The sequence below is a fragment of the Rhinoderma darwinii genome, chromosome 10 (assembly GCF_050947455.1).
Source record: "Rhinoderma darwinii isolate aRhiDar2 chromosome 10, aRhiDar2.hap1, whole genome shotgun sequence".
In the NCBI taxonomy this organism is placed as follows: Eukaryota; Metazoa; Chordata; class Amphibia; order Anura; family Rhinodermatidae; genus Rhinoderma; species Rhinoderma darwinii.
The window spans coordinates 39,749,704-39,868,997 of record NC_134696.1 but is presented as its reverse complement, the minus strand read 5'-3'; the positions used below and the strand labels follow the sequence as shown (position 1 = coordinate 39,868,997).

The 119,294-nt window shown below is 41.0% G+C and overlaps 2 protein-coding genes and 1 long non-coding RNA gene across 6 annotated transcripts; 2 read left to right on the top strand and 1 right to left on the bottom strand.

Annotated features, from left to right (window-relative positions):
• Positions 1–16,439: 16,439 nt before the first annotated feature.
• On the bottom strand, positions 16,440–77,124 carry LOC142661391 (uncharacterized). Its single transcript, XM_075838773.1, has 8 exons — positions 77,051–77,124; positions 38,174–38,212; positions 37,054–37,182; positions 25,790–25,926; positions 24,915–25,113; positions 24,045–24,182; positions 17,922–18,058; positions 16,440–17,312 (listed from the first exon to the last, which is right to left on the bottom strand). Exons 2-8 carry the CDS (start codon positions 38,196–38,198, stop codon positions 17,076–17,078), a joined length of 1,002 nt encoding a protein of 333 aa, XP_075694888.1. The 5' UTR covers positions 38,199–38,212; positions 77,051–77,124; the 3' UTR covers positions 16,440–17,075.
• On the top strand, positions 39,665–51,791 carry LOC142661415 (uncharacterized). The gene is made up of 3 exons (XR_012850731.1): positions 39,665–39,768; positions 41,803–41,911; positions 51,610–51,791. It is a non-coding gene; the product is annotated as an uncharacterized LOC142661415 (long non-coding RNA).
• Positions 76,936–108,792, top strand: TEX12 (testis expressed 12). Of its 4 annotated transcripts, none has more exons than XM_075838777.1 (5): positions 76,936–76,954; positions 89,608–89,681; positions 94,734–94,833; positions 94,910–94,961; positions 108,315–108,792. In XM_075838777.1, exons 2-5 carry the CDS (start codon positions 89,613–89,615, stop codon positions 108,457–108,459), a joined length of 366 nt encoding a protein of 121 aa, XP_075694892.1. In that variant the 5' UTR covers positions 76,936–76,954; positions 89,608–89,612; the 3' UTR covers positions 108,460–108,792. The 4 variants fall into 4 exon arrangements, with proteins under 4 accessions (XP_075694892.1, XP_075694891.1, XP_075694890.1 ...); XM_075838776.1 differs by lacking the exon at positions 76,936–76,954 and adding an exon at positions 85,588–85,774; XM_075838775.1 differs by lacking the exon at positions 76,936–76,954 and adding an exon at positions 85,589–85,726.
• The last annotated feature ends 10,502 nt before the right edge of the window (positions 108,793–119,294 follow it).

Here is a 119,294-nt window from a genome sequence, read left to right as displayed (position 1 = left end):
ACACACATATAGACACATATACATGCACAGAGACACATACACACACTCATATTAGAGCATATACACTGTGATGGCAGGAAGGAGGTGAAGGGAAAGTGAGCCCTAATCTACCCACCGCCCTGTCCCTGCCTACTTGCAACGACCCGCCCTAGGCGACGAGGTACAACTGGGCGGCGGTCCCTACGCTGTCTAAGTGCACAGGAAAACAAACAGGGAACACGCAAGGGAAGGGGCAGTAGCCACGGAACGCCACGAGGAAACGGAGCGGCGAACGAACAGTCAGGACCAGGACGAAGGGAGTAACCCGAGCGGGCACGGAGACAGAAGCAAGCCAGGGGCAAAGCAAAGCAAGAAGGGGAACTGCAGCAAGGCAGAAGCACGGCAGAAGCAGGCTGGAGCAAGCAGCAGTGGGGCCAGGAATCCAAAAGAATAACAAGCAATGAGGAAGAGAAAACTGCAGGTATAAATGGACAGGGGGCGGAGCTAACTCTGACTGACCAGGCCGCGATAGGCTCTCCCACTCCTGAGCCTGCCACCCTGATTGGTGGGAGCCGGTGTCAGTCTAAGAGGTCTGGCCTCAGGTGTCGACTGATTAACCCTGGGAGTCTCCACAGACGTAGTGCCTGGCAGATCCATTACATACACATTCAGAGAAGAGAAACATATACAGAGACACATTTACATAGAGAGACACAGACAAATACAGAGACTCATATAAAGGCACAAACAGCAGAAATATTCTCCACTAGGCACTTACCACCTCCCTTGCTGACAGGCTCATATGCTTTGCGCAGGGCGGGCTGTGTGCAGAGATTCCTACTCTCTCTTCCTGTATACTCCATGTTTGTAACAAGAAGATGATAGAGAGCTGATTAAATGGCCAACCCAATGGCACCCCGTACTTGCAGGGAGGGTGCAGTGCCCTGTGCACTCGCACAGGTTGCACACTCCTAAGGCCGGTCTTGGCACAGAGTACCAGTTAGGCTTTTGTGGACTTTGGGATAAAACTTTTCAGCTGTTTGTCTCAACAAAATACAATTTTCCACACTTCATTTGGGAAGGAATTCCAGTTTTGTGTTGATAGCCGTTGGATCACTCCGGTACGTACTCAAATCTTCAAGTTACATTTCGGCCTCCTTTGACAATAGCACAATATTACTTATTTTTTCACTGAGATTTACTATTATATTTTCCTGTGTTTTAAGCCAATACAAGGCTTTCTTTTTACCTTCCGAGATTTTAGGGAAAGCTGCTTCAGATAAATTAGAGCCCTGAAATCCTTTAACATCTGTTGTGTAAGCAGATCAAGTGAACTCCTGGCTGACCAGGGAGGGGAAAACTGTGACCTAGCCCCACTAGAAAAAAAATCCACAAAATCAATTTCCACATCACTCTCTACTATTTTATCCTCAAATAATTAAAAAACTACATCACACATTTATTTTCTTAATCATTAACCACAGAACTTAAAATTAAACCTAGTGGACTTAAATGTGTCAGTATATCACCCTCTAACGGTTTTACATTAAACTGTTTTCCTTGATCATTTATCTTGAATCAATTACTTTTTCTATTTGATTTATAAAGATCAATTTCAAACTTTGTACGACTAAAATCTTTCACTAACCAATAATTCAACCCCCTAGAGAGTAAACAAACACAGGTATCTGAAAGAGAGGTATCAGTCAAATGAATTATATTATTTTCCACATGTCCAGTCAAAATATTTTCCTGGGGCTGTATGTCCCCAGTTACCTCCTAGACACTTGTTTTTTTCTTGTTCCCTATTTTTTGATTGTGTCCTCCTCTTCCTCTCCCTCTGTATATGACTCTTAAAGAAGGAGTCTCAGTGGAAGTTATTCCAGCACTTCTATTAGTCCCTAGAACCAATTCTTGTTGAGAACCCAGTTCTACTGATTGGTTGATTTCATTTTAATTTCTATTTTTTCTTTGTCTCTGATCTTTTTTGAAGTTACGTTTGCCCCAGCTGAACTTACGGTAATCTTCAAAATCATATTCATCATGCAGAAATTTATCCCGCTAGTGTTTCTTAATAGATGCTTGTACGGGGATTAACCTTTTTTTCCAGCTTCTTTAAGGGGTTATACGGGGGACCAAAAATACTTAGCAGGGTACTCACTGCAGTATGCAAGTAGACTCGCTAATAGACATTCCGGGGCCTTGGCGGGCTGATTCTGAGATTTTCATAGATTTTTATAGCGCTGCTGGGGGACAGGAAGTCTAGTTGCACAGCCTACTTTGATGACGATACGACTCTTCATCTCGTGACCGACCCTGCTGTACTAGATGTACTCGCTATACTACTGCTCCTGCTTGTTCATGGAGAACAGCGGGGTTGGTCACATGACGAACAGTCGTATCGTCATCAAGGAAGGCTGCGCAACTAGACTTCCGGTCCCCCAACAGTGTTATAAAAATCTATGAAAATCTCAGAATCAGTGTGACGGGGGACTGGAATATATATTAGCAAGTGTATATATTAGCGAGTGACTACACTGCTAATAATTTTTGGTGACCGCATAACCCCTTCCCACATCTTGACGTAACTGCACGTCAATGTGTGCAGTAAGTTTGCGCACCTTGACGTGCAGTTACGTCTGTGGTTTGACAGTTAACCCCCGCGCAGCGCTACACCGCAGCAGCGGTTAACTGTGCAGGGTGTCTGCCCTGCATTCCCCGTTGCTGATCAGCGGCCCATCACCGCTGATTTCGGCAGTTAACCCCTTAATTGCGGCGTTCGATTTTGACCGCCACAATTAAGGTGTTTAGCGCCGATCTGCAGCCCACACGTGAAATCACGGGGGCTGGCGATGGTACCCATGGCAACCGGACGCCAGACAATGGCTTCCGGGCTGCCATGTACAGAAGCCTTTGAGGACCACCCGGAGGGTGATCCTCGTAGGCTTCCTGTCAGTGTGACTGTTACGTCACAATGACAGTTGGAATGCATTACACTACGTGTGTAGTGTAATGTATTCCAGCGGCGATCAGAGCTGCAAGTCTAAGTGTCCCCTAGTGGGACAAGTAAAAAAAAGTAGAAAAAAAGAATAAAAATGTTTTAAAAAAAGTGTAAAAATAAAAGTTATAAGTGACATAAACAAGAACTGCTTTTTTGCCTATAATAAGTCTTTTATTGAATACCTATATAGATACAGACCGAACCATAATCGTTTACAATAAGCATCCACACATATCAAAAAAAGATAAAGAATGAATACCCATAACTGTATGTGAGGACATATCACACATCCAAAAAGGAAAAAATACAACACCAAGTACACAATTGTACAATGTAATAATATCGATACTTTATTATAATGCTCATAAAAACATATTGGCCATCAGGACCTAAAATACAACAAACAATTAAAATGCATGGCTGTGCAGAACAATGAGGCTATTACAAATAAATTATACTCAGCAAACTGGAGAATAATATGCGATGTAATTACACTGGAGGTAACTCAAGAGGTCATGCTATATATGAGAATGCAAGAAAATATACACAAACCACACATGTGATGTATAAAAACACGCCTGAACAAGAGCACAAATCATGAACCCAAAAAAGGGTATACAGAGGGATAGTCACCCCATGCTGGTATGCATGTAAGTATAAATATATATAGTGACCAGGGAATCACCGCAGATCATAACCGGTCCCAGAAACTATAGCAACCAGTATGTTGCATAATATGCCTACAAATGAAACTCCACAACACGAGCCCCGACGCGCTTTTCGCGGTAGCTTTTTCAAGGGGTACTGACGGGAAAGGTAGCTGGCGCTATATTTGTACTGGGTGATGGGAGGAGTTAATTCAAAAAAGACCGATAGTAGCCAAGTATTCCAAATGAATACTACTGAAGCATCGAAGATGTATCAGGTGTTATGCATTAGTGAGATGAAAAAGAGATATCATTACCTGAATATTGCTGCATGGAAGACAAAGGCCGCCGATATTACCTCACATATGCGTACTGAAGACGCGTGTGCGCATGCGTATAAGCGTAGGCGCAAAAGTGCCATAAGAGGGGAATGTAGTCCCACACGAATGACGTAACATGCATAAGTGGCCATTTTGGAAACTGGAAAGAGCAGTGGATGATGCCCACAACAACCGTGGGACAAAATGTGAAATACGGGGCAAAAAGAAAAACGAAGTAGAACGATCAAAGCCAGAATAATGATGTATGGGTGACATACAATGCTAATATTCCACTCATATAAATGGAATGTAAAGACATAAGTGCACATATGCATTAGCGTTAACATAAGAACGAAATGTAAAGGCAGTGTGTTTGTGTACATATGACGTTCCTTAGTATAGTAACCATTTTAGAAACTAGCAAAAAAATAATAATGCCCACATAAAGCGTGGAACAACAGAAGAAGCTGAATGTAGCAATATAAACATATATAAGAAAAATAAATCCATAGTATAAAAATATATATATGCAGCACAAATATATACATAAAATCATATATGTAATTAAGACAAGATATATATAATACCATGATATGATATTACAAGTATATGAATATGAATAAAACAATTTCATTACATGTACATATACATACAATACAATAAGAATAAGAAACTATACATATAACTAAATAAATAATATATATATAAATAGTGAAAAAAAATATATATAAAAATAATATACGTGTGAATAAAGGTGAGTGAACACACGTGCAAAGTGAATGGTGAATAAATAATTTATTATAATAAACTAATAAAAGAAAATAAAGCGAAACACACGTGACTGAGACGCACCTGGAAAATAAATATATTTTATTATTAATGACATTCCAAAACACATCAAAAGAAGTGTAATGTTATAACAAACATATGTACTGATGAAATGTGTAAGTGAACATATAGAGATATGAAAAACATATCAATAGTGTGCAATGATAATATATGTGTACAACAATGAAGCAATGAAGAAAAAATGTGTAAAAGGTGATATGTATAAAGAACTATGTACTGTCCAACACGACATGTTGTGTAATAAGCATACTGTAAGACAGACATATATAAAAAAAAGATCAACTGGATACCCCTTGAAAAAACTACAAGTAGTATGGCACAACAGTTATACTACACATGCCAATTGATGACTACAAGAAGAGAATATTCAAACATATGATGTATGCCACTCTGAATCCTGGTATTCTAATAAGTCAATTAATAGTGTAATAGTGGTAAATACAGCTCCTATGGAAATAGAAAAAAACAACGTCAAAAAATACCCCAAATAAAAATATGACAACCAGTACAAAAAATTACAAATACCAAAAGGCCAGCAAACTAGGACATATACCTAGAGATCAACCAAACAGTCATAACACTCAATGCAAATATGTATAAAAATTAAAAACTAGTGATGCCATGGGACCATAGGACAAATTAAAGAGGCGAGCTAGTCTTCAGTTTTGTAATCCATTTGCATTCGATACGTTCTAATTTACGAAAAGTATCGCCTCCACGCGATCCGAGGATGATTTTGTCAATACCATGAACCTTCAGATCTTGCCATCTGTTATTATGAAAATCCCGGAAATGTCTATAGATGGATTTGAGTTTATCAATTTCATCCCAGTTGTTACTCTCAATTGTTCCAGCCTTTTTAATATCCCTGACATGTTCCTGGATTCTCATTTTCAACTCTCTTGTAGTCATGCCTACATAGGAGAGGCCACACGGACAAGTAGCCATGTAGACCACCCCTGTTGTACTGCATTTGATAAAATGTACGATTTTAAAACATTTGTTATTTTCGGAGTCAGAGAACGTATCCGTCCTTACAATTAATTTGCAGATGGAGCAATGGCCACAGGAGAAAGATCCCCACGTCGGTCCTTTAGAGCCAAAGAGATAAGTCTTAGGATTGGGAGCACTGTAGTGGCTCCGAACCAGATGATCACCCAGAGTTTTACTTCTTTTTGCTGTAAGTTGAGGCTTAGAAGGTAAGTATTTCTTTAGATCAGGGTCAGTGTGCAATATTGGCCAAAACCGGGTCACAACTTTTTTCATCTCCCCCCATTGTGTGTTATAGGGAGTAATAAGTCTCACCATGTCATCCTGACTCTTACGTTTATGTTGGGTAAGTAAACTATTCCGGTTAGTGTGGCATGCTCTCTGATATCCCTTCTCAATATCATAGTTGGGATACCCGCGTTGTAAAAAGCGTGTTCTCAGACAATGAGATTCCTTTTCAAAATTAGAATCAGAGTCACATACACGTCTTGTCCTTAAAAATTGGCCCGTTGGGATAGCACGTATAACATGTGCAGGGTGAAACGACGATGCATGTAAGAGAGAATTTACAGATGTTTGCTTCCGAAAAATAGTAGTACTCAGCTTACCTGTATCTTGTACTATCATTTAGATATCCAGAAACGCCATGGTTGTTTGGCTAATCACACTTGTTAGTTTGATGTTCTGTGTGTTGGTATTCAAAATGGATAAGAACTGATCCAGTTCTATACGCGTGCCCTGCCAGATAAAAAGGATGTCATCGATGAAACGCATCCAGCCCACAACACATTTAGACACCATGTCCATGGCTTCCCGTACAGTTTCCTGTTCCCAGAAGCCTAGAAATAAGTTTGCATATGAGGGTGCACAGATCGCACCCATCGCTGTCCCTCGAAGTTGTAAATAATGTTTGTCCCTGAACACCAAGTAATTGTGCTCAAGGACAAAATGCATCAGAAGGATCAAAAATTGAACCAACTCATGGTCATGGTTACATGAGCGTAGGAAGTATTGGATAGCATGCAGCCCCAATTCGTGATCGATACAAGTGTAGAGGGATTCCACAACGCAGGATACCAAATACATATCCTGCTCAATAGTCACCCCATCAAGACGCTTCAATACGTCCGTGGAATCCTTGACATAAGATTGAAGACTCTGAACACAAGGGCGAAGATAGTAATCGAGGAACCGACAAGTCGATTCGCACAATTGACTGTCCAGGTGGTTTATTTTGATCTTTATGTACATTTGGTAAAAGATACTGTGTGGGAGTGATGGGAAAAAATGAACACGTAAAAAGAAGTACACATATTTGGTATCACCGCGTTTGTAACGACCCCAACTATAAAACTATAATATTATTTTTCCCGCACGGTGAACACCGCAAAAAAATAAACGAAAAAAAAATTCCAGAATCACTATTTTTTGGTCACCACCCCTCCCAAAATATACAATAAACAGTTATCAAAAAGTCGCATGTACCCCAAAATAGTACCGATACAAACTACAACCCGTCCCGCAAAAAACAAGTCCTTACACAGCTTTTTTGACTGAAAAATAAAAAAGTTATGGCTCTCAGAATATGGTGACACAAAAAATAATTTATTTTCTAAATAAGTTATTTTATTGCGCAAACGCTGCAAAACATAAAAAAACCTATATACATATGGTATCGCCGTAATCATACCGACCCGCAGAATAAAATATAATGGTCATTTATAGCCCAGGGTAAATGCCGTAAAAAATAAATAAAAATCATTGTCAGAATTGGCTTGCCGAAAAATTTAATAAAAAGTGATCAACAAAATCGCATGTACCCCAAAATGGTACCAATGAAAATCCCAGATTGTCCCGCAACAAATAAGCCCTCACGCAGCTCCGGTCGTGAAAAAATAAAAAAATTCCGGCTCCCAGATTATGGCGATACAAAATGTGCAGAGCGTTCCAAAAGCGGATAGGATCGGGTGCCATTTATAAGTGCAACACTGGCCACATATCTGCGGATTATTATTTATTTACCCCATTATTATACCCTCTTATTATGCCCCTGATGTACTCTGCCCAGCCTACATATGCCCCCACATTATAAACTGAAATACCAGCAAAACGCCAGAGCTACTACCAAGCAAAATCTGCGCTCCAAAAGCCAAATGGCGTCCCTCCCTTCTGAGCCCTACAGCGTGCCCAAACAGCTGTTTACGTCCACCGATATGGCATCGCCATACCCGGGAGAACTCGGTTAATATTTTATGAGGTATTTGTGGCACAAACTAGGCACAACATATAGTGCACTAAAATGGCACATCAGTGGAAAATTTTAATTTTCACTCTGCACCATCCGCTGCGCATTAAACCCTTCGCGCACCATGACTTAATAGCATGGTGATATATGGGGCATCTCACGCGCTGAGCCCGCGCCATACGCTGTGGGTGTCAGCTGTGTATTACAGCTGATACCCGGGACTAACGGACAGAAACAGCAATCACGCTGTTACAGGAGCCTGTAAAAATCACAATATACTGCAATACATTAGTACTGCAGTGTATTCTACCAGTGATCTAATGATTGCTGGTTCAAGTCTCCTAGGGGGACTAATAAAATATGTAAAAACAAAAGTAAATAGTTATTATTAGTGGAAAAAATTAAGTAAATATTTAAAGTCCAAAAAGAAACCCTTTTCACATTTTTTCTCTAAAGTAATGTAAAATTGTTTTAAAAATGCACAAAACTGGTATCGCTGCGTCCATAAAAGTCCAAGCTATTACAATATACCATTATTGAACTCGCACGGTGAACGCCGTGAAAAATAAAGAATTTGAAACTGCAAAATCGCAGTTTTTTGGTCACCTTGGCTCTACCAAAAAATTTAATAAAAAGTGCTCAAAAAGTCTTATGTACCAAAAAATGGTACCAATAAAAACTACAGCTTGTCCCGCAAAAAATAAGCCCCCACACCGCTCTATTGACAGAAAAAGAAAAAAGTTGTGGCTCTCGGAAAGCGGGGAGGAAAAACGAAAAAGAAACAAGCAAAACATGGATCAGTTCGGAAAGGGTTAATTACTTTCTAATGAAAAAACATTTATAACAACATGTGGGGTATAGCCGTACTCGGGAGAAATTGCTTTACAAATTTTGGGGTACATTTTCTCCTTTATCCTTTGTGAAATTGAAAAAATTCAACATTTTAGTTGAAATAATGTTGATATTAATTTTCACGGCCTAATTCTAATAAATTCTGCAAAAGAAGTGTGGGGCCTAAATGCCCACTATACCCCTAGATAGATTCCTTAAGTGGTGTAGTTTCCCAAATGGGGTTACTTTTGGGGGGCTTCCACTGTTTCGGTCTCTCAGTGGCTTTGCAAATTCGATATGACACCCAAAAACTATTCCAGCTAAATTTGAGCTCCAAAAGCCAAATAGCACTCCTTCCCTGCTAAGCCCCGGTGTGGGTCCAAACAGCAGTTTATTACCACATATGGGGTATTTACGTAATCAGGAGAAATTGTTTTACAAATGTTGGGGTGCTTTTTCTCCTTTATTCCTTGTAAAAATAAAAAATGTCTAAGTTCTTACAGGAAAAAAGAAGATTTTTACCTTTACAGACTAATTCCAATGAATTCAACAAAACAACTGTGGGGTCAAAATGCTTACTTTACCCCTAGAAAAATTCCTTGAGGGGTGTAGTTTCCAAAATGGGGTCACTATTGGGGGGTTTCCACAGTTTTCATCCCTCCAGTGCATTGCAAACGCGACACGGCACTGAAAACTATTCCAGCAAAATTAGAAATCCAAAATCCAAATGGTGCTCTTTCTCTTCTGAGGCCTGCTGTGGGTCCAAACAGCAGTTTATTACCACATATGGGGTATTGCTATAATCGGAAGAAATTGCTTTACATATGTTGGGGTGTTTTTTCTACTTTATTCCTTGTAAAAATTTACAATTTCTAAGTTTTTTCACAAAAAAAGTAGATTTTAATCTTCACATACCAATTCAAATAAATTTAGCAAAAACACTGTGGGTTCAAAATGCTAACTATACCCATAGATCAATTCCTTGAGGGGTATAGTTTCCAAAATGGGGTCACTGTTTTTTAAAAATAAATATTGAATTTATCGACCAAATTTTTTCGCTAACATAAAGTACAATTTGTCACGAGAAAACAATCTCAGAATCACTTGGATAGGTAAAAGCATTCCGGAGTTATTACCACATAAAGTGACACATGTCAGATTTGAAAAATCGGCTTCGCCCTGAAGGCCAAAAAAGGCTCTGTCCTGAAGGGGTTAATGTATAATGCAAACTACTTCAAAGAGTCAAGTTTTTAACTCTGACTTTGTTCTGTTGTAACATCACAGTATTCTTTTTCTGTTCTCTTCAAAACAGATCTCATTAGATTTATAGAATGTTGCACATGTTACTATTTCAATTCGGATACAAATGCTGAGTCAGTCTGATAGTGGGATAAGTCCTTATAAACACATAAGCCACTTGGTATTCTCTCGGATTCAATGTCCAAAATAATGTCACTTCCTTTTCAGACAACTGTTGTATTTTGTATTCCAATGTTTCAGTACTATATACTTGTAGTTCCTCTTTCAAATTGCATTGTGCAAAAAAGTTACTCACATCCTCTCGTCCTGCATGAATTGTCATCAAATCAGGTGTTTCTTGCGAGACACTCAGCTCACTCTCCATATTCATACGGTTGCGGTTTCTTAGTGTGTTCTGATCCTAAAAGGCATTAGACTTACTTCATAACAATGTTATACAAGACAGAACGGGATCGGCACTACTATACCTGTATGTATTTGTACATCATAATACGTGAAGGCTTAGCGGTGCTGATCCTGTGCTGTCTTGTATAACATTGTCAAGAACCAGAGTTTATACTCTCGTCCTCAAGTGATAGTGAGGAATCTCCGCTTAGCCGCAGGAGGGTTAGTGTCCACGTTCTGCCTGAAACAACATCTGATCCCCAGTAGTTACCCCCAACCAGCTACACCCCCCCAATCCCAAAGTTTACTGCAGTGGGAAGAATTTGTGTGCAGACAGGAAGGCGGTCTGAATTAGGCTATTTTAAATTATTTTTCTCAGAAGACTTGCTCATGCTTAGGGTATGTTCACACGCTTAGCAAAAAATATCTGAAAAAACTGAGCTGTTTTCAAGGAAAAACAGCTCCTGATTATCAGACATTTTTTAATTAACTAGCGTTTTTCGCAGGATTTTTCATGACCGTTTTTGGAGCTGTTTTTCTATAGAGTCAATGAAAAATAGCTCCAAAAATTGTTCAAGAAGTGACATGCACTTCTTTCTCACTGGCGTCTTTTTACGCGGGCATCTTTTTACGCTGTCATTTTTCAAAACGGCCGCGTAAAAAAAAATGCCATGTCCTAGCATAATGCCGTTTTTCCCATTGAAATCAATGGGCAGATGTTTGGAGGCGTTCTGCTTCCGACTTTCCGGACACTTTTTGGCCGTTTACGGCCCGAAAAACTGCAGAAAATAAGCCGTTTGAACATACCCTAATAGTGGACAAAACCAACCTCCAATGTCCAACAATTTATTTTGGCAAATCCAAACTTTTTTTATGCCAAGCCTTACAGCTGGCATCGTGCCAATAGTGCAGAAATTCTTAAATATTAGGGGTCAACAGACTTTTTATACCACTGTCCCTTGTACAATGACCAAGGCAAGCTTTGAGGTCATACAAAAATGTATTTGTTTTAATAATAATTCCCAATGCCTTCCCCTCCAAGATGACTCTTTTTTAAAACCGACTCCTGTTTAATATTTTGCTCCAACATTTTTTCCAAATTTACACCTTTGAAAAACAGATAGCCATTGATGAATCCCTGCTGTACTTTAAGGGGAGGTAAAGTTTTGGTACTACTGACCAAATAAGTGAATCAGTGAATCAGGTATGGCACCAAAAGTTGTGTGAATCTCAGATCTATGAGAAGAAAGATATTGTGATTTAGCCCCCAAACTGTCCCCCCTTCATAACCACAAGCATGAAGATTTTCTAGGACTTTCTGCACCAACTGTCTGATCAGGGGTACCATGAGTATTTGAATACAGAAAAATTGGTGCTCCTTCACTTCCAGGCCCTGCCATGTGTCCAAGCAGCAGATTAGGGCCACTTTGGGGGTATTTCTGAACACAGGAGACATAGTCCAATAAATGTTGGGATGTGTTTTTCCCTCTCTTATGTCTGAAAAATATGTCCTAAGAAGACTTCTGCGGGGTAAAATTACATTTTAATATTTCAGATGTGCATCCCATTAATTCATTAAAAATAACTGACCGACGCCATTACCATACTTTCTAGTCCCCTGGAAAAATACCTTCAGGGGCATAGTTCTCAAAATGAAGTCATTTTAATGTGTTTAATTAGTTTGGCAATTCAAGACCTGCGTAAACCTTAATGGGGCCTTTAAAACATATAAGCAAAAAAAGCCTCATAAGCCTTTACATTTCTTGTGGTGCTTCTTCATTTCCAAGCCCTACTATGTTTCCAGGCAGCAGATATCGGCCACTTTGGGGGTATTTCTGAACACAGGGGACATAGGTAATTAAATGTTGAGGTGCTTTTCTCCACTTTCCTGCTGTTTGTCTATAAAATACATCCTATAAATTACACATTTGTGAAAGGAATGAAATCTTTAATTTTACACTCCTGCTTTCTGCTAAATACTGATCATACCCCTAGATAAATTCTTTGAGGGGTGTTGTTTTCAAAACAGGGTCACTTTGGAGGGTTTTCCATTGTTCTGGCAGCTCAGAGCCTCCTCCAGCATCAAAATTTGTGCCCTGAAAGCCTTAGGCTGTGTTGCCGCAGGTCGGATACGCTGCTTAAAAACTGCGCGGTGTATCCGACCTGGAACCCGCAGCACGTTCCGTCCAAAATACCACACAAAAAAAACCAACGTTCATACTTACCCCCTCCCACTTTTTAGCGTGTAGTCTGGCCTCCCAAGATGATGTTGCAGGTCATGTGACCGCTGCAGCCTGTGATAGGCTACAGCAATCATATGGGATGAAACGTCATCCCAGGAGGCTGGACTGCATTAAGAAGGAGGGAGTTCTGGGTAAGTAAGATTTTTTTTTTGTTTTCCGGATCTGCGATTTTTTGAGGCAAAATCGCTGGGATCATGCCACAAAAGTCGCAACACTTGGCTTTCTGTTGCGGCTTTTGCATCCCCACTGAATTCAATGGGGGAAACCCACAACAGAAAATTGACAAAAACGCAGCATAAATTGACATGCTGCAGAATTTAATTCTGCAGCATGTCAATTTATGCTGCGTTTTTGTAAATTAGTAAAACAGCATGTTAATTTACTAACGTTTACGCTGCAGGTTTTTTTCCGCAGCATGGGCATGAGATTTTCTAAATCTCATCCACTTTGCTGCTAATGTAAATGCTGCAGAATTTCCGCACACAATTCCGTTGCGTAAATTCTGCAGCTTTTACGCTATGTGGGAACCCGGCCTTATAGTCATTCATGTAATTTTCAGTCCTGTATAATTTTGTAAAAAAAAACCCTTATTTTTATTCTTATGTTTACATACGTAAATAGTAGTTATGCTATTGTACCATAAATACAATACCATTGCTGGTAAAAATAGAAATTTACATTATTGTCTCCTGTTTGCAGTAATTCCTGAAAAAAAACAAACATTGGGCCAAATACTGACCAGAACTGTAGATACATTTCTTGCAGTTTTCAAAATGGGGTTAATCCTGGGGGTATTTCATCGTTCTGGCACCTCAAATCTGGCTAGGTGCATGAAAATAATTTTTTACTACATTTTTACGTTTTATAATTTTTTTAAGAGCTGCGATATGTTCAAATGCGGAAATAGGTTTCCAAATGAATGTCAAAAGAAAGTAGACAATTGATAAAACAGATTTAATAACATAATAAAATGCAAATTGGCTCACCACAATTCCCTTATTGGTAATGTAGTCCTTATGAACTTATGAAGTTATGAACTTAGATGTGAACGATTACAGGTAGACTCTGCGTGTCAGAGACACATAGGACCCACTGTCACTGAACCCGTCAGTTCCGCAGAGCTGACGGAAACAGGATTTAGCGCTACAGAGAATACAGAGCTGCTGTATCTAAAAAAGTAAAACACATTTAATAAAGACTAATTGAAAAGTTACACCAAACACACTGACTGACCTGTTTATTTAAAAAAATGCCTATCAAAGGTTTACAAAGCCTTTAAAAAAAGGCTTTTTGATAAAGGCAAGTCTTATTTGTAGTAGCATTGCTAAACAGACTTTTCTTCTCTCAGCAATACAGTGGCAGCCGTTGCCTATTATTTGTGGCAGAATTGGGTACGGTTGTAACATGGGCTTATTTTTTTGTGTGTTTTTTGTCTAACATAATTGGACCCCTTTTGTAATGTCCTTGGCTGCAGGCTGTCAGCTCCAACCTCCCCCTGAAAGCCGCAGCCACGAGTCGGCAAGCGCTGGCCCCAGCCTCCTCCTCAGGAGACGCCAGCGCTCGCGTCCACTCACCTCAGCCGGATCCCATAGGGTGCGCGTGCACGCTCCTGCCCGCTCTTAAAGGGGCAGCACGTGCACCGGATCTCATGGACAAACTTTGACCCGTGAGTACCCTGGACTATAAGAGTGGTCCAGTCCCCCAGTTCTATGCCTGAGCATTGTTGTGTTCCCTATAGTTTGTCTATGTGATGGCCTCCTAGGGTGTTTCCTGTTCCAGTCCCTGTCCCTATACTTGTTTCCAGTTCCTGTTCCTAGCAATCCATACCTTCCTGGTCTAGCACTGTGCTGTGCCAAAGTCGTACCGTGCTGCATCCACGTCTGACCTGCTTCACCTCGCCTGACGTCCGCCTGCTATCTAAGTCCCAGCCGAGCCTGCCCTGCCGCTGTCTGAGCTGTCACAGGTACCTATAGAACTATAGACATTCACCTGCTCCCTGTTGGCCAGCTGCCTTACCACCAAGGCGGTACGGTCCAGTGGGTCCACAGACCCATCGTGACACCTATTCTAGCATCCATTGTTTGTATCCCCTTTGGCATAACCTACTCTCAATATCTCTGCATTGATCCTGAAAAATGTCATCACTAGAGCAAGCTCTTCCAGCTCTTATGAATTCTTCCGTTGGTTTCACCTTGACAATATGAGCTCGATAACATCTGAAGCGTCAAGGATAGTATTGCCCAATGTAGGCTTCCGATAAAGTTTCTACCTTGTTTTTATTGCAGTTTCCATAATATCAAAGAAGACGATATAATGCCTGGACACTGCACCAATGAATCTGAAACTGAAATTATTTGTGTTAATGAATTCTATAAACCGTGGAATGGATGCCACATCGCCACCGTATATACACTATATGGACAAAAGTATTGGGACACACCTCTTAATCATTGAATTCAGGTGTGTCATTCAGTCCCATTGTCACAGGTGTATAAAATCCAGCCCCTATATACATTTGTGAAAGAATGGGTCGTTGTAAAGTACTTACTGAATTCCAGCGTGGCACTGTAATAAGAAGCCACCGATGTAACAAGTTAGTTAATTAAATTTCTTCCCTCCTGGATATTCCACAATCAACTGTGAGCGATATTATTACAAAGTGGAAACATTTAGGAACCCCTGCAACTCAGCTATAAAGTGGCAGACCAGGTAAAGTTATAGAGCAGGGTTGCCAAGTGCTGCAGCGCATAGTGCATAAAAGTCGCCAACGCTCTGCTGACTCAACAACTGCAGAGTTAAAACCCTCCTCTAGCATTAACATCCGCACAAAAACTTTGCCCCGGTTGCTTCATGGCTTGGGTTTCCATGATCGAGTAGCTGCATGCCAGCCTCACATCACCGAGCACAATGCCAAGCGTCAGATGGAGTGGTGTAAAGCCGCCGCCACTGGACTCTGGAGCAGTGGAAACGTGTTCTGTGGAGTGATGAATCACCCTTCTCTATCTGGCCGTCTGATGGATGAGTCTGGGTTTGGCACATGCCAGGAGAAAGTTACCTGCCTGACTGCATTGTGCCAACTGTAAAGTTTGGTAGGGGAGGGATAATGCTACGCGGTTGATTTTCAGGGGTTGGCCTAGGCCCCTTAGTTCCAGTGAAGGGAAATCTTAATGCTTCAAGAGACTAAAACATTTTGGACAATTGTAGCTTCCAACTTTGTGGGAACAGTTTGGGGAAGGCCCTTTTCTGTTCCAGCATGACTGTGCCCCAGTGTACAAAGCAAGGTCCATAAAGACATGGTTGGGTGAGTTTGGTGTGGAAGAACGTGACTGGCCGCACAGAGCCCTGACGTCAACCCTCACTGAACACCTTTGCAATGAACTAGAACTGAGATTGTGAGCCAGGTCCTCTCATCCAACTTCAGTGTCTGACCTCACAAATGCCCTTCTGGATGAATGGGCAAAAATTACCACAGACACACTCCAAAATCTTTTAGAAATCCTTCCCAGAAGAGTGGAAACTGTTTTTAGCCACAAAGGGGGACCAACACCATATTAATGCCTATGAGATGTCATAAAATATCCTGTAGGTGTAAGGTGTAGGTATCCCAATACTTTTGTTAATATAGTGTATATGTTCCATATTAAGTTTAAAATTAGAAAAGAAACATTTGTTTTTATAAATTATTCATCATATTTTTTGTTTTTTAATAAATAAATGTAAACAATATTTACTTAAACTTGTCATCAAAAGAAATTACAATATGTAAAGAATACTGTCAGAATTACTTGGATATGCAAAACCATTCCCAAAGAAATAACACATGCCAGATTTCTAAAACTTTTCTTCGTCCTGAAGCTTTAAGTTGGCTTTGTCTTAAAGGTGTTAAGAAATATGTGATGGGCATTGCTGGACAGTGCATTTCAAAATGTTCACTTCTCCTGTACGTGATGTCTGATCCACAATGATATAAAGAAGGTGCTCTGGATTCCGTTGTTTTGTTTTCTTGCTGCACACTTAAATACCACATATTGCACTGTATTATTACACTTGAGAAAGACCCAGCCACACAAGGGGTCGAAACGTTGCTTCTTTTGCCTGCATGAATATTATGGAACAATAAAAGTTTTTTTTAATCTGGACAGATGACCGTTCAAGGGTCATATCATCCTGATTATTATGAACTCTCTATGGACTTGTTCCGGGGGGGGGGGGGGGGCTGATGATTGTGGTGGGGGAATGTTTTCTAATGTTGAATGTATTGTATCTTTGATTGTACTCTTTGTTTTTATTGTGGTTTTTTTAAATGGAATCCTGCAGCTTCTGGACTTATGGTGTGTGGTTAGATTTCTCATTTAGGATAAAGCTTAGGGTTTCATCTTTGCCATCTTGAGGATAAGGCTTTAGCATCAATTTTTTCTCAGGGTCTTCGGTACTCCATGAAAGGCAAAATCCCGGCTTTAATGATGACTCCAAATAGTAAGAAGAATCTCCAACAGAAAATTCTTTGATATAGAAGATGAATTCACTGGTTTTCTCAGGTATTTCTACAGGCACTGGAGTCTTCTGTATATAAAAAGTTGATTAGTAAATTAATGTCGCTGTCTATGCTGCTAAAGATAAATACTGTAGACTCACTTATCTGGGTAGCTTGTAGATTTTTTAAAATTAAAGTCTATAAAAAATTTTGCAACCATTTTACAAATCGTCTTGCTTAAAAATATCCTACCGTTTTATGTATACAGCTCCTATGCAAACTATGATTCTCAATGTTTACAAACTACAATGAAATGCTGTGTGTAGTTTCATTCTGTAGTCATGTGTTACTCAAATTCCTTTGCTTCCGCAGGATCAGACTACACGGTTTGTTTGTAGTCTATAACCATAGAGTCACATCTGTCTGCATATTTGCTGTAGACATAGATTTTCTTTTTGTAATCAAGACTATTTGGAAACGTAATTATTTTACTGCTACCAAGAAAATAAAATGCCATCTATCTTCTATTGGCTTTCTTGCAACATAGGTAGAAAAAATATATAGATGACATCAGAGGCATACTCAGACTACTAGACACACACCCTCCATTACACTTTAATGTGGGGGTACTCAGTTGGCGGACCGCAGACGCCAGTTGTCCAGACCCCTTTTATTTATTATATGGGTTTGGATCTTACCTTAAAAATAACTGAATCATTTTCTACACACAGGACGTAATTTGATTCGTCTAGTTCGTGGCTGATGGTCACTGGCAGTCCACTATTATGATCAGCACCCTCATTGTATATGTTCAGAAAAAACATTGTTTCTTTCGCTATATAAATAAAAAAAAGTTAGATGAGGATAATGTAAAAAAAAATTGTACATTTTTATTAGATGCTATAAAGAAATGTTTTTACTTTTTAACTAAATCCAACTAAAAAGAATAATTGTAAAAACAGACTACAATACAAAGAACAACCCTCTAACAGTCCCAAAGTGTAACTTTTATTGTAGACATTTCATTTATGCTTCATGTAAATATAGTTGCCGCATAATTCGGGCTCCTATAGCGCATATTAATCCCTTAGTGGTGTCGCTGATTTAGGCCTTAAAAAATAGTAAAATCTTTGCCCCTCTACATTTGGTTGGACATAACTTTTTTTTTTCATCAATGAATCTGTATGATGTCTTGATTCTTGCAGGACAAACTGTAGATTTTTTTGTAATTATTTTCAGGGAAAACGTATAAAGTGTTTTTTAGGAGGAAAATGCATACAATCGCAAAAAAAGAGTTTCCACCGGTTTATTTTTCCATCTTTCACTTATCATTCCGAATGCGTTTTTTATTCAACAGATTACAATAAATATGACGATGTATGTATATATATATATATATATATATATATATACACCACTGTTCAAAAGTTTGGGGTCACCCAGACAATTTTGTGTTTTCCATGAAAACTCACACTTATATTTATCAAATTAGTTGCAAAATGACTAGAAAATATAGTCAAGACATTGACAAGGTTAGAAATAATGGTTTTTATTTGAAATAATAAATTTTCTCCTTCAAACTTTGCTTTCGTCAAAGAATGCTCCATTTGCAGCAATTACAGCATTGCAGACCTTTGGCATTCTAGCTGTTAATTTGTTGAGGTAATCAGGAGAAATTTCACCCCATGCTTCCAGAAGCCCCCCTCCCCACACAAGTTGTATTGGCTTGATGGGCACTTCTTGCGTACCATACGGTCAAGCTGCTCCCACAACAGCTCTATGGGGTTGAGATCTGGTGACTGCACTGGCCACTCCATTACAGATAGAATACCAGCTGCCTGCTTCTTCCCTAAATAGTTCTTGCATAATTTGGAGGTGTGCTTTGGGTCATTGTCCTGTTGTAGGATGAAATTGGCTCCAATCAAGCGCTGTCCACAGGGTATGGCATGGCGTTGCAAAATGGAGTGATAGCCTTCCTTATTCAAAATCCCTTTTATCTTGTACAAATCTCCCACTTTACCAGCACCAAAGCAACCCCAGACCATCACATTACCTCCACCATGCTTGACAGATGGCGTCAGGCACTCTTCCAGCATCTTTTCAGTTGTTCTGCGTCTCACAAATGTTCTTCTGTGTGATACAAACACCTCAAACTTCGATTCGTCTGTCCATTACACTTTTTTCCAATCTTCCTCTGTCCAATGTCTGTGTGCTTTTGCCCATATTAATCTTTTCCTTTTATTAGCCAGTCTCAGATATGGCTTTTTCTTTGCCACTCTGCCCTGAAGGCCAGCATCCCGGAGTCGCCTCTTCACTGTAGACGTTGACACTGACGTTTTGCAGGGTACTATTTAATGAAGCTGCCAGTTGAGGTTCTGTGAGGCGTCTATTTCTGAAACTAGAGACTCTAATGTACTTGTCTTGTTGCTCAGTTGTGCAGCGGGGCCTCCCACTTCTCTTTCTACTCTGGTTAGAGCCTGTTTGTGCTGTCCTCTGAAGGGAGTAGTACACACCGTTGTAGGAAATCTTCGGTTTCTTGGCAATTTCTCGCATGGAATAGCCTTCATTTCTAAGAACAAGAATAGACTGTCGAGTTTCACATGAAAGCTCTCTTTTTCTAGCCATTTGGAGAGTTTAATTGAACCCACAAATGTAATGCTCCAGATTCTCAACTAGCTCAAAGGAAGGTCAGTTTTATAGCTCCTCTAAACAGCAAAACTGTTTACAGCGGTGCTAACATAATTGCACAAAGGTTTTCAAGTGTTTTCTAATCATCCATTAGCCTTCTAACACAGTTAGCAAACACAATATATCATTAGAACATTAGAACACTGGAGTGATGGTTGCTGGAAATGGGCCTCTATACACCTATGTAGATATTGCATTAAAAACCAGACGTTTGCAGCTAGAATAGTCATTTAGCACATTAACAATGTATAAAGTGTATTTCTGATTAATTTAATTTTATCTTCATTGAAAAAAACTGTGCTTTTCTTTCAAAAATAAGGAAATTTCTAAGTGACCCTAAACTTTTGAACGGTAGTGTATAACATCATCACACAGTGACTGCATAATAGCACTATACTGTGACCTGCAAGAGGGTGCCCTTATGTAGTGCACATTTCGGCACGCTCTGGTAGGTCACAGTGTGGTCGTATTATGCAGTCACTGCGTGATGTTACATGTCACTCTATGTTGGCATTGTTGCCTGTGCCCAGTCGGGTTACACAACGCCTATGAGAGAGTTTTCCCAATAACAGTAACTGTCAGGAAGTTCCCGCATTTACAATGCCAGCCAGAGAGTGAATAAAAAAAGTCCTGGCAAAGAGTACCCTACACACAATGCCTGCCAAAGAGTGACCAGTTATACAGTGCCAGCCAGGGAGTGTGAAGGTCCAAATTACCTGCAAGAGACCACTTCCATTAGCAGTGCCTTACAGAGTTCCCCCCATATACAGTGTCACAAGAGTGCCCCATATACATTGGAAGCCAGCGAGTGTTGACAGTGTCCATATATGGACAGTGACGTCAGTGGCACTTCTGAAATGGTATCCCCATTGCCATGGCAGGGGATTCCAATGGGGATTCCGCTCCAGGAGTAGCCCTGACGTTACTGTCCATAAATAATGTCACTGGCTACTCCTGGAGCGGAATCCCCTGCCATAGCGTCAGAGGAGCCACTGAACGTCACTGCCCATATATGGACAGTGACGTCAAGCGCTTCCCCGGGCACAGCGCTCTAATTATCGCTGTGCTCGGGGGGTCATCAGCGAGCGGAGGCGCTCCCTGTGCTTCTCCGCTCTGAACTAATGCTGAAGCAGGGAGGTTACTGTTCCTTGCTTCAGCATTAAGTTCAGCTGTACATGCGCCTGGCCCGGCGACCCCCCTACTGTTTCTCCCAGTTGCTCTTGGGGCACATACTCTGCCTGCCCATTGGTAGAGCCATCTGATTTCCTAGCAGGGGCAGATTTAGGGGGGGAACAATAGGGGCAATACCCCCTACACCACCGCGGCAATTGTTTTTATAGACCCTCTATTGAATTTAGCGAATAGATAACGTCTGATTTTGATAATAATTACCTTCCACACTGCCAGGCTCCTCTTTACTTCCGGGAGCCTTTAGTCTGGGTCCTGTTGCAGTCCAGTGTCAGGATGTATTATGTGGTGACACACACAACATCCTGACACTGGACGACTCTAAGCATAGCTCTCCATGTCACCTGCTGGAGGGTTCCCTGCTGCGCCATGTTCTGCACTTGACTGTCCTGGCAATGGAATCAGCGGACGTTGCTTACTGTACGAAGCCCATGTCATAGCTCTGAGCCGGGCAAGTACTTCCCATTTGCACCCCTAAAATTTCTATGTCCACCGGATAGGTCATCAGTACATGGTCTGTGGAAGTCCGACACCCAGACCCCGCACCATTAAGCCGCTACAGCTGGCTCCGGGCACTGGACGTCCATGCCGGAAGCAGATAGCTCTGGTAATGGAATAGCGGCTGAGCAGCAGTACCGCAGCTCTGCTCCTATTCAAGTGAAGAGAAGCAGAGCTGCAGTTCGGCAGCACGTCTGCTGTGCAATGTACGGAGCAAACTGCTTCCGGCTCCGTACATTGCATAATGTGCCATAACATCCGGTGCCCGCAGGCCACCGGAGCAGCTGATCGGTGCAGGGTCCAGGTGTCGGACCCGCACCGATGATATATAGATATATGTATGATATACTAATGACCTATCCGGTGGATAGGTCATCAGTTGTCAGGTAGTGGACAACCCTTTAATGTACAGTATAATACAAGTATTCTGCCTGTGACTGTGTCTGTTCATTACTCTATTCTATTGCATGATCTAAAACGTGGTAATGACCATGGTATCAGGTATTTCTATGTTCCACTTATATCTTTCTACTTCTGCTGATGGTGTAGTTTACAAGCTAAAGGAATGAAAAGGAGCATAACCAAATGAAGCAAAATTCACCCCCTTGATTTCTCTTCGGATCTGCCCGTTTTTTGGCTGCAATCTGTACAAAGTTCCTGTGTGGTGTCAAGGAAGCCATACTTATTGCCAATAACTTTTTGCAGTGGCACACTTTAGAGGTCAGTAGTTGCCATAAAGCATGAAACGCTAATAAGACATATGGAGCCCTATGAGACAACACTGTGGTTTTTGACAAGGAGGTGCCCAAAAATCTGAAAGGATATCCATGGGTAGGCATCAGTTTAAGAAGCTACTAGAGAGCTTCCAAGTCACAATCATCAAGACTGCAACATTGCACGATTGCCAGACTGTACTATCAGCTATTTATGGGTAAGAGACTCTTTTTGTAATAGAGTACTAAAACTTTTTTGGCTTTTTCTGATCATTTTTGTGACTTATTCACTCTGTAACATACTAGCTCTTTCCCTGCACACTGTTTTGCTTTACTGGCATTTAGCCATGATTGGAAAACTAGAGCTGTTTATATGATTATCGGCCATACTCTATAGTCACATTTTTGAAGTCTCTGATGTTATTCACTTGTACTACTACACAGTCTGCCAATACGTGCCTTTTCAACTGTAATTGTAATAGTGTCCTCCAGTCCTTTTTGTACCTGTTTTAAATACATTGCGTGTAAGTGTTAATAAAGTTATATTTTATTGTATAGGCTCGTATTCTCCTTTTCTTTCTTCTGTGTTTAATTGGTTGATAGACCCTAGCAGGTGATAGGTAATGCCTTGCAGACCAGATCCTAACAATCCAGGACGTTATACAGATTTCAATTGGGATGTATTAACATCTGATTTCAGTACAATAGATTTGTATTAAAATACTAAATGTATTACAAATGTCTACCTCCAGCATCTTCATTGGACTCAAAAGCAGCAGTTAACTCTTCTGTGTCGGCAACAAGTAAGTTCATATGGAAATTTCAAATATTATATTCAAATATTTCATCATGTTTTAGCACACTCCAAATATGTGCCCCAGAAAATTCTATAAAATTGCCCAAAAATCTTGATTAGAAATAGTATAGAAACTAGGCATTGTGAGTTCTGTATCAGAATAATGTTGCCCAACTCCTACAAAGACATATTGTTCAATTCACCGGTACAATATGGTCTTGATGCAATTTTAGAATTTATTTTTAACCTTATTGCACAACTATGGTTCCTGTTATACCATGTTGCACCCCCAAGCTTCCTGGATTACATTGCTGAACCCCCAATATTCCTGTATTACGTTATTGAACCCCATATCGCCTTTTTGCACCCCTTGAATTTCAATAATCCCTTGTTGCCCTGCCTGAATTATATCCATGGGTAGGTATCAGTTTAAGAAGCTACTATAAGGGCTTATTCACACAAACTGGATAATCAGGTTTTTTTTTAATGGCCATCAAACGGCTGCATTAAAATGAATGTACTTCTATGAGGCTATTCACATGGTTGTTTTTTTAATAGATCCCTCAATAGACTCAAGTGTATGAGGGATCTGTGAAATCAGGTCCCGCACAGGTGTAAACCGGCAGGGAAAAAAAGGCAGTTTTTCACGGCCGATTTGACACCCATTCGTGTGAATAAGCCCTAAAGCTTCCGGGTCACAATAATCAAGACTGCAACATTGGTTTATAGATCCTAGCAGGTGATAGATAATGGCTGGAAGACCAGATCCCAACAAACCATGACATTATACGGATTTTCATTGCGCTCTATTAATAGCTGGTTTCAGTATAATAAATTTGTCTGAAAGTAGTAAATCTATTTCATATATTTCAAAAAAAAAAGTGGACATTATTCATAACATATCAAGGTTCAAACAAAAAAAAAATATATTGGTCTACCTCCAGCATCTTCATTGGACCCAAAAATAGCAGTGAACTTTTCTGGCTGGGCAATGAGTAAGTTCTCATGGACATTCAGAATATTATATAATATTTTTTCCTTATGTTTTAGCACAAAATATAAATCTGCGATAGAATCTGAAATTGTAAAAAAAAAAAACTTGATTAGAAATAGTATAGAAACAAAGCATTTTGAGTTCTGTATCATGATAATGTTGTTCTAACCCCTATAAAGATATATTGTACAATTTGCCGGAGAGAACTTTGGACCTATTTAGATTAAGCAAAAACAAAGAACAATAAAATTAAGGTTACGTTTTTTTCCCACAAAATACAGAAAAGGGGATGCATGTGTGATCGATGGGCTTGGTCCGCTGGGACACACTGCGAACAGGAGAACAGGGGACCGAAAGTCCCCCAAAGTGCTCCATAAGACTGGACCACTGGTGCGCATGCTCGGCCAGCGCTTCATTCATTTCTATGGGACTTCCAGGATCGCTGTCAGCTCCATAGAAATGAATGGAGTGCTGGTTGAGCATGCGCACCAGCGCTCCATTCTCATGAAGAACTTTGGGGGGGGGGGGTTTCCGATCTCACGTTCTCCTGATCCCAGCAGTCATACATGTATCTCCTATTCTGTGGATACATGTGTTTATGAGAAAACCCATTTAAGGTTAAATCCGAAAATAATTAAAATTACAATGGAAATCACCTGCTAAGATTTAAGCCACGGAGGCTCAGATGAGTATTATTTGGAAGAGTGAAGTCTGATCATTTCTAACCAAGAGCTTCAAATGAATAACAATTAGGATATGTCAAGGTGACTTTTATAACATGCTATTTCATAAGAAACACAAAGTAATTTTTTACCCAAGAAAAATAAGGTCGTTTCATCAAATTCATCTGTAGGACAGGGCTTTAGCATCAGATTCTGGTCTTCTAAACTCCATGCAAGGCAAAATCCTCTGTTCAATGATGACTCAAAAGATGTGAATTGATTAAAAGAATCTCTTTGGTAGAAGATAAATTCACTTTTCTCTGATGGGATTGTGAATGGCACCTCACTTTCCTGTTAATAAAATTAAGTTACATTAGTCATGATCTGTGGTCAAATGATGCGAACAAAAATGTCAGTTATTGATATCCTCTGGACTGAGTCTATACTTTAACTTAAAATCTCTGTCAAAAGGAACTGTCATTGTTTACTCTCAAGGGATAAAAATGTGTTCTGGTCATGTGATGGACACACAGGTGCTCCGCTCATTTTAAAACCATGAAGAACTGATACAGAAAGTAAATTGGAATATTTGACACCTTCTCAATATACAAGGAATAACATTTACTTGAATAAATCAGTATTCCCCTTTAAGATAAATGTAATGAATTTTAGGAATATAGAGAGATGTTCTCATGCCAAATGGGCAGCAGTCTCTTCATTCTAGGGATCGGTAATGACCTCCACCGATCTGTAACTAAGGTGGGAAAACCCCTTTGTTAAATTCTTTGGAAGTTAAAGTGTTTGTCTGATGAAGACTCTTTCACACCCTATTGACAAAGGGGAAGGGTAACACACAGTTGCCAATCTATTCATACATTTCCAAGAGGTATAACAGAGGAATGGCACATTGCAGATTTATGAGAAAATATGTTCCAGAATTGATATTTCATGGGGAAGTCTTTACAAAAACAGACATCTCAGGAGTGATAGTTTGTGTAATAGATATTTATTTGAGTTTGGATCTTACCTTAAGAATAACTGAATCATTTTCTACACACAGAAGGTAATTGTCTTGACCTATTGTGCAGCTGATGACCACTGGTATTTCATCACTATTGCCAGCAAGCTCTTTGTATATGTCCAGGCAGAATGTTGCTTGTTTTGCTACAACAGAAATATAGATAATAAGTTTAAACGAACAATCTAACATTTCATCCAGCAAGATTAAAAGTTATCCAAATTTGTAATCGTTTTAGTTAGCTGAGTATATATATTTCAAATTTCGGAAGAAAGGAGAATCAAGAAAAGAGAAGACTACAGCAAATGAACAGGTCATCCAGAGCGGAGTACCGGGCAGTATAAGAAATCAGGAAATCAGAATCAGTAGGCAAATAATCCCAGAAGTCAGGATGAAAGAAGCAGAGAAAAGAGATCCAACCGAAATGTGAATGTCTAGCATAGTTCACTATTTTGTCTTTTTTATTTTTAGTCCAAAACTCTGTGCTCGCTAGTTTTTAATATATCTTTATAGCGGTCAGAGCTCAGTTTTTTCTGACACAGAGCTCCAAATCCCCTGCATTGAACTCAATAATAAAACAGTATGCAATGAGTTCCCATGCTACCCCTAGTGGTGGCTGCAGGTTATGGACATGATTTAAAGCTGTATCAGAAACAAGAAGTTCTGACTGCTATAAAGATATATTATAAAATTAATCAGGACAGAATTTGGAAACGACATGGTATTAGTATCATTAACAGTTTTCCATATTCTATCAGGAAAGTACTAAGCAGTATAATGTCAGTATTGGACAGACAGTAGCACTTCTCATTGAGCTACTGGTGATGCTAGACAGCTCAACAGCTGAATCTAATGTCTAGGTCCTCTTGATTCTTGCCTCTTGAGATACCTTGTCTTGACTACATGATTGTTCTCCCTATTTTGGCTTCCTATATAAGCCTGGCCCTTGCACTTCTTCCTTGCCAGACTATTGAGCCTTCTATATATATGTAGAGGAATGATCGAGGCACTCACCGAAACTGGAAAAAAATTTGTTCTTTATTACAAAAGAGGATCTAGGTCAAGATGTGGAAATGCCTACGGCCGTTTCACGTGCTGGTACACGCTTTCTCAAGGCCCTAGCGTCACTTCCTTCACCTGCCTTTTTATACACAAATTAGTACACATTGTTACATAACAAAAAATTAAAAAAGACAGGGAAATGCACAGTATACTTTGATGGTTCATACAGCTGGTACATTCTAGTCTTAGAATATCAAAATTACAATACCAAATACTCTAAAAACAAATAGGTTCATGTTAAAAACGAACTCAGATCATTCCGATCATTGAGACCGAGCGGTCCTAGTGCACCTGTCAGAGAAATAATCTCTGCCTCTCTCTGCAGCAAAGATTTGTGTCTGTCTCCTCCTAACACCAATGGCTGAATGTGAACAATACCCACAAATCGCATACATCGAGCGTTATTTTCATGTTTCTCCTGCATATGTTGTATCAACCTAGGGCATCCCTCACATGTATTTAGTGATCTTATATGTTCACGAAATCTTACATACATAGGTCGTATAGTTTTTCCTATATAAAATCTACCACAATCGCAAATTACTGCATAAACAACATATTGAGTCCTACAGGTTATTAATCCATTAATTTCAAACGTAATGCCCCCTAAATTCAGGTTCCTTGTACGTATTATGGAATTGCAATAATTGCATTGACCACATCTGTGGTTACCCTTTGGACTATTAGCTGTCAACCAATTCTCTTTGCACTTCTCTTTTTGGGAAAAACGTCCCCTGACTAAAATATCTTTTAAATTTTTACATCTACGAAAGGATACAATTGGTTTCCTAATTGCTACTTCCATAAGTAATGGATCATTCTCAATTAGGTGCCAATTGTTTCGAATACTTGTTCGGATAACATCACTCATTGGGCTATAACCGAAGGATAGAACAAATCTCTGATCTTTTTTCATAGGAGTTTTTCGACTATGTTTTTTATGATGGAATAACGATGTTTGTTTAATTTCACTAGCTCTATTTAAAGCATCTTTTACCAATTGTACCGGATAACCTCTTGCTTCCAACTTTTGACTCATCTCATCTGCCTGTTTATAAAATGTCAAGTCACTACTATTAATTCGTCTTAGACGTAAAAATTGAGCATAAGGTAAAGATTTAGTTATATGTCTAGGGTGATAACTATCATACCGCAACAATGTATTAGTGGCTGTTGGTTTTCGATAACCTTTAGTCTGAATTACTCCCTCCTCTATTGTTACATATACATCCAAAAACTCAATTTCTTGATTACCAAATTTATGTGTAAAACTCATATTTGACGAATTTGCATTCAGGTATTTTACAAAGTCTAGAAACTCCTGCTGGGTACCAGACCACACTACAAAAATGTCGTCTATATAACGTAGGTATAACTGTAGGTATTTGGCATAGGGATTAGAAAGATTGTATATCATTTGTTCTTCAAAGTCCGCTAAAAATAAATTCGCAAAAGTCGGAGCTACGGGAGTACCCATCGCCGTTCCTGACTTTTGTCGATACCAGATGTCATCAAATTGAAAGGAATTGTGACTCAACACATACTGTAATGCCTCACATATGAAGTCAATAAACGCATGATCACTTTTAGTATACTGCAATTGACGTCTAACGGCCTGTACACCGGCATCCTGAGGGATACGGGTGTATAGGCTTTCGACGTCAATACTAGCCAATTTGAATCCTTTTTGCCAACCAAAGTCCATAATTATTGACAAGAAATCTTGTGTATCCTGTAAATAGGAAGGAATATTTTTTAATAATGGGCGCATAACCCAATCCAAATAGCGTGAAAGTGGCTCAGTAACTGATCCAATTCCCGCTATAATGGGGCGGCCCGGGGGAAATTCCATTGATTTATGTACCTTTGGGATGAAATACCAGTATGGTCTATTGGGAAATGGTATAATTAATTTCTCTCCGAATTTTTCAGAAAAGAAACCACCCTCAACCCCCTTTCTCAATAGTGATCTCAATAACCTTAGGTATAATGAAGTTGGTTCCTGTTTGAGGATTTCATAGACCGAATTGTCATCTAACTGACGATGGGCCTCCTGAATATAATATTCTTTGGACAGTAACACTATATTCCCTCCTTTATCTGCCGGTTTTAAAATAATATTATTATTAGAACTTAACCATTTCAATGCCTTTCTTTCCTCTACTGATAGATTAGGAATGGCTGAAGGATAGATGAGGCATTTTACATCACGTAAAACCTCTTTTTGAAATAAATCTAATTGTGAACCGGCAGGTAAAGGAGGGTTGAAGGTGGATGGTCTCCCACCCTGAAACTTCTCAATATTGTACGATTGTGATTCACAATCCACTTCTTCAATAGGGACATCCATTAAAATATGTAACATTTTTCTATCTTCAGCAGAAAAATTATCATTTAAACTAAAGCCAAGATTACCTACAGTAACTTTCCTTTCTCCAATAGGAGGCACCTTTTCAGAAACATGACCAGAAAAAACCCGATGCAAATTCATCTTACGTATTGATTTATAAAGATCTATTTCAAATTTAGTATAATCAAATTCAGAATTGATACAGTAGTTAAAGCCCTTTGAAAGCAGAGACAAACAATCTGGAGTCAAAATAAGATCGGACAGATTAATCACAGTTGTTACATTGGTAGAAACAGGTACATCCAAATCAGATATAGAAACTGCATTATTAGAAGAACAGTCTCTTACTGTCTCCAAGAGACCTGCTTTCGCTTGACTCCTGCATAATTGCCTCTTCTGCCTTTGACGACCCCTTCTGATGCTCCTCCTAAAGGGTTATTATTCCCCTCAATTACAGAACTGGTGGAAATGTCCATCAACGGACCATGCCTGGTCACCTCTTCTCCATAACTAGAATCCGATCCCGAATCAGTAGTCCAGTAATCAGTTGATTTATGCTGGATCCTTTGACGTCTAAATTTTCGTATCCTCCGATTACCCCAACTGAAGATATGACCGGTATCAAAATCACCTTTATCTCGGATGAATTTATCTTTTTTCCTTTCTTTTATTTCCGACTGGATAGGAATAACCTTCTTATCAACTTTCTTAATAAACATTTGGAATTGTGTTTCGGTTAATCTCGTTTTTAATTCCATTTTGGCTTTACCAAGTTGTTCCTTTATAGATGTATATTCTTTTTCAGTGCGGGTCAGTATTAACTCAGTTAAATTGAGTGAATGTTGTACATGCAGCTGTTTCCACTGTGCAGCAAATTCCATATCATCATGATATTGCGAAATTTCTTTATATATACGCAAGCCTCTAGGTGATCTATTACAGTCCTTGTAAGATTGTAAGGAGTTAACAGTCCAAAACAACTTGACTTCTTTTTCGGACAGAAACATAACCTTATTTTCAAGAGCTTTTGTGCCCATCACCTGCAACTCATCTTGGAGATTGCATTGTGCAAAAAACGCATCCACATCCATACGACCTGCGATCAGCGCTGCTGAATCCAAAGTAGCCAGAGGCTCCACATGATCCACTGGATTATTTTCCATGGCTGGTTCTATCGGCGTGCTCTAGCCCAAATACACTGGATACAATCAATGGGAAGAAGGAAAGAGGCTGGCACTACCAAAACCGCACAGTCGGAATAGGAGTTGAAATATGGCTTGCTTACTGTTGGATGATTGCAGGTAAATTGCCACGGAGTTGCTCTTCGAAAGAATAGCACAAAAAGCTGGATATATATGTAGAGGAATGATCGAGGCACTCACCGAAACTGGCAAAAAATTCGTTCTTTATTTTTGATATTCTAAGACTAGAATGTACCAGCTGTATGAACCATCAAAGTATACTGTGCATTTCCCTGTCTTTTTTAATTTTTTGTTATGTAACAATGTGTACTAATTTGTGTATAAAAAGGCAGGTGAAGGAAGTGACGCTAGGGCCTTGAGAAAGCGTGTACCAGCACGTGAAACGGCCGTAGGCATTTCCACATCCTGACCTAGATCCTCTTTTGTAATAAAGAACGAATTTTTTGCCAGTTTCGGTGAGTGCCTCGATCATTCCTCTACATATATATCCAGCTTTTTGTGCTATTCTTTCGAAGAGCAACTCCGTGGCAATTTACCTGCAATCATCCAACAGTAAGCAAGCCATATTTCAACTCCTATTCCGACTGTGCGGTTTTGGTAGTGCCAGCCTCTTTCCTTCTTCCCATTGATTGTATCCAGTGTATTTGGGCTAGAGCACGCCGATAGAACCAGCCATGGAAAATAATCCAGTGGATCATGTGGAGCCTCTGGCTACTTTGGATTCAGCAGCGCTGATCGCAGGTCGTATGGATGTGGATGCGTTTTTTGCACAATGCAATCTCCAAGATGAGTTGCAGGTGATGGGCACAAAAGCTCTTGAAAATAAGGTTATGTTTCTGTCCGAAAAAGAAGTCAAGTTGTTTTGGACTGTTAACTCCTTACAATCTTACAAGGACTGTAATAGATCACCTAGAGGCTTGCGTATATATAAAGAAATTTCGCAATATCATGATGATATGGAATTTGCTGCACAGTGGAAACAGCTGCATGTACAACATTCACTCAATTTAACTGAGTTAATACTGACCCGCACTGAAAAAGAATATACATCTATAAAGGAACAACTTGGTAAAGCCAAAATGGAATTAAAAACGAGATTAACCGAAACACAATTCCAAATGTTTATTAAGAAAGTTGATAAGAAGGTTATTCCTATCCAGTCAGAAATAAAAGAAAGGAAAAAAGATAAATTCATCCGAGATAAAGGTGATTTTGATACCGGTCATATCTTCAGTTGGGGTAATCGGAGGATACGAAAATTTAGACGTCAAAGGATCCAGCATAAATCAACTGATTACTGGACTACTGATTCGGGATCGGATTCTAGTTATGGAGAAGAGGTGACCAGGCATGGTCCGTTGATGGACATTTCCACCAGTTCTGTAATTGAGGGGAATAATAACCCTTTAGGAGGAGCATCAGAAGGGGTCGTCAAAGGCAGAAGAGGCAATTATGCAGGAGTCAAGCGAAAGCAGGTCTCTTGGAGACAGTAAGAGACTGTTCTTCTAATAATGCAGTTTCTATATCTGATTTGGATGTACCTGTTTCTACCAATATAACAACTGTGATTAATCTGTCCGATCTTATTTTGACTCCAGATTGTTTGTCTCTGCTTTCAAAGGGCTTTAACTACTGTATCAATTCTGAATTTGATTATACTAAATTTGAAATAGATCTTTATAAATCAATACGTAAGATGAATTTGCATCGGGTTTTTTCTGGTCATGTTTCTGAAAAGGTGCCTCCTATTGGAGAAAGGAAAGTTACTGTAGGTAATCTTGGCTTTAGTTTAAATGATAATTTTTCTGCTGAAGATAGAAAAATGTTACATATTTTAATGGATGTCCCTATTGAAGAAGTGGATTGTGAATCACAATCGTACAATATTGAGAAGTTTCAGGGTGGGAGACCATCCACCTTCAACCCTCCTTTACCTGCCGGTTCACAATTAGATTTATTTCAAAAAGAGGTTTTACGTGATGTAAAATGCCTCATCTATCCTTCAGCCATTCCTAATCTATCAGTAGAGGAAAGAAAGGCATTGAAATGGTTAAGTTCTAATAATAATATTATTTTAAAACCGGCAGATAAAGGAGGGAATATAGTGTTACTGTCCAAAGAATATTATATTCAGGAGGCCCATCGTCAGTTAGATGACAATTCGGTCTATGAAATCCTCAAACAGGAACCAACTTCATTATACCTAAGGTTATTGAGATCACTATTGAGAAAGGGGGTTGAGGGTGGTTTCTTTTCTGAAAAATTCGGAGAGAAATTAATTATACCATTTCCCAATAGACCATACTGGTATTTCATCCCAAAGGTACATAAATCAATGGAATTTCCCCCGGGCCGCCCCATTATAGCGGGAATTGGATCAGTTACTGAGCCACTTTCACGCTATTTGGATTGGGTTATGCGCCCATTATTAAAAAATATTCCTTCCTATTTACAGGATACACAAGATTTCTTGTCAATAATTATGGACTTTGGTTGGCAAAAAGGATTCAAATTGGCTAGTATTGACGTCGAAAGCCTATACACCCGTATCCCTCAGGATGCCGGTGTACAGGCCGTTAGACGTCAATTGCAGTATACTAAAAGTGATCATGCGTTTATTGACTTCATATGTGAGGCATTACAGTATGTGTTGAGTCACAATTCCTTTCAATTTGATGACATCTGGTATCGACAAAAGTCAGGAACGGCGATGGGTACTCCCGTAGCTCCGACTTTTGCGAATTTATTTTTAGCGGACTTTGAAGAACAAATGATATACAATCTTTCTAATCCCTATGCCAAATACCTACAGTTATACCTACGTTATATAGACGACATTTTTGTAGTGTGGTCTGGTACCCAGCAGGAGTTTCTAGACTTTGTAAAATACCTGAATGCAAATTCGTCAAATATGAGTTTTACACATAAATTTGGTAATCAAGAAATTGAGTTTTTGGATGTATATGTAACAATAGAGGAGGGAGTAATTCAGACTAAAGGTTATCGAAAACCAACAGCCACTAATACATTGTTGCGGTATGATAGTTATCACCCTAGACATATAACTAAATCTTTACCTTATGCTCAATTTTTACGTCTAAGACGAATTAATAGTAGTGACTTGACATTTTATAAACAGGCAGATGAGATGAGTCAAAAGTTGGAAGCAAGAGGTTATCCGGTACAATTGGTAAAAGATGCTTTAAATAGAGCTAGTGAAATTAAACAAACATCGTTATTCCATCATAAAAAACATAGTCGAAAAACTCCTATGAAAAAAGATCAGAGATTTGTTCTATCCTTCGGTTATAGCCCAATGAGTGATGTTATCCGAACAAGTATTCGAAACAATTGGCACCTAATTGAGAATGATCCATTACTTATGGAAGTAGCAATTAGGAAACCAATTGTATCCTTTCGTAGATGTAAAAATTTAAAAGATATTTTAGTCAGGGGACGTTTTTCCCAAAAAGAGAAGTGCAAAGAGAATTGGTTGACAGCTAATAGTCCAAAGGGTAACCACAGATGTGGTCAATGCAATTATTGCAATTCCATAATACGTACAAGGAACCTGAATTTAGGGGGCATTACGTTTGAAATTAATGGATTAATAACCTGTAGGACTCAATATGTTGTTTATGCAGTAATTTGCGATTGTGGTAGATTTTATATAGGAAAAACTATACGACCTATGTATGTAAGATTTCGTGAACATATAAGATCACTAAATACATGTGAGGGATGCCCTAGGTTGATACAACATATGCAGGAGAAACATGAAAATAACGCTCGATGTATGCGATTTGTGGGTATTGTTCACATTCAGCCATTGGTGTTAGGAGGAGACAGACACAAATCTTTGCTGCAGAGAGAGGCAGAGATTATTTCTCTGACAGGTGCACTAGGACCGCTCGGTCTCAATGATCGGAATGATCTGAGTTCGTTTTTAACATGAACCTATTTGTTTTTAGAGTATTTGGTATTGTAATTTTGATATTCTAAGACTAGAATGTACCAGCTGTATGAACCATCAAAGTATACTGTGCATTTCCCTGTCTTTTTTAATTTTTTGTTATGTAACAATGTGTACTAATTTGTGTATAAAAAGGCAGGTGAAGGAAGTGACGCTAGGGCCTTGAGAAAGCGTGTACCAGCACGTGAAACGGCCGTAGGCATTTCCACATCCTGACCTAGATCCTCTTTTGTAATAAAGAACGAATTTTTTGCCAGTTTCGGTGAGTGCCTCGATCATTCCTCTACATATATATCCAGCTTTTTGTGCTATTCTTTCGAAGAGCAACTCCGTGGCAATTTACCTGCAATCATCCAACAGTAAGCAAGCCATATTTCAACTCCTATTCCGACTGTGCGGTTTTGGTAGTGCCAGCCTCTTTCCTTCTTCCCATCTATTGAGCCTTCTGCCTCTGGTCTAGTTAATTGTTGCCTTACTTAAAAACTTACTTACTAAAAACTGTTGCCGCTTATCTGTGTACTGAACTTGGTTTGATTCCTGACCATGTCTTTGCTTTTTACTACAAACTGTTGCCACTTATCTGTGCACTGAATTTGGACTGTTACTTGACTATTCTTGCTATTAGCTCCCTTTAAATTACAAGTATCAATGGTACATAAAGTTCCCATATACTGCCATACATAGTCCAGATACATAGTGCACAATACATTGCCCAGCATGCCATACTTTGTCTAGTGCCATACAGTGATCATATGACAACAAACAGTACTCACATTGTTTTGGCCCCATAGTTTAAATCAATACCCAGAGAGTGACATTATTTTCCTAAATAGAGCCATACTGTGCTTACATAGAGCAAATAGTGCTCATAAAGTGTCAAACTGACCCAAGAATGTGACATATTTTGCTTACACAGTGCGATACTAAAATGCATAGATCCAATTAGTGCCGAGGATACAGTTATTAAAAAAAAAAAAGTTTTTCAAATATGGTCACTCCCTTGCAATATCTATATAGTCAGCATTGGGTGAGAGGGATATTCAAGCAAATTTGTCAATTGTCTCTAGTTATTCAGTGTGGGGGGGGGGGATGAACATACACTTGTATTTCCTAATGGGTTGTCATAATACAAGCCAATGAAGAACCCAATAGATGAGGGCTAAACAGTTAATTTATAAGAATGAACCTTTAATCAATCATTTTAAAAGGTATATATATTTCTTTATTTCTTTATGTCAATTTATTATAGATAACATGCTCATCATTGACCGCTTAATGACCAGGCCTGAAATGACCAGCTAAATTTTTTTCATTTTTGCCTCTTTGCCTATCAACAGCCATAACTTTTAAATTTTTCATTGATGTGGCTATTTGAAGCCTTGTTTTATGCGGGAGAATCTGTATTTTTTTTCTGCGTGGTTAGGGGGGGTCGAAAAAAATGTACCGTGTAAGCTATATAATTTATTATTTAGTCGTGAATATAGAAAAAAAACGATTTTCAGCATTGTTTTTTTGTTTATTTTTTTTAACACATTCACATTTCACGCAAAATAACCTGTTAACTTAATTATTCAGGTTATTACGGTCGTGTAGATGCCTAATACGTGTAGGGATTTTTATGTAATGCATAGGAAAAATAATGAAATTTTTTTTTTGTTACATGTTTTTTTTTTTATTGCATGAAGGGATAACTTTATTTACAAACCCCTGCATGCTAATACATTACACTGTGTCACTTTGACACTGGCTGCTGTTAGGACAGCACATACTGATCAGACAGCCCTGGGATCCTTTCTAGACTGCAGAGGGTTCCTCCAGTCTATGATTGCTTCACCGGGTTTCCCCATGCCACGATCATAGGGTTTAACAGCTGAGGTTGAAGTTTTTTCCAATCCCAACTGTACTCAGAAGGCTTCTCTAAGTTCAGGAGCTCTTAGTTACAGTTCCCAGGAGCGCTCATATGCCTTTTCTACAGCGACCCCAAAAGACGTCGCTGTAGACTGGGGAACTGGACCGCTCATCGTCAAAAGACAGCGGGCAGTTGTTAAGGGGTTAAAAGACAATCATAGACTATCTACTTGTATCTATTCTTAGTATCTACCATGTATAGCATCCCTCCTGAGTGGATACATTGTTGCAGAACGCTGCAGGAGAAAAGCTGAGCCCATAGCCGCTGCTCCCGCAATGCTAGTACACTGTATGTAGACTCTTATTTCACAAGTAGCAGTCTGGCATGATTTTGTGATTTAAAATGTTAATTCACATTCCACCCTCCTTACGTTTCACTGTATATAGCAGTGTCTTCAGGGGACAGATGGTTAGTAAGAATGGATAAAAAGGACACACACATTTTCTATGAGATTTCCCCTATAATCAATTGCAATGAGTTAAATTGACAAATAGTGGCATAAAAGCTTGATTTTTGGCTGCACAAGCTGGGGCGCCAATCAAGCCCATGCCATAATATGTTTGTAATACCTTCATAATAACTGCTATAATACCTTCACTGTAACCAATAGGACAGAAATAAAAGACATGAAAATATATTTATTTTGCATGTGGCAAAGCACTGGCAAAATCAAGTTTTTAAATTTAGCCCATCTCTACTTTGTATGAATTTCAATTTTAAGATTTTCCCCTACTTTTTTAAGGTCAATATTAAAAGCACATGATAACGAAAACTTACATTCCGCATCGGATTCAAAAATGGCAGTGGACTCTTCTGGGTGAGCAATCAGAAGATCTTTTTGGAAATTCAGAATTTTCAATTCTTTTTTCAAAATCTGTATAAATCCTTTTGTCCCTATGAAAGGTTCTGTAATCAGATAAAATTAGAATTACAATTGTGCTACTCACCAGTTTTCCAGCTTTTGCTCTACATGGGAAGTGGCCAAATACCAGACTAGTCATAAATATAATAACATGCTCAGGTTATCTAGCAAGTACTAGATCAGTGTGTTCAATTCCGACTGGCATTATCTGTATTAAAGGCCTATTCCCAACTTAGACATTTATGGCATATCCATAGGATATGCCATAAATGTCTGATTGATACGAGTCCCAGCTCTGGGACCCGCACCTATATCGAGTACAGGGATCACCAAAACCCATTTTCGCCGGGTGAGGAGGCCGCAGGCACTCCTGTTTCCTCCTACAGCCCAAAACCATACTGTCAGTTGGCTTTATATGCAATAAAATATAATGCTATAAGATCTAAAAATCTGCCACTTTGTAATATACAGCCTCCTTAGTCCTGTTTCACTCCTGGGTGTATTTCCTAGTTGTGTACAGAATAATGTTCTTAGTGGATTCTGACTACAAACAGTATTCTCTGTAGTCAGGTTCTTCCAGTAGAAGCTCCCAGCACACAGACTGCTGTTTCTAGTGATTGATCTTGCAGTTACATCCTCTCTCAAATGTTGCACAGTGCGGTGACTGAAAATAAATCATATCAGCAGCAGCGCGGAGAAGAGGAGGACTGAGGAAACATTACAGCCTAGAGTGATAAAGCTAAAAGGGGGAATTGGTACCCTATAACCTAGCCACACATGACATTTTTGAGTGTATAATTAAACCTTCACTTTTATTGAATGTTTGCACAGTTAGATTGGCCCTTAGGATCAATAAGGATTTTCCCATTTTAGGCCAATTTGTACCTTGCTTTCTAATAATTTTTGACCTTCTTCTCGATCAACAAGATATAACTATGGTCCCTATTTTCTGTATGTTTTACCGCCTGGCTCCCTACTTTCTTGATGAACTTGTCAGCCGTGTCATTTAATAAACCAAACTGAGTTAACACTTACCTGTTGTTAGCATAAATCCAGACATCTTCTTGTAATAATCTAAACAATACAATAACATTGAGTTAATTTTCTGTTACCTGCATTATATGTCACTTCCCTTTAGAATAGCTGCTATACCCACAAACAATACAGGTGACAATAGATATAGATGGTTTTATGAAAATGCATGTTAATGGGCAGGCAGATAACACAGCCAGATATCCCTTACTACAGTATATGGGTTATATTCCGAACAGAGCTGCAGAATACGTGATTCACATATCAATAAACACTGCCTGTGCATTTGGGAGGCCACGTTCCTTTTTCACACACTAAAATTGTCTATGTGTCGGAATTGTTGGCACGCCACATAAATATGGCATTCTTAATTAACTTATTTTTTCAATGCAATTCCTCCATTGATTCCATTGAACTTTCTCAATGTGCTAAATATTCATTAAAAAATATAGCCTAACGTCAACTGAAGAGACAGTTCTGCGGTTGAATCAACAACAATGATGGCATATCGCTAGTTCCCTGCAGAGTGGGTGGCTGGGAAGGAGCCACATAATACTTAACTTGCGATGTAGCCCCAGCTGAACCCCCTAATCAGTAAGTGATGGCATATCTTAGCAATATTGTATCCTACTATAATGGGAAAACCCCTTTAGCCTTCTCACATCATCCATCTCACTACTTACGTCTATATACCTTATGCTGCAGCGGCATACATAGACGTGATCCTCTTTAATGGCTGATCACGCTGCATAGTGCTCTGCCATTAAGGTGATCAGGCTGACACTGTGTCGGTCCGATCCTCCTGAAGTGACAGGGATCTGAAATGATTAGCCTTCCTTCACAAAATAAACACAGTGAGTGCTGTGTACTGCAATGGGACCTGAAAGCAGAGGCTTCCTTCCTTCATTTGGGTCAATGACATGGAAACCTGTGGCGGCTTGATGACGTCACCGGCTTAAAACAGTTTGATGGGGAGAGAAACATGCCCAGAAATCCCTAGTAAGCCGATAACTGCTAATAGTAATCTAATGGCCAGCGGGCATTAGATAACTATTATATGCGATCTGCATACAGAGGAATGTTGGGATACATCAAGTTATCCCAGCTTCCAAGAATTTTTTTTAAATTAAAAATAAGAAATAAATAAATAAAAACAAATAAAGAAGTCTGTGAAATATTTTTTTTTCTAACACCTCCACCTTTTTTGTGACAGGGACACATTTGACATGGACACATATAATATTACATCTACAATCTAGAATCTGTTACATCAAATCCACAAAATTATCAAATGCCTATAATAGAGTTTTTGTTTCCCTAACCCTACCTCTATGTTGAATGACTGGGAAAAAAAGTGCTCCTTGCATCGGGCGCTTCTGTGTAACTGATGCGGTGATTACCACGGCTACACAGAAGCGCCCGATGCAAGGAGTACTTTTTTTTCCCAGTCATTCATGTTTGTTGACCACGTCGAGAAAACTCCAGCATAGAAGGAATCCACCGTGGGTCTGCTCCAGAGGCTAGCACAGTGTACCGGAAACTATATCAGACGAGCAACAAAGTTAAGTTGTGCTGACGACCCTGCACAACTCCACCAGGTGAGTCGATTACAACTCAATTACAAATAAAAGATACTACCAGCATATACAGTATCACTCTAGAGGATCTTTTTGTTTTTTATCTCTAAGCCCTACCTCTATGTTATTATACTTGCAATAACAATTTCTGCACATGGGTGCTTTGCACCCATTTACAGATCCCACATACTGTAGCACATAAAGGCAGGAGGCACAGTGGAAAAAATTGTGACCTTTGTTCTTCATTGTTAAAGTGATGATGTACGTGGTGCACATATTTAGTATTACACACGGGAGAGTGTAGGGATTATTTTGTCCGGTTAAGCAAGTTATATAAAATTCCAAAAAGAAAAAAATAAAGCAAATTTACTGTTACACAAAACTTTGAAAAATGAAAATATACTATTTCTGCCTTCATACCACATGACAAAAACAACAACAACACAATTCGTGCCCCAAATTTGGCCAAAGTATGAAAAAAAATAAAATATTCACCCTTAGGCCCCATGTACATGAACGTAAAAATGACCGTAATTATGGGCCCATAGACTTCTATTGGCCACGGGTACCTTCCCGTGTGCTTACGGGAAGGTGCCCGGGCCGTTGAAAAATATAGAACATGTCCTATTTCAGGCCGTAATTACGGCACGGGCAGGCCCATAGAAGTCTATGGGGCTCCCGTAATTACGGGTGGCAACGTGTGTGCAGCCGTAATTACGGGAGCATTGCTACGCATGGTACTCACTGTCCAGCGGTAGTCACTATCCAGGGTGCTGAAAGAGTTAAACGATCAGTGCTGGATAGAGCATAGGGGCTGCACTGATCGGCACTCTTTCAGCACCCTGGACAGTGACTACCGCTGGACAGTGAGTGCCATGAGCGGCGCTCACAATATAGATTTGTAACGTTTCCTTCAACAAAAAAAAGTTCATACTTACTCAGAACTCCCTGCTTCTTCCTCCAGTCCGACCGCCTGGGATGACGTTTCATCCCATGTGACCGCTGCAGCCAATCACAGGCTGCAGTGGCCACATGGACTGCCGCGTCATCCATGGAGGTCGGACTGGATGTCAAAAGAGGAATGCATCACCAAGACAATGGCCAGGTTACGTATGAACTTCTTTTTCTTTCTATCGGTGCGTTCTGCTGCAGAAACTCTACCCGAAAGGGCTGCCCCTTCTCTCTATCCAGCACTGATAGAGAGAAGAGGCTGCTGATCAGAGCTGGATAGAGAAAAGGGGCTGGTGATCAGTACAGTGCTGAGAAAACGAGTACGTAAATACAGGACCCGTATTTACGCAGGTATTTACGGGTGGGGAAAATACGATTGTGTGCATGGGGCCTTAAAATGTGGTATTCCGAAAGCTGTAAATTTTCTGTGGACATTCAGGCATCAGAAAGCCTTGGTCTTGAAAGGCTTAAAGGGGTTTTCTATTGATGACCTATCCTTAGGTCGCAACAATTCTTGCTGCGGCCCCTGCAGTTTGCTGATTGGTAGGGGTGCTGGGAGTCGGATTCCCACCGATCTGATATTGATTACCTATCCTATGAATAGGCCACCAATATAAAAGTCCTGGAAAACCCTTTTAAGTGTTAATTTCCTCATTCATTTATTTATACCAGTGTACATATTTGTATAAGGCAGCTTGTAATGCTACATCTTTGTGGTTGTTAGGTGAGTGTGGTATGGGTCGGGGCTAAGGTACAGGTTTTATACAGGGTACCAGGGGCTCCGCTCTACACATAGATCCTCTAGTACAAATATCAATCATAAACATATTGAGCCTCTATTAATACAAAGACATAGATATTAGCTTGATAGATAGATAGATAGATAGATAGATAGATAGATAGATAGATAGATAGATAGATAGATAGATAGATAGATAGATAGATAGATAGATAGATAGATAGATAGATAGATAGATATTAGATTGACAGATAGATATTAGATTGATAGATATATATTAGATTGACAGATAGATATTAGATTGTTAGATATAAGTTAATTCATATTTATAGATAGAGATATATCAATATTTTCTTACCTTACAGCTCTCTATGAAAGGAGAAACCGGAAGTTGATACACTGCTCGCTGTGAATTATTTTGAAAAGCTGCTTTCCCTGGACAATGTTTAGCAGTCTGTGCCAAGTGTTTAGTCGGTGAGATACCTTCTCTTTTATATGTTAGTGGTTACGAGAAATGGGAGTTCCCAAGTTATAAAGTACGGTATGTCATTGTACATTTGCAATATGCCCAAGCAGGAATCGAGAAAACTGGTATTTCACATCCCGAACTATTTGACTTCTGCCGGTAAAAGGTAATTGTTATGCTTAGGTCTCAGCAGCCTCAGGCAATACTGTCAATGTGGAAACTGCTGAATAATTCTGATTTACACAAAATCAAAATGGGATAGCCACTGAGAATGTTTTTTGTATGGAAGATATTATGTTACTGTGGCTACTGCTCAGTTGACTCATCTTGGGGGTTTAACTCGATGCTAACGCTAAAATGTTGTGGTCGCTGCAGCAGAAGCCAACCCCATTTGGAGATGACTTTCTAGTCAATCACTTGCCACTTAAGTCTATTTCTTCTGTAATTATTATCAAATAACCTATTAGACCTTATTGAATATCCTGTGTGCACAATGATAACAATTATTAGAAATAAAGCAGGTTTGCCATCAGATAATGCTGCCCTATGCAAAAAAACAAAAAACATTTTGCAGTTTAGCTAATAGGAGTGGTCAAAAATTACACTGGACTCATAATTACGAGTATGTTCCTGAGGGTGTGCCCCCCGCTTCTCTCCACCTCCCCCCGCCCTCCTTACAGGAATTGATGGGATGCTGTGTATACAGATACACGGCAGCCAGCTGTTAATCACCCCCAAAACGGGCAGAGGGATCGCCCCTCTCATGAATACATCCGTCTTGGCTAATAGGAGAGCGGACCTGTCCCCATACTATGATGCCTTTACATAGACCCGCATACTCTGTTGAAAGAATCCTCTTTAACCTCTTCCCACTTAGCTCACTACTATTACTTCGTGCTGAGCGCATCATTCGCGCTCAGCTCAGTAATATTACTCACCTGATTTCATACAGCGCCATCTTTCCCCGGCGTGTGTTTGAGCTGTGATACCTGGTATTTCCGACAGCAGGCTATCACAGCTCGGTGTACAGGGACCGATAGCGATCGCAGCTTCTTAGGGGTTAAAACACCATTGACGTCCCGCTACATTATTGCGGGCGCAGATGGTTGCTATCGCAACCAGAGGCCTAACAATGCCCTTCCGGCTATGCCATCTACGGAAGCCTAGTGGGTCCTGATAAAGTCAGGACCCACTGTGCTTGCTGTCAGTGAGTGGCTGGCAGCTCTAATACACTGCACTATGCATGTAGTGCCGTGTATTTGAATTGCGATCAGGGCCTCCTGCCTTCAAGTAAAAAAAAAAGTACAAAAAAAGTTGTATAAAAAAAATACAATATAAGTTTAAGAGTAATAAAAGTAAAAATCCCCCTTTTTCCCTTATCAGTATTTCATTATTAAAAAACAAACCAAACAAAAAACTATACATAATTGGTATAAAAACAATAGTAGAATTGCTGTTTTTCAGTCACCACGCCTCATAAAAATAGAATCAAAACTGATCAAAAGGTTGCATGCACCCCATGGAAACTACAATGAATTCCTCAAGGGGTCTAGTTTCCAAAATGGGGTCACTTTTAAGGGGTTTCCCCTGTACTGGTACTTCAGAAGCTCCGAAAATGCGACATGGAGCACAGAATCCAATCCAGCAAAATCTACATGCCAAATAGTGCTCCTCCCTTTCTGAGCCCTGCCGTTTTTCCAACCAGCAGTTTATGACCACATATGGGGTATTATCATAATCGGGAGAAATTGTTTTTAAAATGTTGGGGTGCTTTTCTCCTTCATTCCTTGTAAAAATTAAAAATGTGTACCTTTTATTGAAAAAATATGTGATTTTCAATTGCACAGCCTAATTCCACAAAACGCAGCAAAAAAACTGTGGGGCCTAAATGCTCATTATACACCTCGATAAATTCCGTGAGGGTTGTAGTTTCCCAAATTGGGGGTTTTACCATTATTTTGGCACCACAAGACCTCTCCAATCCTGACAGGGTGCCTAAAATATATTCTAATGAAAAGGAGGCAACAAAATCCTCTAGGTGCTCCTTTGATTCTGAGGTCGGTGCTTCAGTCCATTAGCGGACTAGGGCCACTTGTGGGGTATTTCTAAAAACTGCAGAATCCAGGGAAAAATATTGAGTTGCGTTTCTCAGGTAAAACATTCTATTTACAATTTTTTTTAAAAACGATTTTCTTACAAAAAAAATAAATTTGTAAATGTCACTTCTACCTTGCTTTAAATCCTGTGAAACGCCTAAAGGGTTAAGAAACTTATTGAATGCTGTTTATAATACTTTGAGGGGTCCAGTTTTTAAAATGTTTAGGCTGGGACTAAATGTTTTATGGGGGTTTGTAATATATAAGATGCTCAAAACCACTTCAGAACTGAACTGGTACCTAAAAAAATAAATCATAAACATTATATATAGAACTTAACGTTCAAATTTTGATGTATGTAAGGTCCTTGATCACTAGTTAGCACTGGAACAATAAAGGCAGAAAGATAACTGAGAAGATATTAACCACTTACCGACCGCCCACAGTAAATTCACTTTGGCGCTTGTTGGGCTCTGTGCAGTGCCAACGTGAATTTACGGTGGGTGTTAAAAGCGGGATCGGGTGTCTCAGAGTAGCGCTGACACCCGGATCGTGCTGTTAACCCCTGCCTCTGGTCCTGGACACATGATCGGGACCTGATTGGTTCAAGTCCCGATCATGTGATCGCAGGGAAAGTTTGTTGCTACAACAAATTTTCCCGGGGACTGATTTCGGGTGCTGCCGTCAGTTGTCATGGCAAAACCAGAGGCCACACAACGGCCTCTGTGTCTGCCATGCACGGAAGCCTATGAGGACCAGCCAGAAACTGGTCCTAATAGGCTTTCTGTCAGGGCGGATTTACACGAGCGTGTGCGTGCGCAAAAGGCACTTAACAGCTCCGTGTGTCATCACATAGGATGTGCGGCTGCGTGATTTTCGCACAGCCGCCATCATTATGACACTCCATTTGGATGTTTGTAAACAGAAAAGCATGTGGTGCTTTTCTGTTTCCAAACATACTTTTGACTGCTGTTGCGCGAATAACGCGCGTCCCATGGAAGTGCCTGCGTGTGGTGCGCGAAAAACGCAGAAATATAGGACCTGTCGTGAGTTTTACGCAGCGGACTCACGCTGAGCAAAAATCACTGACAGTCTGCACTGCCCCATAGAGTAATAAAGGTCCATGCGCGTTGCACGGACGTATATCACGTTCGTGTAAATCCGCCCTCAGCGTGACTCTAAGGGCGGATTTACACGAACGTGAATCAGTCCTGAAAGGGTTAATTAATTTCTAATGAAAAAACATTTATGACCACGTGGGGTATTGCCGTACTTAGGAGAAATGCTTTACAAAGGTTGGGGTGTTTATTCTCCTTTATCCTTTGTGAAAATGAAAAAATAAAAAAATTTTGTGGAAAAATTTTGATATTCATTTTCACGGCCTAATTCTAATAAATTCTGCAAAAGAACTGTGGGGTCTAAATGCTTTCTATACCTCTAGATAGATTACTTAAGGGGTGTAGCTTCGCAAATAGGATCAGTTTGTGGGTCCAAACAGCAGTTTATTACCACATATGGTGTATTGCTGTAATCAGAAGAAAATGCTTTACACATTTTGGGGTTCTTTTTCTCCTTTATTCACAGTAAAAATTAAACATTTCTATGTTTTTTCAGAAAAAAAGTAGATTTTCATTTTCACAGTCTAATTCCACTAAATTCAGCAAAAAAAAAAAACTGTGGGGTCAAAATGCTAACTATACCCCTAGAAAAATTCCTTGAGGGGTGTAGTTTCCAAAATGGGGTCCCTTTTGGGGGGTTTCCAATGTTTGGTCTATCAGGGGCTTTGCAAACGCGACATGGCAATGAAAACCAATCCAGCAAAATCTGCGCTCCAAAATCCAAATGGCGCTCCTTTCGCTCTGAGCCCTGCCGTGGGTCCAAACAGCAGTTTATTACCGAATATGGGGGATTTTTATTTTCACAGACAAACTCCAATAAATATAGCAAAATACCTGTTGGGTCAAAATGTGTAGTGTACTATACCCCTAGATAAATTCCTTGAGGTATATAGTTTCCACAACCGTGTCACTTTTGGGGAGTTTCCACTGTTTTGGCACCACAAGACCTTTTCAAACCTGACATGGTGCCTAAAATATATTCTAAAAAAAGGAGGCCCCAAAATCCTCTAGGTGCTCCTTTGCTTCTAGGCTTGCACCGTGTGGGTATCGTATTCACACATGATCGTACTTGCCCCTATTCAAGTTTATGAGAGTTATGGAAACAGCCAAGCATCCAACTCACCTGGTAGAACACAGGTCAGACTCATGATAGGTGAGAGTATGAGAGATCTCTCTCAGAGGTGGTACCCTACGTATTGGACAGGCCCTTTAAGTTGCTGTCATACTAATTCCCATTTATTTGCTGTCATACTAATTCCCATTTATTTGGGAAAGACCATATAAATTATAAGCGTATAAAGGTATAATTTCAACCCGGGTTTTCAAGGAAACTAATATTACTGGAACTACTGGATGACATGCACACTTAACCTCTTTAGCTTGGTTCAGTTTTTAAGTAGTGTGTTTTCTAGGAATATGCACTTCTATGAGTAGTAATAACGTTCAGCCAGGGTGGATATTTATTAACTCAGTAATCCGTGGTTTGCTTGTTACTGCAGAATGGAAGCAAACTGATTTGAGAACTTTTTCAAGTACTGTCATACTGACAAGCTATAACCTTTATCTCAGAATGAAAGTTTGAGGAACTCCCGATATAGCTGAGGGTACTGTGTAAGGGTTCTATGTGTTTAGTTACATCCCACAAGAGATATTACAAAAGAAGAAAAACTAATATTATAAAAACACAAGTGTTTGCTTAACCCCTTTGGGAAGCATTTTTTGGACTTCATAACGCAGCCCATTTTTTCAAATCTGACACGTGTCTCTTAATGTGGTGATAACTTTGGAACACTTTTTGTCATCCAGTTGCCCCTGAGATTGTTTCTTGTGACACATTGTACTTAATGTTAATTTTTATTTATATGATTTGTGTTAATTTATAATGAATACATTTTAAAATTTGATATTTTGTTCTTGTAAGACAGATAGTCACACCACACAAAATAGTTAATAATTAACATGTACCATATGTCTACTTTATGTTAGCATTGTTTTTTAAAAGTCATTCTAATTTTTTAGGACCTTAGAATGCTTGTAAGTTTAGCAGCAATTTTTTTAAATTCTATTTCTTTATGGAATTAAAATGTTGAGACTCTGAATAGGAACGAGAGACACCCGATTTCTTTCTATGTATGTACAGACCAGGCCAAAAGTTTTTGGACTGGCACAACATTTGGTTTTCACAAAGATTGCTGCTTCAGTGTTTTAGATCTTTTAGTTAGATGTTTCTATGGTATACTGAAGTAAAATTATAAGCATTTCACAATTTTTACTTTGTTTTTAAAAAAACTTCTGTAATTCATCCTGGCATGCTGGATATCAGCTTCTGGGCTAAATCCTAACTGATGTCAACCCATTCTAGCCTAATCAGCGCTTGGAGTTTATGCTTGTCCATCTGCTTTTTGAGGACTGACCACAGGTTCTGAATATGATTGAGATCTGGGGCATTTCCTGACCAAAATGACAATGTTTTGTTTACTGAGCCACATAGTTATCACTTTTGCTTTGTAACATGGTGGAAAAAAGCATTGTTCATCACCAAATTGGGATCACCTGGATCGTTGGGAGACGTTGCTCTTGTAGGATGTTTAGATACCATTCTTTATTCATGATAGTGTTCTTAGGCAAAATTGTGAGTGAGCCCACTCCCTTGGATGAAAAGCAACCCCACACATGAATGGTGTCAGGATGCTTTACTGTTGGCATGACACAGGACAGGTAGCGCTCACCTTTTCTTCTCCGGACAATCATTCTTCCAGATGTCCCAAATAGTCTGAAGTGGCTTCTTTAGAGAAAACAACTTTACCCCAGTCTTCTGCAGTCCAATCCCTGAACTTCCTGCAGATTGTCAGTCTGTCCGTGATGTTTTTCTAGGGGAGAATTGACTTATTTGCTGTCCTTCTTGACACCAGGCCAGCCTCCAAAAGCCCTCGTCTCACTGTGTGTGCAGATGCACTGGCGCCTGCTTGCTGCCATTCCTGAGCAAGCCCTGTACTGGTGTTGAACCGATTCCGTAGCTGAATCCTCTTTAGCAGATGGTCCTGGAACTTGTTGGACTTTCTTGGGTGCGCTGAAGCCTTCTTCAGAGCAATTGAACTTCTCTCATTGAAGTTCTTGATGATCCGATAAATAATTGATATAGGGGCAATCTTACAGGCAACAATGTCCATGCCTATAAAGCCCTTCTGATGCAAAGCAAATATAACTGCATGTGTTTCCTTGGAGGTAACCATGGTTAACAGAAGAAGACTTTGATTTCAAACACCATCCCTCTTTTAAAGCAACAAGTCTGCTCTTATAATTCAAGCAGCATGACAGAGTGATATCAGCTGCCTTGTCCTCATTAACACTTTCTCCTGGGCTAACGAGGAGATCACTGAAATGATGTTAGGTCATTTTGCTGCAGGGCTAAAATGCAGTGGAAATGGGGTTTTTGTGATTGCGTTAATTTTCTTGGCAAGAAATGACTATGCAATTATTTGCAATTCATCTTATCACTCTTCATTACAATTTAGTGTTAATGCAAATTGCCACTATAAAAACTGAAGCAGCAAATTTTGTGAAAACCAAAATTTGTGTCAGTCTTTGGCCTGAACTGTATATTTTACGGTAGGTATAAAACAAGCGATAATGGGGTGATACAATAGATACATTCTTGCACATGAAACTTTGACTATATGCCGATAACTTGGACACAATAGTGGGATGCTAGAAATTTCCTAGCTATTGATAAATTATATCTGCCTTCACATTAAAATGTATATCTCCTACAGTTTACAAAAGGAGGTCTGTGATGGTATGATTATATGTTGGGATAATTAGTATCTGCAGTTGTAGTGATCTGTTACATTCTTGTTCAGTAGCATGTCCTCCTTTTTCGCCAAGAGACCGGGGGGGGGTAAGCTATACTATCGAGACTGGTTGTAGTAATGAGATCAGGAGAGATCGAGGCTACGTTGACTCATGATATGCTTACCACAGTGCTGGCACAATAAGGGATGAGGAGGAGTGAGAATTTCTCTAAGTGGAAAGATATAATGCTACTCTAATGGTATGGGAATATGGGAATTGACATGCTGAAAAAGTGTTAGTACAACTCCTAGAGTAGTTGATACTGGAACTTAAAAGCAAGACAATTAACGCTATATAAAGTGGAGTTTAAGATAATATGGGATCTGGATAACCCTGTGAATGCAGTGCTTACTCAGTTAAAACTTAGTACAACTACTAGAATAGTTATGAAAAATATCCCTTGAGAAAGCTGACGGCGAAACGTGCGTCGGGGGCGGTCAGTGTGGAGTGTTCCTGCGTGCTTCCTATCATGCAGTCCATGGGTTTGTGCAATATCCTTTATTTATAAAGCATGGTCTTTGTTTTGGGTGCAACTTGGAGCTCTAGCTGTATACTCTTATATGCATGCACAATTGTGTGCTCTTCTGTTAGGTGCTAAATATATTTATGTGCCTCTGTTGTCCAAATACTTGATCTATATGATTATCTTTTCTATAGATATCTGCATTTGTTACCACATCACAGGATGTTTATAGTATGGTAGCATATATATTGGATTATTCACGCAGCTCCTCCATACTCTCCTTTTTAACTGTGTGCTATATTGTTTTTATATTTTGATGGCCAATGTGTTATGTATATTTCAATAAAGTTTATTTTATATTGTCATGGTACAGGACTTGTGCTATGTGCGTTTCATTTTCTGGATATACTAGTAGTCTTCACAGTCTGGTATAGGTATTGATATTTGCTTTATGATTTGTGTGGACGCATTATTGTTTGGCGAATGACAATGGTCTATACTCGTATAGGTATTCATCACCCCTTAAAAAATGCCTTAAGGGGTTATCAAGGCAGTAGGTTTTACTATTTGACCCCAGAGACCTGCAATTGTGGACGTATGCTGCAAAAATCACCAAAATATACCTCACCTGGGCATTTGCTCTTTCACTCCTAAGCCCTGTCATATGTCCAAGCAAATGATAAATGCCTTGTGGGGTGTAGTTTACAAAATGAGGTCACTTCTCAGGGTTTTACAATTCTACTCTGTTACCTAAAGGAGCTCTGCAAATGCGACATGGTGCTTGTACACCAGTCCAGCAAAATCTGCGCTCAAAAAACCTTCCATTTTGAGCTCTGTCATGTGCCCAGACAGCAGTTTAGGGCCACACATGGGGCATTGCCGTACTCGGGAGAAATTGGGTAACAAATTGTGTGTTGTTTTTCTCCTATTACCCCTTGCCTAATTTTAATACAAACTATGAGATCAAAATGCTCACTACACCCCTATATGAATGCCCTGAGGGGTATAGTTTCCAAAATGGAGTCACTTCTCAGGGATTTCTACTGTACAAACACTGTCTCACTTTACATATTTTCCTATCTTTCTCTGTTATTTACATATCGGTGCCGTTATATTTGCCGCCCGATATGCAAATAAACCCATGAACTGTCAATCGGGCGTTTCTATCTAACTAAATGGCAAAGGGGCGTGATCTCTTCGCTCTGACACTGTCCAATCAGCTAAGGTCAGTGTGAGGGCGGCTTGAGCTGTATTTCCTTCCGCGAGAACACACACAGACTGGTGGTTCTGCAGAGATCACTCTCTCACTCTGTGTGTGTTCTCGGAGAAGCAAACACAGCGCAAGCCGCCCTTACACTGTCCGTAGCTGATTGGACAGAGCGAAGAGATCACACCCCCTTGCCATTTAGTTAAATAGAAATGCCCCATTGACAGTTCAGGGCTTTATTTACATATGGGGCTCCAGATATAACGGCACCGATATGTAAATAACAGAGGAAGATAGGATTTTTTTTAAAATGAGACAGTGTTTGTGAAGCCCGGCCTATTACATGCTGCACTCAGATGCACATGTATGGGCAGGTGAAAGGTTCACTTTAAGGCCAAAACAGGCTGTGTCCTTAAGGGGTTAAAACATTGCAATTGCTTAAGAGGCAATTATAGTTAAGGTTAACAAATAATATATTTTAGCTTAGCAAATTGTGTGTCATGATAATATGTTGGATAGTAAAAATACATAAAATATATGATACAGTATATAAAAGATACTTTGTTAGATATAGCTCATTTGCTTATCAATAAAGTATATAGTACACATGTAGGTGCTTAAAAGTACATAAAAGAACAAGGCCAAGTGACTCAACTATGTACGAAAACATAGGAAATGGGGGTAGAAAAAATGGCAGCAGGTGCTCTGGACTGATAAGTCAACATTTTAAACACTTGGCTGTAACAGAAGGCAGTTTGTTTGCCGAAGGGCTGCAGAGCGGTACAATAATGAGGCAACAGTGAAGCAGGGTGGAGGTTCCTTGCAAGTTTGGGGCTGCATTTCAGCAAATGGAGTTGGGGATTTGGTCAGGATAAATTGTGTCCTCAATGCTGAGAAATACAGGCAGATACTTATCCATCATGCAATACCAACAGGAAGGCGTCTGATTGGCTCCAAATTTATTCTGCAGTAGGACAACGATGCAAAACATACAGCCATTGTCATTAAAAACTATCTGCAGCGTAAAGAAGAACAAGGAGCCCTGGAATTGATTATATGGCCCACGAAGAGCCCTGATCTCAACATCATCGAGTCTGTCTGGGATTACATGAAGAGACAGAAGGATTTGAGGAAGCCTACATCCATAGAAGATCTGTGGTTAGTTCTCTTTTTGTATTTTGTTAATTGATAAAAAAAATAATTAACACGTCATTCTTAATTTGCAACATTTTTCCACAACTGCCTAAAACTTTTGCACAGTACTGTATCTTAGTGGATGCAGTCGACTCATTGGAAAAAGAGGGGGAATTAAAAATTGTTCTCTATACTCTGATTCGGTCCAAACTATTAATTTTGAAGATCCAGTACATTTCACGTTTCCGTAGTTGTTGAAAGCGATCTGGTACACCCTCCGGTATTTCTTCTATAGGGAATGGAGTAAAGTAAAAAATGTATTGCAGTTGTGTATTTGTGTTCAGAAACAGTGTCAGATACCCATTAGTAACATTCCATCTTTCTTTATTGAATTCTTTCGCAAAAGTTTGGATGGAGCGCACTATATACCTCAATGGACAAGTGCATTCCATAAGATATACCACGTGTGTTTAGGAGCAGGTAAGAAATGTATTGATATGACATTTTTCTCCAGTTATATTGCTCTGCAATGTATTAACATTTTTAAAATTACAGCAACACTTGCACCTTTTGTGTTTGCATTTGTAGCTACCTTTCATATTAGGGGAAAAGGCGCCCCGTTCTATCAGAAGACGTCTTCTTGTTTGGTAATTTACTCGGTGCTAGTACGTTTTCAAGGGTTTTAGCTCTACTGTGGTCTTTGAGGAATGCAATCTTTTAAAAAAGGGTCTCCACTCAAAATATGCCAGTATTTTTGTAGGATATTATTTATTTGGTTATGTTTAATATTTGAGGAGGCGAAGTTTGTATCATATCCTTTCATCTCCTTATTTTCACCGTCCTTACGTTTTATTTCTGTTATAAGTCATTCTTCCTGGGTCCGGGGCAAGGAATATGATTTGGAATAGGTTTGGTCCAAGATCCTCTCAGTGGATTCTCTATGACCATGTTTTACAATTGATATATAGTTATATATAGACATGACTACCTTAAAGAGGCTCTGTCACCACATTATAAGTGCCCTATCTCCTACATAAGGAGATGGGCGCTGTAATGTAGGTGACAGTAATGCTTTTTATTTTAAAAAACAATCTTTTTTCACAAAGTTAGGAGCATTTTAAGTTTATGCTAATGAGCTTTCTTAATGCCCAAGTGGGCGTACTTTTACTTTCGACCAAGTGGGTGTTGTACAGAGGAGTGCATGACGCTGACCAATCAGCATCATGCACTCCTCTCCATTCATTTACACTGCACTAGCGATATAGATATATCACTATGTGCAGCTACATACACAAGCCCTAACATTACTACAGTGTCCTGATAATGAATACACATGACCATCCAGCCTGGACGTCATGTGTACACAGAATCCTGACACTTCTGAATCTTTTTTTGTGAGATTCCGGCAAGTGAAACCAAATCTCGCGAGATCACGGAGCTAAACGAGATTTGGTTTCACTTGCCGGAATCTCACAAAAAAAAGAGTTTTTTTAAAATAAAAAGCATTACTGTCACCTACATTACAGCGCCGATCACCTTATGTAGGAGACAGGGCACTTATAATGTGGTGACAGAGTCTCTTTAAGAGAGGTGAATTACCACTCTTGTTATTTAATTACTAGATTTGAGTGTCTCATGTGGCAGCTAAGGACAAGTCATGATGATACTGTTTTTTCCATTGCGTTTATTAAGCATTAGTTTGTTTACAAAGTGTATTCCCGTAAAGAAGGGAAAAAAAGCAACACCCAGGAAGTTAATTAAGTAATACGTTATTGTAATAGCCAGAGGCTATTTTTATTAATTGCTGTAAATTTCCCATGAAAGATGCAGTACATAATGTATGGATACCAGTAGTAGTGACGCATAAATAAAGCATACATTGTCATCTCATCTCCAGCAACAAGCTGTATTTTTTTTTAAATGTTACTGTATTTGATACTTCATTCCTAAATGGGTTAATTAATGATGCATGTTGACATTTATACATAAAATTGATAAGATGGATGAAAAGATCTTGGTCCTTTGACTTATTGCTCATATTAAATATATGCACAGTTCAGGCATAGCATTAATTATTTTGCTGCCGGGAAAGTTTTCACACTTTTGACATACACAATTAAAACCTGAATTATAAAAGAAAAAATAAATGATATTATATATATGTAGATATATATATATTTATATATAGATATATATATATATATATATATATATATATATACACTACCGTTCAAAAGTTTAGGGTCACTTCAAAATTTCCTTATTTTTGCAAGAAAAGCACAGTTTTTTTCAATGAAGATAACATTAAATTAATCAGAAATACACTCTATACATTGTTAATGTGCTAAATGACTATTCTAGCTGCAAACGTCTGGTTTTTAATGCAATATCTACATAGGTGTATAGAGGCCCATTTCCAGCAACCATCACTCCAGTGTTCTAATGGTACATTGTGTTTGCTAACTGTGTTAGAAGGCTAATGGATGATTAGAAAACACTTGAAAACCCTTGTGCAATTATGTTAGCACCGCTGTAAACAGTTTTGCTGTTTAGAGGAGCTATAAAACTGACCTTCCTTTGAGCTAGTTGAGAATCTGGAGCATTACATTTGTGGGTTCGATTAAACTCTCAAAATGGCTAGAAAAAGAGAGCTTTCATGTGAAACCCGACAGTCTATTCTTGTTCTTAGAAATGAAGGCTATTCCATGCGAGAAATTGCCAAGAAACTGAAGATTTCCTACAACGGTGTGTACTACTCCCTTCAGAGGACAGCACAAACAGGCTCTAACCAGAGTAGAAAGAGAAGTGGGAGGTCCCGCTGCACAACTGAGCAACAAGACAAGTACATTAGAGTCTCTAGTTTGAGAAATAGACGCCTCACAGGTCCTCAACTGGCAGCTTCATTAAATAGTACCCGCAAAACGCCAGTGTCAACGTCTACAGTGAAGAGGCGACTCCGGTATGCTGGCCTTCAGGGCAGAGTGGCAAAGAAAAAGCCATATCTGAGACTGGCTAATAAAAGGAAAAGATTAAGATGGGCAAAAGCACACAGACATCGGACAGAGGAAGATTGGAAAAAAGTGTTATGGACAGACGAATCGAAGTTTGAGGTGTTTGGATCACACAGAAGAACATTTGTGAGACACAGAACAACTCAAAAGATGCAGGAAGAGTGCCTGACGCCATCTGTAAAGCATGGTGGAGGTAATGTGATGATCTGGGGTTGCTTTGGTGCTGGTAAAGTGGGAGATTTGTACAAGGTAAAAGGGATTTTGAATAAGGAAGGCTATCACTCCATTTTGCAACGCCATGCCATACCCTGTGGACAGCGCTTGATTGGAGCCAATTTCATCCTATAACAGGACAATGACCCAAAGCACACCTCCAAATTATGCAAGAACTATTTAGGGAAGAAGCAGGCAGCTGGTATTCTATCTGTAATGGAGTTGCCAGCGCAGTCACCAGATCTCAACCCCATAGAGCTGTTGTGGGAGCAGCTTGACCGTATGGTACGCAAGAAGTGCCCATCAAGCCAATCCAACTTGTGGGAGGGGCTTCTGGAAGCATGGGGTGAAATTTCTCCCGATTACCTCAGCAAATTAACAGCTAGAATGCCAAAGGTCTGCAATGCTGTAATTGCTGCAAATGGAGCATTCTTTGACGAAAGCAAAGTTTGAAGGAGAAAATTATTATTTCAAATAAATATCATTATTTCTAACCTTGTCAATGTCTTGACTATATTTTCTAGTCATCTTGCAACTCATTTGATAAATATAAGTGTGAGTTTTCATGGAAAACACAAAATTGTCTGGGTGACCCCAAACTTTTGAACGGTAGTGTATATATATAGATAGATAGATATAGCACCTTACCCATATATTTTCTGAACTTAGACACCTAGCACCCAGCACAATAGGCGCCTTTATATTGTTCTGCATCAATGGAAAAAATATACATAAAAATGAATGTTTTGTGGCTATATGTCTGATACAAACTGTGCAACGGTTCCGTCATTTTGATGGAATGAATACCGTAGTCGATTGCACTACTGATTCCGTCAAAACGACGCAATCCTTGCACAACTGACACAAACGGAAATCATTGGCACCGGATCCGTCACCATTGAAATCAGCGCCCAAGGCTAATCGATGTGTGTGGTGAGCGAAGGCTAGCCTGTCAGGCTGGGTTCACACTACGTATTTTCAGACGTAAACGAGACGTATTATGCCTCGTTTTACGTTTGAAAATAGGGCTACAATACGTCAGCAAACATCTGCCCATTCATTTGAATGGGTTTGCCGACGTACTGTGCAGACGACCTGTCATTTACGTGTCATCGTTTGACAGCTGTCAAACGACAACGCGTAAAATGACTGCCTCGGCAAAGAAGTGCAGGACACATCTTTGCAACGTAATTTGAGCCGTTCTTCATTGAAGTCAATGAAGAGCAGCTCAAGATTTACGAGCGTCAAAGACGCCTCGCATAATGCGAGGAGGAGCTTTTACGTCTGAAACGACGCAGCTGTTTTCTCCTGAAAACAGTCTGTCTTTTCAGACGTAAAAGACAGTTCACGTGTGCACCACTGCGGTTTTTCATACGGAATTCCCTGCGGCCACCGCAGCAGATGCGCTGTGTATTTTTACGCAGCGTATCTCCCCGGTGTCAACTTAGCCTAAGGGTATGTTCCCACACACAGCATAGACTTTTTTGCTGAGCATATGGCTGCAGAAACGCTGTATTTTCTCTATTCTGGTTTTAGCTGCGTATTTGGTGATAAACTTTGATTATAGCAAAGTATATGTGCACCTGCGGATCTCCAGTGGCTTCTACTGCGTTTCCGGTGCGTAAACGCTGTAAAAACTGCAACAAAACAAATCTGTTGCAGAATTTATGCTCCCCATTGAAGTCTATGGGCCAAATACGCAGCATCTCCGCACAGAACATGCAGCATAAATTAACATACAATTGAAAGTCACACCGCAGAACACTTTCCACATGACTTTTGTGTGTTTTTTTTTTCGCAGTGTGGGCATGAGATCTTCTAAATCTCCTTAACTGTGCTGCTACTGTAAATGCTGTGGAATTTCCTAACAGAATTCTGCTGCGGAAATTCTGCAGCGTTTACACTACGTGGGAACCCAGCCTAACTCTCTCCCTGAGGGTCAGAACTACAGCTCAGCCGAAACCATGACCACATGGGTGATTAATGGCCGAACTCTGGCATTATTGGCAAAGTCATGTGGCCATTCGCCATTGCATGTGGATATGGTTTCAGCCACATGTGGCTGCCATGCCGTGTGTTCTGCCCTTGATTCTGAGCTTTGTTGCTAGCCATCTGTTTCGGGTGAGCTATCATAACTAGCTATTTAAACCTTGGACTCACTGCCTGAGTGTCAATGTACAGTTCACAAGTGCAGTTCCTGATACTGGTTTCGTCCTGCCCTCTTACTGACGGGCACTGTACTATGAACACCTTAGGAAAACCTAAGCAAAAAGAAGATCAATACTAGCACAAAGAGAATGAATATAAAAAAAATATATTTTATTAATGAATCCATACAAACACATTAAAAAGAAGATGAAGAGAGGCATCAACCTGTGCAGGACCAGATATCATATGACCAAGGGTGAGAATACCCATAAATATGGATGTGTGCGCTTATGTATGACACATGTGTAGTAATAACACTGGTTGTGTCTAGAGTCAAATTAATGCATGTTATATGCCAATTGCACTATAATGTAAAGTGCTAGATGCAGGTAGAGAGACATGTTGAAAAAGTCAGCCACTGCAATGTGCATAGGTAAAGAGAATTTATAGAGCAAATACAGCAAGGTACAAGGCAAAGAGACACAAAACTGGTGTCCACAAGCCTAAAAAATAAACAACAGACACATGTACAGGGAAACGTACATACCAGGTTTCATGGTCCTGCTAGAGGAAGACGCCAAGACCGACGCGTGTTTCGGCGGATGCCTTCGTCCGGGGGAATAAATGGCCATAAATGTCTCTGAAGGGAAAACCCCTTTAACTTTGGCTCATCTATAATTTTTATATTTTTGAAAATGTAAGTGGGAATTCCTGAACAACACAAATGTGTTCTTGATTAAATAAGTTATTTTGACAGGTCTTCTACTGAAAATAGAAAGTGACTTATAAATTCATTCTAACTCATCCATTGAACTTTTACATCGTTCATCTTCAGTCCCTTAATTCAAAAGTACAAATTAACTTGTAAGCATGATATTCGGTGTACTGGTGTAAATATAGTAATGGACAGTTCCAGAGAAAAAGGTATGAAATCTCCCAAACTGTAAAATGAAAGGGTTCTGCCACCTACATTTTTTGTTTTACTCCCCTAAAGACTAACCAATTTTTGTGATACGGATCACTGGAATTTTTCTTGTTTATGCCTCCCCATTTTGTCAGCCATAACTTTTTAATATTTTTTGACAACGTCGTTATTGGAAACCTTTTTTTTTTTTGCATGGTGAGTTGCAGATTGTTTAGGAATTATTTTAGAGTACATATAAGTTAATGTTCAATATATATATGTTTTTTTGTTTTGTTTTTACTTGTGGAATACATAAAAAGGGTCCCTAAACTAACATAACACATATAAAACAAATCAGACAATTGGATCAAATCTACTCCTTATCAAAGAAAAAAAGCCATACTTACTGAACAAGGGCAGGTTAAAAAATTGTTCCCAGCAGCATGCAACAAGCCACAACGCTATATGAGGGAGGTAGCACAGGTGAATACACTGAAATCACACACCTATGATCCATAAAGGGGGGTGACTGATCAGTATTACAATTACATACAGATAAGGCTTCTATAGGGAGACAGTCACACAGTTACGTGTAATGCACTTTGCTGGTACCCCCACTGTAGAGAGTGCCATAAATCCCCCCCTGTAGATACTGCAATACAGTCCCCCTGTAGATAGTGCCATACAGCCCCCCTCTAGATAGTGCCATACAGCCCCCCCTGTAGATAGTTCCTTACAGCCCAACCAATGTAGATAGTGCCATACAGCCCCCCTGTAGATAGTTCCATACAACCCCCCTGTAGATACTGCCATACAACCCCCCACCTGTAGATAGTGCCATACAGCCCTCCTGTAGATAGTGCCATACGGCCCCCCTGTAGGTACTGCCATACAACTCCCTGTAGGTAGTGCCATGCAACCCCCACCTGTAGATACTGCTATACAGCCCCCCTGTAGATACTGCCATACAGCCCCCCTGTAGATACTGCCATACAGCCCCCCTGTAGATACTGCCATACAACATCCCTACTGTAGATAGGGCCATACAGCCCCACTGTAGATAATGCCATACAGCCCCCACTGTAGATAGCGCCATACAGCCACCCCTGTAGATAGCGCCATACAGTCCCCTGTAGATAGTGCCATACAACACCCCTGTAGATACTGCCAAACAACCCCCCGCCTGTAGATAGTGCCATACAGCCCCCCTGTAGATAGTGCCATTTGGCTCCCCTGTAGGTACTCCCATACAACCCCCCACCTGTAGATAGCACCATTCAACCCCCATGTAGATACTGCCATACAACCCCCCGCCTGTAGATAGTGCCATACAGCCCACCTGTAGATTGCACCCCCCCCCAAACAAATAAAACAAAAAAACGTAAAAAAATTTCACCTAGGTCCCGTTCCCGCGACGAATTGAGCTTCTACACAAGCCTCCTCAACGCCGACGGGATCCTTGTGTAGACCGGCGTGATCCAGTGATGTCATCAGGCCTGCCTGAGCAGACGAACGGCTTGTAGCTAATGGCAGAGCAGGGTGATACCTCCCTGCTCTGTCATAGTGTTCAATAGTATCTGCGTCCATAGCAACTGCTACCGGCGCCACCGGGCATGGGAGGACCTGTGCCGTGGCCCCGTAGCGGCCGCTATGGCTGCTACAGTGGTACTTACGCCACTGGTTCAGAGAACTGTTTTTTGTCATCCTGCCTTTTTTTATGTTGCTCAATAAGTGCAGCTGGAAGCCGATGTTACACTATGAATCAGCATCTGTGTTACTGCTTGTGTATTCGAAGGACTACAGATGAAAAACTATTTCCAATGACCTTATAGTAATTTTGTTAATTTAGACTACTAGACGGATGGAATATTCTTGTTATATTCCCAAAAGATGAATACACTGTATTACTTCTGTATTTCACCCTGTAGTTACGGACTTAAATAAGTGATGTACTGAAACTTCAGATTTTTTTTTTACTAAGGGATGTCTGCAAATACAGTTAGAAAATAAAGGAAATTAAATTGCAAAAAGTCAAAAATAAAGATATAAGTTCTCCAATAACTAAATACAAGCACAAAAGAGAAAAAAATACAAGAAAGTAATTAATAATTTAAATAAAAGTCACAAAACTGCAAAAAAAACATAACCATAAGGCTATGTTAAAATCTGCGTCAGAGGCTCCATCACAGATTTCGTCGAAGAAGGATGCTGAATGCTATTTTTCCCATCAAAACGACAGACACCACAATGGAATCCGGCGGGGCCCCATTAAAAGTCTGTTGGTATCTGTTGCATGATTGTTCCGCCACTATGTAATTTCGTTATAAACGGAAACCATGACGCAGATTTGAATAGAGCCTAACAGTATAAAAAAACAATAAATGCTAATAAGTGCCATTCAGACTAAACTTGTCCTGAAAAAATAAAAGAAAATATCGCTACATTAATGCAAAAATAAAAAAGTTATGCCTTTCGGAATACGAGAGGCAGAAGTAAACAAATTTCCTACGGTCCATTAAGGCTATGTAAAACTTTGATGAGAAAATATGTATAGACGTTCAATGACGTTCAATGTGAGTGTAAGGCTGGGTTCACACGACCTATTTTCAGACGTAATGGAGGCGTTTTACAACTCTAATTACGTCTGAAAAAACGGCTCCAATACGTCGGCAAACATCTGCCCATTACTTTCAATGGGTTTGCCGATGTACTGTGCCGACAACCTGTCATTTTACGCGTCGCTGTCAAAAGACGGCGCGTAAAAATACAACCTCGTCAAAAGAAGTGCAGGACACTTCTTGGGACGTAATTGGAGCTGTTTTTCATTGACTCCAATGAAGAACAGCTCCAAATTACGGCCGTAAGTGATGCCCCGCAAAACGCGAGTACGAGAAATTACGTCTGAAATTCAGGAGCTGTTTTCTCCTGAAAACAGCTCCGTAATTTCAGACGTATTTGCAGTTATCGTGTGCACATACACTAAAAGTGACTTCCGGTCCATACAGCAGATGGTCCACTGGCAATCAGAGTGTGGTCAGGTGACATAACGGTGGCCCTACCCTTTATCGGGTTTATTTTCAAATCGTGCCCCGAGAAAAACTTTTATCGGAGGGTTCTTTTAAAACAGAATGGTGGATATTAAAGGGGCTTTCCCATCAGAGACATTTATGACATATCCACGGGATATGTCATAAATGTCAGATAGATGTGGGTCCCACCTCTGGGACCCGCACCTATCTCTAGAACAGGGCCCCCTAAACCGCTTTCTACCGCTCTGTGTTGTGGCTGAAGCGTGTGATTCCCGACCATGAATTAGAAAACAGCGTAGCTCGCTGAGCTACCCTGTTTCCGTGAGTCACATAAAACGGAATGGTAGTCACAGAAACAGCGTAGCACGCATGGTACGCTGCTTCCGACACTGCCATTCACTACTATGCTACGCTGCTTCCGACACTGCCATTCACTACTATGGTAACTGCCATTCACTACTATGCTACGCTGTTTCCAACACTGCCATTCACTACTATGGTAACTGCCATTCACCACTATGCTACGCTGCTTCCGAGACTGCCATTCACTACTATTGTAACTGCCATTCACTACTATGCTACGCTGCTTCCGACACTGCCATTCACTACTATGGTAACTGCCATTCACCACTATGCTACGCTGCTTCCGACACTGCCATTCACTACTATGGTAACTGCCATTCACTACTATGCTACGCTGTTTCCAACACTGCCATTCACTACTATGGTAACTGCCATTCACTACTATGCTACGCTGCTTCCGACACTGCCATTCACTACTATGGTAACTGCCATTCACTACTATGCTACGCTGATTCCGTAATTCATGGTCAGGAATCGCACTCTTCAGCCACAACACAGGGCAGTAGAACGGGGTTTAGGGGGCCCCGTTCTGGAGATAGGTGCGGGTCCCAGATGTAGGACCTGCATCTATCTGACATTTATGACACATCCTGTGGATATGTCATAAATGTCTCTGATGGGAAAACCCCTGTAACTCTAATAAAGGCGTATTACATTTTGGGGAGCTCTCAGTAGGTGAGTTTTGCTATGGAGCACTATGATTTCTGTAGAGGACATTAATTATTGTTGCTCCTTTCTTGCCTCTCAGTGCCCTATAAGTAGATCATGTGCTTTTGAATATTTTCTGTTCCCCTTTTTGTCAAATAAAATAGAAAAACTAACAGCTTCATATCCATAATTTCAAATGAAGTAGATTTCCCAATATCTCAAGACATGTTTATTACATTTGCTAATCACATGTCCTGAAAAAAGATGAAAGTGCAATTTCATCATATCCCGTAATAAGTCACTATAGAACAACGTAAGTGTGATTGCTCCATTTAATTTCCAAAATTCTACAATTTCTGAAGTCAGAATAAATTGTGCAGATTTGTCTCTACCAGCTTATCTTTTCCTCAGCCACCTACTACTATTCAAGTGTATTATTACACCTTTGCAATCATTTTGTATCATTTTGCAAAAAAACAAAAAAAAATCTACTTTTTAAATAATTTGATTAAAAGTATCCTACCATTTTGTGTATACAGCCCCCATGCAGACTTAGAGTTTATTCACACAGTGCGGCTTCAACATTGATTTACTAAAAACCTGTGGCTGATCTTACCGCATTGTGTGAATAGACTTATATGGTTTCATGGTTACAGACTACAAACAAACCGATTGCTCATTCAGACGGGTGTGATTCTCGTCCGTGTGCTGTGCGTTGAAATAACGCAGAGCACACGGACCCATTGGTTTCAATGGGGCTATTCCCACATGCGTGAGTTTTCACGCAGCGAGTGTCCGTTGCATTAAACTCACTGCATGTCCTATATTGGTGCATTTTCATGTACTTAGTCAATGGATGCGTGAAAACCATGGACAGCACGGGGATCCAAATTGTGCTGTCCCTGTTTCACGCATCAATTACACTAAAATAAAACATTTTAAAAAAAGAAGTGCTTGCACAGACGTGAAAAACACATGCCACACGCAAAGCACAGTGATGCACACGGACAAAAAATGCTGTGTTCTTTACTCGCATAAATCTGTAACGCTTGTGTGAATGTAGCCCAAGTGTATATGCCTTCACCGAATGCAGATTGGTTAGAGATAGGAAGTAATATTTGAACTTTGTGAGTATTTTGGGACGATTCTTTGATTCTTTTGCTCCATGTCTTGGACTTTATTGTAAATATACATGTCCACATATTATTTTATGTATTAAACCCTGTTTGTAGACTTATCCTGAAGTCATGAGTTAGTGCGCTCCCAATGCTCCTCTTCTTCTGTCTGTGGGTTAGCAAGAAGCAGGGTAGGACGGAAAGGAGTAACATAATGACTGCTTGATCAGACTACAAAGGGTTTGTTTGTAGTCTGTAAGCATGGAGACACATAGGTTGAATACAATCTGTATATACAAAACAGTAGGAGATTTGTAATCAAGTTGCTTCATTCACTGCATTGAAGAAGTTAAAAAAGATGGATGCAAATAAAATTTAATTTGAAGCTCTGTCAACAAAATTTTTCATCATTTATTATAAATTAAAAATAATATTAAGATTAGAACTTTTAAATTCCTGATTGTATTGGCTGGACACTTGCAGGAATTTCAATGTCTACAGCTTCACATTCACTGCTCACTACAGGTATGGCTATAAACTTTCTTCTGCCGCATTATGATTATTATAAAATTATTATATATATAAAAAATTACAATTATTATATTATATAATTATTATATTAAATTATTAGAAAACTATTTCCACCATTGCCTCTAAGTTTTATTTATTTCAATGAATCTAACATAAATAAGAAGCAACTTTGCAAATAGTCTTGATTAATATTCTCCTGTTGCTTTGTATATACAGCTCCTATGGAGACCCACGTCTCTTAAGGGTATGTTCACACGCTAGCTGGCTTTTACGTCTGAAATTACAGACTGTTTTCAGGAGAAAACAGCTGCGTAGTTTCAGACGTAATTGCTCCTCCTCGCATTTTGCGAGGTGTCATTGACGCCCGTAATCTTGAGCTGTTCTTCATTGAATTCAATGAAAAACGGCTCAAATTAAGTTTAAAAAAAGTGTCCTGCATATAATGTATATAAGTGTCCTGCACTTCTTTGACGAGGCAGTCATTTTACGCGTAGTCGTTTGACAGCTGTCAAACGACAACACATAAATGATAGGTCGTCGGCACAGTATGTCGGCAAACCCATTCAAATGAATGGGCAGATGTTTGCCGACGTATTGTTGCCGTATTTTCAGGCGTAAATCGAGGCATAATACGCCTCGTTTACGCCTGAAAATAGGTTGTGTGAACCCAGCACAATGGTTACAGACTTGTAACAAGAAGGGGACTCAATTATACTAATAAACAAATTAAAGTCAAGGTAGTTTATTGCAGGAGAAGAATAAAAAATGAAGTAACAGGATAAGGAAAGTATTAAAGGGGTTTTCCACTTTCTGAAAATTGCTGCTGCCGTGCACTGGACGATGTTGCCGGAAGCAGATGGCTCCGGTCAAAGAATAGCGGCCGAGCTGCATTACTGCAGCTCGGCTCCTATTCAAGTGAATAGGAGCAGAGTTGCAGTTCTGCCGAACGGCCGCTATGCAGTGGTCGGAGCCATCTGCTTCCGACTCTAACTACTGCATACCGTTCCAAACATCTGGGTGCACGGTGGCAGCTGGAGTGGCGGATCGGTATGGGTCCGGGTGTCGGACACGCACAAATCATATACTGAGTATAGGTCATCAGTTGTCAGAAAGTGGAAAACCCCTTTAAACAAGACAAAGTATAAAATTCACTAGTGAAATAACAAATTTCCAATGCGGCTCTAATTCCCAAGGAGCGTCAAAGTGGACCAGGGTCAATATAAGAACTCTAGTTGCAGTCTTTGACTTCCTAGGTCCCCGTGCACATAGGAGAGAAATGCTACGGATTTCAGGACCAGCTATGTGGACGAAATTTTAACAAATCTAATCTACATGCTGCAGAAGGCTTTTTGCACGGAAATCAGAGCATGTTGCAGATTTTAAAATCCTCAGCATGCCCATTCTGTTACAGTTGTTAAATCAGAGGTGAATCCGCCCCAAAATCTGTGATTAACACATGCAGATCTTGAACGCTGTTGATTCACTGTGGAAAATCTGCAACAAATCCGCTTTGTGTGCTTGAGCAGGATAGAGTCCCCCAATTGAATCCCCTTCTAATACCATCACAACTATATGCCTAAGAACTGTTTATTTATCACACATATTTTCTAACACTGGCTAAATCCAGCAAGTGGTAAGATGTGCCTGGCCTTGCAGTTACAGAACAAATGTCAGATAGTAGATTATAATATGCAGTCTGGTCTCACAAAATGGAAGGAGTCACACTCCAAGTATATATGCTATATACTTAAAGGGGTTTTCCACGTTCTGACAACTGATGATCTATCCATCATCAGTATATGATCGGTGCGGGTCCGACACCCGGACCCCGCATGGATCAGCTGATCTGGCTGCCTCTGGGCACCGGATGTTTTGAACGGTATGCAGTAGTTAGAGCCAGAAGCAGATGGCTCTGACCACTGCATAGCGGCCGCTCGGCAGAACTGCGGCTCTGCTCCTATTCGCTTGAATAGGAGCAGAGCTGCAGTAATGCAGCTCGGCTGCTGTTCTTTGACCGAAGACATCTGCTTCCGGCAATAACGTCCGATGCAGCAGCAGATCGGTTTTGGGGTCCTGGTGTGGGACCCACACCAAGCATATATACCGATGACCTATCCTGTGGATAGGTCATCAGTTGTCAGAAGGTGGGTAACAATCAAAGTGAATGGGTTCAGAGCCTGAAAGATATGGGCGGAAAACTTCCACTTTTCTTCAACCTCTGATGGTTGATCTAAAGGCATGCACACTTTTTTTTCTATAGTGTACCAGAATTTTCCCACAATGTATTGTGTAGAGTCTACTAGCACCCTATCCAACCCCCTCAAAGAATGGGTTGGTGTAAATTTTTTAAACTGCAGGTAGTAGGGAATATGATACACCCAATGCACTTCATGTTCTGTGGCCCACTGCTTGACTTTCTATCGGTGAAATGTAAGCCGTTATCTGTCTGGACCTCCTGAGGGCAGCCATAGACTGCAATGAAATGCTGCAACATTACAAGTGGAGTCTCTTGGTCTGCTTTCTTGGTTGGCTTGCATTGGAGCACACACTGCTGTAATGATGGTTGAGGAAGGGGGAGGTACCCATAAATGTCGCACATTTGATGCTCATTCCACGCAACAAAACATCTCCACGCTGAACTTTGATAAAAGCAATATGGGCTATTGGTAAATACCATGCTGAAAAAAGTGAAATATACTGATGGCTTTAAGTGCCAATGCATATGTATCGTAATACTTGCACTTATTTTGTATAAAGTAGTGAAGCATTGAAATACTTGTGTGTGCTGTGCATTACTATTATGTGAATTTCATTTGTAAGTGTAACTGCAAAGACCTTGGCGTTTTACAAAGGACGTCCGGTGATTTACCTATTCATTGGTTATTAATGTTTGAATGCTGCAGTTGTAGTCAGACTGTTTATAGCTTCCTGACTAACAAATCTACCCACACTTTTCTTCTCTCCTATCGAAAATGCTGCTCTGTTTTGGTTTTGCTTATTCCCTGGAGTCTTTGGTACAAGCACCTGTAACCACTTGTGCCACCTTTCGACTGTGGCAAATGACTGAGGACATCTATTACCTCCTTATTTCTCCTTCAGCATGGTATATAAGATTAAGCCAAGCTGTTGAAGACCCATTCTGACTGGGCAATTTAGCATCTGTGGAATAAATTCCTCAATAATTGGGCCTTCCCACTCAGGGAAAAATGTAATTTCATCATACTCCGATTTGTTGTGGGTATTTTCCAGTCCACACCACATTCCCAGTTCTCTAACTCTCTGAATAGTCTCCTAAACTGTGTTCCATAGGGAGTCTGGAATGAGGTCAGTCCACATGTCTGGGGACGTAAACTGCATCCCGGAGCAATAACATGAGTGATATTCTCTACTTACTATATCCCGAAGCTCGACAGGGCTCAGGATTATTGCATCACCTCCCTCGTTCCACACATACAAGAGTCACTGGAGGACGCCCTCCCCGGGCTCCTCAGGATGAGATATCACTGAGTTCTGCCTATGTGTAATTGCCAGGCTCCTCCACGTGCCCCACACTTCTAGCCCCACAATGAGGAACTTTATCATTTATTTATTTTTTGCTCCTTCCGAATGCAGTAGCCCCATCTGGAGCAGGCATCCTGATCTAAACTTATACATAGGGCTTCTAGTGGTGTTTTTTAACTTAGGCGGGATTCACACGACCGGGTGCCGCCCGAGCCCAAGTACCGGCCGGTAAAATCGGCCTTTTTGCCCGGCCGGTTTGCATAAAGTTTTGCATCCGTGCCGGGCCGGGCAGATCTGGACAGTGACATCAGCGGCAACTCCTGAAGGGGAATCCCCATGTGTTCGGGGATTCCGCTTCAGGAGTTTCCCCTGATGTCACTGCCCAGATATGGACAGAGACATCAAGCGCTCTGTCCAGGAGCGGAATCCCCGAAAACACAGGGATTCCGCTCCTTCAAGGAGCTAAAGTGCGTCTAGCACATAGCAGAGCAGGGAGATACCTCCCTGCTCTGCTATAGTGGCGTCGCTGCAGTAGTAGCAGCCGCAGCAGGTGTCGCCGGGCCAGGGCGCTTTTAAAACAAGCAGGGGAAGGGAGCCAGCGCAGCGCTCCCTTCCAACTGCTGTACACCCCGGCCCTGCCACACAGTGTACAGCGCACAGCCATTCGTCAGAATGGCATCAACTCCTCCTCCTCACATGCACTCTGCGCTGTGAGGAGGAGGAGATAGAGCGCAAGCGCCGGAAAACCCGGCCATCACTCGGGACACATCCCGGTGATGGCCGTGTATTACCCGGCCCCATAGACTTCTATGGGAGCCGGGCGGCCGGGTACCCGGCCGAAGATAGAGCATGTCCTATTTTTTGACGCCCGGTTTTCCAGGCCGTCAAAAAATCGGTCGTGTGAATAGCCCCATTAGGGGTCTATTATTCCTAATGCAGCCGGGTGCCGGCCGATTTATGAACGGCCGGCACCCGGCCGGGAAACCCTGTCGTGGGAATGAGGCCTTAGTGATAATGATGGGTCTGGGCATATGGGAATACCATCTATATTCCTCCTCCTCTTTCCTATCAACAAAATCAGGATCATCTTCAGGAAAATCCTTACCATCACACCACACCCCGCCAGTTCTCATCCACTGACATTGAACACACACACGTTCTCTCTTTTCCACCCATAGATCCTAACATTCTCCTCCTGTTCTCGCGATTGACTGAGCGTCCCACATATTCAGACATACTCTCAGTTGCCTCATGATTCGCACTACGTTCATTGTGCTCTAAACTTTCAAGCGTATTACACCTAGACAAACTTGCAGAGTATTAAACCTCGACAAACTTGCAGAGTATTACACCTAGACAAACTTGCAGAGTATTACACCTAGACAAACTATCTAGTGTATTCTCATGAGCCTCCTGCAACTGCTATAAAGCTTGAAGCATTACTCACCCCATGCCAGCTGCATAAATGTAGTTTATTGTAGAGAAAAAAAAGAAAGATTACGATAACAAGATGAAGACAGTAACAAGATAAAGTATAAAAAGCAATTGTAAAACAAATGACTGCAATCCCAGAGGAGCAACATGTCTGGGGACAGGTCAGATGCGTAATCCAAGCAGACCACGGTTAGTATAACAAATCCTGGCGGGCGCTGCAGTCTTTGACTTTGACTTCTTATAGTTAAGATAATCACATGCTTAAGCATCACAGATTACCCCTGTCAAATCTCCTTCTAGAGGCCCGTGTACTCGGATGAGCGTTCCCGATCAATGTCCTGTGAAAACAGTGATCAGCCGATGAACGAGCAGACTTATTTGATCTCTTATGTGGGGCAGAAAAATGGTCACTAGTTTGCAGCACATCTCTCCGTGTAAACAGGGGATGTGCTGACGACAAGATGCAGTATATTATATACTTCGCAATACAAATATTTCTCCATTGGAGCTGAAGACCCAAAGCAGAACGAGATTTATAATCAAAATTATTTGCAAAGTTGATTAATTTTATTTATGTGAGATGCATTAGAAAAAAATGGTACAAAAGGTAAAACTACCCTTTGTTTGCACCACATATGAATTTCTAAAGGCATTTAAAGTTACGCCTTGCTGTGTTGCAAAACGAATGATAAGGGTTAGCATCTCTTATTTTATTACGGACGTTCTTTTATGTGACATATATCTAGGGGTGGACTGGCTCACCAGAGTAGAGTAAATCCTCCAGTGATCCCAGGTTCTGAAACATCATCAAGGCAGAAAATGTTGCAAATTTTTCTGCAACAGTACACTTAGTCATAGCAGATGTAGATTTCATTTTCTGTCTTTAGGGCAGTCTAAGATGCACCAAATTTATTGAGAGGTGTGTACCTTAAAGAGGCTCTGTCACCAGTTTATAACTGCCTTATCTTTAATGTAGATAACAACATTTGTTTTGTTTTTCTTTTTTAAACGTTTAATTTTGACCAAGTTATGATCATTTTTTGTTTTATGCTAATTGGTTCTAAGTGCCCAACTGGTCGTTTTTTTACTTTTCACCAAGTGGGCGTTGTAAAGAAAAGTGTATGTCTCTGACCAATCAGCGTCATACACTTCTCTTCATTCATGCCCAGCTTGTTTCACTGCACAGCGTGATCTCGCGAGATCACGCTGTGACGGGACTTCCTCCCGCAGTTCTTTCACCGGAGCGATGGAAGAGTCAACAGACTTCGCCTCCAGCCATGCCAGGACGTTTATTCGAATCTGCAGCAGCTGGAGGCGATGTCTGTTCAGTCTTCCATGGCTCCGGTGAGGGACCTGTGGGAGGAAGTCCTGTCACAGCGTGATATCGCGAGATCACTCTGTGCTGTGAAACAAGCTGGGCGTGAATGAAGAGAAGTGTATGATGATCAGTGCCATACACTTTTCTTTACAACGCCCACTTGGTGAAAAGTAAAAAAATGCCCAGCTGGGCATTTAGAACAAATTATCATAAAACTAAAAATAATCATAACTTGGTCAAAAATAAACGTGTTTTTAAAAAAAAACAAAAAAAACCTGTTGTTATTTACATTAAAGAGACTATTATGTTAGGTAGAACATAGGGCACTTATGAAATAGTGACAGAGCCTCTTTAAACTAACTTCAGTTTAACTATGAACCGACAATACATTTTCCCCAATAAATTGCTGCTAGGGAGAGTTCATTCAAAAATAACCTATTAAAATATAAAAAATGTGACCTGTGCGCAATGATAAAAACATAGTTTAGGATGATGAAATGTATGTGTTCTGTATAGATTCATGGCGGGCCCTCAGGATTATTTCCTGTGATGGGCCCAAAGTACCCCAGTCTGACACAACACTAATAAAAATATTTTACTCCTTTATACATGGAAGGTCCTTCATTCAAGTCATACAGTGATAGTTAGGGCTTTCATAATACTACGGTGGGTACAGAAACAGGAACCTGGCAGTAATTTCTGAAATGGGAAGAAGAGACTTTGACATACATTGTAGATGTCAAATTTATACCGCAAATTTGCATATGTAGAAAGAGAACACAATAAACTCTTTAAACTCTATTCACATAATACAAAAAGCTAGAATTGAATGCATCATTATGATTAGGTCTAGCAGATATTGACATTCCTGAAGTTGGTTTCTTATTCGTCCAGTTTCTTATTCAGGGCATCAAAGTGGACACTACAAAGTGTGACTCATAGGGTTAAATTACTTTGGGCCACTGATCTCACACTGCCAACATACAGACAGAAATGCCCTGCATCAAAATCAGTAGCGTTCAGACACTTTTTCCAGATTTGAATAAGTAACTGGTATATTTAAAGGGTTAAATGACTTTGGGCCACTCATTTCACACTGCCACCATACAGAGAGGAATGCCCTGCATTAAAATCACACAAGATCCGCTTGGCCCGAACAGGTTCTGGCCATGAAAGCTGGCATCAAAGTGGGCAAATTGACCATTATTACAGATTTGAATAAGTAACCGATGGTTTTAAAGGGTCAAATGACTTTAGACCACTCATTTTACAGTGCCAACATACAGAGAGGAATGCCCCGCATCAAAATCAGTCAAGATAAGCCTGGCCCGTACAGGTTCTGGATATGAAAGCTGGCATCAAAGTGGGCAAATTGACAATTTTTACAGATTTAAATAAGTATCTGATGTTTCAAAGGGTGAAATTACTTTAGACCACTCATTTTGCAGTTCCAACATACAGAGAGGAATGCCACACATCAAAATCAGTCAGGATCAGCCTTGTCCGAATAAGTTCTGGGCATGAAAGCTGGCATCAAAGTTGGTACACTGACACTTTTTCCAGATTTGAATAAGTATCTTGTGTTTTTAAAGGGTTAAATTACATTGGACCACTAATTTTACACTGCCAACATACAGGGAGGAATGCCCCGCATCAAAATCAGTCGAGATCAGCCTGGCCTGAAAAGGTTCTGGGCATGAAAGCTGGCATTAAAGTGGGCAAATTGAGAATTTTTACATATTTGAATAGGTAACTGATATTTTAAAGGGTTAAATTACTTTGGGTCATTCATTTTACACTGCCAACATACAGAGAGGAATGCCCTGCATCAAAATCAGTTGAGATCAGCCAAACCCAAACAGGTTCTGGGCATGAAAGCTGGCATTAAAGTGGGTAGATGGACACTTTTTCTAGATTTGAATAAGTAACTAGTGTTTTTAAAGGCTGATCTTAACTGATTTTGATGCGGGCATTCCTGTTTTTATGTTGGCAGTGTGAAATGAGTGACCCAAAGTCATTTAACCCATCAAAAACATCAGTTACTTATTCAAATCTGTACAAATTGTCAATTTGCCCACTCTGATGCCAGCTTTCATGCCCAGAACCTGTACGGGCCAGGCTGATCTAAATTTATTTTGATGTGGGTCATTCCTCTTTGTATGGTGGCAGTGTGAAATGAGTGGCTCAAAGTCATTTAACCCTTTAAAAACACCAGTTACTTATTCAAATCTGGAAAAGTGTCCGTCTACCCACTTTGATGCCAGCTTATATGCCCAGAACCTGTTCGGGCCAGGCTGAACTCTACTGATTTTTATGCGGCTCATTCCTGTCTGTATGTTGGCAGTGTGAGATCAGTGGCCCAAAGTCATTTAACCCTATAAGTCACACTTAGTAGTGTCCAGCTTGATGCCCATTTTTGTGCCAGCTCTTTCTGTCTTTAGGCCAGGGGTCTCAAACTCGGCCGGGTAAGTGGGCCGCATATAGAAAAAATGGGAAGTTGACGGGCCGCATTACTTTCAAATTTGATACAATACTAAATTATTATTAATCAATTAGTTATTTGAACTACTATAACACTATATTACTATAATACTAATACTACATTACTATAATAATACCGCTAGGTTTAAAATTTGAGATATTTCTCCACGTGCTTATTTCAACAATCCAGCTTTCCAGTTTAAGTGTCGCTAAATGCAGTCCGGCGGCTCAGTTAGCACACATGTCAAGATTGGGCAGCCCCTTTTTAGATAGTGCCGCAGTGCCCTCTGTGGATGCTGCCGCAGTGCCCTCTGTGGATGCTGCCGCAGTGCCCTCTGTGGATGCTGCCGCAGTGCCCTCTGTGGATGCTGCCGCAGTACCCTCTGTGGATAATGCAACACACCCCTAGATAAGTCCACAGTGCCCTCTGTAGATAATGCAACACACCCCTAGATACTGCCAGTGTCCTCTTCAGATACTGTCACACACCCACTTGTAGATGGCTGCCACAGTGCCCTCTGTAGAGGCTGCCACGGTGCCCTCTGTAGAGGCTGCCCCAGTGCCCTCTGTAGAGGCTGCCCCAGTGCCCTCTGTAGAGGCTGCCCCAGTGCCCTCTGTAGAGGCTGCCACAGAGCCCTCTGTAGAGGCTGCCCCAGTGCCCTCTGTAGAGGCTGCCCCAGTGCCCTCTGTAGAGGCTGCCCCAGTGCCCTCTGTAGAGGCTGCCCCAGTGATGTCAGGGGCTTGCCCAGAGCTGGAGTCCCAGGCAGAGCGCTAGTAGGCTCTTCCTGGGACTCCAGCTGTGCTCCTGACATCACTGGGACTCCTGCTCTGGGGAAGCCCCTGACATCATTGTCGATGTATGGACAGCGATGTCAGAGGCTTCCCAAGAGTCCCGGAGCAGAGCCGATTATAGCGCTCTGCTCGGGACTATGCTCTGGGGAAGACCCTGACACACTGTCCATATATGGGCAGCGCGATGTCAGGGAATTCCACAGAGTCCCGGAGCAGAGCCGACACCAGCACTCTGCTCGGGACTCCGGCTCTGGGGAAGCCCCCGATATCGCTGTTCATATGTGGACAGCGATGTCAGGGAATTCCACAGAGTCCCGGAGCAGAGCTGACACCAGCGCTCTGCTCGGGACTCCGGCTCTGGGGAAGCCCCAGACATCGCTGTTCATATGTGGACAGCGATGTCAGGGAATTCCACAGAGTCCCGCAGCAGAGCTGACACCAGCGCTCTGCTCGGGACTCCGGCTCTTGGGTAGGCCCAGACATCGCTGTTCATATGTGGACAGCGATGTCAGGGAATTCCACAGAGTCCAGCAGCAGAGCTGACACCAGCGCTCTGCTCGGGACTCCGGCTCTGGGGAAGCCCCAAACATCGCTGTTCATATGTGGACAGCGATGTCAGGGAATTCCACAGAGTCCCGCAGCAGAGCCGATAATAGCGCTCTGCTCGGGACTCTGCTCTGGGGAAGACCCTGACACACTGTCCATATATGGGCAGCGATGTCAGGGAATTCCACAGAGTCCCGGAGCAGAGCCGACACCAGCACTCTGCTCGGGACTCCGGCTCTGGGGAAGCCCCCGATATCGCTGTTCATATGTGGACAGCGATGTCAGGGAATTCCACAGAGTCCCGGAGCAGAGCTGACACCAGCGCTCTGCTCGGGACTCCGGCTCTGGGGAAGCCCCAGACATCGCTGTTCATATGTGGACAGCGATGTCAGGGAATTCCACAGAGTCCCGCAGCAGAGCTGACACCAGCGCTCTGCTCGGGACTCCGGCTCTTGGGTAGGCCCAGACATCGCTGTTCATATGTGGACAGCGATGTCAGGGAATTCCACAGAGTCCAGCAGCAGAGCTGACACCAGCGCTCTGCTCGGGACTCCGGCTCTGGGGAAGCCCCAAACATCGCTGTTCATATGTGGACAGCGATGTCAGGGAATTCCACAGAGTCCCGCAGCAGAGCCGATAATAGCGCTCTGCTCGGGACTCTGCTCTGGGGAAGACCCTGACACACTGTCCATATATGGGCAGCGATGTCAGGGAATTCCACAGAGTCCCGGAGCAGAGCCGACACCAGCACTCTGCTCGGGACTCCTGCTCTGGGGAAGCCCCCGATATCGCTGTTCATATGTGGACAGCGATGTCAGGGAATTCCACAGAGTCCCGGAGCAGAGCTGACACCAGCGCTCTGCTCGGGACTCCGGCTCTGGGGAAGCCCCAGACATCGCTGTTCATATGTGGACAGCGATGTCAGGGAATTCCACAGAGTCCCGCAGCAGAGCTGACACCAGCGCTCTGCTCGGGTCTCCGGCTCTTGGGTAGGCCCAGACATCGCTGTTCATATGTGGACAGCGATGTCAGGGAATTCCACAGAGTCCAGCAGCAGAGCTGACACCAGCGCTCTGCTCGGGACTCCGGCTCTGGGGAAGCCCCAAACATCGCTGTTCATATGTGGACAGCGATGTCAGGGAATTCCACAGAGTCCCGCAGCAGAGCCGATAATAGCGCTCTGCTTCGGGACTCTGCTCTGGGGAAGACCCTGACACACTGTCCATATATGGGCAGCGATGTCAGGGAATTCCACAGAGTCCCGGAGCAGAGCCGACAACAGCGCTCTGCTCGGGACTCCGGCTCTGGGGAAGCCCCAGACATCGCTGTTCATATGTGGACAGCGATGTCAGGGAATTCCACAGAGTCCCGCAGCAGAGATGACACCAGCGCTCTGCTCAGGACTCCGGCTCTGGGGAAGCCCCAGACATCGCTGTTCATATGTGGACAGCGATGTCAGGGAATTCTACAGAGTCCCGCAGCAGAGCTGACACCAGCGCTCTGCTCGGGACTCCGGCTCTGGGGAAGCCCCAGACATCGCTGTTCATATGTGGACAGCGATGTCAGGGAATTCCACAGAGTCCAGGAGCAGAGCCGACACCAGCACTCTGCTCGGGACTCAGGCTCTGGGCAAGACCCTGACACACTGTCCATATATGGGCAGCGATGTCAGGGAATTCCACAGAGTCCCGGAGCAGAGCCGACACCAGCGCTCTGCTCGGGACTCCGGCTCTGGGGAAGCCCCAGACATCGCTGTTCATATGTGGACAGCGATGTCAGGGAATTCCACAGAGTCCCGGAGCAGAGCCGACACCAGCGCTCTGCTCGGGACTCCGGCTCTGGGGAAGCCCTAGACATCGCTGTTCATATGTGGACAGCGATGTCAGGGAATTCCACAGAGTCCTGGAGCAGAGCCGACACCAGCGCTCTGCTCGGGACTCCGGCTCTGGGGAAGCCCCAGACATCGCTGTTCATATGTGAACAGCGATGTCAGGGAATTCCAGAGTCTCGGAGCAGAGCCGCTAGTATCGGGGATTGCGGGGGTTCCTGCTGATTAACCCCTTAGAAGCTGCGTTCAATAGCGATCGCGGCTTCTTAGGGATTAAAGCACCATCGACATCCCGCAACATGATCGCGGGCGCCGATGGTTGCTATGGCAACGGGAGGCCTAATAATGGCCTCCGGCTGTGTCATCTACAGAAGCCTAGTGGGATTTGACAAAGTCAGGACCCACTATGCTTGCTTTCAATGAGCAGCTTACAGCTCTAATACACTGCACTATGCATGTATTAAACTGCGATCAGGGCCTACTGCCTTTAAGTCCGCTAGGGGACAAAAAAAAAAAAGTAAAAAAAAAAGTTTAATAAAAATATACAAATTTGAATGCTCATTCCAGATAATTGTCCTGTGTAAATCGGTGTATTGCCGATGAACAAACAAACACTAGTTTATCAGCTTTTCTGCTAGTTTATGTAGCATTAAATATTATCGTTGTCGGCAGCTCATCCCCCTGTGTAAACAGGGAGATGTGCTGCCGACATGTATGGGAAAGAACAATCATAGTAACGAGCACTCGTTCACATACATTACTGATCATAGCTCCTTGTGAAAAGAGCAAACGAGTGCCGATCCACGAGCTGTCTCGTTGATCGGCACTCGTTTTCACAGCCCATATCGAGCCATGTAATAGGACCTTAACTCCTCTAGAGTATGTTGAAAACACAGAGTGGTATTCTTTATCAACCCCTGTCGTTTTTAACCTAGTCATCAAATCCTTTACAAGGTGCGTCTCCTGTATACACACAATGGCCGGCAAGTACCCAGTTATAGTATGAAACACTGCCTTTCTCCTAATCCGATCGATTAATCAATATCTACAATTGTTGGTTAAGCAGGTGAAAAACAAAACAGGGTGTTTATACTTATCAGACTTGCAGTTTGTAGTGGTTTGTAGTCTGTACCACTAAACAACCCCCGGGAGCAGTCCTGGTGGTTGTTTACATGCATGTAGCATGTGACCGCTGCAGCCCCTACTAAAAAAAAATTCACTTCCTGGATAGCAAGTAAAGAAAAGCAAAGACCTGTGATTTTTCTGTGATTTTTCGTCTCTGCACACATTGGTTACTGCAACTTGCACACTGGTCGCTGGTAAGTGTAAGGGAAAAAGTTAGCTCTTGCATATTATCTGCAATTGTTAGTTTAGCAAGTAAAGAGAAGCAGAGTATTTAAACTTGTCAAACTTACCATTTTTCTGTGATTTTTTGTCGCCGCGCACACTGGTTACTGTAACGTAAAAAGATGGCTGATATTTAAACTTATCCACCTTACAGTTTGTCTGTGGGTTTTAGTCTCCGCACACAATGGTTACAGTAACAGCAAAAGTTACAATGTAGCCGTCTTTACCTTGACTTTTAACGCATTAAATAAACAGTGGCAAGATCCTTTATCTTGACTTTTTCAATGGCTTTTGTTGTGTGATCTCACGCTGCAGCAAGCTATCAGACTCAAGTTAAAGGGAAGGTGTCACAAAATTTTATTTTTTTATATATTACTGCTTTTACTATGTCATTAAAAGAAATTGTATTTATTTGTGTTTTTGTGTTGTACTTTTTCTTTCTTTTACTTCTCCATGGGGGCTGCCATTTTTTTTCATCTCTGCATGCGCCGCTCCCACACAGACCAAAAGGGAGGTCTTTGGCAGAGCTTCATCCGGCGCCATTTTCATGTGGACCGGAAGCCGCGGCCGGACAGTAAGATGACGACTTCTGGTCGTGGCTTCCGGCCATATGTTCAGACGCAAGGACTAGGAGCGGAGGCAGCGGCGGCGGCAGGAGCAGGTAAGTTATGTTTGTGTATGTGATGTGTGTGTATGTTTGTGTTATACTGTGTGATTACCACTGTATCTAATCAACCCCCTCCTTTCTCCTGGCACTAGCCAGCATAAAGGAGGGGGGATTGTGTGAGGACGCTAGAGCGAGTGTGTCTTCTCAAATTTTGCAGCATAAAGCAATGAGGTTGCTTTACCACATGCCAATTCTGCAATTTTGGGAATTGCTCCCTCTAGTGACCAGCACATGGAAATGTTATAAATTAGAATCTAATTTATAATATTTCCTGACTTGTGAAAAAAATAAAACAATGTATAATCATTTATATACTAACTGTTTAACTAAAAAAAAATAAAAAAATTTTTTATAGCGACACATTCCCTTTAAAGATGGCTACATCTGTAGCTCTTGCACAATATCTGAAATTATTCATTGAGCAAGTATAGGAAAGCAGAGAATTTAGACTTATCAGACTTACAATTTGCTGTGGTTTTTAGTTTCCGCACACACTGGTTACAACAGCAAAAGACAGCTCTTGCACAATATCTACAATTGCTAGTTGGGCAAATGAGGGGGGTTTGGGACCCCCCATGTGAATAAAATGATAAATGTTAATCTTTAGACAACCCCTTTAAGTAATTAATCAGCACAGAATGTGGGACCTAAAAATGACATGATGATAAAGGTGGACTTAAGAGACCTTATGAAATTAGACAATTCGTTTCTTCCATCTGCCTCCTTTTCCACTCCTGTCACTTTCACCTCTAAAATATCTCCAGAATCCGCTCTTTTCTTACTGTGGAAACAGCCCAAACTCTCATTGTCGCTCTGATTCTCTCTCGTCTTGACTACTGGAACTCATTACTAGTCGGTCTTCCCCTCACTAAACTCTCCCCCCTCCAAACAATCCTGAATGCAGCAGCCAGACTCATCATTCTGACCAACCACTACACCAATTCCTCTACCCTGTGCCAGTCACTGCACTGGTTGCCCATTCCCTTCAGAATTAAATTAAACCTATTACTCTCACCCACAAAGCTCTCCACAGAGCTGCACCTCCTTACATCCCTCATCTCTGTCTACCACCCTACCCGTGCTCTATGTTCCGCCAACGACCTTAGATTAACATCCACCATAATCCGAACCTCCGACTCCTGTCTCAAATATTTTTCTCGTGCTGCACCAGTCCTCTGGAATGCGCTACCCCGGACAATCAGATTAATTCCCAACATTCACAGTTTTAAATGTGCCCTGAAAACACCTCTTTTTAGACAGGTCTATCACATTCCCTAATGTGACTTCTTTCCCTGGCCCCCCCTTTTACATTAGTCATGAGCACTTGACCCCCTCATTCAGCAGTATCCCCCACACTCCTTGCACCCTAATACACTTCATGTCTGTAATACACAGATACTGGCTGATGACCGGCTCCTGCAGCTTTATGTCTTACTACTCAATATGTGTATAAAAGATGGCTGGACCATTGCACTTAACAAGCACTGTTTACATTTTGTGTCTCCCTTATTTCCTCATAGATTGTAAGCTCTTGTGAGCAGGGTCTCCACTCGTTTTGTCACTATGTGATGACTGATATTGTCTGTACATGTTCCCTCTGAATTGTAAAGTGCTGCAGATTATGTTGGCGCTATATAAATAAAGATTATTATTATTAGTACATATTTCAGTGTCCTCTGGTGGCCAAACAACAGAACTGTAGTTTTTTTATTTTTTTATTTTCAGGTTTTAAATCTATTATTATGTATTTTCAAGATTAAAAAAATGTAAACATACACCATGTCAGGATCAGTCACTTTATAATATATATGAAGTTTCTATAAATGTTCATCTAAATCGTTAGTGAATTCTTATGTGGCCTATATATTACATATGATTTTTGCTGGAATTTTAGTGAAATCTATTCAAACCACTTACAGTAGCTGTAAAATCAGACCCCCCCCCCCCTCCAAACATTTTAGAAAAACCCCAGCTTGAAAGAATTTGCACTCTGTATCAGTGACTTCTAGTAAAGGCTTGTTCACACGAATGGGATAATCGGCCGTCATTGGCCATTTTTTTTAACGGTCGTCACACAGCTGCATTACAATCAATGCACTTCTATGGGGCTATTCACACGGCCATTTTTAAATGGATCATGTGAACGGCCCGTGAAAACATAGGACATGGCCAATTTTTGCCCGCTTTCACGGATTCCTCAACAGACTCAAGTCTATGAGGGATCTGTGAACTCCTACATGTTAGTAAGACTTTTAAGGATACACATTAATAGACAACCCCACCTGAAGACAACAAAAATAGAGAAAATTATTTAACACATTTGTTGCCAGAACAATTTTTAAACTTTTGACATGCACATATAAGATCTAACTTAGAAAATAAAAAAAATCGTATTTGTTCTCCCAGGGCTTAATAGGAGTCTGTCAGAATCACAATGTACTGAAATACATTAGTATTGCAGTATATCGTGCAAGCGATCAAACGATCGCTGGTTCAAGTACCCTAGGGGGACTAATAAAAAAGTAAAAAAGAGTTACATAGTTAGTACAGTTGAAAAAAGAGACATCTCCATCAAGTTCAACCAAGGGATAGGAAAAGGGAGGGGAAAAATTTCTACACATTGACATAGGAGCTGATATTTTTTTGTTCTAGGAAATTATCTAACCCTTTTGTAAAGCCATCCACTGTCCCTGCTGTGACGGCTCCTGCGGTGACTATTTCATAGATTCACCGTTCTCACAGTAAAGAAGGCTTGTCGCCTCTGCAGCTTGAACCTTTTTTTTTCCAGATGGAGGGAGTGACCCCTTGTTTTTTGAGGGGGTTTTACATGGAACAGGATTTCACCATATTTTTTGTATGTGGCATTCATATATTTATATAAATTACTCATGTCCCCCCTTAGGGCTCATCGAGACGAGCGTAAAACTCGTCCGTGTGCTGTGAGTGAAAATAACGCAAGGCACACTGACCCATTATTTCAATGGGACCATTCACACATGCAGGAGTTTTCACGCACTGCACACGTATGCACATCCATGTGCTGTGCGTGATTTGCCCATCAATTCAATTGAAAAGAATAAAAATTAAAAAAAAGATGTGCTTTGCGAGTGCGTGAATAACGGATGCCCCTCGCAAAGCACACTGATTCATAACGGACGAGATTCATGCGCGTTTTTCAAGTGCGTGAATCTGATACGCTCATGTGAATGTAGCCTTAGTCGTCTCTTTTCAAGGCTTTTAATTCTTTTCATCTTGCCTCATAACTTCGATTCTCCATGCCCCTTATTAGCTTTGTTGCTCTTTGTATTTTTTCCAACTCCAGGGCATCCTTTCTATGAATTGGAGCCCAGAACTGAACTGCATATTCTAGATGAGGCCTCACTAATGCTTTGTAAAGTGGTAATATTACATCCCTGTCCCGCGAGTCCATGCCTCTTTTAATACACGACAATATCCTGCTGGCCTTTGATTATTGATTATTTGTTATTTAGTTTATGATTTACAAGTATACCCAGATCCTTCTCAACAAGTGACTCCCTTAGTGTAGCTCCCCCTAGGACATATGATGCATGCAGGTTGTTCGTACCCAGGTGCATAACTTTACATTTATCTACATTAAACTTCATCTGCCAAGTTGATGGCCAAACACTAAGTGCGTCCAAATCAGCTTGCAATTTACAAACATCTTCCATAGTCTCAACTATATTACACAGCTTGGTGTCATCTGAAAAAATAGAAATAGTGCTATTAATCCCATCCTCTATATCATTAATAAATAAGTTGAATAATAGTGATCCCAGCACTGAACCCTGGGGTACACCACTTATAACCGGTGACCATTCAGAGAAGGAATCATTGACCACAACCCTCTGGATACGGTCCTTGAGCCAATTCTCAATCCAATTACAAACTATATTTTCTAAACCTATAGTCCTTAATTTACCCATTAGGCGTCTATGGGGGACAGTGTCAAATGCCTTTGCAAAGTCCAAAAACACTAAATCCACAGCGGCCCCTGTGTCTAGGCTTCTGCTCACCTCTTCATAAAAACAAATCAGGTGGGTCTGACAACTTCTGTCCTTAGTAAATCCGTGCTGGCTGTCACTTATAATGCTATTTATTGTCACATAATCCTGTATATAGTCCCTCAATAGCCCCTCAAACATTTTCCCCGCAATGGATGTTAAGCTTACTGGTCTATAGTTACCCGGGGAAGACCTAGAGCCCTTTTGGAAAATAGGCACCACATTTGCCCTGCGCCAGTCCCTTGGCACTTTACCAGTCACTAGAGAATCTCTGAATATTATGAAGAGGGGGACTGAAATAACTGAACTAAGCTCTTTAAGAACTCTAGGGTGTAACCCATCTGGTCCTGGAGCCTTGTCCACATTTATTTTATTTAATTTAGCTTGGACCATCTCTACATTCATCCAATTCAGTATATCAACTGATATATTAACAGCACTGGCACCGGCTACATCAGCTGCTCCTTCTTCAGTTGTTTATACAGATCTAAAGAACCCATTTAGTAACTCTGCTTTCTCTTGATCCCCTGTGATCAACTCCCCATTCCCACTATCTAAGGGTCCTACATGTTCAGACCTTGGCTTTTTTGAATTTACATACTTGAAGAGATTTTTGGGATTTTTTATTATCATTGGCCACGTGCCTTTCATTTTGTATTTTTGCTGATTTTATTATTTATTATTGCAATAAAAATATACTCTGACCCCTCTCTAACCTATAATGTGAGGGCATATGTAATCTGTGCGGAGAACATCAGGGCATAATAAGAGGGTATAATAATGCGGTAAATAAATAATATTTCACAGATGTGTGCCCGGTGTCGCACTGATAAATGGTGCCCAATCGTATCCGCTTTTGGAACACACTGGACATTTTGTGTCACCATATTCTGATAGTCAGAACTTTTTTATTTTTCCTCCACCGGAGCCGTGTGAGGGCTTATTTATTGCGTGACAATCTGTACTTTTCATTGGTACCATTTTGGGGTTGGGAATGTAGCCATCTTTATCTTGACTCTGATAACTTGCTGCAGCGTGATATCACACAACAAAAGCCATTGAAAAGTAATTGAAAAAGTCAAAATAAGGGATCTTGCCACTGTGTATTTAATGTGTTAAAAGTCAAGATAAAGACGGCTACATCTGTACATGTGATTTTTTTTTTTTTTATCACTGTTTATTACATTTTTGTCAAGCAAGGTAACCAAAAACAAGCAATTCTGCAAATGTTTTTTATTCTTTTTTTTTTTAGTGTTCACCATGGGCTACAAATGTCATTTTTACTTTATTCTGCGGGTCAATGCGATTATGGGGATACCATATATATATATATATTTATTTTTTTTGGCAGCATTTGCACAATAAAATAATAATTATTTTTTTTAAATAAAAAGTTTTTTGTGTCACCTCATTTTGAGAGCCATAACTTTTTTATTTTTGAGTCGACAAGGCTGTGTAAGGGCTTGTTTTTTGCTGGACAGGCTGTTGTTTTTATTGGTACTATTTTGGGGCACATGTGACTTTTTGATCTCTTTTAATTCTGCTTTAGGAGGGGTGGTGACCAAAAAATAGCGATTCTGGCATTGTTTTTTATTTATTTTTCACCGTGCGGGAAAAATAACATTATAGTTTTATAGTATGGGTCGTTACGGACTCGGTGATACAATATAATACAAAATATGTGTATTTTTAAGGGTATGTTCACACGGCCTATTTACGGACGTAATTCGGGCGTTTTTTCCCTGAATTACGTCTGAAAATAGCGCTTCAATAGCGCTGACAAACATCTGCCCATTGAAAGCAATGGGCAGACGTTTGTCTGTTCACACGAGGCGTAATTTACGCGCCGCTGTCAAATGACGGCGCGTAAATAGACGCCCGCGTCAAAGAAGTGACCTGTCACTTCTTTGGCCGTAATTGGAGCCGTTATTCATTGACTCCAATGAATAGCAGCGCTAATTACGGCCGTAATGGACGCGGCGTTCAAGCGCCTGCACATGCCGGTACGGCTGAAATTACGGGGATGTTTTCAGGCTGAAACATCCCCGTAATTTCAGCCATAACGGACGCCCTCGTGTGAACATACCCTAATGGTTTCAATTTCTACCTAAAAAGAAAATGCATATTATAGGAAAACAGTCAGTGTTTGTTTTTTTTTAGCTTGAAACTTAAATTTTTATACTTTTATTCAAAATTTTTATAAATTTTTTTTTGTCCCACTAGGGGATTTGAAGGCCGGCACCTCTGATCTTTACTCTAATACAGTGCACTACCCACGTAGTGCAATGCATTAGAGCTGTCAGTTATTTACTAACCACAATCCTATCAGGCCCCATCTGTGGGAGGGGCCTAATGGGCTTCTGTGTGTGGCAGAGACATGGGGGCCATTGTTAGGCCTCTGGTTGCCATAGCAACGATCGGCACCCTTGCAATCACATTGCAGCGATGCTGATTGGATTCAAACCACTAAGATGCCGTAATCGCTTTTGATTGTGGCATCTAAGAGGTTAATGGCAGGGATCGTAGCTAGCTCCATTCCCTGCCGTTACATCAAGGTGTCAGCTGTAACATATAGCTGACACCCGCGGCTGACGTTGCAGGCTTAGCTTCTAAGTCTGCTCCATCTTGTTTCTGCGGCCGAAAAGCCTTTTAAGCCCCGCCTCCGGGCGGGACCTAACAGACTTCCATACTTTGCAAGCAGGAGGCCATTGTTAGGCCTTCCATCTGCCAAAGCAGCCATCAGAACTGATTGCATCGCGGTGTTCCGATCTGCTAGTAAACCCCATGGATGTAGCGCTCGCTTTTGAGCGCTGTATCTGTCCTGGCCATGCAGCAGGTAATATAGGTAATATATAGCTGATATAAGTAATATACAGCTGACACCCGCTGGCGATGGTGCTGGCTCAGCTTCTAAGCTCGCACCAGCAACACAACGTACCTATATGTTGTGTTGCGTTAAGTCCTTAATGACAGCGATGTAATAGTACGTTGAATGTCGTTAAGGGGTTAATGTAAAAAAAAATATTAAGAGTTTCTAAAAAAAAATTCCCCATTTTTACCTGTTAAAAAAAAAAAATAATAATAATAAAAGTGGTACCGCTGCATTTGTAAAACTTAACCATTCTAACATAAAGTTATTGAACCCGCACAGTGAACACCAGATGACCCCAAAAAACATCTGATTCCTGGGGTTTCCAACAGACTGACATCCTGTGATCCTCTTACCATCCGGGGATTGTGCAAATTGTGGCAAATTTATTAAAATTGGTTTAATATATTTTCCACAACTCGCTAAGCATGTTGGAAACCTTTCCTCATGACAGGTGAAATGCACGCGCTTTTAATGAATTTGGCGCAGTTTAAGACTTCCCTTAGTCAGGCCTGTTTTTCTAGACACTTTCACAGCTGTTGAGGTAGGACTAAAGAGTGTCTAAAATATGTAATACATTTCCTACGTGCCTTGTAGTTTTTGCCGCCATATGTATATATATTTCTGTGTATGTATAAATATTTACGTGTATTTATGATTATTTTCACATTCGCCCTCCGCTCCATTCATTGTCTATGGGGCTGACGGAAATATCCGGGCGCTGTACTCCGCCATTATCATAAGTCCCATAAACTTTGAATGGAGCGGTTGCGGCATTTAAACAACTCCTCAATGCAGCCCTGCAGTAAGGAGGAACATGGGGTTCGGGACCCTATTCTAGCCCTCGCGGCATGCATCACTTATTCAATGGGTAGAATATAATCTTTATTACATATATTCTTTTCCTGATGTATCCTGTGTAGCAGGACAGGTGTGATAATGGAGGAGGCCGTGTACACTGCAGAACATTAGGCTTATTCCGCGGGCGGCAGTCCTGCTCAGGAACCTCAGGCACAGGGCGGCCACGTGATCCGGTGACTGTGCCTGCTGCGCATGCGCTGTGTCACGGTGCCGTTAGCCTGGGTATCAAGTGCGCAGTAATTTATGTGTGGTCTCTTATCGGCGTCTGTAGTGCGGACTGCTCCTTCAGGGCGGCCATAGTGACGCCCACATTGCGGCCACGGTAAGGCCCTGCCATTATGAGACTTGCCGTTAGGAAGAGGGATACATGGTGCGCAATGATACATAGTCACTTCCAAAGGAAGTAGTTTCCGTACGATACTGCTGTGTGTTGTGCACGTCTGTGCGGGGGTCAGGCGGAAATAACATGTGCAGCTGCATAACCATCTAGTCTGACCAGTGCGAAGTGCTATTTACCTAGTAGCCTTACTTATGTGACGTCAGGTTATTACTAATGACATCATCGCCTTATACGCCCTCATCCTGAAATGTTACAAGACCCCCTCATAACAGTGTTAGCAGTGCCAGACATGTCTCCATAACAATGTCAGCTAGTGTCCCCATAACAATGCCAGCAGTACCTGCCAGTGTCCCCATAACAGTGTCAGTCACAAAGTCCCCATAACAGTGCCAGGCACTATGTCCCCTAAACAAATCCAGCCACAATGTCCCATAACAGTGTCACTAACAATGTCCCCATAACAGTGCCAGCCACAATGTCCCCATAACAGTGTCAGCTACAATGTCCCCACAACAGCGTAAGCCACAATATCCCCATAACAGTGCCAGAAACAAGAGCCTCATAAAAGTGTCAGCCTCAATGTCACTGTACCAGTGCCAGCCACAATGTTCCCATAACAATGTCAGAAAATGCCCAGGGCCACTCTATGAGCCAGAGCATAGCACTGAAGACCCCCTCTAGTAGGAGACGGCTTCAGGGTAAGTGTTAGGGCGTTCAGAGCTTTCCCTGCTATAAGGGTATGTTCACACAACCTATTTTCGGGCGTTTTTCGGGCCGTAAACGCCTGAAAAATGGCCGAAAAATCGTAAGCAGAACATCTCCAAACATCTGCCCATTGATTTCAATGGGAAAACGGCGTTCTGTTCCGATGGAGTGTTTTTTGCTGCGTTTTTTTACGTCTAAAAAAACAGTCCGCGAAAAAGAAGTGCAGGACACTTCTTGGGACGTTTTTGGAGCCGTTTTCCATAGACTATTGAAAAAAAAACTCAAAAAACGGCCGTAAAAAATGCAGCAAAAATCACGAGTGGCACAAAAAACTTCTGAAAATCAGGAGCTGTTTTCTCTTGAGAGCAGCTCTGTATTTTGAGACGTTTTTGACTCTGCGTGTGAACATGCCCGAACAGCTGATGGCTGGAGGTTCCAGGACCCAGACCCGCTGCAATCGGCTGATTACCGGCACCGCTGTCACTAGGGTAGAGGTGTCTAAAACCTTTTGTACTCTTTTCTTCCCTATGTCATGTTTTGCCCCTGCACTATATGTTTCTATGAAAGTTTTAGGCTAGAATCACACATGCAGTTTTTGAGGCAAACACGCGAGTGGATCCAAAAAGATAGAAAATTATAATGCTGGGTTCTAACATCGCGTTCAAAAGCATTTTTTTACTGCGCCAAGACCGTGCCATTTTGCTGCGTTTTTTTTTTTTTAAATTCAGCAAAATGAAACAGTTTTGCAGCAGTTTTATAAAAATCGCAGCGAGATGACCGGCTTTGAAAAAAACAAGATTTTGTGATACTCAGTCACGAGATGTCTTTGCTATAGTTGTGTATGTGTGGCCACCCAGTGGTTGTGATGTGAGTTGCAGCCTGCGAAGAGTTTTGCTAGCATGTCACGATATTGTATAGAATTAACTTCATGAAAAATTAGAGTTCTTAACCAAATTCAAGCAAAGTTAAGAGCGGACACGTATACGTCAAACGTAGGGAAAAGAAAGTGATGTAAATAGGACCTTAGCAGTTATCTGGCAACACCAGTAACATGAAAAAATTGAATCATGTTAGAAATTAAAAAGAACCCCCCCCCCCCCCCCCACACACACACACACACTAACCCCTTAATGACATGGCTAATCTTCATTTTTTCATTTTCGTTTTTTCCTCCCCCGTTACAAAAGCCATAACTCTTTTTATTTTTTTTGTCGCTATAGCCGTATCAGGGCTTGTTGTTTTTTGACAAGTTGTAGTTTTTCATGGCACCACATAATGTATTGGGAAGCTGAAAAAATTATATTTGTGGGGTGAGATGGTCAAAAAACAGTGATACGCCATTTTTTGGGGGGTTTTGCTTTTACAGCGTCCATCAGGCAGTAAAAACGACATGTTCACCTTATTCTACGGGTTCATCCGATTATAGCGTTACCAAATTTATATGTTGTTTTTTTGTTTTATCACTTTTATAAAAAAAATATATTTTCTCAAAAAATAAATGTTTTTTGTCGCCACATTCTGAGAGCCATAACTTTTTTATTTTTCCGTCAATTGAGCGATGTTAGGGCTTATTTTTTGCGGGGCGAGCTGTAGGCTTACTGATACCATTTTGAGGTACATGCCACCTTTTGATCACTTTTTATAAAAAAAATTTAGAGAGCTAAGGCGACCAAAAAACAGCAATTTTTGTGTTTCATTTATATTTTTTTACGGCATTCACCAAGCAGGTTAAACAATGCTATATTGTGATAGTTCGGACTTTTATTTTAACTTTTATTTTTTTTAACATTGCTAAATGGGAAAATATTTATTTTTTTAACTTTTAATTATTATTTTTTTTGGAACATTTAAAAAAACGTTAACTGTTTTTTTATTAGTCCACCTAGGGGAATTGAACCAGCGATCGTTGGTTCGCTTGCATGATATACTGCAATACTAATATATTGAAGTATATCGCTATCTTGAAATACTCCTTTGAGGCCCTGCTAGAGGCAGTACAAAGATTGCAGCCTTCATTAGGCCCCCAGGCTGCAATGATTACCATAGGCACCCTCCATTTGCGTCGTTGGGGGGCGATGCCACATCAGAGGGGGCCGCCCCCCTTATTCTAACAATTTAAATGTCTCGTGTGACCGTGGCATTTAAGGTGTTAAAGTGATCTTTGATTCCGCCCCTTGCAGTGAGGTGTCAACTGCATTACACAGCCAACCCCCGCTGAGTATGGAGCGCGCTCAGTCCGTGAGCCCGCTCCATACTTCTCCTTGACGGCTATCAGGAACATGTACGGGTTATGTCGTTAAGGGGTTAAAGAGGTGAGCCTAAATGCATTATACGGGGAATTGGTCAACTCCATGACCTGAATGTTTCCCGACATCTGGATCACTAAGATCCAGATCCAGATATCAGTTTTAATGATTTTGTGAAGATATATACGTGCAGGCATAAGTGGCGTGTATTAACTCCGCACATCTTGAACTTTTAGTTATAGGAGATGTTGTGTACCTCAGGCACTGCTTGGGTCAGACTTAGGCTTTATTCACATCTGCGTTGGGGTCCCGTTCTGACGTTCCGTCTGAGGTTTCCGTCAGAACAGGACACCGAGCAGACACAAACTGACACCATTGTTTTCAACTGTGACTGAGCCGGTGCCGGTGGTTTCCATTTGCCTCTTTTGTGCACCGGACCCGTCGTTTCGCCGGAAGGAATAGCGTAGTCGACTACGCTATTCCTTCCGGCAAAACGACTGATCTGGTGCACAAAAGAGGCAAATGGAAACCACGGGCACCGGCTCCGACACCATTAAAAACAATGGTGATGGAGACTGAAACCTCTGGTTTCCGTCTGTGTCAGTTTGTGTCTGCTCGGGGTCCCGTTCTGACGGAAACCTCCAACAGAACGTCAGAACGGGACCCAACGCAGATGTGAACAGAGCCTTATAGCCACAAACATGATTTCTTACAGATTTTTTACAAAACTAGACGCTTTGAGACATAATTTTATGAACGCGCCCATGGTTGCAAAGCGCTAGTTGTCATTTTTACAATGTGTGAAACTTACATTTCAGAAAATATATAGGTCTGGGGGTATAATATGATTTTTAAAGAATGCAAAATCAGGCTTTTGTGTTTTGACATTTCTTAATGTTTTTTCTATTTAAGCATATATGGAGACAATGGCAAGCAGTCCAGCGAAGTTTGACAGCAAAACTATCAAGAGGAAGAAAGATAAAGAAGTGAGTATCTTTTTTTCAAATAAATATCATAGTAATATTGACAAAATAATGTTTCATCTCTGTATGGCCTTGTTCACACAAGCGTGTCCAATTTGCACCTGTCTTACTAACTAGTGCATTTCTATGATAGACTTGCAGGTTTTTATGTATGGACTGATAATGTTTCATTTTTTACTCTTATTTGCACTAGCAGCTTGACCATCCCGTCCTTACTATTATAGCCTAATTACAGGTCTGGTGGATTGCTCATCTTCCTTACTTATGTGACCAGATATTTTGTCCATGATACCCATTTCTGTTTTATGTGGTCTGTACCTTTCTCTTTCTATAATATGTATGTTTTTAATGCACCGTATTATTCGGACTATAAGACGCAGTTTTTAGCAAGAATGAATCTTGCTAAAAAGTCCCTACGTCTAGTCCGCAGTCGCCGGGCCCCATGACCGCTTCATTACTTAACCCCTACCCGACCCGTGACGTGGAGCGCGGGGGGGGGGGGGATGATGTATGGAGCGGGCTCACGTGCTGAGCCCGCTCCATACACTGCAGGTGTCGCTTCTGACACGCTGCTCTAACGGCCAGGAACAGCAATTTCGCTGTTCCTGGCAGTTTAAAGGGGTTGTGCCATAAAACACATGTATCCCTTATCCACAGGATGGGGGATAGATGTGTGAACGATAAGGAGAACGGCGACCGAAAGTTACCAAGAGCGCTGCATGAGAAGATGTGACTTCCGCGTTCCGTTCTAAAAAAAAAAAATATTAAAAGTTAAAAAAAACAAAAACCTTTTCCTATATTTCCCCAAGCACAATGTAAAAAATAAAATAATTTGGTATCGCTGCGTCCGTAAAAGTCCAATCTATTACAATATACCATTATTTAACTCGCATGGTGAGTTTAAAAATGTAAAACATCAAAATAGTTTTTTGGTCACCTTAGCGCTTAAAAAATGAAATAAAACAAAAGTGATCCAAAAAATCGTATGTACCAAAAAATGCTGCCAATAAAACTGCAGCTCGTCCCGCAACAAAATAAGCCCTCACACCGCTTTATTGATAAAAAAAATACATAAAAAAAGTTTTGGCTCTCAGAATGTGGTGAAACAGAATAAATAATTTTTTAGCAAATAATTTTTTTCCTATCTTCTGTTGTCTAAAGCGTGGGTGCGTCTTATGGTCTGAAAAATACAGTAATTAGTTTCCTAATAGGCGTTTTTTACCAACTGGGCGTTGTAAAGAGAAGCGTATGACTCCGACCAATCAGCGTCATACACTTCTCATCGTTCCAGCCCAGCTTCTTTCACTTCACACACAGCGTGATCTCGTGAGATCACGCTGTGCTGTCACATACTCCCACATTAACTTTACCAAAGTGTCTTGATAGAGAATAGACATCGCCTCCAGCCAGGACGCGATGTCTATTTACACTCCCGACACTTCGGTAAAGTTTTTGTGGAACTTACTCACACAGCACAGCATGGTCTCGCGTCATTAATGCTTTGATTAAGTTCCACAGAAATTTTACCGAAGTGGCGGGAGTGTGAATAGACATCGCATCCTGGCTGTGGGACTTAGTCATGAATGACGCGAGATCACGCTGTGCTGAGTACAAATGGACATCAATGGAGTGAAGTGTATGACGCTGATTGGTCACTGATTGGTCAGCGTCATACACTTCTCTTTACAACGCCCAGTTGGTAAAAAGATAAAAAACGCCCAGTTGAATATTAAGAAACTAATTAGCACAAATTAAAATTGTTCATAACTTGCTCAAAAATTATTGTTTTTCAAAATAAAATAACTGCTTTTATTGAAAGCTGCATTGTGGAACAACATGTACACCACACTATCACGTAGGCTTCGTTCACATCTGCGTTGTAGCATTCATTATAGCGAATCCGTTGAAATGAAAAAAAGCCTGACAGACTGACTGATGCCAGACTGAATGCAACGGAAGGTACAATATGTTGGTTTTTGACAGATCAGTTTACCGGATCCGTCAAAAAAACTGACTCTTTTCTTTTAGTTTGTGTCAGTTTGTCATCCGTTATAACGCATCCATTTTTATCTTTGCATCTTTCTTGCTTTCATTGTTACGGCCTGTTCACATCAGTGTTGACTTTCCGTTGAGGGGTTCCGTCGGGGGAACCCCTCAACGGAAAGGCAAACGGAAACCTTAGCTTCCGTTTTCGTCACCATTGATCTCAATAGTGGCGGAAACGTTGCTAATGGTTAACGTTTGTCATGTTGTGACAGGGTTACGTTGTCTTGACGGAATCAATAGCGCAGTCGATTGCGCTATTGATTCTGTCAAAAACAACGGAACCCTGTCACAACGGTGAGAAACTTCAACCATTAGCAACGTTTCCGTCAATATTGAGATCAATGGTGACGCAAACGGAAGCTAAGGTTTCCGTTTGCCTTTCCGTTGAGGCACTCCCGGGGAGGGGGCTGTGTTGACACTATCCATTGAAAAGTCATTGAAAAAGCAAAGGTAAAGGATCTTGCCACAGTTTATTTAATGCGTTAAAAAGTAAAGATAGAGATGGCTACATCTGTAACTTCTATATGGGGGCAAAAAGTGACGTTTTATGCCGCCATAATTTCCCCCGCAAAGGCCTCACATAAACCTGGAGCCGACCCTGCCAGAGGCATGGCCTAGCAGATGCCTGTCCGTTTTACATGGACAGGCACTAATACACTGCAATACAAATGTATTGCAGTGTATTAGAAAAGTGATCGGACGATCGCACAGTGAAGTCCCCTAGTGGGACTAATAAAAAAGTAAAGAAAAAGTTTAATAAAGTTAGTAAAAAAAAAATGAAAAACCCACTCTTTCCCCTTACAAACTGCAGAATTATTAAAAAAACAAAAAAAAGTTAAAATGTTACACATAATTGGTATCGCCGCTTCTGTAACGACCACAACTATAAAGTTATTACATTATTTAACCCGCACGGTGAACGCTGAAAAAAATTAAATAAAAAAAAACAATGCAAAGAATGCTGTTTTCTGTGACTCCTGCCCTAAAAATGGTACCAATACAAACTTCAAGTCGTCCCTCAAAAAAAAAAACAGCTGCATCGGCGGAAATTAAAAAAGTTATGGCTCTTGAAATATGGAGACACAAAAACAAATATTTTTCAAAACTAAGTGTTTTTACTGTGTAAATCTATATAAATCTATATAAATTTGGTATCGTTGCAATCGTAACAACCCGCTGAATAAAGTTATTGGGTTATTTATACCACACGGTAAACGGCTTAAATTAAGGATGCAAAAAAGTGTGGCGAAATTGCTATTTTTTTTCTATTCCCCCCAAAAAAAGTTAATACAAGTTAATCAATAAATTCTATGTACCCCAAAACTATGCTATTAAGAAATTCAACTTGTCCCGCAAAAAACAAGACCTTATACAGCTATGTCGACGCAAAAAGAAAAAAGTTATAGCTCTTTGAATGAGACGATGGAAAAACGTAAAAAATAGCTTAGACATTAAGGCCTAAAATAGGCTGGTCACGAAGGGGTTAATGGAAGTCTTATGTTATGGCTTTGTGAACTGTTAAACATTTATCCCCTATACATTTTGTCTGGGGCAGCAATTAGTGCAGCACTTCATTTCCTGACCTGCTGTTTTATGTGAATATATTCATACGGAAACACTAGGTAGCAGTATAGCAGAGTATATCCATGTGTTATAGTGAGGAATCTGTCTTAAAGAGGCTCTGTCACCAGATTTTGCAACCCCTATCTGCTATTGCAGCAGATCGGCGCTGCAATGTAGATTACAGTAACGTTTTTATTTTTTAAAAACGAGCATTTTTGGCCAAGTTATGACCATTTTCGTATTTATGCAAATGAGGCTTGCAAAAGTACAACTGGGCGTGTTGAAAAGTAAAAGTACAACTGGGCGTGTATTATGTGCGTACATCGGGGCGTGTTTACTACTTTTACTAGCTGGGCGTTGTGTATAGAAGTATCATCCACTTCTCTTCACAACGCCCAGCTTCTGGCAGTGCAGACACAGCCGTGTTCTCCAGAGATCACGCTGTGACGTCACTCACAGGTCCTGCATCGTGTCAGACGAGCGAGGACACATCGGCACCAGAGGCTACAGATGATTCTGCAGCAGCATCGGCGTTTGCAGGTAAGTCCATGTAGCTACTTACCTGCAAATGCTGATGCTGCTGCAGAATCAACTGTAGCCTCTGGTGCCGACACGATGCAGGACCTGTGAGTGACGTCACAGATCTGCACTGCCAGAAGCTGGGCGTTGTGAAGAGAAGTGGATGATACTTCTCATCAGAACGCCCAGCTAGTAAAAGTAGTAAAAACGCCCCGATGTACGCACATAATACACGCCCAGTTGTACTTTTACTTTTCAACACGCCCACTTGGACTTTTGCAAGCCTCATTTGCATAAATACGAAAATGGCCATAACTTGGCCAAAAATGCTCGTTTTTTAAAAATAAAAACGTTACTGTAATCTACATTGCAGCGCCTATCTGCTGCAATAGCAGATAGGGGTTGCAAAATCTGGTGACAGAGCCTCTTTAAGGCCCTTTTACACAGGCCAACGATCGGGCAAACAATAGTTCATGTGAAGGTTTGTTCCCTATAATTAGGACGAATTCAGACGACGGTAGTATACGACCGTGTGACGGCTGTTAAAACAACGGCCGTCACACAGACGCATGTATTTCAATGGGGCCGTTCACACGGCCATTGTTTCAACGGAGCGTGCGAAGGATCCGTTTAAAAATAGAACATGTCCTACTTTCTTACATTTTCACGGATCCCTCCCTTTGTTAAATCTCATTCACTTTGCCGTTACTGTGTTACACTGCCAATTTTATGCCCACAAATCTGGACGGAAAATCTGCAGCAATTATGCTACGTGTGAACATAACCTAGAAGTTTTGTTGGCAGAGCTTCTTTAAAATAAATAAGGTAGCCATTGTATATTTATGATAGAATATTTTATTACAAATGAATGGTTATAAACGTAAAATCACATTCGTAAATGAGTGACATTATTTTAACTTAAAACAGAATATAGATCCTGAAACTCTTCAGTTTATACCACCCACAAACCCACCTTCCACTGTGTCAGACAGCGCGCAGCTTGAAGACATTGAGACCATGACGACAGGTTGGTGTTATATCATTTCTTTGCATGAACCATTCTTTTATGCATTTGTCTCAACGTTTTTTTTTTCTGTTTATAGATTTAAGCAAGGAAATAAACCTTCTGTTTTCTAACTATGCAAAGACTCTGAGGTAAACACACTTCCAATCCTTTACCTACGATGAATAGGTAATATCTATAGTGGTAATGTATGATGATTCTAGGATAATGTATTTTACATTCAAAAAAAAGGAAGTTCTACAATTAGAGTCTATAAGGATTTTCATATACATTTCGGGTTATAAAATGCTGCATATTTTAACTGTATCTTTAACCCAAAATTAAAAATTCACAATGCTCCAGAAATGACGTGTACACAAAGTTCAGCTTTATTTCCTCCAGACCAGTCAACGTCTATTTATTGAAGGTGTATGCATCTTGATATCTCATGGGGCTGAAATTTGATTTCCCAGTCTCCTCTGTCTACAAGCCTTTGTCACTACATCAATATCTTCCCTGGGCTCTCGTCCCTTCTCTCCCCTCATGTCTCTTGTCAGTCATTGTGAGTGCCATCCCATTGTCTCCACTGTGCAAATTATTAGGTGGACAGAGCCATGTACAGCTTGTATATGTGTAGAGAGACACACAAGCAAACAGAGCCCACACTGTGCAGGAATGGCCACAACCCCCTCCAAGGACTGCAGGCAACTGTATTACTATGGTGATGTAATTGCGGAGGAAATTCCTGGCAGGGCAGTACTTGAAGGGGTTGTCCTAGTATTAAATATCATTGCAATATAATTCAGTATTTAAAATTAATTTGTTTTGTAATTTGTTTAATTTTACAAAAATGCTCCAGTTGCAAGATTTTCGCTTTACTTCATTATAATGGCGCACCCTGGTGTTTAATCTGTATAGTAATGTGTACGTGCTTTTACTGAGCTGAATGAGGTGTGACGTACATTCTCAGTTCCACTCTCCAACTGTAAAGTAGAGAAGAAGCTTTTATCAGAAACACGACTTGTAGTGTAGATGGAGACTCACACAGGAGAGACGGTAATTTGCTTATATGAAGAGAGAGCCTACATACAGCACCGCTTACATACAGCATGGAGCTCTCCCCTCTTGTACTCATCCTCTCACTGTGTGTAAGCTGCAGGTTCTCCCTCTTCTTCAGTTGCATAAGGCTGGGCTTTCCCTCTATAAAGACATGTCATGGGGGGCATTTATAAATCTTTTCCTAGAGAGGAGGCAGCGGTAGTGAAACAGAACGATCTGCCTATACAAGATATGACAGGGAGGGGGAGGAGCTGCAGTAGAAAAGACACGCCCCCTCAGCTGCCAGTCTGAAAAATTCTAGCAGAGCAATGGAGCAATGAATGGGGAGATCTCTGGATCCATGTAAGATACGGGACTGGTTCTAGCTTTGTTAGAAAGAGATCGTCATGATCTATGTTATGTCTGATTTTCTTTTTTGCATCCATTTTTTGACAACCTCTTTTAATATTTACCAGTAGAGCTAAACACGGGCCAATGAACGCTCATTCCCGATCATTGCCCTGTGTCAACAGGGCAAAGATCAGCCGATGAACAAGTTATGTGAACAAAAAATCTATGTTTGAGGGGAAGGAATGAAGATGGGGAATAGCGATGTAACAAAAACAAAACAAAAACTTTTATTATTATTAAAATAGATGCTTCTGCATACTTAATATGATATTAAAATATAACACTTATTCAGTGTGTAAATTGTTAGCTCGGCTGTGCTCAGTATATGCTACCAGCGGGAAACAGGGTGAACGGTCCCCTACAACACCCTATATTGTTAAGTAAACCCCACCTGGTTGGTTTTATTCTATTTTATTTGAAAACCACCAAATGGGATTGAGGGATAAAGATCAACTTTATTTTAAATTCTACACATTATTAGTATTATACAGTAGTTGTGAACAAGGCAGTATATATAATTGGCTCAAATTTGAGTGAACCAAGGTGTAAACCACACTTGTATCACAAAAGTTACGATGGGAGGTAAACTTCCAGCTCACCATTAGTTGTGTCTGGGGACAGACAGCGCCCGGATTCCCGCACGGCCAGCGGTGAACAACAGGAAGAAAGTGGAGCCAAGATCCAGCGCTGAGTGTGACTTAAAAAGGAAATCCTGTTCCAATTTTATTGATATAACAAAAATTTAAATGAACTAAATAGGATAGTTCTATAATGCAGCAGAGTACTGAGATGAGTGATGGGTGAAGGATCAAAGTAAGCCCTGTTCAAATGTGCCTACGCGTTTCTGACACGTCTGTGTCCTTATTCATGGCATGCATAGGTACTCTGTATTCACTCCTGGCTTTTATTTCCGGTTTAGTGTCTTCAAAAGGAAGATTACTCATCAGGTGTGTCTATCGGGATTGACGAGTCAAAACAGCCGGTAAGTATATTGCCGGTAATTCTTGGTTTATTGAGAATAACTGTAAAAATTAGATGGTATGGTGTGTAGTGACAATAGAGAATGTTATAAGAGTATTTATGCAAACGAAATTCGTTTGGAATAAATGATTCGTTCACGAATTGCCATTTTCTCGTGTGAGATAATATTAATGAATGAAGCGTAATTGAAATTGGACCCAGAACAATAATGATTCTAGGGGAAATGGGAATAGAAAGGAATTTCGGCTTTATACTTTTATAATTTGCGGCAGATTAATTAATTGGTGTTAATATTAGTTAATAATGGCAAAAATTGATGTTATTAAATTATATGTCGCAAGGAAAGCTCAGGATGTGAGGTCAGAGTACATGCAAGAAGTAGACTAGAGAAAATGACAAAATATAGAAGAAAATCAGAGAATTAAAAGCATAACTGTATGTTACTGAGACAATAAATGTTAGACTCCTAAAACAGACAAAAAATGAAAAATTTAATGAACAAATGTGTCTCGAATGATAAGAATAAAGTATAAACGATAGTATTACATTTATAAACATAATGTGGAGTGACATATATTATTTTTTTGAATAATATTCGACAATGTGAAACATGAGTTACGATATATACTGTGAGAATGTAGGGATACTGTCTGTTGAACCTCTATTTGCATATAATGTTAAGGTTACATGTACAATTAAAATGATACATGTGTATAATTCTAGTTTGAATGCGTTGGAGAATGTTTAACCCCTTAGTGACCACCAATATGCCTTTTCACGGCGGCCTAGTCTAAGTCATGCATGGGTGTCCCGTGCAGGCTGGAGCAGGGACTCGGCTGTCTCATGACAGCCGGGCTCCTGCTCCAACCGCGGTCAATAGGGACCACGGCACGTCCTAATAGATTTAGGGCTTGTTTAGACGAACGTGTACTACGTCCGTGCAACGCACGTGATTTTCACGCGTGTCGTACGGACCTATGTTAGTCTATGGGGCAGTGCAGACAGTCCGTGATTTTTGCGCAACGTGATTTTTGCACCCATTGAAGTCACTTCCGTGTGACGCGTGTGATTCGCACAACAGCTGTCAAACTATGAATGTAAACAGAAAAGCACCACGTGCTTTTCTGTTTACAAACATCCAAACGGAGTGTCATAATGATGGCGGCTGCGCGAAAATCACACGTGTTAAGTGCCTTTTGCGCACGCAAAACGCTGCATTTTTTGCGTGCGCAAAAAGCACACGCTCATGTAAACCCGGCCTTACACTGACAGGCAATAATGCTTTGGTATACTAAGTATACCAAAGCATTATAGCAGCGATCTAAAGATTGCATAGTGAAGTCCCATAGTGGGACTTAAAAAATAAGTATTGTGAAATAAAAATTAATAATAAAAATGACAGTAAAAAATAATTGTATTTTATTTTTTTACATAAATAGTGGTTTTATTTAGTAAAAGTGAAAAAATAAATAGAAGTACACATATATGGTATCGCCGCGACCGTAATGACCCAAACAATAAAGTTAATATGTAATTCAAACTGCAAAAAACAATGGCAAAATTGCTATTTTTTTCCATTACCCGCCAAAAATGTCATAAGAAAAGTTAATCAATAAGTCCCATATACCCCAAAACAGTACCAATCAAATCTATGGCTTGTCCTTCAAAAAACAAGCCCTCATATCACTACGTTGACGGAAAAATTTAAAAATTACGGCCTTTGGAAAACAAATAATTTTAGTTCAAAAGAGTTTTTATTGTGCAAAAGTCATAAAACATAAAAAATCTCTACATATGTGGTATCTCCGTAATCGTACCGACCCATAGAATAAAGGTAACATGTTATTTACGCCGCACAGTAAATGGCGTGAATTTAAAACGCATAGAACTATGGTGGAATTGCAGGGTTTTTTTCTATTCCCACCCAAAAAAAGTTAATAAAAGTAAATAAAAAAATGATACAACTAATCACGCAAAAAACAAGTCCTCATACAGCTATGTCGACAGAAAAATAAAAAAGTTATAGCTCTTTGAATGCAACTATAGAAAAAAAAATAGCTTGGTAATTAGGGCCTAAAATAGGCTGGTCACTAAGGGGTTAATTGTATGGAACTGGCTGTCCAACATATGCTGGCAACAATAGTAATTGTTTAGAGACGGGTTTGTCAGCATTGTTGAATAACAGACATGAATTTAAATTGGAGGTTTCAAAAAACTATCTGATTGTTTGAATGCTTATGATTATCTAGGTCTGGTGTAAGATTACAGGGAATGGAGAGGGATAGAAAGAATACATTTTATTTAATAATGGAACATTAGTTCCCGTCTTAAATGATCTTCAGTTTTCTAGTTGTGCAGCCCACATACTTGAGGTTGCATTCTGTACATTCAATGATATATGTGACGTGGTCACTATTGCAATTAATGTAGGATTTAATTGGGAAACTATTAGTCCCTTCTGAATCTTCAAAATCTTTGGTGGGTTGGGCAAAGTGCCATGTCTTGCAGGGATGTGAACCACATTTGAAAAAACCTTTGTGTTGTAGCCAAGTGGGTTTAATTATGTGTGAAGAGAATAAAGAGGGAGACAGTGTGTTCCCCAATGTGGGTGCCCTCCGTGAAACTATGCGGTACCCATCCTTCAGAATTTTGTTTAATTTGTCATCTTCATAAAGGATGGGAAGGTATCTCTGTATGATGTTCTTAATTTCTGTGAATTGATTGCTGTATTCTAGCACTAAAGTCGGTTTTTCAGGGTTATCTCCTTCCTGCAATTTATTAGGAATGTTAGAACTCTTGTTCGTGAGGTTATTTTTATTTTTGTGAAGTAATAGTTCCCTTGGTTTAGTGTCTACTATTGCCATGGCTCTGTCTAAGGTCCACTGTTGGTATCCTCTGCTGCGTAATCTTTGGCATATCTGTGTTTGTTCTTTGTGATAGTTCCGTTTTTGGCTACAGTTCCTTTTTGCCCTAACCATTTCTCCTGGTATAGATGTGATGGTATGTTTTGGGTGACTGCATTGGGCATGTAGAATAGTATTTCCTGAAGTGGGTTTACGATATGTTTTAGTTTGAATTGTAATACCTGGTGTAGCTAGTAATTCAAGATCCAGAAAGCAAATAGTGTGAACTTCAGATTGATGGGTGAATTTAAGATTACAACTGTTGTTATTTAAATACTTGATGAAATCTGGTATGGCTAACATATCACCTTTCCAGATCATAAGGAGATCTTGAAGATTCAGAAGGGACTAATAGTTTCCCAATTAAATCCTACATTAATTGCAATAGTGACCACGTCACATATATCATTGAATGTACAGAATGCAACCTCAAGTATGTGGGCTGCACAACTAGAAAACTGAAGATCATTTAAGACGGGAACTAATGTTCCATTATTAAATAAAATGTATTCTTTCTATCCCTCTCCATTCCCTGTAATCTTACACCAGACCTAGATAATCATAAGCATTCAAACAATCAGATAGTTTTTTGAAACCTCCAATTTAAATTCATGTCTGTTATTCAACAATGCTGCCAAACCCGTCTCTAAACAATTACTATTGTTGCCGGCATATGTTGGACAGCCAGTTCCATACAATTAACCCCTTAGTGACCAGCCTATTTTAGGCCCTAATTACCAAGCTATTTTTTTTTTTCTATAGTTGCATTCAAAGAGCTATAACTTTTTTATTTTTCTGTCGACATAGCTGTATGAGGACTTGTTTTTTGCGGGATTAGTTGTATCATTTTTTTATTAACTTTTATTAACTTTTTTTGGGTGGGAATAGAAAAAAACCCTGCAATTCCACTATAGTTCTATGCGTTTTAAATTTAAAATTTATGTTTTATGACTTTTGCACAATAAAAACTCTTTTGAACTAAAATTATTTGTTTTTGCATCGTCGCTTTCCACAGGCCGTAATTTTTTAATTTTTCCGTCAATATAGTGATATGAGGGCTTGTTTTTTGAAGGTCAAGCCATAGTTTTGATTGGTACTGTTTTGGGGTATATGGGACTTATTGATTAACTTTTCTTATGACATTTTTGGCGGGTAATGGAAAAAAATAGCAATTTTGCCATTGTTTTTTGCAGTTTGAATTACATATTAGGGTATGTTCACACGCTGAGCCAAAAACGTCTGAAAATACGGAGCTGTTTTCAAGGGAAAACAGCACCTAATTTTCAGACGTTTTTTGAGCAACTCACGTTTTTCGCGGCGGTTTTTGCACCGTTTTTTCGGCCGTTTTTGGAGCTGTTTTCAATAGAGTCTATGAGAAAACAGCTCCAAAAACGTCCCAAGAAGTGTCCTGCACTTCTTTTGACGAGGCTGTAATTTTACGCGTCGTCTTTTGACAGCTGTCAAACGACGACGAGTAAATTACAGGTCGTCGGCACAGTACGTCGGCAAACCCATTCAAATGAATGGGCAGATGTTTGCCGACGTATTGGAGCCCTATTTTCAGGCGTAAATCGAGGCATAATACGCCTCGTTTACGCCTGAAAATAGATCGTGTGAACCCAGCCTTAACTTTATTGTTTCGGTCATTACGGTCGCGGCGATACGATATATGTGTACTTCTATTTATTTTTTACACTTTTACTAAATAAAACCACTATTTATGTAAAAAAATAAAATACAATTATTTTTTACTGTCATTTTTATTATTAATTTTTATTTCACAATACTTATTTTTTAAGTCCCACTATGGGACTTCACTATGCAATCTTTAGATCGCTGCTATAATGCTTTGGTATACTTAGTATACCAAAGCATTATTGCCTGTCAGTGTAAGGCCGGGTTTACATGAGCGTGTGCTTTTTGCGCACGCAAAAAACGCAGCGTTTTGCGTGCGCAAAAGGCACTTAACAGCTCCATGTGTCAGCCCCATATGATGCGCGGCTGCGTGATTTTCGCGCAGCCGCTATCATTATGACACTCCGTTTGGATGTTTGTAAACAGAAAAGCACGTGGTGCTTTTCTGTTTACATTCATAGTTTGACAGCTGTTGTGCGAATCACACGCGTCACACGGAAGTGACTTCAATGGGTGCGTGATGCGCGAACAACGCACAAATATAGGACATGTCGTGAGTTTTACGCAACGGACTCACGTTGCGCAAAAATCACGGACTGTCTGCACTGCCCCATAGACTAACATAGGTCCGTACGACACGCGTGAAAATCACGCGCGTTGCACGGACGTAGTACACGTTCGTCTAAACAAGCCCTAAATCTATTAGGACGTGCCGTGGTCCCTATTGACCGCGGTTGGAGCAGGAGCCCGGCTGTCATGAGACAGCCGAGTCCCGGCTCCAGCCTGCACGGGACACCCATGCATGACTTAGACTAGGCCGCCGTGAAAAGGCATATTGGTGGTCACTAAAGGGGTTAAACATTCTCCAACGCATTCAAACTAGAATTATACACATGTATCATTTTAATTGTACATGTAACCTTAACATTATATGCAAATAGAGGTTCAACAGACAGTATCCCTACATTCTCACAGTATATATCGGAACTCATGTTTCACATTGTCGAATATTATTCAAAAAAATAATATATGTCACTCCACATTATGTTTATAAATGTAATACTATCGTTTATACTTTATTCTTATCATTCGAGACACATTTGTTCATGAAATTTTTCATTTTTTGTCTGTTTTAGGAGTCTAACATTTATTGTCTCAGTAACATACAGTTATGCTTTTAATTCTCTGATTTTCTTCTATATTTTGTCATTTTCTCTAGTCTACTTCTTGCATGTACTCTGACCTCACATCCTGAGCTTTCCTTGCGACATATAATTTAATAACATCAATTTTTGCCATTAATAACTAATATTAACACCAATTAATTAATCTGCCGCAAATTATAAAAGTATAAAGCCGAAATTCCTTTCTATTCCCATTTCCCCTAGAATCATTATTGTTCTGGGTCCAATTTCAATTACGCTTCATTCATTAATATTATCTCACACGAGAAAATTGCAATTCGTGAACGAATCATTTATTCCAAACGAATTTCGTTTGCATAAATACTCTTATAACATTCTCTATTGTCACTACACACCATACCATCTAATTTTTACAGTTATTCTCAATAAACCAAGAATTACCGGCAATATACTTACCGGCTGTTTTGACTCGTCAATCCCGATAGACACACCTGATGAGTAATCTTCCTTTTGAAGACACTAAACCGGAAATAAAAGCCAGGAGTGAATACAGAGTACCTATGCATGCCATGAATAAGGACACAGACGTGTCAGAAACGCGTAGGCACATTTGAACAGGGCTTACTTTGATCCTTCACCCATCACTCATCTCTGTACTCTGCTGCATTATAGAACTATCCTATTTAGTTCATTTAAATTTTTGTTATTTCAATAAAATTGGAACAGGAGTTCCTTTTTAACTCACACTCAGCGCTGGATCTTGGCTCCACTTTCTTCACACTTGTATCACTTAGGCCTCATGCACACGAACGTATTTTTGTCCTCCCGTAAATACTGGCGTAAATACGGGTCCTTGGTCACACGTATTCGACTCGTATTGCACCAGTATTTACGGACACGTGCCCGTAAGTACGGGTCCGGTGTCACCCGTATTCCACCCGTATTTACGGGCACGTTTTCTCTGCAAAATTACACTGCAGTAATCGGCAGGCTTTCTCTCTATCAGTGCAGGATAGAGAGAAGGGACAGCCCTTTCCGTAGTAAAAGAAATTCATACTTACCCGGCCGTTGTCTTGGTGACGCGTCCCTCTCTTGACATCCAGTTCGACCTCCCTGGATGACGCTGCAGTCCATGTGACCACTGCAGCCAGTGATTGGCCTGTGATTGGCTGCAGCGGTCACATGGGCTGAAACGTCATCCCAGGAGGCCGGACTGGAGGAAGAAGCAGGGAGTTCTGGGTAAGTATGAACTTCTATTTTTTTTACACATTGATCTATATTGTGATCGGTAGTGACTGTCCAGGGTACTGAAACAGTTACTGCCGATCGTTTAGCTCTTTCAGCACCCTGGACAGTGACTATCCACTGACGTCGCCTAGCAACGCTCCCGTAAGTACGGGTGCACACACGTAGTCACCCGTAATACGGGAGCCCCATAGACTTCTATGGGGCTGCCCGTGCCGTAATTACAGCCTGAAATAGGACATGTTCTATATTTTTAAACGGCACGGGCACCTTCCCGTAAGCATACGGGGAGGTACCCGTGGCCAATAGAAGTCCATGGGCCCGTAAAAACGTGCCATAATTACGGGCGTTTTTATGTTCGTGTGCATGGGGCCTTACTGTGTGAATTGTCAGTTATTTACTGTAGGGAGTGGTAGCAACATGTGAAACTCTCTCCCTGTGCTCTTAGATTAACCAGCGTGCTGCGGAGCTTCCTGGTTAGCTGTGTGACAGCTGCAAGCAGACAGCGTGTCTCACTACCATAAGGCCGGATTCACACGAGCGTGTGCGTTTTGCGTGCACAAAAGGCACTTAACAGCTCCGTGTGTCATGATAATATGGTGCGCGGCTGCGTTCTTTTATCGCGCATCTGCCATCATTATGACACTCCATTGTGCGAAGCACGCGCGTCCCACGGAAGTGCTTCCGTGTGGTGCGCGTGACTTTCACGCACCCATTGATTTCAATGGGTGCGTCATGCGCAAAATACGCTCAAAGAGCGGACATGTCGTGAGTTTTACGCAGCTGCTTAAAAATCACGAACTGTCTGCACCGCCCCATAGACTAATATAGGTCCGTGCGAGGCGCGTGAAAATCACGCACGTTGCACGGACGTATATCATGTTCGTCTGAATAAGCCCTAAGTACCCGGTCATTGATTCAGTGAACCGGGTTGTGAAATATAAGTATGGTCTACCTAATCCCTCGTCCCCGGCTGTTAGATAGGGAAGCTCACTATTGAGGGATTAGGTAGAGCATACTTGAATTTCACACCCCTGTTCACTGAATCAATGACCGGGTACTTAGTGTAATGAAGCTGGCAGTGAGACACGCTGTCGGCTTTTAGCTGAGGACTGCACGATCAGCTGTGACACAGCTAGCCAGGAAGCTCCATGTGCCCTGAGTTATAAGCTGTGCGATCACCTGCACTGTCACACAGCTCAGTGTTATAAAGCAGGCAGTGAGACACGCTGTCTGCTTGTAGCTGTCACACAGCTAACCAGGAAGCTCCGCAGCACGCTGGATAATCTAAGGGTATGTGCACACACACTAATTACGTCCGTAATTGACGGACGTATTTCGGCCGCAAGTAGTGGACCGAACTCAGTGCAGGGAGCCGGGCTCCTAACATCATACATATGTACGATGCTAGGAGTCCCTGCCTCTCCGTGGAACTACTGTCCCGTACTGAAAACATGATTACAGTACGGGACAGTTGTCCTGCAGAGAGGCAGGGACTCCTAGCATCGTATATAACTATGATGCTAGGAGCCCGGCTCCCTGCACTGTGTTCGGTCCACTACTTGCGGCCGAAATACGTCCGTCAATTACGGACGTAATTAGTGTGTGTGCACATACCCTAAGAGCACAGGGAGAGAGCTTCACGTGTTGCTACCACTCCCTACAGTAAATAACTGACAATTCACACAGTAAGTGATACAAGTGTGGTTTACACCTTGGTTCACTCATATTTGAGCCAATTATACATACTGCCTTGTTCACAACTACAGTATAATACTAATAATGTGTAGAATTTAAACTAAAGTTGGTCTTTATCCCTCAATCCCATTTGGTGGTTTTCAAATAAAATAGAATAAAACCAACCAGGTGGGGTTTATTTAACATATAGGGTGTTGTAGGGGACCGTTCACCCTGTTTCCCGCTGGTAGCATATACTGAGCACAGCCGAGCTAACAATTTACACACTGAATAAGTGTTATATTTTAATATCATATTAAGTATGCAGAAGCATCTATTTTAATAATAATAAAAGTTTTTTTTGTTTTTGTTACGTCGCTATTCCCCATCTTCATCCCTTCCCCTCATACATAGACTATATTTTGGTGGTTCACACCTGATCTAATAACACAAGAGCATCCCTGTGGATACTTTTTCATATATATGTGAACAAAAAATAAAATGGTCGCTAGTCGGTCACACATCCCCCCGTGTAAACAGGCAGATGTGCTGCCAACTTGATGCAAATACATGGGGATGAACAATTCGCTTCCATACATTTTGATTACTCCTTGTGAATGGCGCTAATGAGCGCCGATCGACCTGCTGTATCATTGATCCGTGCTCCTTTTCATGGCCAGCATTGAGCCATCTAAAAGGACCTTAATAGTCTTGGACACTTAAAAACACCGGTTAGACCCAATGATTTTCTCTAAACTAACAGAGCACTCTTAAAGTGGTTTTCCCATCAGGGACATTTCTGACATATCTACAGGATACATCTCTGAGATCCGCACCTATCTCTAGAACGGGGCCCCCTAGACCCTGTTCTACTGCTCTGTGTTCCCATTCACGCTTGTGATTCCCGACCACGTAAGAAGAAAACAGTGTAGCTCGCTGAGCTACGCTGTTTCCGTAACTCCCATAGTTGTGAATGGCAGTTACGGAAGCAGCGTAGCATGCGGGCTGGGCTGTTTCCGTAATTGCCATTCACTTCTACGGGACTTAGGGAAACTGCATAGCTCAGAGAGCTACGCTGTTTTCATCTAACACGTTCGGAAGTCAGTGGGAACACAGGTAGGACAGGGTTTAGGGGCCCCGTTCTAGAGATAGGTGCAGGTCCCAGCGATGGGTCCTGCATCTATCTGACATTTATGACATATCCTGTGGAAAACCCCTTTAAGGCCATATTACACAGGCCAATGTGTCGGCAAACTTTTTTTTCATGCATACTTGGTGGTATATTTTCTTACTATGTGCGACATATTCCACTGTATGTCTATACAGTGGCAAACATATCAGTCTTTTGTCATATGAACACTCGTTCCCCATCATTGCCCTGTGTGAAAAGGGCAACAATCTGCTGATGAACGAGCAAATGGTGGTTCATCGGGTGATCATACCAGCTCCTTGTAAAAGGAGCAAACGAGCGCCGATCGACGAGCTTTTTTGTTGATCTGCGCTCATTGTTACTACCAAAATTGGCCGCTCTTATTGTATACCCTGCAACACACATACTTGTAATTCTTTGTGATAATCACTAGAAGTCTGCTTTTATTAATTGCATTTACCTTGTTATGGTAATAATATTTAAAGTCATAGTCTATCATAGTCAGGATGATAATACAATTGTAATACTAGGGGTGTGTGAGGGTTTTCTTTCTAATTATTGTAGGATATATTAATATTACCATTTCAAGCTAATAAAATAAAGCTTACCATAGATATAAGAAAGCTGTCCACGAAATCATCATTTTGCTATCAGCTGTTTTCCCTGATTTATTCATTAAAGGGGTTGTCCGGGGAGATAACATCCTCTCTTAATGTAGCCCACTGCCGATGATCTAATTGCGGGGGTCCAGCAGCCGACACAACTAGCAAACAGCTAATATGCACCAGGGGAAGCTGTAGAGGCAACTGCTCATTTTTGTTGCTGTGTTGATACAGAGAAAATTCTATTTTTATTCTTTCTCTTTATATATCTTTATAGAGCTTGGAACTCAGTTTTTCAGATACAGAGCTCCAAATCCCCTGCATAGACGTAGAGATAACACACTGGCTGCCTGCAGCCACCACTAGAGGGAGCTTACTGCATACTGCGGTACATAAACAGTATACAGTAAGAATAATGCTATATAAAACATAAAGCAGTAAGATATATCAAGAAATGAATTAGTTAATAATATTGTGGACCTAAAAACAACGTGGTGTGAGAAGGTTGACATTCACTCTAGGGACCCTTTCTAAAAGAGTCACCAGGGATATGGAAAGTGCAACACTTGTCCTAAGATTCAATCAGTGGATAAAAATTAGACATTTGCCTTCCAGGGCATTAGGACAATGTTCTTACCATACAGGCAGTTGTCAGGTTGTGCAATGAATGTCTAAAATAATTTCACCAAATTTAACATTTTAATTTTCCTTAATTCAGTGAACGTTCTGCTGTGGATTCACTACATGTTCATGAGTTTGATGAAATTTTGAAAGAAGCCAGATCATTGGAAGTTCAGATAAGACAGAAGAAGGAAAACCTTAGGAGCCATCTCACCATGGTTGCAAAGACTTTACAAAGATGAAAGAACTTCAAATTCAATTTATTTTGCTGCAAATTATAAATGTAATAGAAGCTGTTTACAAAAGTTGTGTAATTGTGACATATTTTTCAGACGATATAAAAGTGACACAATATTATTTAAAGAAGTTCTACACATTCAATATAATAGTGATAGGGCTAGAATCTGGATAGGGGGGGGGGACTCTTTGAAATTCACCACATCCTTTTTCCGCCTTTGTTCACCAATCACTGTTGAGGGAAGAGGCCGGGGAGAGCAACATCCTGAGTGTCTTGTGTATTATATTTTGTGTAGTATTATTATAACAACAGAATAAATATTGCACTGTAAAATACAGTTTGATATTTGTACATTAAAGTCCTACAACACATCCTGGCACGTGGGAGGTTCAAGCCTTATATAAAACAGTAGAGAGCAGAAACACAATAGATAATTACACTCAGAACAGGGTGGCATCAAACTGGATGTAGTGTAACTGAAATGAACTAAACACAGCCACGCTGCTGCATTACCCCATAGAGTGAGTGGCAGGATTGCCCCATGTGTGTTCCAGCTAAAGAAGATTTTGAGTCATACAGTTGGTGGCACACTGGTTGCTGGGGATACAGACCTCTGAAATTCCAGATGGAAAATAAGCAGCAATTCTGCTACGTGTGGACAAGCCCTTAGGCTGCGCATAAACTGCTCACTTCATCGACTTCCGTGAAAATAGGAATTAAATTGCCCAGCAGTAGTCACTTGATTTTCCGATGATGTCATCACCTACATTGCCCAGCATGCCTAGCTACCCGGTAGTTTCGAGAGCTCTTAAATGCTTTTATGTATTATTCAGTGTGTTTTCAATGGTCGCTTGTATTATTTATGTGCCTTGTGTATATTTAACTGTTTAGTAGCTAATTCGGCTTTTCATCATGTAAGAGATTTACAACCCGTTGGGAAGCTACAAGTGTCAGCATCCCATGATATTAAGTATTTTTCATGGCATGGTGGGACTTTAGTTTCACAGCTGCTGAAGGGTTATAGGTCACTGTTAATCAAAATGCAAGGGCACAATGAGAAAATTAAAGTATGCAAGATCTTACTACAAAAGATCTCAGCCCTTATCTCTGCAGCTATACAGTGGCTAGCTGCCAGGGAGAGCTGACAGAGGAAATTAGGGGAAATTCAAAATCAGCTGTTTCTATGGGCCAGGAGCCATATCCACAGTGATCACAGCTCTCAAATGAAAGGGATTGCCTGTGGTAAGACATTCCTTTAAATGCCTATACGAGAATCAGCAAAGTACGGGCACCACAATATATGTATATAACAGGGGTGCTGCAGAACGTGCAAAATGACAAAAATGATGAAAGCAAGATAAGATAGCACAATCAAAATAGCGCACACCCAATACAAATAGTACGAAAAATGAAAACTTTTATTGATCCAAAACATATATATATGACACACAAATAAAAACATGTATGAACAGAAGCCCATGGGTAGATAAACAGGGCAAAACTACAGTCACTATATTTTTCTCAATAGGACAATAATATACCAATAGATGGATAGTGCTTGGTAAATATAAAGCCTCTACTCAACAACATATAATAATCACAAGAACCAGAAACCTGGGATTACCTGGTGCTCAACATGCCAAGAATTGTAGCTACACAAGGGATAAAGCTGGAGAATAAATTACAAGCAGGCACCAGAAAACAGAAAGAGTAGACACCAGAAATTGGAAGCACAGCGAGTATCAGGTACGCATAACCCAGAAGTGCTGTAGTAACGGTATGTTCACACGCTTAACAAAAAACGTCTGAAAAATACGGAGCTGATTTCAGAGAAAACAGCCTCTGATTTGCAGGCGTTTTTGAAGCTGAGAATGAAATTTGGAGCTTCTTTTGAGGCTTCTTTTCAGATGTTTTTTGAGGCGTTTTTCATAGTGTTCAATGGAAAATTAGCTCCAAAAAACACCTCAAGAAGTGACATGCTACTTCTTTTTACGGAGCGTCTTTTTACGCTCCGTTTTTTGACAGCGAAGCATAATATAAAGGCTCGTGGGAACAGAACATCGGAATTCCCATGGAAAGCAATAGGCAGATGTTTGTAGGCGTATTAGGGGCGTTTTTTCAGGCGTAATTAGAGGCGTAAAACGCCTCCATTACGTCTGAAAAGAGGTCGTGTGCACATACCCTAGGGAACTACCCCACGCGTATCACTGCTTTACAGTGCAGCTTCCTCAGGGGAAATAGAATGCAAACAAGGATAAGAAAAACTAACATTTTTATAGTTCGTAATTATCATATATTTGATACACCTGCCTTATTCTGTAGTGGCCCAGGATAGACGCACTCAAACGTTACCATAGCTGTGGACGAAACAATTGGCACATGCGCGGAAGAGAGCCGAGGCAAACATAAAAAAAAAGAAGAGAAAAGCGGCATCATTATGATTGGCAAGTTGCCAAACATGAAAAATGGGCCAGAAACAAAAAAGTCCCAGCGTAGGCACAGATATAACCAGAACGGTTCTGTAGGGTATTCAGAAGTGGCCCAGAATAGGCTGGGCTCAACAGACGCACACAGTCGTCATAGCGGCGGGCGGAAGGTCCGCACCACACATGCCAAAGGAAATGGGCGCATGCGTGGAATAGAGCGCCCGTACACCAGCCGCGGCAACCATTCCTTTAAATGCCGTCATTAACCATCATTAACACATATCTCTGTTTTAAGTACCTGGGATAATCTATAGATATAGCAATGCTGAATTTAATATTGAACTGTAACGTACAGTATTACGTAAACCACAGATAACACATTGTGATATCACCCTGAGATGTGCCAAATTATAAACTCGGCTGAACTACATTAAAAAAACCTGTGAAATATCTGATTTCCTGAACTGGATAATGTACAATTCTTTATTATCTTGTTATTTGCCAAATTGCTCCTGATGCATGTGATTAGGGATGTGAGAGGAGATAAACCTGGGAGGCTGATAACAATTTATACGCAACCATTTGCTATGACTGTTGGAGTGAGCTCCCATTGGACATTGTACAGTTTTTGGAAACACAAGGCAAATATGTCAGTGTGACTAAACCCTTAGGCTGAAATCACACATGCAGTATTTGGTGCAGTTTTTGTGGTGTAATTTTGAGCCAAAGAAAAGAGTGGATACAACAGAGAGACGTATGAGGGTATGTTCACACGGCCTTCTGTTCCGATGGGCCGTTTTTTTATGCCGCCGTTTTTCAAAACCGTGAAAAAGAAGTGCAGGACACTTCTTGGGACGTTTTTGGAGCGGTTTTTCATAGACTCTTGAAAAAAGCTCAAAAAACGCCACGAAAAACGCTGCGAAAATTGCGAGTGGCTTAAAAAATGTCTGAAAACAGCTCCGTATTTTCAGACGTTTTTGACTCTGCGTGTGAACATACCCTAAGTCTGTCCTTCTTGCTTTTTCTCCTTTTTGGATCCCTTGTTTGGATTAAAAAAACTTTATCAAAAAATGCCATGAAAACAACATGTGTGATTCCAGGATTCCAGCTTTATAGGTGTAACTTGCTGACACGCTATAGGGAACATGTAAGGAGCTTGATGCATTAGCTTTGGAACGTTCCTACTTGCAGCGGGAGCAGTTCTGCTACTGAAAGTATTGGAAAATTGCACAAAACATCTGCAAAATAAATAAACCATTCTCGTAAAAATTCTAAGTGGCTTCTGCAAGATCTCTGGGGTTCTTCAGACATTTTTACTGATATTGGTGGTGGTCTGTGTACAAAAAAAAAGTCAGATTCTGTCAGACGATACCCAAACTTCTCCCCTGTGTCCCACCTCCTTCTATGACTCAAGCCACCAACCACAGATGCTCTCATAATGGAAGGTTTTACCTTAATGCCTCATGCACACGACCGTGTGTGCCCTCCGAGTCCCGTCAGTGATCCGAGGAAAGATAGGACGTGTTCTAACTTTTCTCGGATCAGAGACTCGGACCATTTTTCACGGACCTGATTCACCCACTAAAGCGAATGGGTCCGTGAAGACTATCGAGTGCCACTCGATGCCATCAAAAACGGCCCGAGTGGCACAACAGTAGTGTGCATGAGGCATTAGAGGTCTAACTGACAGTGATGCTCGGACATTCTGCCAATCATCTTAAAGCTGTCTCCTGGCAGAGACGGTTATGGAAGAGCAACCAGTTTGAGACAAGAGGTGAAGAAATAAGTTTGCAGCTCAACAATGATGCACTATATGGATAAAAGTATTGGGACACACATTTTAATCATTGAATTCAGGTGTTTCATTCAGTCCCAATGTCACAGGTGTATAAAATCCAGCACTAGCCATGCAGTCGCCTTTTCAAACATTTGTGAGAGAATGGGTTGTTCTAAAGAGCTCACTCAACTCCAGCGTGGTCCTGTAATAGGATGTCACCGCTGTAACGAAAGAGTTTGTAAAATTTCCCTTCCATATATTCCAGGATGAATTATGAGTGGTTTTATTGCAAAGTGGAAGCGTTCAGCAACCTTCTCTATCTGACGGTCTGATGGACGAGTCTGGGTCTGGCGACTGCCAGGAGAACGTCACCTGCCTGACTGCATTGTGCCAACTGTAAAGTTTGCTGGTGGAGGGATAATGCTATGAGGTTTTTTTTAGTGGTTAGTCTAGGCCCCTTTAGTTCCAGTGAAGGGAAATCTTAATGCTTCAGTATACCAAGACATTTTGAACAATTGTTTTCTTCTAACTTTGTGGGAACAGTTTGGGGTTCGGCCCTTTTCGGCTCCAGAATGACTGTGCCCCAGTGCACAAAGCAAGGACCATAAAGGCATGGTTGGATGAGTTTGGTGTGGAAGAATGTAAATGGTCCGCTAAGAGCCCTAACCTCAACCCCATGGAACAACTTTGGGATAAACTAGAATGGAGATTGTCAGCTAGGCCCCCTCGTCCAACATCAGTGTCTGACCTCACAACTGCTCTTCTGAATGAAAAGGCAAAAACTCCCAAAGACGCAATTCAAAATCTTGTAGAAAGTCTTCCCAGAAGAGTGGAAACTGTTTTTGCTACAAAGGACGACCAACTCCATATTAATGCCTCTGGATTTAGAATGGGATGTCATAAAAGCTCCTGTAGGTGTAATGTGTAGGTGTCCAGTAGTGTATATCAGTGGTTTTGGGCTGAAGAATAGGGGATAGTGTTATATCAGGGCTAAGGCTAAATGTTTTATGTAGCATTGCTAAACATATATTTTTCTGGCACCAGCTGTCTATCTAAGCTGGCTACCTGAGGTCTCTGCTAAGGATACTGTAATGCCTCTTTTTTCTACTGTGGTGACTATTTGTCACAGCAGTTTTGTCATCATCTGTGTCACCTGATGTTGGGCCAGTTTTACAGCAAAAATAAGCAAAAAAAAAAGCTCAACAAAACCCAAAAATCTACAAATAGGTCAGATCCGCATCCTACTGCCATTTTCTTCTTTATAGGTTAGTGAAGTATCATTTTTGAAATATACCCTCACTAGGACCATGCAAAGAAATGGATGGTAATCAGATTAGATGTTGTAGCTATGGACAGGTTAGGGCCCCTCAGTTGGCATCTCTAGCTGGTGTGGTTTTCTTCGGCTGAACAAGCTTAAGAACTGCTGCATTAAAGTTACATATAAATAATTGACAATTGTGATCGTGGTAACGAGGAAATACAATACTAAACCCATGTGATGTCTGACTACTAAAGCACCACACCATCTATACCAGGGGTAGTTATATTTTATACCAGGTCATGGGTAGCAGCGCTTGCTGAGTGACATCCAGAGTGCAACTACGCTGACCGTTAATTTTCCACTGTCGTCAAACATACCACATTCCCAATTGTTCCATTCTTCCTGTCACTGTTATGCCAATCCTGTGCAGTCACTTTATTTGGGGGGTTCTCTTGCTGTTACTGTTTTGTTGGTCTTGTAGCTGTCACTGTTATTAAAGTTCTTTATCTATCACTGTAATAGGGATCTCGTGGCAGGCACTGTATTTAGGGGTACTCCTACTGTCACTGTCCTAGTGATCCTGTGGCTAGGACTGTTAACAGGGTTCTGTGTCTGTCACTCTTATCAGGGCTCTGTGAATGTCACTGTTATTTGGATCCTGTGGCTGTCACTGTTATGAAGGTTCTGTGGCTATCACTATTAAGGTTCTGTGGCTGTCACTGTGATGAGATCCTGACAGTAGCATAGATAGCTGGGGGGCAGTGGCCCCAGGCCCACTGAGATGGTGGGCCCGACCGCCCGTGCCATGACTTGCCACGTCACACAGGGCGGCTTGCTGCCTGTCTGAGGGGGCGGCGGCACAACTTAAACCAGCCGCCGCCACCCCCTCCTCTACTAATTGTACCTGCGTCTATATGATACAGATACAATTACATGCAAAAGTTCTGAATGGCCGGGCACGTTCCGTGCCCGACCAAGCAGCGCCTACCAGTGACACTGATTGGCAGGGCAGAATGACTTGCCCAGCCAATCAGCGCCTTTCAACAATGCTAGCACTTCCGTTGTTGAAAGGCGCTGATTGACGGGGCAAGTCATTCTGCCCTGCCAATCAGCGCCTTTCAACGACGCCAGCAACGTGATGACATCATCGCGCCGCTTACGTTTTTGAAAGGCGCTGACTGACGGGTCAAGCCTTTCTGCCCTACCAATAAGCGCCCTTCAATGACACAAGCGTCGTTCAGCACCAGCAGACCTACTCAGAAGAAAGCAGGGCTGCATTGACACAGGACAGTACGGAGACGGGATTAAGGTGAGTATGTATCGTTTTTTTTCACTTAAAAGTGTGAGTAACATTATCTACAGGGGGAGCTATATGTGGGGCACTATATATAGGGGGAGCCACATGTGGGACACAATCTACAGGGGAGGCCTTATGTGGGACACTATCTACAGGGGGGCTATATGTAGGGCTCAATCTACAGGGGGCTATATGTGGGGCACTATATACAGGGGGCTATATGTAGAACGCTATCTACAGGGGGGGCTATATGTTAAGCGCTATCTACAGGGGGCTATATGTGGGGCACTATCTACAGGGGGCTATATGTTAGGAAAACACAGAGAATAAGGAGTCATGTACTATTAGAATATGATTTGCCAAGGGCATAGAAAAATAAATTTTATTTGACAATACAAATTACATATAGATTAAAAGGTGGACTACAAATCGGACAACTGTATACCTCCAATAGCGTAGGAGGACAATAGGAAACCACTAGTATATAGCACAAAAAAGAAAGGAAGAAAAAACTTTCAACAGAAGAGGCTGTGTGAACTGTTCTAAGGCAGGAGTCAGATAACAATGTATGACGCAAAGCAAGAAAACAAAACAAAATAAGACATCTAAGTAGATCGTAACACAGGTACAGTCAATCTCATAATAGTGTTAATATGAAACAAAGTAAGAGATGAGTACTACCAGTTACATTAGCCATGCTTGTATGTATACAGGGCGTCAATCATTAGGTTCAAAATATCTAAGCCTCAGTGAAGCACACAGATCTTCCCAGAATGTAGGTATAGGTATAAAAACGAGTGCATTTTATAGGGCACAACAAGTAGCGTTACTAACCAATGTGGTTCCTATGATCCAGTAACTTTCCAGGTATGGAGAGACCCCAACGCGCCTTTCGCGTGGATGGCTTTTTCAAGGGGTTATATGTGGGCCACTATCTACAGGGGGCTGCATGTGGGTACGATCTACATGGGGATCTATGGGGGCACTATCTACAGGGAGCACTGTGTGTGTGTGTGCGGGACACAGTGTATGGTGCTATTATAATCAGGGACACAGTCTATGGCACTATTATAATTAGAGGTGCAGTGTATGGCACTATTATATTTAGGTGCGTAGTGTGTGGCACAATGAGAATTTTATCTTCATTTATAGGTGCAGAAACGTTTGAAAAGTGAGAAGCTGAGGACATCTGAGCGGCAAACTGCAGAAATGGGCTGTGGCCAGGAAAAGTCATCATAGAGGTGTGGACCGGATGGAGAAGAAAAGAGAAAAAGTACAACTAGAATCTGAAAAGACATCACCGGTGAGTCACTTAATGTAAATGTTTATTCTGCCTCTAATCAGTAATGTCACTGTATGATCTGTCACTGTATGATCAGCAGTGAGATGATGGGTGGTTTGATTATGATATGATTTTTTTTTTAGACAGCAACTCCCAGTATAGCCTTACCATTGTTCAGGTCATGCTGGGAGCAGTGGTTTTACGCCGTACAAACCTAAACGGCAGGGGTAGCCTGGCTTGTATATACAGGGATGATGGGGTTTATATACAGGAATGATGGTTGTTATATAGAGGTATTATGGTTGTTATATACAGGAATGATAGTTGTTATATACAGGGATGACAGGCAGTCTAGCCATAACCCCAGCATTACCTCCCATCATCCCTGTGTATACCAGCCATCATCCCCTTATATAACCTCCATCATCCCTGTAGATAACCCCATCTTACCTGTATATACTAGCCAGGCTCGTATATACAGAGATGATAGGGATCATATACAGGGATGATGGCTGGTATATACAGGGATGATGGGGGTTATATACAGGGATGCTGGCTGGTATATTCATGGATGATGGGGGTTATATACAGATATGTTGGGGGTTTTATATATATACAGGGATGATTCGGGCTATATACAGGGATGATGACTGGTATATTCAGGGATGATGGCTGGTATATTCAGGCATGATGGGGGTTATATACAGTGATAATGGGGGTTATATACTGGGAGGATGGCTGGTATATAGTTGGAATGCACCTCTTCAGTTTTAAACATGCGTTAGGGGGGCCCACTAGGTTGGGGCCCACTCAGATATGTTTTGCTCCCCCTGTGCTAAGCCTCTGGATCCTGTGGCTGTCACTGTTATGAGGGCTTTGTGGATGTTACTGTTGTTGAGATCCTGTGGCTGTCACTGTTATGAGGGTTCTGTGGTAGTCACTGTTAGGCTGGGTTCACACGACCATGTACGATGGTAGGAGTCCCTGCCTCTCCATGGAATTACTGTCCCGTACTGAAAACATGATTACAGTACGGGACAGTTGTCCTGCAGCGAGGCAGGGAATCCTAGCATCGTACATAACTATGATGCTAGGAGCCCGGCTCCCTGCAGTGTGTTCCGTCCGGGACTTGCAGCCAAAATACATTCCGTCCATTACGGACGTAACATGGTCGTGTGAACCCAGCCTTACAGGGATTTTGTGCCTGCCACTGTATTTTAAGGGTTCCCTTGCTATCCTTTTTAACCATGGTCCTGTGACTGTTACGGGATCTTGTGACTGTTACAGGGGTCCTGTGGCATGTGCTTCATCTTATGGGAAACCCGCGGCTAGCACTGTATTTATGGGGTCTCCTTGCTGTCACTGTTTTATTCACACGAGCGTATACAATTTGCATTCGCAAAAAAACTGAATATTTTTTTATCCCTATGAATGTCAATGTCGCATGTGTGTCATAACATTTTCTTGTCCGTTTTACTCCTCTGCAAGCACTTCCTGGTTTCACTTTTCTTTTTTTCCACATTTCTTCAGCAATTGATCCGTGAAAAACAGACAGCACACGGACTAGAAATCTGTTTGTGTGAATAAGGCCTAATGGTGATCTTGTGGCAGGCTCTATATTTGGGGTCCTCTTACTATCACTGTCATCAGGGTCCCAGGGCTGTTACTGTTAAGCGGTCATATGACTTACTGTTATAGGGGTCATGTAGCAGGCACTTCATGTTCACCATGGGGACAGAAAATCATTGTAAATTGCTGTGAAATCTTGGAAATAGTGTTGCCATTTTTGCAATTGTCATTTTACCACCATTTACATCAATTTTCTGCCACTGTGTATTCCAAACCTTAATGGTGCTTTGGCTTTTGAGAGAATTTTTCAGAAAAATTATTGAAAATTTGGGCACACTCTGACAAAAATGTTTTTACCCCGTGCACTAGGTTGACATACAGGTATAGTTGTAGCATGGCTGAATTTATGCCTATTAAGTGTAATCATCAGTTTCATTTTTCCCCTTAAATAATTAGTATAAGTGGTAAAAATAAACTTTGTAATAAATCTAATTACAGAAAAATGCCTCTTTCTTCACTTATCACTTTCCTCACCTCCACACAGATCACCCCCGACCCCCTTCTTACCTCTTTCACTGGTCATTCACTCTCAATTCACAGGTAAAATCCGTATTCAGTAATGAAGAGATGAAGACTGATTATCAGCTCACTGAGGGATCAAGTTACAGCAGATGCACATAGAAGTCTAGAAGGAGGAGGATGGAGCAGATACAGAGAGAGAGACACACACACACACACACACACACACACACACACACACACACACACATACACTATTGTTGCTTCTAGTAAGTGTTTTTTCTAGAGTCCAGCACTGAGACAGTAAAACACTTACTAAACACGGCAGTAGTATTGAGGACTTTACACAGCAGTAATAAGCATTGTAGCTGAGAATCCAGAACTTAGATGAGATATTAGGAAACTTACTAGAAGCTGCAGCAGCCTGTGTTCGTGTCTCCCTCCAGCAGCCCCCCCCTCTGCTCTTCCATAGACTCCTATGGGTAACTGCTGTAACCTGATTCCTCAGTAAGTTGATAATCAGATTTTACCAATGAATTAAAAGTGAGTGAAGAGTGCTGTAAGGCAGAGGAGGAGGAGGAGGAGAGGAGTCTGATAAGTGGAGAAAGAGTCATTCTTCTCTAATAAGATATATTTACAAAGTTTTTTATCGCTTGTGCTATTGATTTATGGAACAAAAATTGAAACAACGGTTACACTTTAACTGTG

Bases quoted from the DNA above. Each gene is read 5' to 3' on its own strand.
- TEX12 (XM_075838774.1), top strand. From the start codon at position 86,364: ATGTCAGAAAATGCCCAGGGCCACTCTATGAGCCAGAGCATAGCACTG. The intron at 89,682-94,733 runs GTGAGTATCTTT...AACTTAAAACAG, and splicing joins AGAGGAAGAAAGATAAAGAA to AATATAGATCCTGAAACTCT. The intron at 94,834-94,909 runs GTTGGTGTTATA...TTCTGTTTATAG, and splicing joins CATTGAGACCATGACGACAG to ATTTAAGCAAGGAAATAAAC.
- LOC142661391 (XM_075838773.1), bottom strand. From the start codon at position 38,198: ATGTCTGGATTTATGCTAACAACAG. The intron at 25,927-37,053 runs GTAAGTTTTCGT...TTTCTGTTGTAG, and splicing joins TTTTGAATCCGATGCGGAAT to CAAAACAAGCAACATTCTGC. The intron at 25,114-25,789 runs GTAAGATCCAAA...TTTTATTAACAG, and splicing joins ATGATTCAGTTATTCTTAAG to GAAAGTGAGGTGCCATTCAC.